This window comes from Phyllobates terribilis, unplaced genomic scaffold (genome assembly GCF_046119375.1).
Source record: "Phyllobates terribilis strain yellow unplaced genomic scaffold, ASM4611937v1 Scaffold_4__5_contigs__length_816908805, whole genome shotgun sequence".
In the NCBI taxonomy this organism is placed as follows: domain Eukaryota; kingdom Metazoa; phylum Chordata; class Amphibia; order Anura; family Dendrobatidae; genus Phyllobates; species Phyllobates terribilis.
In genome coordinates, this window is record NW_027362764.1 from 267792529 (window position 1) to 267936707 (window position 144179).

At 45.8% G+C, this 144179-nt stretch overlaps 1 protein-coding gene across 2 annotated transcripts; it reads left to right on the forward strand.

The window, feature by feature from the left end:
- The first annotated feature begins 13635 nt into the window (after positions 1 to 13635).
- LOC141264315 (probable G-protein coupled receptor 141) lies at positions 13636 to 74169 on the forward strand. Of its 2 annotated transcripts, XM_073676604.1 has the most exons (4): positions 13636 to 13744; positions 26104 to 26217; positions 26344 to 26441; positions 71436 to 74169. In XM_073676604.1, exons 3-4 carry the CDS (start codon positions 26414 to 26416, stop codon positions 72344 to 72346), a joined length of 939 nt encoding a protein of 312 aa, XP_073532705.1. In that variant the 5' UTR covers positions 13636 to 13744; positions 26104 to 26217; positions 26344 to 26413; the 3' UTR covers positions 72347 to 74169. The 2 variants fall into 2 exon arrangements, with proteins under 2 accessions (XP_073532705.1, XP_073532706.1); XM_073676605.1 differs by lacking the exon at positions 26344 to 26441.
- The last annotated feature ends 70010 nt before the right edge of the window (positions 74170 to 144179 follow it).

Here is a 144179-nt window from a genome sequence, read left to right on the forward strand (position 1 = left end):
TCTATCAGACATATCACCTATAAGACTGTTCCAAATTCAGCCATTTCTTCCATTTCCATTCTGTTGCAGTGTGTCAGCCAAACTATTCACACTAGGTGTCTGCAAAGAATAGTATTAGCAAATCACAGGTCTGCTATTTAAAATTGTTCCAAAATCAGACATTTCTTCCATTTTCATTCCGTTGCAGTGTGTCGGTCAAGCTATTCACACAAGGCGTCTGTGAAGAATAGTAATAGCAAATTGCAGGCCTGCTATTTATAACCGTGTTTCTCTGTCAGACATATCACCTATAAGACTGTTCCAAAATCAGCCATTTCTTCCATTTTCATTTTGTTGCAGTGTGTCGGTCAAGCTATTCACACTAGGTCTCTGTGTAGAATAGTATTACTATATTACAGGCCTGCTATTTAAAACCGTGTTTCTCTGTCAGATATATCACCTATAACACTGTTCCAAAATAAGACATTTATTCCATTTCCATTCTTTCGTAGAGTGTCAGTCAAGTTATTCGCACTAGGTGTCTGTGAAGAATAGTATTACTAAATTACCCGCCTGCTTTTTAAAACTGTGGTTCTCTGTCAGACATATAACTTATAAGACTGTTCCAAAATCAGACATTTCTTCCATTTTCATTCCGTTGATGTGTGTGGGTTAAACTATTCACACCAGGTGTCTGTGAAGAATAGTATTACCAAATTACAGGCCTGCTATTTAAAACCGTGGTTCTCTGTCAGATATATAACCTATAACACTGTTTCAAAATAAGACATTTCTTCCATTTCCATTTGTCGTAGAGTGTCGGTCAAGTTATTCACACTAGGTGTCTGTGAAGAATAGTATTAGCAAATTACAGGCCTGCTATTTAAAACCGTGGTTCTCTATCAGACATATAACCTATAAGACTGTTCCAAAATCAGCCATTTCTTCCATTTCCATTCTGTTGCAGTGTGTCAGTCAGACTATTCACACTAGGTGTCTGTAAAGAATAGTATTAGCAAATTACAGGCATGCTATTTAAAACCGTGGTTCTCTGTCAGACGTATCACATATAACTGCGCTCCAAAATAAGCCATTTCTCGTGAACGTGGAAAATATTGTCCTCCATTAAAAATGGGCAAGGACGTGGCAAGGGACGGGGAAGTGGATGTGATGGTGATGGTGCATGGAGAGGCCGACGCTGAGAGCGTAGCCGTGGCAAGCTGAAATTGTGCCACAAAAAACACCCACATCTTGTCGCTTGACCTTCCTGTCCCAATTACTAGGGGATCACACTACACCAATATTGAACCCAGAGCAGTGTCAAAAGGTTGTTGGTTGGATAGCAGATAATGCTTCCAGTCACTTTGCCACCACCACCACCACCCTGTCTTCCACACGGTCAAGTCTCAGTAGCCATGAGTCTGGACCGCATATTCCTCACACTGATCCTCCTTCCTCCCACCATGCCGAGTGCCCGGAGACAACTGATCCCACACTTGGACACTCAGAAGAGCTGTTCACTTTTCCATTTGTAGATTCAGGCCTCTTGCCCGGCCAGCTTCAAGCGAGTCAAGAGGAGAACGTATGTAGCGATGCCCAAATATTGGAGCAGCCACGGTCACACGAAGTCGACGGTGGGAAAGTGCAATTACTGTCGCAAGAGGTGGATGATGATGATGATGAGACACAATTGCCAGAAAGTCAGGAGGAGGACCAGGGTGCGGAAGTGGAAGACGAGGTGGTGGATGATATAGTAACTGACCCAACCTGGCTAGGGAACATACAGAGCGAGGACAGCAGCACACAGGGGGAGGGAGGCAGAGCACCCCAACAGGCAGCAAGAAGCAGTGTCATGGCAGCAGACACAAGGCAGGAAAATGTTCATCATAACGCTAACACGACGGAAGTTGCCAGTACAACTGTTAGGTCTTCCCGAGTCTGGTTATTTTTTAAAGACTCTGCAGATAACCCCAAAAAGGCCATTTGCACCACCTTCCAGGCCAACATCAGTAGGGGTAGCAAAACTAGCAGCCTGATCACCACCAGCATGATCAGGCACATGGCAGCAAAGCCCCCGATAAAGCGGGCCGAACTCCAGGGTCCAGCAACAGTGTCTGCGGATGACACCACTATTTGTTCCGCTGTTGTGCGTGCACGCCAATCCCCTGTCCATGGCGCATACCAAGATGCCTCCCGCCCAGCACTTGTCATTGAACACTCTCAACTAGCACCATCAGCAAGCACGTCCACGTCCTAGTCCCAGAGCAGCGTTCAGTTGACCCTACCCCAGTCCTTGGAATGCAAGCGCAAATACGCAGCCAACACCCAACAGGCAACACTACTAAATTCACACATTTCGCGAATGCTTGCGCTCGAAATGTTGCTTTTTTGGCTTGTGGAGACGGAAACTTAAAGCAACCTGATGGCGGCAGCCATCCCTCAGTACTCGGTCCCCAGTCGCCACTATTTCTCCCGGTGTGCCATCCCCGCATTACACGAGCACATGTCCAACAACATTAGACTTGCCCTCAACAACGCAGTTACTGGGAAAGTCCACCTAACCACGGACACATGGACAAGTGCTTGTGGGCAGGGATGGTACATCTCGCTGACGGCACACTGGATTAATATAGTTGAAGCCGGGACCCAGTCGGACCTTGGGATGGAACACGTTCTCGAGATGTAGAGGATTGCGGGCCCTGGGTCAATCAGGGTTGATCCCCCATTCTACAGTTCCTGAACCTCCTCCTCCTAATCCTCCTCTTTAGCCTCCATCTCTAAAATGACCACTTAAGTCGCAAGCTGGAAGCACTGCAGCACTGCCTCGGCCAAGCAGCAGCAGGCTATGCTGAAGATAATATGCTTAGGTGACAAATCGCACATTGCTGAATAGTTGTGGACAGCCCTGAAAGAGCAGGCAGATCTGTGGCTGACTCGGCTGACCCTACAGCCAGGCACGGTTGTGTGTGACAATGGCCGGAACCCGGCTCTGAGGCAAGCTCACACACGTACCATGCCTGGCCCATGTGCTTAACCACATGGTTCAGAGGTTTCTCAAAACCTACCCGGATCTGCCAGATCTGCTTGTCAAAGTACGCCGCCTGTGTGCCCATTTTACAAAGTCAGCTACAGCTTCCCCTGCCCTTTCCGTGCTTTAGGAGCGTTTGCAGCTTCCAGCTGAGTGACTGGTCTGCGATGTCCCCACACGTTGGAACTCTACAGTGCAGATGTTGGGAAGGATTTGTGAGCAGAAGAGGGCAGTTGTTGACTACCAACATCAACAAGGCCGTCGGTATTCGGGTCAGACTCCACACATAAAACCTCAGGATTGGACATGGATTTCAGACATATGTACCATCTTCCAAAACTTTGAGGACTCCACCAAGATGGTGAGTAGCGATAATGCCATAATTAGCATCACCATCCCACTTCTCTGTCTTCTGAAATGCTCTCTGCTCACAATTAAAGAGGATGCTTTGCAGGCGGAGCATGATGAGATGGAGAAAGGAACCATACTGGGTGATTCCACACAATCCAGCCTCATCTCATCCCAACGTGGATTGGGTGACAATGAGGAAAAGGAGGAGGAAGAACAGGAGATAGTTTCCTGTGCTCTAGATGGTTCTTCCTATACAATGTCTTACGGTCTGTTCAAAGTGGATGGCCTGAGGACAGGTCCAAATTTTGGGTGACAGTCATTATTGGTTGGTAACACTTCTAGACCCATGCTACAAGGAGAACTTTCTGTCTCTTATTCCCGCGCAGGACGGGCCTAATAAAATGGGGCAGTACGAGAAGGCCCTTGTTGCGGAAAAAATTCCCATCTGAAAACGCTGGCGGCAGAGGTCACAGTTCGTTGGACAACCAAGGAATACAGGCAAGAGAGACACAAATGCAATCCAGCAGAGGCAGAGGAACACTGCCAAAGTTCTGGGACAATTTACTTAGACCCTCCAATCGCACAAGCGCTGATGAGCGGGGAACTCTCCCAAGGAGGGAAAAGTTGCGGAAGATACTGAGGGAGTACCTTGCCGACCGTACCAACGTCCTCCATGATTCCTCTGTGCCTTCTGATTATTGGGTATCCAAGCTGGACAGGTGGCATGAACTGGCTCTCTACACCTTGGAGGTCCTGGCCTGCCCTGCCACTAGCGTTTTGTCACAGCGAGTTTTTAGTGCCGCCGGTGGAATTATAACCGATAGGCGCATAAGCCTGTCAACTGAAAATACTGACAGGCTGACTCTTCTAAAAATGAACAAGGACTGGATTGGGAAAAGACTTCTCAACACCACCGAATGATAGCAGCGTAACATAAACTCAAATACAGTGTCTTTTTTTTGGGAGGTCTAACTCTATTCCCATGCAGCTCTGTCTTCACACTCAGACATGGGTATATGCTTCCTTGATTTTCTTGTCCTTCTCCTTCTCCGCATCCTCATCCTCCACCACCATATCACCACCATATCAACATACAGTATATACGTCTCTTGCAAGGGACATTGGAGTTCCTCCAAATTTTTGGCAGCTGTTGCTTCACTGCATAGGCAAACAGTATGGGAGACCCCACTACTAATAATGGGAACATTGTTTTCAGGTTCCCATTAGAAAGGAGAGGGTCTGCTCTACAGTAATAGGGTATAGAGTGAGTCCAATGGCTGCCAAAATTTAGGAAAAACCCAACTAACAATTTAAAGACACATAGAGCTGGGAAACAGGAACTACATGTTCCCATTAGAAAGGAGAGGGTCTGCTATTCAGTTATAGGGTATGCAGTGAGTCCAACGGCTGCCAAAATTTAGGAAAAACCCTACTAATAATTTAAAGACACATAGAGCTGGGCCACAGTAACGACATGTTCCCATTAGAAAGGAGCTGGTCTGCTATACAGTTTTAGGGTATGCACTGAGTCCAACGGCTGCCAAAATTTAGGAAAAACCCCACTAACAATTTAAAGACACATAGAGCTGGGCCACAGTAACAACTACGACATGTTCCCATTAGAAAAGAGCGGGTCTGCTATACAATTTTAGGGCATGCAGTGAGTCCAACGGCTGCCAAAATTTAGGAAATACCGTACTAACAATTTAAATACACATAGAGCTGGGCCACAGTAACAACATGTTCCCATTAGAAATGAGAGGGTCTGCTATACAGTTATGGGTATGCATTGAGTCCTGCAGCTGCCAAAATTTAGGAAAAACCCAAATAACAATTTAAAGACACATAGAGGCGGGCCACAGTAACGACATGTTCCCATTAGAAAGGAGCGGGTCTGCTTACAGATATAGGGTACGCAGTGAGTCTAACGGCTGCCAAAATTTAGGAAAAACCCCAATAACAATTTAAAGACACATAGAGCTGGGCCACAGGAATGACATGTTCCCATTAGAAAGGAGTGGGTTTGCTATACAGTTATAGGACATGCAGTGAGTCCAGCGGCTGCCAAAATTTAGGAAAAACCCCATTAACAATTTAAAGACATATAGAGTTGGGTCACAGTAATGACATGTTCCCATTAGAAAGGAGTGGGTCTCCCATAATGTTCTTGCGTATGCAGTGAATGAAACAGCTGCCAAAAATTTGGAGGCACTCCAATGCCCCTTGCAAGAGACGTAGAGGTCGGAGGGCCTCCTGAAAACAATGTTTCCATTATTAGGAAAAGGGTCTTCCAAACTGTTTGCCTATGCAGTGAATGCATCGGCTGCCAAAAATTTGATGGCACTTCAATGCCCCTTGTAAGAGACGTAGAGGTCGGAGGGCCTCCTGATAACAATGTTCACATTATTTGGAAGCGGGTCTCCAATACTGGTTGCCTATGCAGTGAATGCAATGGTTGCCAAAAATTTGGAGGCACTCCAATGCCCCTTGCAATTGACGTAGAGGTCAGAGGGCCTCCTGAAAACAATGTTTCCATTATTAGTAAGTAGGTCTCCCATACTGTTTGACTATGCAGTGAATGCAACGGCTGCCAAAAATTTGGAGGCACTCCAATGCCCCTTGCAAGAAACTTAGAGGTTGGAGGGCCCCCTGAAAACAATGTTCCCATTATTAGGAAGTGGGACTCCCATACTGTTTGTCTATGCAGTGAATGCAACAGCTCCCAAAAATTTGGAGGAACTCCAATGCCCCTTGCAAGAGACGTAGAGGTCGGACGGCCTCCTAAAACCAGTGTTCCCATTATTAGGACATGGGTCTCCCCTACTGTTTGCCAATGCAGTGAATGCAACTGCTGCCAATAATTGGGACTCCAATGTCCCTTGCAAAAGACATAGATATGGTGATATGGTAGATATGGTGGTGATATGGAGGAGGATGTAGAGGATGAGAATGAGGAGAAGTAGGAGGACAAGAGCAAATAGACAAAATCAACGTATACCCATGTCTCCCAAAAAAAACCACTGTATTTGAGTTTATGTTATGCTGCTATCATTCGGTGGTGTTGAGAAGGTTGGCACAATCCAGCCCTTGTTAATTTTTATAAGAGTCAGCCTGTCAGCATTTTCAGTTGACAGGCGGATGCGCCTATCGGTTATAATTCCACTAGCGGCACTAAAAACCCGCTCTGACAAAACTCTAGCGGCAGGGCAGGCCAGGACCTCCAAGGCGTAGAGACCCAGTTCATGCCACGTGTCCAGCTTGGATACCCAATAATTATAAGTCACAGAGGAATCACGGAGGACGTTGTTATGGTCGGCAAGGTACTCCCTCCATCTTCCGAAACTTTTCCCTCCTGGTTACGAGTACCCCGCGTCTCAGGGCCTCTGTGATGGGAGGGTCTGAGAAAACTGTCCCAGAACTTTGACAGTGTTCCCCTGCCTCTGCTGGATTGCATTTATGTCTCTCTCGCCTGTACTCTTTGATTGTCCAACGAACTGTGACCTCTGCCGCCAGAGTTTTCAGATGGGAATTTTTTAAATAATTCCGCAACAAGGGCCTTCTCGTACTGCCCCATTTTATTAGGCCTGTCCTGCGCGGGAATAAGAGAAAGAAAGTTCTCCTTGTAGTGTGGGTCTAGAAGTGTCACCAACCAGTAATGACAGTCACCCTAAATTTGGACAATGTGAGGGTCACAGGAAAGGCAGTGTAACATAAACTCAGCCATGTGTGCCAGACTGCAAAGAGGCAAGTCTTCCGTGTCCTCACCAATAGGACGACTGACCATGCTCTCCACCTCCTCTTCCTCCTCCTCCCTGTCCTCAAGCCATCCACACTGACCAGACGGTATGACAGTTGTGCAGGTAGTACCATCTATAGCGCAGGAAATTAGCTCCTGTTCTTCCTCCTCCTCTTTCTCTTCCTTATTTTCACCAAATCCACATTGGGATGGGATGAGATAAGGCTGGGCTGTGTGAAACCACTCTGTATGGTTCCTTGCTCCGTCTCATCATGCACCGCCTGCAATGCATCCTCTTTAATTGTGAGCAGAGTGCGTTTCAGAAGACGGAGAAGCGGGATGGTGACGCTAATTATGGCATTATTGCCGCTCACCATCTTGGTGGAGTCCTCAAAGTTTTGGAGGATGGTACATATGTCTGACCTCCTTGTCCACTTCTGAGGTCTTATGTGTGGAGTCTGAACTGAATACAGACAGCCTTCTTGATGCTGGTAGACAACAACTGCCCTCTTCTGCTCACAAATCCTACCCAACATCTGCCATGTAGTGTTCCAACGTGTGGGTACATCGCAGATCAGTCAGTGAGCTGAAAGCTGCAAACGCTGCTGAAGCACGGCAAGGGCAGCGGAAGCTGTAACTGACTTTCTAAAATGGGCACACAGGCGGCGCATTTTGACAAGCAGATCGGTCAGTTTTGGGTAGGTTTTGAGAAACTGGTGAACCACGAGGTTAAGCACATGGGCCAGGCATGTCACCTGTGTGAGCTTGAATCGCCTCAGAGCCGTCACCATGTTCCGGCCATTGTCACACACGACCATGCCTGGCTATAGGGTCAGCGGTGTCAGCCACAGATCTGCCAGCTCTTTCAGAGCTGTCCACAACTCTTCAGCGTTAGGCTGTGCTGAAGCTAATATGCTTAGGTAACAAACCGCACGTTTCCGCTTGGCAGAGGCAGCGCTGCAGTGCTTCCAGCTTGCGACTGATGTGGTCATTTCGGAGATGGAGGCTGAAGAGGAGGAGGAGGTACAGGAGCTGTAGAATGTGGGGGCAACCTTGATTGACCCAGGGCCCGCAATCCTTGGAATTGGGAGTTCCGTCCCCAGGTCCGACTGGGTCCCTGCTTCCATTATATTAACCCAGTGTGCCATCAGAGAGATGTACCGTCCCTGCCCACAAGCACTTTTCCACGTGTCCCTGGTTAGGTGGACTTTTCCAGTAACTGCATTATTGAGGGCACGGCTAATGTTGTGGGACACGTACTCGTGTAATGCGGGGACGGCACACCTGGAGAAATAGTGGCGGCTGGGGACCGAATACCGAGGGACGGCCGCCGCCATCAGGTTGCGGAAAGCTTCAATCTCCATGAGCCTATAAGCAATATTTCGAGCGAAAGCTTTTGCAAAATGTGTGAATTTAGTAGTGTGGCCTGTGGGGCGTTCGCTGCGTATTTGTGCTTGCGTTCCAAGGACTGGGGTAGGGACAACTGAACATTTCGCTGGGACAAGGACGTGGACGTGCTTGCTGATGGCGCTAGTTGAGAGTGTGCAATGACACATGCGGGTCAGGGGGCATCTTGGCATGCACCATAGACAGGGGATTGGCGTGCATGCACAACAGCGAAGGAAGCAGTGGTGTCACCCACTGACACTGTTTCTGGACCCTGGGGTTCGGCTCACTTAGTCGGGTGCTTTGCTGCCATGTGCCTTATCATGCTGGTGGTGGTCAGGCTGGTAGCTTTTCTACCCCTGCTGAAGCTAGCCTGGCAGGTGGGGAAAATAGCCTTTTTGGGGTTATCTGCAGAGTCTATCAAAAACAACCAGACTCGGGAAGACCTAACAGTTGTACTGGCAACTTCCGTCATGTTGGCGTTACGAGGAACGCTTTCCCGCCTTGTGTCTGCGGCCACCACACTGCTTCTTCCTGCCTATTGTGGTGCTATGCCTCCCTCCCCCTGTGTGCTGCTGTCCTTGCTCTGTATGTCCCCCTGAAAGGTTGGGTCAGTTACTATATCATCCACCACCTCGTCTTCCACTTCAGCACCCTGGTCCTCCTCCTGACTTTCTGGCAATTGTGTCTCATCATCATCATCCACCTCTTGCAACCGTAATTGCACTTTCCCACCGTTGCCTTCATATGACCGTGGCTGCTCCAATATTTGGGCATTGCTACATGCATTCTCCTCTTGACTCGCTTGAAGCTGGCCAGGCGAGAGGCCTTTATCTACAAATGGAAAAGTGAATAGCTCTTCTGAGTGTCCAAGTGTGGGATCAGTTGTCTCCGGGCACTCGGCATGGTCGGAGGAGGCAGGATCAGGATGAGGAATATGCGGTCCAGACTCACGGCTACTGAGACTTGACCATGTGGAAGACAGTGTGGTGGCGGTGGTAAAGTCACTGAAAGCATTATCTGCTATCCAACCAACAACCTTTTGACACTGCTCTGGGTTCAATAGTGGTGTACTGCGGCCCCTAGTAATTGGGACAGGAAGGTCGAGCGACAAGATGTGGGTGTTTGTTGTGACGCAATTTCAGCTTGCCCACGGCCACTTCCTCAGCCTCGGCTTCTGCATGCACCATCACCATCACGTCCACTTCCCCGTCCCTTGCCACGCACCTTCGCACCTTGCCCAATTTAAATGGAGGACAATATTTTCCACGTTCATGAGAAATGGCTGATTTTGAAACACAGTTATATGTGATACGTCTGACAGAGAACCACGGTTTTAAATAGAAGGCCTGTAATTTACTAATATTATTCTACACAGAGACCTAGTGTGAATAGCTTGACCGGCACACTACAACAGAATGGAAAAGGAGGCCAATATTTTCCAGGTTCAGTTCAAATTTCTGGATTTTTATTGCTGAAATATGGAATAGATCTGGCTGTATTCTGCAGTGCTAACAAGCAAATGGAGCAGAAAAATGGTGTACTCTGGATTGCTTTTTAAGCAAATAACCAGGATTAAGGTAAAAAAAATCTTCCCGGGGCTATGTCTATATATATCTGTAATTATTACAGCAGCAGCAGACAGGACGTTCAATCGACCCTCTTGCGCTATATGCACTGCAGTCTGCCACATACACTGCCTGCCTAACAGTGATTATATGCAGCTGGATTAGTCCTCAGAAGGACTGTTAGTTCAGATGGACATATATATATGTTGTGGAATACCTATACTAACAGGACGTTCAATGGATACTCTTGCACTATGTGCACTGCAGTCTGCCACATACCCTGCCTCCCTGCCTAACTCCTGCTATCGCCACTGAATATATGCAGCTGGATTAGTCCTCATAACGACTGTTAGTTCAGATGGATATAGATATATGTTATTGATTACTTATACTAACTCTAAACAAGCAAATTTCTGCCTGACACAGCAGCATCTCTCCCTACTCTGCCTGATTCTGGCATAGACTGTGACGAGCATAGCTGCGCCAGGTCTTATATAGACCTGATGACTCTGTGCCGCCAGCCAATCACTGTAAAGCCACAACCAACATGACTACGGCATTACAGTGCATGGCAGGCAATCCCTACTTGTTCATTGGCTCTCTAAAGAGCGTGGGGAGGGGACCCGAGTTCTCGCCCGAGCAACCCGGAAATACTCGCCTAGCACCGACCTTGTCGAGCACCGTGAAGCTCGGGCGAGTACCAAGCTGTGGCGAGCACGTTCGCTCATCACTAGCTGCTAGTTTTGCTACCCCTGTTGATGCTGGCCTGGCAGGTGGTGCATTTGGCCTTTTTGGGGTTATCGGCAGAGTCTTTAAAAAAACAAGCAAACTCGGGAAGACCTAACAGTTGTACTGGCAAGTTCCGTAGTGTTGGCGTTAGGGGGAACGCTTTCCTGGCTTGTGTCTGTGGGCCACCACACTGCTTCTTCCTGCCTGTTGTGGTGCTACACCTCCCTCCCTCTGTGGGCTGCTGTCCTCGCTCTGCATGTCCCCCTGCCAGGTTGGGTCACTTACTTTATCATCCACCACCTCATCTTCCACTTCCGCACCATGGTCCTCCTCCTGACTTTCCGGCCATTGTGTTTCATAATCATCATCCACTATTGAGACTACTACTGAGACTTGACCATGAGGAAGACAGGGTGGTGGTGGTGGCAAATTGACTGGAAGCATTATCTGCTATCCAACCAACAACCTTTTGACACTGCTTTGCGTTCCATAGTGTTGTTCTGCGGTCCCCAAGTAATTGGGACAGGAAGGTCGAGCGACAAGATGTGGGTGTTTGTTGTGGCACAATTTCAGCTTGCCCATGGCCACGGCCTCAGCCTCTGCATGCACCATCACCATCACGTCCACTTCCCCGTCCCTTGCCACGCATCTTGCTCATTTTAAATGGAGGACAATATTTCCACGGTCACTAGAAATGGCTGATTTTGGAGCACAGTTATATGTGATATGTCTGACAGAGAACCACGGTTTTAAATAGCGGGCCTGTAGTTTACTAATACTATTTTAAATAGAGACCTCGTGTGAATAGCTTGGCCGACACACTGCAACAGAATGGAAATGGAAGAAATGTTTGATTTTGGAACTGTCTTATAGGTGATATGTCTGCAACAAAAAGGAAATGGAAGCCAGAAATGGCTGATTTTGGAACGCAGTTACAGTTAGGTCCATATATATTTGGACAGAGACAACATTTTTCTAATTTTGGTTCTAGACATTACCACAATGAATTTTAAACAAAACAATTCAGATGCAGTTGAAGTTCAGACTTTCAGCTTTCATTTGAGGGTATCCACATTAAAATTGGATGAAGGGTTTAGGAGTTTCAGCTCCTTAACATGTGCCACCCTGTTTTTAAAGGGACCAAAAGTAATTGGACAGATTAAATAATTGTAAATAAAATGTTCATTTCTAGTACTTGGTTGAAAACCCTTTGTTGGCAGTGACTGCCTGAAGTCTTGAACTGATGGACATCACCAGACTCTGTGTTTCCTCCTTTTTGATGCTCTGCCAGGCCTTCACTGTGGTGGTTTTCAGTTGCTGTTTGTTTCTGGGCCTTTCTGTCTAAAGTTTAGTCTTTAACAAGTGAAATGCATGCTCAATTGGGTTGAGATCAGGTGACTGACTTGGCCATTCAAGAATATTACACTTCTTTGCTTTAATAAACTCCTGGGTTGCTTTGGCTTTATGTTTTGGGTCATTGTCCATCTGTAGTATGAAACGACAACCAATCAGTTTGGCTGCATTTGGCTGGATCTGAGCACACAGTATGGCTCTGAATACATCAGAATTCATTCGGCTGCTTCTGTCCTGTGTCACATCATCAATAAACACTAGTGACCCAGTGCCACTGGCAGCCATGCATGCCCAAGCCATCTCACTGCCTCCTCCGTGTTTTACTGATGATGTGGTATGCTTTGGATCATGAGCTGTACCACGCCTTCGCCATACTTTTCTCTTTCCATCATTCTGCTAGAGGTTGATCTTGGTTTCATCTTTCCAAAGAATGTTCTTCCAGAACTTTGCTGGCTTTTTTAGATGTTTTTTAGCAAAGTCCAGTCTAGCCTTTTTCTTCTTGATGCTTATGAGTGGCTTGCACCATGCAGTGAACCCTCTGTATTTACTTTCATGCAGTCTTCTCTTTATGGTAGATTTGGATATTGATACGCCTACCTCCTGGAGAGTGTTGTTCACTTGGTTGGCTGTTGTGAAGGGGTTTCTCTTCACAATGGGGAGATTATTCAGCCATCATCCACCACTGTTGTCTTCCGTGGGCGCCCAGGTCTTTTTGCATTGATGAGTTCACCAGTGCTTTCTTTCTTTCTCAGGATATACCAAACTGTAGATTTTGCCACTCCTAATATTGTAGCAATTTCACGGATGGGTTTTTTCTGTTTTTGCAGCTTAAGGTTGGCTTGTTTCACCTGCATGGAGAGCTCCTTTGACCGCATGTTTACTTCACATCAAAACCTTCCAAATGCAAGCACCACACCTCAAATCAACTCCAGGCCTTTTATCTGCTTAATTGAGAATGACATAACGAAGGGATTGCCCACACCTGTCCATGAAATAGCCTTGGAGTCAATTGTCCAATTACTTTTGGTCCCTTTAAAAACAGGGTGGCACATGTTAAGGAGCTGAAACTCCTAAACCCTTCATACAATTTTAATGTGGATGCCCTCAAATGAAAGCTGAAAGTCTGAACTTCAACTGCATCTGAATAGTTTTGTTTAAAATTCATTGTGGTAATGTCTAGAACCAAAATTAGAAAAATGTTGTCTCTGTCCATATATATATAACTGTATATGTGATACGGCTGACAGAGAACGACAGTTTTAAATAGCAGGCCTGTAGTTTACTAATACTATTCTTCACAGAGACCTCACTAGTTGTGATTTATACACATACGTACAGTACAGACCAAAAGTTTGGACACACCTTCTCATTTAAAGATTTTTCTGCATTTTCATGACTATGAAAATTGTACATTCACACTGAAGGCATCAAAACTATGAATTAACACGTGGAATTATATACTTAACAAAAAAGTATGAGACAACTAAAAATATGTCTTATATTCTAGGTTCTTCAAAGTAGCCACCTTTTGCTTTGATGACTGCTTTGCACACTCTTCGCATTCTCTTGATGAGCTTCAAGAGGTAGTCACTGGAAATGGTTTTCACTTCACAGGTATGCCCTGTCAGGTTTAATAAGTGGGATTTCTTGTCTTATAAATGGGGTTGGGACCATCAGTTGTGTTGTGCAGAAGTCAGGTGGACACACAGCTGATAGTCCTACTGAATAGACTGTTAGAATTTGTATTATGGCAAAAAGAAGCAGCTAAGTAAAGAAAAACGAGTGGCCATCATTACCTTAAGAAATGAAGGTCAGTCAGTCCGAAAAATAGGGCAAACTTTGAAAGTGTCCCCAAGTGCAGTTGCAAAAACCATCAAGTGCTACAAAGAAACTGGCTCACATGAGGACCGCCCCAGGAAAGGAAGACTAAGAGTCACCTCTGCTTCTGAGGATAAGTTTATCCAAGTCACCAGCCTCAGAAATCGCAGGTTAACAGTAGTGTTGAGCCACCCCCGTAGTGTTCGAGTTCGGTTCGGTTCGTCGAACACCCGTGTGTTCGCCGAACTGTTCGTCGAACTGTTCGTCGAACACCTTCGAACACCGTTAAAACCAATGGCAGGCAAACAAAAACACATAGAAACACATAGAAAACACCTTCAAAGGTGTCCAAAAGCTGACAAACTGCTCAGAAGACACAACTAACACATGGAAAAGTGACAAGTACATATAGTCATGCGAAAAGAAAAGAGGTGGAGGAGTAAAAGGAGGGGGAGACACAGATATAGGCATGTCATGCCCTTCTAAAATCCAAAAAGTGAGAAGCCGAGACGGCCAGTCCGCTCCTGCCCGTGCCACCTCCGTGTCGCCGGGTTTGTGCCAGAGCCGCGGTGAACCCTGACGGCCAGCCCCCCTCTCCCAATACTGGTGCCTGTCCGCTGGTGGGTCGAGAGAGCCCCCCTGTGGTGGAGGCAGCTCTAAGCTTTTTAATTTAAATTGTCCCTCTAATTTGAATGAATACACTTTAAATCCATTTACAAGGATCTATTGGAGGGCAAGTCTCATGCCAGCAGCCGCGTAATTCCAGCTCCAGTAGCGTCCACTAAAGCTGCTGCAGTTAAAAAGCTTTTATAAGGATCGAGCTCGGCTGTCCACCGCAAGGCATCCTAGTGCCAGTCCCAGCCCCTATGCCTTGGGGTGCCTCCTGATGCTCTTCACTAAGTATCCCGTGGTCCCGAAGCATTTCCTTTGAAAAAATTAAGTGTCCAAACTACAGGTGGTGTAGCTTGCTTAACAGCCGGGATAATCCGCTGACTAGCAGACACTGCTACTAGGCACAAAGTATTTCCTGGGCTAGATGCAGTTAAAAATTTGTAAGTAGATACTCTCGTTGGATGCTGAGAAAGCATTCCATAGAGTCTCCTGGCACGCCATATATGATTCTCTTAAAAAGCTTGGGGTAGGGGTCTAGGGGACCCTTTTATAGCCAAAATCACGGCCCTGTATCACAATACGTCACCTAGGCTGAAGATAAATGGAACTGTAGCACCGAGGGCTCGGTTGCTACAGACGTATTGCACCTCACCCAGAGGTGTGATATCTCACTCTCAGATAAGGATGGAGTGTGGATCAGGACCCGACACCTGCATGCATTACACCACATTGCCGTGGGGCAGGGCGACCAATATGCCCCTGAGATGGGCACGACAGTCCCTGTCCCTGGCTGGAGTGGGGGGAGGGAACACTGAGGAAGGGGAACCCTGCAGTGCAGGAGCAGGGAGGAAGCAGTTCCTGGGTGCATTGAGAAGGGAGTATAAAAGGTGGGCACCATCTTAGTTCAGTGCAGAGAAGTCTGAGCAGAAGTGGCAGGGAGCAGGGGCTCTGCATGAGCTCTGCTCCGGAGGTGGGCCTAGTAACAGAGGCCCAGGCCTGCAAGAGGGAGAAGGAAGGAAGAGGAGCGGAGAAGGCTCCAGGAACGAGGAATGAAGGGATCCCAGGGGTGCGGACGGGCGAGTCGCCACCGCACGCCCGAATCCACCTGCGTGGAGGGGTCAGGCCAAAGGGGGAGACCGGTCCCCGAACTAGTGGAGGCAGGAAACGACCCTCAGCTAGAAACCGGAGGCTCTGACATTTTATGTGGCGCAGCCCCTTGCTCCACCCGCTAGGAAGGCACCACATAGGGTCAGGGAAACTGGCGCCAAGTTTACCAAGAGGAGGCCCGAGGCAGCCGGACAGAAGTGTTGGTAAGAAAGGCCAGACAAAGGACACACAAAGGGGGTCCTGTGAAGCGCTCCAAAGTTATCTGGGAGTTGTCTGAGCCCCTCACCTGGTGAGCACAGTACGACGTGGGCAGCCGTTACCTGCAGACGTGGTCTGGATAATAAGAACTGTGAGTAAAGGCCCTGAACTGCATCACTGACTCCGTGTCGTTACTGCTGCTGCCCTGCACCATCACCCCCATCCTCCGCATACACTTCCCTGAGGCTATACTCCTCCCGTGGGGAGTTATGCTACGCTCTGCTGCACCCACAACATCAGCCTTAGCGGTCTGCCCTGTAGCGGCGGTTCACTCTGACCGCAATCCACGGGTGGCGTAGTCGGACATTTAAACATCAAAACCACATAAATAGTTCCGCCACTGGTTTGACCGCCCTGAGCCACGGAACCGGATCGCCGCCACGAAGACTACAACCACCAGCATCCACCAAAAAGGGTCCGGCTCCGGGTGTCCCAAGGCCCAGGGGGTGCGTCAGAACATTTTCATCACCTTTCACAATCACCAATGGGACAAGGCAGGGATGTCCTCTGTCCCCTCTCTTATACATCCTAGTGACGGAGCACCTGCTCTCATCAATTCGCCATAACCCCAATATTAGGTGGATTGAGGTGGGAGGCACCGAGTACAAGTGCTCTCTATTTGCTGATGATGTCCTAGTATATATCACTCAATCACATATATCCATCCCTGCTGTTATGGCTGAAATAGATCACTTTGTTACATGGTAAAATTTTAAAATCAATGCAGCGAAGTCTGAGGCCCTCGATGTCTCCCTCCCTAAATCCATATAGGATTCCATCCAGTCCAACTTTCCCTTTGCCTGGCCCTCACAGGGTATCAAATACTTAGGAATTCCTATTCATAGAGACCTCTCCCATCTATGTTATCTTAATTTTGGGCCCTTTATTGAACAATTCCATACAGACCACGGTTGGCAAGTTAGAACTGTAAGATTCACTACGTGAACCACTGGTGTTTTGTGGAAAAGCACATGTACACCGCGTTCCAAATTATTATGCAAAAAGTGTTTAGGAGTGATAAGGGAAGAATTTGTTTGTTTGTCAGTTAAACTCATTGATGGTGATGTGTGTCAGGGCTCTTTATATCACTGTAAGCAATTGCAGACACCTGTGCTAATTAGTTTGGCAGGTGTGTCCAATGAAAGGCAAGACTACTTAAGAAGGCTCTCTCACATTATTAAGCAGCCTACATTTTCTGCCAAAATGGGAAAGAAAAAGGATGTGTCGGCTGCTGAGAAGCAACAAATTGTGGAGTGTTTAGGTCAAGGCATGACTACAATCAACATTGTGCGATGATCAGGATGAAGTGTCTTGGCAATCAAGAAGTATGTAGCTGATTCACAGTACACACGTGTGCGTGCTGATAAGGGCAAATTGAGGACTCTTTCCTACAGGCAATTACGTCAGGTTGAAAGAGCAGCGGCAAAAAAGCCTTGTCATAGCAGCAGACAAGTTTTTGAAGCTGCTTGTGCCTCCAACGTCCCCCGAACAACAAGATGCAGGGTCCTTCAGAGGTTTGCAGCTGTGCATACGCCATCCTGTCGACCTCCTCTATCCACTTCACACAAGCAGAAACGGCTCCAGTGGGCCAAACATTACATGAAGACTGATTTCAAAACTGTTTTGTTCACGGATGAGTGCCGTGCAGCGCTCGATGGTCCAGATGAATGGAGTGGAGGATGGCTGGTTGATGGACACCCCACGCAAACACGGCTACAGCGCCAACAAGGAGGAGGTGGAGTAATGTTTTGGGCTGGAATCATGGGGAGAGAGATTGTCGGCCCCTTTAGGATCCCTGAAGGCGCTAAAGATGAACTCCATAATGTATGTGGATTTTCTCAAACAGCACTTCCTGCCATGGTTCAAGAAGAAGAACCGTGTATTTCACAGCAAGATCATTTTTCTGCATGATAATGCACCATCTCATGCTGCACATAAAACATCTGCATCTCTGGCTGATATGGGCATAAAAGGGGACAAACTTATGGTGTGACCCCCATGCTCCCCTGACCTCTACCCCATTCAGAACCTTTGGAGCATCATTAAAAGGAGTGTCTATGATGGCGGGAGGCAGTTCACATCTAAGCAACAGCTCTGGGAGGGTATTCTGTCCTCATGCAAAACAATTGAAGCAGAAACCATCCAAAACCTGACAAATTCAATGGACGAGAGAGTTCAGAAGCTCCTTTCGAACAAGGGGTCCTATGTGAAAATGTAACATCACCTAGAATAAAGTTTTGAGTTGAAAACTGTTTGATTTCAGTTTCTAACAACCTGCTAATGCTTATAATTTCAAAAATGACCATTTTTTTGGTCTTTATTAAAATGAAAAGGTTGATCGAAAAGTTTGGGGGATCTAAGAGTGTGGCAACCCAGTAGTCATGATTACTTCGAATTCTGACAATATGAGGGTCATGCTGCAGGTAGTGCAGCAAGAAGGCACTTATGTGTCTTGCGCATCTCGGAGCCCCAAAATTATTTTCCGGGCTAGATGCAGCTAAAAATTATTTTTAATTTTAAATCTGGTGAAGCTTATTATAGATGGCCTAATAGGATCAGTGCTGCACACTGCTACAAAGCCCAAATTATTTTCCAGTCAAGATACAGATAAACATGATTAGTAATTTGAAAGCTTAAAACGGTTGGTTGGGTGATTTTAACCAATCATCAAGCTTTTACTCTCCCCAGGATGACACAGGGGTAGAAAAGTCGTTTCGGATCCATGATTTGTTCATCTTTATGAACGTGAGTCTGTCTACATTATCAGTGGAGAGCCGCGTGCGCTTATCTGTCAGCACACCACCAGCAGCGCTGAACACACGTTCAGACAGAACGCTGGCTGCGGGGCATGACAAGATCTCCAAGGCGTAAGTGGCTAGCTCCGGCCATTTATCCAGATTGGAAGCCCAAAAAGAGCAAGGGTCCAGTGACACAGTCGTGGCTTCAATGTTTACTTGGAGATACTCCTGTACCATCGTCTCTAGGCGTTGACTATGTGTCAGACTTCTTGTCTCCTGTGGCCTTGCAAAAAATGGGCTAAAAAAGTGGTGAAATGATTCCGCAAAATTGATGTTACCAGCAGATACTGTGGTTCTGTTACGGTTTGAGTGCTGAACACTTGACGGTCCCACGGTTGGCAAGTTGGAACTGTGAGATTCACTACGTGCACCACTGGTATTTTGTGGAAAAGCACATGTAAGATTCTGCAACAGTCTCTGCTGATACTCCTGCATGCGTGCATCCCTTTCTATGGCAGGAATAATTTCTGCAAATTTACTTTTGTACCGGGGATCTAACAGTGTGGCAACCCAGTAGTCAGGATTATTTCTAATTCTCACAATTCGAGGGTCATGTTGCAGGTAGTGCAGCAAGAAGGCACTCATGTGTGTTGCGCATCCAGGAGCACCAAGTCCCTGTTGTGTTGGTGGCGAGGTAACAATCATGCTTCCTTCCTCTGTCCTCTCCCCCCAACCTCGCACAACAGAAATGTGATCAAGGTCTCCCTCATCTGATGAGTCTTCCATCAGTTCGTCCTCCACTTCTTCCTGGGCTCCTGCACCTTCCTCACTAGTTTGGCTGCTACCATGCGCCCTGGTAAAATCATCTCCCCCACCCTCACATGCCTGCCGCCCTGGTGCTGCCGACCGTCTGGACCTTGCAGATGTTAGCCCTTCCGCATGCAACTCCTCCTCCTCTACTTCCTCCACCTCCTCTTGTGCCACCACCTGACTCCGAATTCTGTTTAACATGTGCTCCAGCATGTAAATCACCGGAATAGTCATGCTGATAATGGCATCGTCAGCACTAAACATCTTCGTCGCCATTTCAAAACTGTGCAGAAGGGTGCATAGGTCCCTGATCTGAGACCACTCCTCCAGCGTGATTTGCCCCACCTCTGAATCTCGTTGGCCCAGGCTATACGTCAGAACGTATTGCACCAGGGCTTGTCGGTGCTGCCACAGTCGCTGCAACATGTGCAGAGTTGAATTCCACCGGGTAGGCACATCGCATTTTAGCCGGTGAAGTGGCAGGCCCAACGACTTCTGTAGAGATGTAAGTCGCTGAGCTGCGGGATGCGAACGGCGGAAGTGAGCACACAGCGACCGTGCCCTCTGCAGAAGGCCATCTAGTCTGGGATAGTGGGCTAAAAATTGCTGGACAACCAGGTTCAACACGTGAGCCATACAAGGCACGTGTGTGACATTGCCCCGGCGAAGGGCCGCACCCAGGTTTGCAGCATTGTCGCACACGGCCTTCCCTGGTTTCAGGTCCAGTGGAGACAACCATTCATGAAATTGGTTCTCCAGAGCTGACCACAACTCCTCAGCTGTGTGACTCACATTTCCCAGACATTTCAATGTAAAAACCGCCTGATGACGTTGAGCCCTACTGCCAGCATAGTAAGGAGGTGTGCAGGATCCCTTCTGCGCAGTTAGAAAGCTTGTGGCATGACCAGACAGGCTTTGGGTGCAGGTGGAAGACCGAGAGGAGGTTGAGGAGGCAGAAGCAGTGGAGGAAAAATGACATAAAGAGGATTGACGCACAACTCGTGGGGACGGCAAGACTTGGACAGCAGCCCCTTGTCCTGCTGTCACCATAGTTACCCAGTGCCCAGTCAGCGACATGTAACGCCCCTGTCCATGCCTACTCGTCCAAGTGTCTGTGGTGAAATGCACCCTGTCACACACAGAGTTTCTCAAAGAAGCGGTGATGTTGTGTGCGACATGCTGGTGGAGCGCAGGCACACCTTTCTTTGAGAAGTAGTGCCGACTGGGCATCTGGTACTGGGGCACTGCGACGGACATAAGGTCTCGAAAATCCTCTGTGTCCACCAGGCGGAAAGGCAGCATTTCTGTAGCCAAGAGCTTGCAGATGGTGAAATTCAACCTCTTAGCTTTCTCATGGCTAGGAGGAAATGGTCTTTTACTTGTCCACATCTGAGGGACCGAGGGCTGGCTATTGTGCTTAGACGGGGTTGATAAGGGTGTCCCCGGCAAACTGCCGGTCTGTGAGGAAGATGCAGGCGGACATGTTAGGTTGCCTTGATCCAAAGGTGGTGCTATCGATGTCGGACAGCGCTCAAGACCAGCTGGTGTTACCACCTCCAAAGAAAATGATGACCTGCCAATCACGCTGGCTGTTGCGGGTAAAGAGGTGGCAGGTCTGCGCCCCAAAACAGGTGTGACTGCTGTCCCCCCAGTCACAGAGGATGAAGAGGCCGCGGATGCACAAGATATGGCAGACGGTGGTTGGCCCGGCCGGCTAGACCGCATTGTAGCACACTGAGCTTCCCACTGCAACTTATGCTTCATGTCCATGTGCCGGTTCATGCATGAAGTACTCAAACTATGTATTTTTTGGCCTCTACTTAGCTTTTGCTGACAAATGTTACAGATAACACGAGTTGGGTCATCTTTTTCGATCTGAAGAAATGCCCAGGCTATGCAAGGCTTAGCACCCATGCGACCTGAAGAGCCACCACGACTTGTGGTGAGAGGCAGAGTTGTGTTTGAGGATGCAGTTGTTGACGTGCTTCCAGTACTACGTCTCTGTCCAGGAAGGCGCAACCTGACCTCGTCGTCACTAGCATCTTCCTCCACCTCCTCTGCTGACCTCATCTCTTGGCTGACTGTGGGTTGACAGTAAGTGGGATCTCCGACCTCATCATCATCACCCTGTGCGTTATCACACCCGTCGTCCTCAGAGCCAACCTGTTCCTGCCCTGACAAAAAACTAAAGTTGTCGCTCCAATCAGGTATTTGAGTCTTATCATCGTCTTCCTCATTGTCTCCACCAACAGGAGTTACAGTTTGGGAATGAGGGTCTACATTATGGTCAGAACCTTCTGCGTCTGGTCCTGGATCCGACTCATAAAGATTCTGGGCATCAGTGCAGATCATTTCCTCGTCTGGATTCACAGAAGCGCTGGAGTCGACCTCTGATTCCCAGGCTATAGTATGAGTAAACAGCTCTGCAGACTCAACCATCTGTTCTACCTCATACTCAGACGGGCAGCTGGAGATTTGGGAGCTGTGAGGAAGCAAGTGTGATTTGGGTGACACCTTTGAGGACTGGAGTATTTGTGATGTTGAAGTTGATGTGGAGGAGAGCCCACTTAAAGGAGCACTTGATATCCGTTGAAGCACCTGCTGTTTTTGTGCCTCATCTGGAATTTGTAGCGATTGGCGTGGCCGTAAGAAAGGGATCTTATCACATTGTCCGCTAAAAGAAGTAGACATTTTAGTTTGGCTGGAAGATGGTCTTTCTTCTGCACCTACCCCACGGACACAACCTTTTTTCCCCTTCCCAACACGCCTATTCCCCTTTCCACCAGCAGCAGGCCTTTTTCCACTCATTTTGGTGGTTAACTAATTCACAACTCTGGAGTTGTTTGCACAAAAAAACAATGGATGGTAACCGAGCAGAGCTGAGTGGCCAAACTGTGGTATTAGGCCAAAACTATTGGCTGGGTTAGATGCAGAAAAAAATTATTTTTAATTTGCAACCTGATGGAGGTCAGTATAGATGGACTAATAGACCAAGTCCCACACACCGCTAGAAGCCCAAATATTTTTTCAGAGCTAGATGCAGAAAAAAATTATTTTTAATTTGCAACCTGATGGAGGTCAGTATAGAAGGACTAATAGAACAAGTCCCACACACTGCTAGAAGCCCAAATATTTTTTCAGAGCTAAATGAAGAAAAAATTATTTTTAATTTGCAACCTGATGGAGGTCAGTATAGATGGACTAATAGACCAAGTCCCACACACTGCTAGAAGCCCAAATATTTTTTCAGAGCTAGATGCAGAAAAAAATTATTTTTAATTTGCAACCTGATGGAGGTCAGTATAGATGGACTAATAGACCAAGTCCCACACACTGCTAGAAGCCCAAATATTTTTTCAGAGCTAGATGCAGAAAAAAATTATTTTTAATTTGCAACCTGATGGAGGTCAGTATAGATGGACTAATAGACCAAGTCCCACACACCGCTAGAAGCCCAAATATTTTTTCAGAGCTAGATGCAGAAAAAAATTATATTCAATTTGCAACCTGCTGGAGGTCAGTATAGAAGGACTAATAGAACAAGTCCCACACACTGCTAGAAGCCCAAATATTTTTTCAGAGCTAAATGAAGAAAAAAATTATTTTTAATTTGCAACCTGATGGAGGTCAGTATAGATGGACTAATAGACCAAGTCCCACACACTGCTAGAAGCCCAAATATTTTTTCAGAGCTAGATGCAGAAAAAAATTATATTCAGTTTGCAACCTGATGGAGGTCAGTATAGATGGACTAATAGAATGATGCTATGCCCAAAAGATTTTACTTCACTAGGTGCAGTAAAAAAATTGGTATTCTATACACAGGTGGTATATCTTGCAACACAGATAGGCTACTCCACTGACTAACACACTCTGCAATAGGCCAAAAAGGATTAGCTTTGCTAGATTCAGCCAAATGCTGTGAAAAAAACTTGCACAGCACTGGCACAGACCTGCCTGGCAAAAACTGATAGGAACTGATGTAACCTAGTCCTGAAAAGGACTCCAATTACAATTAGTCTTTACTCCCACAATCTATCTATTTAAGAGCACAGACCTGCCTGATAAAAGTCGTAGGAAATGCTGTAACCTAGTCCTTAAAAGGACTGCAATCACAACTATTCCCTACTCCCAAGCTATCTGTATATTTGTGCGAAAATTGGCTTGAAATTAACAAGGTATAGCGCACACAGCAACAGCGGTGCCGTCTAACACGCAGCTGCAGCAGTGAGAAAATGGTGGCGACGGGGAAAATGGCTTGGTCTTATAGGGCAAGGACATGTGACATACACTGCCAATCACACATGCCCTTGCTTGTGTGAAAAAAAGCACTTCGCTCCGTGTGTGCGCTGCTGATAGGCTGACAGATTGCACCTCCCCACTGCAAATGCGGGAAAGAGAAAAAAAAATGGAGATCTTCATTGTTCCTGCAGAGATCCATCCCCTGCCCCTCCCCCCGCCCCGCTGTACACTCAAACTGCGTATTAACATTAATTTTCATCATTACTGAGAAAAAATCCAGTTATGATTTTGGTGCACGAACAGTTATCGAACATAACCTCGAACAGCCGAATTTTTCTCAAATTGTTCGTGTTCGCCGACCGGCTCGAACACCGCCCAAAACAGCTCGAATTTGAGATTGGCGAACAGTTCGAGTAGAACAACGCTCATCTCTAGTTAACAGCAGCTCAGATTAGAGACCAGGTCAATGCCACACAGAGTTCTAGCAGCAGACACATCTCTTCAACAACTGTTAAGAGGTGACTTTGTGCAGCAGGCCTTCATGGTAAAATAGCTGATAGGAATCCACTGCTAAGGACAGGCAACAAGAAGAAGAGACTTGTTTTGGCTAAAGAACACAAGGAATGGACATTAGACCAGTGGAAATCTGTGCTTTGGTCTGATGAGTCCAAATTTGAGATCTTTGGTTCCAACCACCGTGTCTTTGTGCGACGCAGAAAAGGTGAACGGATGGACTCTACATGCCTGGTTCCCACCGTGATGCATGGAGGAGGAGGTGTCATGTTGTGGGGGTGCTTTGCTGGAGACACTGTTGGGGATTTATTCAAAATTGAAGGCATACTGAACCAGCATGGCTACAACAGCATCTTGCAGCGGCATGCAATTCCATCCAGTTTGCGTTTAGTTGGACCATCATTTATTTTTCAACAGGACAATGACTCCAAACACACCTCCAGGCTGTGTAAGGGCTATTTGACCAAGAAGGAGAGTGATGGGGTGCTACGCCAGATGACCTGGCCTCCACAGTCACCAGACCTGAACCCAATCGAGATGGTTTGGGGTGAGCTGGACCGCAGAGTGAAGGCAAAAGGGCCAACAAGTGCTAAGCATCTCTGGGAACTCCTTCAAGATTGTTGGAAGACCATTTCCGGTGACTACCTCTTGAAGCTCATCAAGAGAATGCCAAGAGTGTGCAAAGAATTCATCAAAGCAAAAGGTGGCTACTTTGAAGAACCTAGAATATAAGACATATTTTCAGTTGTTTCACACTTTTTTGTTAAGTATATAATTCCACATGTGTTAATTCATAGTTTTGATGCCTTCAGTGTGAATGTACAATTTTCATAGTCATGAAAATACAGAAAAATCTTTAAATGAGAAGGTGTGTCCAAACTTTTGGTCTGCACTGTACATTAAAAAACAAATTTACTATTTTGTCTTATTTAGACTTTTAGAGATTTAACATTAAAGGTTATATTTTTGTGGTACATTTTTTTTTGGTGAGCTAGTTTTTAGGACATGTACTCTGCATCTTTGTATTTGATATGTTACAATGTGGATGGTGTGGAGTGTATAAACTTTGCTTCCTTTCAAGGCTATAATAAATTGTGGCTTTTATTTGGCATTCTAAAAATGACAGGAAACACACATAAAAGCTGCAGCAGTCTGCTCCGTGTATGCTCCAAATATAGCACTACAAGAATAGAGCATGTACACCCAGATTGTCAGATGTCATGGCATCCACTCATGTCTGGCCAGAGCTTATCCTATTTAAGTACATCATTTTTGCTAATAAGATCTTTCCACTGTACATGCTTAATGCACCCATTGCAGTTAGGGACATCAAGATTTGTCACCTGTAAAGTAAAGATTGCAAAATGATTTAAGCATGAATTCCTTCGCCTTCATCCCACATACATCAGTACACTAATGTCATGTTTCCCAATATTTGCATCCCTTTTTGTAGGACTCTTTTACTCCCATCCACTATCCACCCACAAAAGATCTCTGGAGTGCCAATTGTCATGCAAATTTGCATAAACTGCATCTACCTTGTGACCATCTCAAATGGGTGATTAGGCAGTTATGACTAACAGTACAATCCTGTGCCATACCTGTTTATTTCATTTTTTTTTTCATTTCATTCAATCTACAACATGTAAACAGGAGAGAATGAATTGGCAAAAAGCCTTTTCAAAAAAGGTTTTGGTAATAATGTAATATTTCAGGCAATGTAATAAAACATGTACACACAAAATATAATAAAGTGGTCACAGAAAATGGATTTCCTCAGTAAATTGCCTCATTAACCTTGCAGTCATGCAATAGTTTTTGAAGAAGTAAAGCAGCATGTTCTCATTTGTGTTCCATCTTCATACGTACTTACAGGAGTGGTCATCATGTGGTAAATTGAAAGTTTTAAGGAAGTAGCAGAAACAGTTTATGAAAACTTTGCTGTTGTATGCCTGTTCTTGTGAATGGCTGGAACCATTGATCAAAGAAGTAAGTATTTTTCACTGCTTTTACTGGTCTTCTATAAATACACTTCATTGACATCTATTAGTACACCTTTACAAATATTCCATACAATTTCTGTAAGACAAAACTCAGTTTGTGTATAATTATTAGATCACATAATGACTACAACAGAGGATGTGTGGAATATGCCTAGGCAAAGCAACTGATTTCAGAAGAGGAAATGATGAATGTGGCACATATCCAGGAAGGTAAGACTGGGTTAACTACCATCATAGGGCCCACAATACAAAGAGAGGCATTTTGATTTTTCCATAAGTCCTTCAGAGTCCCATGAGTCAGATACTAGAAATGCATGTACACAATGTATATATACCTTGGTATGGTAAAATATAAGTGCTGTATTCTGAGAAATTGAGATTATTCTGGATTGACAGCAAGAGGGTTGAAAGATTTTCAGTTAGTAATGTGCATAAACTCTTTTTGTTTGCTGTTTGTTTGTTTTTTGTAGGTTTTGATTAGCTGCAGATCTTAATTTTGTTTTGGGTCCCAATTTTTCATGAAAATGGGAAACATAAAAAAGATAGATATTTGTGGGTGTATATTGGCCGTTTATTAGTATTTTACATTATTTTACACAATTGTTTTAATAACATACAGAGTCTAAATAATGTATTGAGTCTGAATAATGCATGAAGAGTATGGTCCTGGATGGCAGACATGTGTGACTAAGGTAGCTGGCCTTGGGGATGTTCGTCCCAGGAGAAAGTACCCTAGTAAAAATAGGTTACTGAGATGGTTTTTATTTTGACTTGATTTTGGGTCCAGGACTTAGGAGCAATCAAAAGTGCCTGGATGGGAAAGGTCGCTTCCATACTCCATTCTGGGTGTTACAGGCCTAATAACAGGCAGCTGGGTATAGCTCAGCAGATGGTGCTGTGCTGGAGCTGGTGTCACGGGTGTGTCAGAGATGACAGACAGTCGTCCTGAAGTGGTTTGCAGGAGATCTCCACGTTTGGCAATGCAGACAGCTGCCTAAATAGGAGGCTGTCTTTAGGACCTAGCGACTACCTCCCTCTGGCTTGGGTGTATATATTATATAAAATATATCTTCTCTCCAGGTGGGCATCGCCGGTTATACTCATTCCTTCCTGGATCTTGGCAGAACCAGTCCTCTCTGGAGTCTTGAGGCCATGTGCACTGTTGGAGTTCATCTAAAGCTAAGCTGTTATTCCCTTGTTTTGTCTTTCCCTAGTTGCTAGCGGAGATTGACTAGTGCTCATCTCCTTCCACCCCTAGTTATGGCCTTATAACAGGGATAGCAGGGCGAGGCACGTGATCGGCGACAGCTGCGGAGGCTGTATAGGGACATTTAGGGGAGACAGGATGACGCTAGTCCAGATTAGGAGGTCACCACTCCCCCCTTTCCCTAGTGTCTGGGCTCCCTTCCCCTTTCCCCTCTGTGTTGTACTCACACCTGGCATTACTCTCTGTGTTGCACTATCACCTGGCGTAACAGCTGGAAAAAGACTGTTCATGGTGGATAGTCTATGTTAGAGACTGAGAAGTGCATGTGACAGCAAGTAGGTGAGACCACTATTTGTTTTGCCTTATCCAAAAGAAAGTACTGTTTTGTTACTTATTCTGCTGAAAAAGGGCTGTTTTTCTTTTGGAGCAAAAAAGTTTCTGAAAGACAATAAAGGAAAAAAGTGGGGGTTTGGTATAGCTCACCATGCCGTTGTATCGTAGCATACGGCTGGAATCCTCCAAAGGGTGCTGATCCCACTGGTGAAACAGCTGAATGGAAGGTTGGAGGAAAGGGGGAGTTTGATCCAGCACATAGGACAGTAAACTTTACTTTGTTTTGATATTAAACCCTGTGCCTCTGCGTATCTAAGTGACTACCAGAGAGCTGAAACCCCTACAATATATCGGTGTGGACTGGCCCACAGGAGAATAGTTGAATTCCCCAGTGGGCCCCTTTGCAGGAGTAGGCCCACCCCATAATATGAACAGTAGTTGGAACATTATACTTGATTCACTATGTACAAAGGCAGCATATCATCATTCACTAAAAAACTGCCAGGTTTATTATTCTATAAAAACATAGGTAAATTTGCAAATTAGTGTAATGTAATATTTACAAGTACAGATGTGGCCAAATTTAAAGGGAACTTGTCATGTCCCCAAACACTTTTGACCTGCAGATACAGGGTTAATCTGCATATTATTAGCATTCTAAAACTGTTTAAAAGACACATTGAAAGCCCAGCTGCTGTGGGGAAATGAACTTTACTCCTTCCATCAGCTTCTGGCTTTCAATCATAGAGACGCGGCTGGCACGGCCACAGTCACTGCTCAGTATAGAGTGAGCTGCAGCTCTAAATGCACCTTGGCCCACTGAGTGAAAGTTGTCTCTGCAGTGTTTCAGTGCAGAGCCAGCAAACAATGTGCATGCTTACAGCCACTGCTCACTGTTAGAACCCTCCTGTTTGTTTGTTTTTCTATCTTGTGTTTTGCGGTCACGTGACCATCTGCCTTTATATTCCAGCTCCGCCCTCCTGGCTATGCTGGACTTCAGTGTTGTTTTGACTGTTTCTCTAGCCAGGTGCTTCGGTGCCTTTCTCTGTCAGTTCGCTTGGTCCTTCTGGGGCCTCTAGTACCTTTTTGTCAGTTTGTCTTTTTGTGTTCTGCAACAACTTCTCTGTTTAGGAGGTGTCCCATTTTTGTTCCAGTCCTTAGTTCTTTTAGGGACCCTCCCCTTATGCTATAGGTTTTCGTTCAGACTAGCCGAGGACTAAGGCGGGTCTGTTCGCTAGGAACAGGCAGCCCGCTACATCATAGGGATTCAGCTTAGTCTTACTGTAGGGACAGTTTCCCTTTCTTTCCTTAGTACTTGTTGCAGATCATAACAGTAAATCCAGCCAAAAAAAACTAAAAGGAAAGAAATTCGGGGATCAGTATGGTTTCCATCCAGGATTTGGCTCAACACTTCCAGGGATTGTCTCTGGAGGTGGCCGAGCTCCAGCAACACGTGAGTAGCTGTTCTGGAGCGCATTTTGTGGAACCCAAGGTAGGACTGCCGGATGTTTTTTATGGTAAACAGCAAGATATTTTTTCCTTTAAAAATGCTTGTTTGTTATATTTTCGTTTGAGACCAAGGTCCTCTAGGAATGAATCACAACGCATTGGTTTTATTATGTCACTTTTGCGCAATGAACCACAGGGGTGGGCCTTTTCTCTCCAACCTAATGATTCATGCTTAAGGTCGGTAGAAGAATTTTTTTCTGTTATGGGGCTGTTATATGACGATCCTGATCGAATCTCATCTGCTGAGGCAAGACTCAGGCGTTTGAATCAGGGGTCAGGTGATGTTGAAAATTATTGCACACACTTCAGAAGATGGGCTTCAGAAATCAAATGGAATGATCCTGCTCTGAAATGTTTATTTCTTGCTGGTTTGAGTGAAAAGGTTAAGGATTTGCTAATTGCATTCCCTGCACCTGAGACTCTGCAGGATGCCATGCAATTAGCTGTTCGTGTGGACAGGAGGCTGAGGTCCAGGGTGAATGAGGTAAAGACTCCTGTAATGTCAGGTCCTAGTCCCCAGAAAATCTGCTCAGACGGCGGAGAACCGATGGAGGTTGGGGTGATGTCACTCCACTCTCAGGAAAGAGACCGGAGGTTCACTGAGGGATTGCGTCTTTATTGTGGTAAAGCTGACCATTTGATTAAGTATTGTGAACTTCGTTTAAGTAAAGAAAAAAAAAAGAGGTCAGGTACGCCCGTATTGCTTGTTTACGCTCTGCAGGAGTATTTCTTTCTGGGAGTTCTACTTTGAAGGAAGATTTGATTGAATTTCAGGTATTTGTGGATTGTGGTTCAACACTTAATGTGATTAATAAAGGGTTTTTGGAAAAACTTAAATTGAAATCCAAACCTTTGTCATCCCCTATTTCTGTGATTGCAATTGTTAACACTCCCTTGAAATGTATTACTCACAAGGTTGCTGCATTTCCCCTCACTATCAATGGAGTTCACCAAGAAATTTTGGACTTGGTTGTATTGGATAATTTACCCTCTCCGGTCGTTCTAGGTTTGCCTTGGTTAAAACTGCTCAATCCTTTACTGGACTGGTCTACTAATGTAATTAAGTCTTGGAGTCCGAAGTGCTATGATAAATGTTGTAATGGTCGCATTGCGGCTGTGGAAAAAGGGGAATTAACGGTAGCTATTCAAGATTTTTGGAGGGTTTTTTCGGAGGAGTCGCAAGTTTTACCTCCTCATAGGGATTATGATTGCGCCATTGAGTTTGTTCCGGGAGCTACTCTTCCCAAGAGTCGCTTGTTTAATCTGACTATCCCTGAAAGAAAGGCTTTGGAAGAATACATACAGACTAGCCTGGCTGCTGGTCACATTATACCTTCTAAGTCGCCTGTGGCAGTTGGATTTTTCTTTGTTAAAAAAAAGGACGGGGGTTTACGTCCATGTCTGGATTTTTGTGAAATTAATAAGATTACCGTACGCAATTCCTACCCATTGCCGTTAATTCCTGACTTGTTTAACCAGTTAGTGGGGGCCAAGTGGTTCTCTAAAATTGATCTCTGGGGGGCATACAATTTGTTACGAGTGAAGGAGGGTGATGAATGGAAAACTGCTTTTAACACTCCGGTAAGTCATTTTGAGAATCTGGTGATGCCTTTTGGTCTTAACAATGCACCTGCATTTTTTCAGAACCTTATTAATGACATCCTGAGACCTTTGATTGATAAGAATGTGGTTGTGTATTTGGATGACATTTTGATTTATTCACCAGATCTAGAGTCCCATTGGCAGAGTGTACGTGAAGTTTTGCAGCTATTGAGTGATAATTCACTCTTTGCTAGGCTGGAGAAATATGAGTTCGCTGTGCAGAAAATTAGTTTTTTGAGCTACATTGTCTCCAGCGAGGGCTTTGAGATGGACCCTGTGAAGGTTCAGGCTGTGCAGGAATGGCCTAGACCTATTGGTTTGAAATCTATACAGAGATTTTTGGGTTTTGCCAATTATTACAGGAAATTCATTAAGTATTTTTCTGTAATTGTTAAGCCTCTAACCGATCTCACCAGGAAAGGTGCGAATACGAAACTTACTAGGTCGCCTTCCTGCATTCTTTTAATTTTCTTCTCAAAATGTCCACTTAATGTGTCTAACACCCTTCATTTTCACTCTTCATTTTCACACTGCATTTTTTGCTGCGCTTTTTTACGCAGTGTGTGAATGGAGATGCTTTTTTACCTGCTTAAAAAAACGCAGGTAAAAAAAGCAGGAAAATACGCAGCGTAAAAAAAAAACGCAGGGAAATACGCAATGTGTGAACGCAGCCTTAGGCTTTTTTACCTGTGTTTTTTTAAGCAGGTAAAAAAAGCACCTCCATTCACACACTGCGTAAAAAAGCGCAGCAAAAAACGCAGTGTGAAAATGAAGGGTGACATGTGTAATGTCACACTTCATTTCAGTGTGACATGTGTACTGTCTGTGTCTGTGTGTCGTGTGTGTACTGTCTGTGTCTATGTGTCCTGTGTGTCTATGTGTCGTGTGTGTGTCCCGAGCAGTGTATGTACAGACTATGGATACTCACCTCCCCGATGGATGAGAGACGCGTCTGCTCCGTCCCGCGCTTGCAGCATCTGCCGTGAAGCGATCAGCAGACTGTCAGCTGACCGGCTTGTAATCAGCTGACCGGCCGGTTACAAGCCGGTTAGCTAACAGCTGATCGGCTCACCGGCAGATGCTGGAAGCGCGGGATTGGAGCGGACCGGACGCCTCTCCCCTGACATCGGGTAGGTGAGTATCCATCCTGCGCCTCCGTAAAAAAGCGATGGAATTACGCAGTGTGTGAACACCGCTGCGAAATTCCATCGCTTATAATGGGCACAATAGAGAGAAAGCGCAGGACGCAGCTGCGTAAAGAATTGACATGCCAATTGTTTACGCAGCTGCGCTTTCCAACTGCGTAAAATTACACAGTGTCTGAACGGCAAAGTGAATTTCCCATTCACTTTGCTGGCAGACACAAAGCACATTGCGTATCTTCAAAAAGCACGCGAAAATACGCAATGTGTGAACGCAGCCTTATTCAGTTTTTTTTTAACAGTTAAAGGGGTTCTCAACTATTTGGACAACCCTTTGTTAATCATTATGTTTCCCACAAGTAAATTAAAAACACCTATATTCACCTGCGGTGCTGGTAGCATTCCAGCAAAATCGGAACTGGCTCTCCCTATGCTAGCATGACTTTATGTTACATGATCCCTGAGGCCAATCAGCGGCCACTTCACTGTCCTCTCCATTGTCCAAATGAGACATCTGGATGAAGTTTCAGCTGTTGCTGTTCTCTCATGCCCACTGGTCTGTCTATTTCACAGCTGTGGGTTCGAGCTAGGCATAATTTTATTGTAGCCCAGGGCTGTGCTCTCAGCTAAAATTTCCGCCTATCACTGCTTGCCACTGAATAGTGTGCAAGGTCCAGGCTGTGAGCGTTGAGAAGAGTGCTAGGGCATTAGCGGTGAGCACAAGTCAGCAGCCTGACATTATACTACTAATACAAGTCAACCAAGCTGTTCTCACCTGCGGAAGAAATCACCACTGTAGCAATGCCCTGTATGGTGAGAGCAGGGCTGTGGTGGTGACTTCTTCTAGGAGTGAGGACAGTTTGGTAGCCTGGTAATAGTAGTACAATGTGGTCAACACTGCTGTGACCAGTGTCGGACTGGACTACCTTGGGCCCACCAGAGAAAAATCATTTTTGGGGCCCACTACGCAGTTATGTGAAAATACCACACAGCATAGATCCTATATACTACACCACACAGGAGAGCTGACAGATCCTCTATATACTACACCACAAAGGAGAGCTGACAGATCCTGTATATACTACTCCATACAAGAAAGCTGACATCCTCTATATACTACACCACACAGGAGAGCTGACAGATCCTGTATATGTCGCTCCCAGGGGATGGGGATGACTCGGCGCCCGGGCCTTGTTGCAGCCTTATTCTGGGGGATGTCGCGGTGGTCGGCTCCCGGGCCCGTTCCCTGGGTGTCTCTTTAAAAAGGGTGGATAATTATGTTACTAAGTTCGTGACGCCACCTGTGGTGTCTGGTGAGGATCACCAGCGCTGCGGCAGCCCACTGAGGCCGGTGTTAAGGCAGCTTGCATAGTATAGCTCCCCACAGGTGGAGCTAGGCCTCAGGGCAGCAGGGATTTAAGGATGCAGGACAGATGGGACCCAGCCGGGTCAGAGCAAGATCAGGGACAGACACGATAGTCACTTCAGTACCTTTTACTGATGGAAATTCAGGCACGTCCCGGAGCACTGTAGGGTGAAGGGTGCATATCAGGATCCTCCCCAATGAACGGGTGTAGGGCCTCCTGTTTCTTGCCTTCATGTGGTAAGTTTCTGACCTGCCTGGAGCTAGGCCTAACCTGGTTTCTGTACTGCACCGTCTAACTTTGTGGTATGGCCTTCTCTTGGAGCACGCGCTCCCAGCTTGCGGGGCCTCCGTGACTCCTGGCTCTGTTACTTATCAGCTCTTAGGTGATCCTGGGACTTGAAGTCTTCCAGGGATTCCGGTTATGTCCTACTGGGTCATAGAGATCCCGGTAAGCTCGGACCCGTTGTCCGGTATATGCTTTCTGGGGTGAGCTTGTACAGCTCCTCTGCCCCCAATGCTACTCACTTTCCACTCGCCTTCGGCCACGCTCGGGCCCTCACTAGGCTATACATACTAGCGGCAGCTTGCCGCGCTTCACCGATCTTACGGCATCGGCACACCTTGAGCTCTAACTGAGCTACAACTGCGTCTGGACTGGGCTCCACTGCAGGCTGACTTCTCTCAGACTTGACTCTCTGTTGACTCCAGACTAGACTGAGCTCGACTCTGTATTCAGGTCTGTACTTGCTGAACTCTCCAGAGGAACTGCTGAATCCACTGTCTGCCTGGCTCCACCATCCCTCCTTATATCCCTAATGGGCTCCCTCTGGTGGTCTTAGGTGGAAGGTGGAAGTGTGTGTGTGCTGTGGGGGCCTCTTGTGGAGGAATCCGTTAATGCACCCTTCTAGGATCTGTGGTACCAAGCGCAGCTAGGCGCCACATTCCCCCCTAGCCAAGCTCAGCACTCCCGGGCTGAAGTACATTTTAGAAAACGATAAATATTAACAATAACAATCTTCCCTTTATGGGAGGCACATTCTTAAACGTTGCATAACATTCTAAATAACAAATTTATACGTACAGTGGTGGCCAAAAGTATTGGCACCCCTGCAATTCTGTCAGATAATACTCAGTTTCTTCCTGAAAATGATTGCAATCACAAATTCTTTGGTATTATTATCTTCATTTAATTTGTCTTCAATGAAAAAACACAAAAAGAATTGTCCTAAAGCAAAATTGGATATAATTCCACACCAAACCTAAAAAAAGGGGGTGGACAAAAGTATTGGCACTGTTTGAAAAATCATGTGATACTTCTCTAATTTGTGTAATTAACAGTACCTGTAACTTACCTGTGGCACCTAACAGGTGTTGGCAATAACTAATTCACACTTGCAGCCAGTTAACATGGATTAAAGTTGACTCAACCTCTGTCCTGTGTCCTTGTGTGTACCACATTGAGCATGGAGAAAAGAAAGAAGACCAAAGAACTGTCTGAGGACTTGAGAAACCAAATTGTGAGGAAGCATGAGCAATCTCAAGGCTACAAGTCCATCTCTAAAGACCTGAATGTTCCTGTGTCTTCCGTGCGCAGTGTCATCAAGAAGTTTAAAGCCCATGGCACTGTGGCTAACCTCCCTAGATGTGGACGGAAAAGAAAAATTGACGAGAGATTTCAACGCAAGATTGTGCGGATGGTGGATAAAGAACCTCGACTAACATCCAAACAAGTTCAAGCTGCCCTGCAGTCCGAGGGTACAACAGTGTCAACCCATACGATCCATCGGCATCTGAATGAAAAGGGACTGTATGGTAGGATACCCAGGAAGACCCCACTTCTTACCCCGAGACATAAAAAAGCCAGGCTGGAGTTTGCCAAAACTTACCTGAGAAAGCCTAAAACATTTTGGAAGAATGTTCTCTGGTCAGATGAGACAAAAGTAGAGCCTTTTGGGAAAAAGCATCAACATAGAATGTACAGGGAAAAAAAAGAGGCATTCAAAGAAAAGAACACGGTCGCTACAGTCAAACATGGCAGAGGTTCCCTGATGTTTTGGGGTTTCTTTGCTGCCTCTGGCACTGGACTGCTTGACCGTGTGCATGGTATTATGAAGTCTGAAGACTACCAACAAATTTTGCAGCATAACGTAGGGCCCAGTGTGAGAAAGCTGGGTCTCCCTCAGAGGTCATGGGTCTTCCAGCAGGACAATGACCCAAAACACACTTCCAAAAGCACTATAAAATGGTTTGAGAGAAAGCACTGGAGACTTCTAAGGTGGCCAGCAATGAGTCCAGACCTGAAACCCATAGAACACCTGTGGAGAGATCTCAAAATGGCAGTTTGGAGAAGGCACCCTTCAAATATCAGGGACCTGGAGCAGTTTGCCAAAGAAGAATGGTCTACAATTCCAGCAGAGCATTGTAAGAAACTCATTGATGGTTACCGGAAGCGGTTGTTCGCAGTTATTTTGCTAAAGGTTGTGCAACCAAGTATTAGGCTGAGGGTGCCAATACTTTTGTCTGGCCCATTTTTGGAGTTTTGTGTGAAATAATCAATGATTTGATTTTTGCTTCATTCTCTTTTGTGTTTTTTCCTTGCAAGCAAATTAAATGAAGATAATAATACCAAAGAATTTGTGATTGCAATCATTTTCAGGAAGAAACTGAGTATTATCTGACAGAATTGCAGGGGTGCCAATACTTTTGGCCATCACTGTAGGTCATACAATGGTGTGCCTGGCTACTGTTGTCAGCAAGAGGGGGCCCAGAGCCATCAGAAACATTAACACTTAACAGGAGTGGCTGCTGCACAGTACACAAGATTATGATGAAAGGGGCCTCTGTCCTCACCTGTTAAGGGTTAATGCTGCTGTCCTGTCTTATCTATGTGCAGATGATGTGGGGAGGAGGGAGTCAGCTGTGATTCCCTCTGCTGTGCTGATCTGTTGGTATGAGAACAGGGGGGAGGTGCTGGGAGGGAGAGGAGATTGCAGAAGCAGGACATTAACCATGTCCTGATCACTATAAGAGGGGTCTCCAGAGCACCACTTCATACACCATTATAAAGTTATAGGCACTGCACACAGTGACATTTGTGCCTCATTGCCTGTCAGCCAATCACAGACTTAAAAGCACATCTGTGATTGACTGACAGGGAATGCTATCCCTGTGTCCTCTCTGCCCTGCAGTCACAGCTTGGAGTAGCCAGGAAACTTCAGCAGAAGATGACTGTGTGTGGCCCAGATTGGCAGGATGGTAAGACATGCAGCCTCTCCTGTGGAAGTTCTGGAATAGTATTGTTTTAAAGAAATCAAAAATTCCTATATGAACATGTTGGCAGTATAGCAGAGGCGAGAGAGCCTTTAAGAGAACTCTTATATGATGCTTCAAAGCTGGAGAGAGACTGCCATCTGCTGGCCAGACACAGTCAAGCGGAACCAAGATATACAAGAGAAGTTGAAGAGAGAGCAGATTTAGATGCTGGACCCGATCAGGTGACTTCCAGGAAGGAGTTCCTGGAGATAAGAGGCCAGCGCGCCAAGCCTGAGGAGTTTTTGGCGCCAAGCAGCAGAGAGGAGGAGACGCGTTCTCTGCGTGCTGAGAAGCCCCGTGTGGCAGGCCTAAAGCAGAGGTCTGTGAGGTGCCACAGCCGGGCGCCGGTGGAAGAGCTCCAGATCCCTCACAGATGTGACCCGAGTGCTGTGCCTGCTGAGGAGACTCGGAGCCTGCTTGCGGTGCTGAGTGACTTCACGGAACTCGACGTCGCTGGCCGACAGACGATGTCTGGACCCCCCTACCCAAGGCTTGAGAGATTGCCTCCAACAGCAAAGAAGAGAGGAGTTGAGAGACTGCTGAGCCAAGAAAGTCACGCCAGTGAAAGCAGAGGAGCTGCATACGTGAACAGGGCCGTCACTTCTACTGTTCACTCACGGTACCGGGGCCAATTGGGTTTAGGTACTCAGGTTGGGAGGGGAACGGTTGGGGTTATAGGAGCTCAACGTGATCTAATTGAATTTGTCCAGAAAAGACTTTCGGCCTAGCGGGAATAACCGGTGACCCCCGCTAGGGCCATATGCAGAGTTAAAGAACTCACGTGGTGTCTCCCATGACTGAGGGCACCACATTACTTTGAGAGACTTCGTATCTTGCTAATATTTCAAATTACTGTTCATTACCCTTGTTGCCAATCCCTTGTTCAGAATACCTGTTATATATATATATAAACTGTTTATATTAATCTCTGACTGTTTTCGCCTTGTGTCTCTGTGCGTTGCATTCCGGCACCTGCATTACATTTGGAGTAGTCGGCAGGATGCAACATTCAGACGCAGAGATGGCGGAGCAACCTGTGACTGGGTCCGGCCGGAGCCATATACCCCTGGGGGCTATGCTCAGCCATCTTCCCAAGTTCACGGGGGATGGCATGTCACTGTGGGACTGGGTAGAAAGACTGAGAAGTATGCTATATATGTATCCCCTCGATCCCCTAGCCCAGGCGGAACTGGCCCTCCTAACCCTTGATGGAGAGGCCCGGCAGACTGTGATGTACCGCCCACCTGGGGACCGCGACACCGTGGACAAAGTGATAAAAATTCTAGAGGACATGCACGGTGACACCACAGATCTGGGACACTTGCGCCTACGGTTGTTTCAGCGGGTCCAAGGGGAAAATGAGACCATAAATCAGTATGTTAATGCATTGCAGGAAGTGATGGCCTATATCACTAAGAAGGCTCGAGACGGGAACCGAGGACTGGGACCATTAGATGAAGTGTTGCGTGACCAACTGATTGCTGGCTTGAAAGACCCTTCCCAGAGGCAGATCTTGAAGGAGCAGCTGCGTTTGAGCCCTGATCTCGGCTTCCTGGAGGTAGGGGCTGAAGCTAGAGTCCTGGAGAAAGAAGTTCCTGTTCTCAAAGCCACAGTTAGAAGTCATGAGGCATTTGCCCCTGGATTCACTAACAAAGAGCCTGATTGGGTATGGGAAATAAGTCAGGAAATTCGAGATATTCAGGGTGAGTTGAACGCTATCAGAAAGACCCCTGCTGCCCCCTTGCCGATGGACCGTACTGCCCAACGTGGACGGAGACCAGAGCGAGAAAGATGTTCCTACCGGGCCCCAGCACGGCATGTACCCGACCTATCGGTAGAACGAGGACCAGAGTGTTGGACCTGCGGCGGTAGGGGGCATATCTCCAAAGACTGTCCAAACCGAGAAAGGAGGAGGAGGGGACAGCCATTAAACTAAAATGCCCCACGGTTGTGGAGCATACCGTGTGGTCTCGAGCTTCAGAGAGTGGAAGAGGGAGCTCTGAAGACATTGTCTCCGAGAGGCCCATTATCTGGGCTGAATTTAATGGGCAGCGGATCTCAAGTGACCACTATGCCTGAGACGTATTTCCAAAGTCACTTTCCTGAAGTTGCTCGTTCCTGGCGGGAACCCACTGTCAAACTGGTGGCGGCTAATCAACTACCTATCCCAGTAGCGAGAGTAGTATGGATGTCTGTCCGGGCATGTGGAAAGGACCTCGGTCTGAAAGGGATCGTACTGACCACAGGGCCCGGAGGCGATGGACCCATTGTAACCCTGGGCATGAATGTGCTGAAGGAGGTCGGACAGTTCCTGGCTGAGGGCTGTGACAAAAACAACTGGACCCGCCCCACTCGAGAGACAGCTAACAAGAGAGTATTCCAGCATCTCGTGCGGGTCAGTCAAATTCAAAAATTGCCCGCTACTTCTCAGTACCTTGGTAAGGTATCGATACCACCCGAAGCCACAATGACACTGCCAGTTGGACAGACTGTACTCACGTTACCGGTGCTGGCACATGTGTCCTTAGAAGGCGTGGACATTCAAATTGAACCAATGGAGGGAGAGGAAGCGCCCTCTGGACTCCTGGTTGCTCGGACCCTGGCCACCGTGCGGCAGGGTCAAGTGACGGTGCGTTGCATCAATCTAAGTGGCATGAGTTTACAGTTGTTGCCCCGGCAAGAGGTGGCGCAAGTGTGTATAATGCCAGAGGCCCCTACCAGAGCTGACGCTATAGGGCTGGCACCTGTGGAAGGATAGCCATGGACCCTGGAGGTGTCCCTCAACAGCAAGGAGAATGGAAGAGAACCCTTGGCTGGGTGCCACCTCTTGGAGAAAATGGAGGCTAATCTTACTGAGTATTCTGCTGGACAAGTAAGGCGGATCGTACAACTTCTACAGCGATATCAGGGAGTGTTTGCACAACATGAAGACGATTTCGGGTGCACTCGGGACATTCAGCACGAAATACACACCGGAAATACTGCTCCCATCCGAGAGAGATATCGGCAGATCCCGCCTCAAATGTACCAGGAGGTGAAAGAGCTGTTGGCCCACATGTTGCGGAACGGCGTGATCTGCGAAAGTCAGAGTCCTTGGGCGGCTCCTATCGTGTTGGTCCAGAAGAAGGATGGTACCCTGAGATTCTGTGTAGACTATCGGAAGCTGAATGCCTGTACAGTACGGGACTCCTATCCACTCCCCCGAATTGAAAAGTCTCTATCTGCGCTAGGAAGCACCAAGTTCTTCTCTTCCCTCGACCTGGCCATTGGCTATGGGCAGGTCCCAGTAGCTGAGAAGGATCGTCCAAAGACAGCTTTTGTTCTCCCTATGGGCCTGTTTGAGTTCAATCGGATGCTGTTCGGGCTAACAAATGCGCCGGGAACCTTCCAAAGACTGATGGAGAGATGCTTGGGGGACCTCAACTTTGAAGCCACTTTAATATATCTGGACGATATAATTATCTATTCCGCTACGTTTGAAGATCATCTCCGCCGACTGGAACAAGTGTTAGAACAGCTTCAAAGGCACGGCCTGAAAATTAAGCCTCGTAAGTGTCGTCTCTTCAAGCGACAAATTGAATATCTGGGGCACACTGTGTCCAGTGCAGGAGTGCACCCCACTGTGGAGAAAGTAGCTGCCGTGCAGAAGTGGCCCACACCCGCCAATCTAAAAAAACTGAGGGCATTTCTGGGGCTCGCTGGATACTACCACAGATTCATTAAAGACTTTGCTAAGATTGCGATCCCGCTCAATGAATTGCTGAGAGGAACGGCTGGGGGAGCCAAGCGGCAGCCCATTCAGTGGGGACCACGACAAGAAGAGGCATTCCGAGCATTGAAAATGGTGCTAACGGATACCCCAATTCTGGCTTACGCTGACTTTTCGCAGCCTTTTATGTTGAATACTGATGGAAGCTTGCATGGATTGGGAGCAGTGCTGGCTCAAGTGCAAGGAGGAAAAGAGCGGGTGATCGCTTATGCCAACAGGTCGCTCCGAGATACGGAGAAGAATCCGGACAACTACAGTTCGTTTAAGCAGGAGCTACTGGCACTGGTGTGGGCCATGACCGAAAAATTTGCTGAGTACTTGTCAGGGTCAGAAGTGCAAGTGCGGACAGATAACAACCCTTTGGCCCACTTGGAGAACGCCAAACTGGGCGCGTTAGAGCAGCGGTGGGTCGCAAGGATGTCCAAATACCAGTATAAAATCGCCTATCGGTCTAAGGCCCTGAACACTCATGCAGATGCCCTGTCCCGGGTCACTCAGACGGGGCCGAAGAGGGACAGAGATAAGGAGCTCGAAGGCGACGAGATTCCGGATTTCAGCCAGTTCGCCGCTGCCGTGGTCGACGCCCAGAAGACCAGAGAGGAGCCGAGGCCCACTCAAATTCTGGGTCGCTCAAGAGACGAGTGGATACATCTGCAACAATCCGACCCAGAGCTGGCAAAGCTGAGAGAATGGGTCGCCCTTGGTCAAAGACCCAACCAGGAAGCCAGAGCCGCTTCACTTCCAACTACCCTACAAATCATAGGCCAGTGGGAGAGGTTCTTCCTGAAGGATGGCTTGCTATGCCGAAGAATCCAGCTACCTCGAGAGTTTGATGTTACCTGGCAGGTAGTAGTTCCAGGAGCGCTGGTAACGCAGCTAGCCCAGGAAGCTCATAGAAGAGGTGCTCACTTCGGCGTAGAGAAGACCTTTCGGTGGTTGCAACGGCTGGTGTATTGGCCTCAACTGCGGCAAGAAGTCGAGGGGGTCTGCCGAACATGTCGCCAGTGCGAGTTGAACAAGCCCCCGGAACAAAGAGCTCCCATTCAGACCATCCGAACTTCTGCCCCCTTGGAAGTCCTGATGATTGACTACCTGATGATAGGAACTTCATACAATGGTTATGGACACTGTTTAGTCATCACTTCACCAAGTTCGCAGTAGTGACGCCTACCAAAGACCAGACAGCAGAAGCCGCAGCTAAGCCCATCTGTCAGGATATCATCTGGATTTATGGGTGCCCAAAGCAGATACATTCTGACCAGGGGGCCTGCTTCCAAGGACGAGTGATGGATGAACTATACCGCATCTATGGGATCGACCGATCCCGAACAACGCCCTATCACCCTCAATGGAATGGCGCATGCGAGCGCTTCAACCGAACCCTGTTGCAAATGTTGCGAACGCTGGAAGTGGACAAAAAGATGAAGTGGTGCGAATTTGTGTCCGAGCTGGTGTGGGTGTATAATAATCGAGTTCATGCGACTACTGGCTACACCCCTTACATGTTGCTGTTTGGAAGAAGTGGGCGAGAAATTACTGAACTGGAGCTAGACTCAGAAGACTCCGGCCCGGGCAGTAGCCCAAGTACCTGGATTCGAGAAGACCAGCGCCGGCTCCATACAGTGAGAAGATTGGTTGCTCAGAAGTTTCAGGAAGTCGAGTATGCAGATCGGCCCCTGACCTCAGGTGGATCACTCCAGCCAGGAGACCGTGTACTGGTAAGGGTCAAACGATTTGGGAGTAAACTGGACCATCGTTGGGAGGCGATACCATATCGGGTGGTGAAGAAGGTTCACCCAGACAACCCAGTCTACGAGGTTAGGCCCGAAGGGGATGACGCCGCGACACCCAGGGTGTTGCACCGCATTATGCTGCGACCTTGCTCCTCTGAAGCAGAAGCCTGTAACGAGGTTGGGCCCTAAAACGAATTGGCTGGAGTGCCACATACAGGAACCTTGGGGGATGAAGAAGGATGGGCCACAATGCAGTTGGGCCCGTCAGAACCGTCGATGCCAACCCCAAGTGGAACCCAGAATGAGTCGAGAAGTGACTTGCAATCCCCAGTGGTTGATTCACCGGATATCCCGGAGTCACCTCCGCAGGAGGAGCCCCGCAGAACGGGCTAATGCCGGAATTCCTCCTAACCGGTATGCTCAAGAAGAGTTTATCTGGTCTCAGATCCAACAGAAAACGCAGGAGTGTGCTCAACTCCTGTCTGAACTTGCACTGCCTGGAAAGAGACATCAATTCTGCAAGAAATCCACTCGCCCGAGGACTGGCGAACAAAAAGGAGGGAGGAATGTAGCAGAGGCGAGAGAGCCTTTAAGAGAACTCTTATATGATGCTTCAAAGCTGGAGAGAGACTGCCATCTGCTGGCCAGACACAGTCAAGCGGAACCAAGATATACAAGAGAAGTTGAAGAGAGAGCAGATTTAGATGCTGGACCCGATCAGATGACTTCCAGGAAGGAGTTCCTGGAGATAAGAGGCCAGCGCGCCAAGCCTGAGGAGGTTTTGGCGCCAAGCAGCAGAGAGGAGGAGATGCATTCTCTGCGTGCTGAGAAGCCCCGTGTGGCAGGCCTAAAGCAGAGGTCTGTGAGGTGCCACAGCCAGGCGCCGGTGGAAGAGCTCCAGATCCCTCACAGATGTGACCCGAGTCCTGTGCCTGCTGAGGAGACTCGGAGCCTGCTTGCAGTGCTGAGTGAGTTCGCGGAACCCGATGTCGCCGGCCAACAGACGAGGTCTGGACCCCCCTACCCAAGGCTTGAGAGATTGCCTCCAACAGCAAAGAAGAGAGGAGTTGAGAGACTGCTGAGCCGGGGCCAATTGGGTTTAGGTACTCAGGTTGGGAGGGGAATGGTTGGGGTTAAAGGAGCTCAACGTGATCTAATTGAATTTGTCCGGAAAAGACTTTCGGCCTAGCGGGAATAACCGGTGACCCCGGCTAGAGCCATATGCAGAGTTAAAGAACTCACGTGGTGTCTCCCATGACTGAGGGCACCACATTACTTTGAGAGACTTCGTATCTTGCTAATATTTCAAATTACTGTTCATTACCCTTGTTGCCAATCCCTTGTTCGGAATACCTGTTATATATACAGTTATATGAAAAAGTTTGGGCACCCCTATTAATCTTAAGCTTAATGTTTTATAAAAATTGGTGTTTTTGCAACAGCTATTTCAGTTTGATATATGTAATAACTGTTGGACACAGTAATGTTTCTGCCTTGAAATGAGGTTTATTGTACTAACAGAAAATGTGCAATCTGCATTCAAACAAAATTTGACAGGTGCATAAGTATGGGCACCCTTATCATTTTCTTGTTTCAAATACTCCTACCTACTTTTTACTGACTTACTAAAGCACTTTTTTTGGTTTTGTAACCTCATTGAGCTTTGAACTTCATAGCCGGGTGTATGCAATCATGAGAAAAGCTACTTAAAGTGGCCACTTGCAAGTTGTTCTCCTGTTTGAATCTCCTCTGAAGAGTGGCATCATGGGCTCCTCAAAACAACTGTCAAATGATCTGAAAACAAAGATTATTCAACATAGTTGTTCAGGGGAAGGATACAAAAAGCTGTCTCAGAGATTTAACCTGTCAGTTTCCACTGTGAGGAACATAGTAATGAAATGGAAGAACATAGGGACAGTTCTTGTTAAGGCCAGAAGTGGTAGGCTAAGAAAAACATCAGAAAGGCAGAGAAGAAGAATGGTGAGATCAGTCAAGGACAATCCTCAGACCACCTCCAGAGAGCTGCAGCATCAACTTGCTGCAGATGGTGTCATTGTGCATTGGTCAACTATACAACGCACTTTGCACAAGGAGAAGCTATATGGGAGAGTGATGCGAAAGAAGCCGTTTCTGCAAGCACGCCACAAACAGAGTCGGCTGAGGTATGCAAAAGCACATTTGGAGAAGCCAATTTTAATTTGGAAGAAGGTCCTGTGGACTGATGAAACCAAGATTGAGTTGTTTGGTCATACAAAAAGGTGTTATGTATGGCGGCAAAAAACACAGCATTCCAAGAAAAACACTTGCTACCCACAGTAAAATTTGGTGGAGGTTCCATCATGCTTTGGGGCTGTGTGGCCAATGCCGGCACCGGGAATCTTGTTAAAGTTGAGGGACGCATGGATTCCACTCAGTATCAGCAGATTCTTGACAATAATGTTCAAGAATCAGTGATAAAGTTGAAGTTACGCAGGGGATGGATCTTTCAGCAAGACAATGATCCAAAACACCGCTCCAAATCTACTCAGGCATTCATGCAGAGGAACAATTACAATGTTCTGGAATGGCCATCCCAGTCCCCAGACCTGAATATCATTGAACATCTGTGGGATCATTTGAAGAGGGCTGTCCATGCTCGGCGACCATCAAACTTAACTGAAGTAGAATTGTTTTGTAAAGAGGAATGGTCAAAAATGCCTTCATCCAGGATCCAGGAACTCATTAAAAGCTACAGGAAGCGACTAAAGGCTGTTATTTTTGCAAAAGGAGGATCTACTAAATATTAATGTCACTTTTCTGGTGAGGTGCCCATACTTATGCACCTGTCAAATTTTGTTTGAATGCAGATTGCACATTTTCTGTTAGTACAATAAACCTCATTTCAAGGCAGAAACATTACTGTGTCCAACAGTTATTACATATATCAAACTGAAATAGCTGTTGCAAAAACACCAATTTTTATAAAACATTAAGCTTAAGATTAATAGGGGTGCCCAAACTTTTTCATATAACTGTATATATATGTATAAACTGTTTATATTCATCTCTGACTGTTCTCACCTTGTGTCTCTGTGCGTTGCATTCCGGCACCTGCATTACAGCAGCAGTGGTCACCTGCGGAAAGTGCCGGTCACATATCCACAAGTTGTGTGCACAGCGCTGCCAGTGACATGCACTAGTGCGGTCTGTACCCGGCAGGTGCAAGCTGCAATCTCACATAGACCAAAAGTCTGTATGAAGAATCGCTGAAGTCCCCTGGTACATTGGTCATTATGGGGTCAGTTTCCTGTCTGTTGGGCATCATATTGGCCCAATATACAGTACAATTGATCAAATGAGCATGTTACAACCCTTAAAACAAAATTGCAGTCCTGATTCCCAGTGCAAGTGGGCGGTGGGGTGATCGCTTGTATGTGATTTGTGCTGCTGTTGTAATCAGCATGTACACAGTGTGTGGACCCATAGGATTTCTATTCACCCCATGCACTGCTCTATGCATGTGCTGCTTACAAGAGCGGTGTTTTGAGCAATTGGTGGGGGTCTCCGGGCCCAGATCCCCACTAATCACAAGCTATTTGCAGTGCCTATTGTATATTTAAAGGGGTATTCCCATCTCCAAGATCCTATCTCAATATCTAGTAGGTGTAATAATCGCAGGACCTTAGGTATCCATGGTTACGTCCACTGATAAAGTCACAGTTAGTTAGCTAGCTGCAAGTGGTAATAACCATGGATACCTAAGGTCCTGCGATGCCTGCACATGAGGAAAGAGAGATAGTGAATCAAAAATACTATGCTACATTTCTAATTGGAGGTATTTGCTAATATTATTATTATTACACCTACTACATATTGGGATAGGATGTTGGAGATGGGAATACCCCTTTAAGAAAGAAATTGTTATAATACTAAATAAAATGACTGTGAATGTGAAGCAGTAGAATCTCAAGCTGAAGCCGGCTGTGACCCCTCTATGCCAGCACTGGGTAGGACAGGCAGGAAGTTACCAACAATCGGCCTGTTAGCTCATAGGCCCATAGTAAAAAAAAAAGAAACCGTTATGGATAATCCCTTAGAGTTTTGAAAAAAAATCCATTTCTCCTAACTACAGTATTATTTCCTCCAATATGTAAAGTAGTGAGAGTCTGGACCACTTGATAAGTGATAGGCCACAATAAGCACATCCAAATACGACATATCAGTGGCATGACTGCTCTGTGTGATATTCACTTCTTAAATATCGAGCTTACATTTATTGTTCAGATTTTATAATTGTGTTCTAAACTAGTAATAAATATAACAATCTATATGTTTATATAATATTGTTGCATTATGAAGGTGGGGGCCCAGAAATATTTCTTGCACAGGGGACATCTGCAGTCCATGTCTGCCCCTGCACTGCACAGTACCACTCCTCCTGTCCTGTATATGACGCGCCCCCTGGGCCATATTCTTTAGGGGGAATATCCGGAGCCGGATCAGATGGGAGTTGTAGTCTTCCGAGTGGCTGTGACCCGGTCCGTGCCCAGGGTGTCAAACTCAGTTGTATGTGGCAGTCCTACAGATGTTATTAAGTTCTTTATTGTCGACTACGCCACCCGTTGTATTGCGGTCACTATGGCCGCCGCTGCAGCAGGGTCCGCTGAGGCTGATGGTGTAGGTGCAGCTTTTGATGGTATAACCCCCAACGGGTGGGGTATAGCCTCAGGGGGTCAGGTGCAGAGGATGGGGGTTGTGGTGGTGCAGCATAGATGTTAAAGGAAGACAGAGTCGGGTTATGCAGTTAAGGGTATTTACTCACTGCTGATGTTCCGGTCACTCCAGCTTCAAGTGACCTCCCGAGCCGTGCTGCATCCACCAGGTCCTGGATCCAGCCAACCCCCAAGCGAGTCCGGAGCGTGACCCTGAGCTCTCCTTCTGTCCTTTCTCTGGCCGTCCCCACTAGTGATCCACCCAGGTCCAGCTCCCTCGGGCCTTCTGTTGGGAGACCCTTGGCCTTGGGTTCCCTGACCCTCCACGTGGTATGCCTTCGGGGTGGATGTGGTGGGTGGCCGTGGCAGACGCTGCCCACGGCCTCCGGTCTCTGGCTGGGGTGTGTTTTTGCCCCCACCAGCTTGGGTTCCGGTACCCTGATGCCGACTCTTCACCCGTGGATTGGATTTGGGGTCTCAGAGTCCTCTCTTCTGTTTCCCCCTCTGGGTCTCTCTTGCTTTCTCCTCTCTCTCTCTCTGGGGCTGCTCTGCTCCTCTGCTTCTTACTCTGACAGACTGACTTGCCTGCAAAGACTGACCCTGTTCTTAGTTGGTGCCCACCTTATATACACCCTCTATGTGTGAGCTCAGGTGACCAGCACCCAATGAGCTCCTATCTTTACCCAGGCTGCTCCCCCTATCTGCCCCTACACTACTTGGGATGTACCACCCCCCTCCCACTCCAGCCAGGAACAGACTCGGTCGTACCTGCACATTTCTAAGTGGGAGTACCGTCGGCCTGTTCCTCGGAAATGGGATGTATGTAGTGCATGCAGCCTACCGAGCTCAGTTCCACACTCCATCCTTACCCGGGAGTGGAATATCACACCTCTGGGTTGAGGTGCAATACCCCTGTAGCAGCCGAATCCTCAGGGTGCTACATTCCCCCCTGGTAAATCACAGCACGTCCTCGGGCTGTAAGACATAACACCAAAACATACAAATTTTTGCATAAACATATAAAACATATAAAACATTATATATATATATATCAATATAAAACATTCTCGTCGCCTCTGGCTCCTCCTCCGGTCACTGTGCAACGTGTGACCGGGTAAAGTGCGACAGTCTCTCTGGAAAATTGGTTTTCCTATAAAACCGGTAGGGGGCGCTTTAGGACGCGCAACTATATACAAGGATATGGCCGCTCTCAGTCCTCGGCCAGGTATTAGAGAGGAATGACCGCTCTCAGTCCTCGGTCAGTGGGATTAAGGGAAATACGGGTAACAGTTCACACATGCTGGTCCCAACGGGGACTATATTAGCAACAGCAACAGTTTCAGTTTCAGTTTCAGTTTCAGTTCCAGTTCACGGTTTCAGTTCACGGTGCCCCGACGGGCAACTATATACAGCTTTTGCTTCGCTGTCCTTAGCGACGGCGTCCTCCTGCTCTTGCTTTATGGTTACCTTTGGCTTCAGACCCGTCCGGGTCCTCTCCCAGATGCGGCACTCTTGGTCTTATGGGCGCGGTGGTGGTGGCGCCCGGGTTGCCCGGGCCTTGCGGCCAGGCCTGGGGTATCTGGAAGGTAAAGGGCACCGTAAGGACGGCGGCGCCCTGGGCTACTTGGCCCTGCGACCAGGCCGGGGGCTCCGCGGAGGTAGGGGGCGCTGTTGGTATTGCGGCGCCCGGGGGTACTAGGCCTTGCGACCAGGCTGGTGGTACTTCCTGCTTGGTCACGCTCGGGGTCGAGGCGTGTGACGTCACAGGGGTCGCGGCTCCCGTTTGAGGCCTAGTCTGCGGCGGTGACGTTGCAGCGACGGGCACGGCAGGATAGACTTCGGGCTCTGCGACGGGGAGCTGGGGCAGGTACGCGGTTTCCCGGTCTGGGGTATAGACGTCCCCTTTACCTGCCTCCACTCGTTCGGCTCCCTTCTCGGCGCCGTCTCCGGCCTTCAGTCCTCCCGCGCCATCCTCAGAGGCGGTCTGTCTCCTCGTCTCGGGTGGCGTGCTCCGCTGACAGGTCTCGGTCTGCTGGGCCATCTCACGGCTCCACTCCGCCAACGTCTCTCGCTGCACCCGGGCCATCCTCCTTGCGAGGCCCTCCAGAGCGGTCTGTGCACACTCCCGGTCTCGGGGGAGCTGTGCTAGGACCTCCACTAGGCCTAGTGGGGTCGTTGTTTCCAGCAGGCTCCTGACCAACGGGTCGGTGCTGCTCTGCTCTCCTACAGTCGTCTCCAGCAGGCTCCTGGCCAGCGGGCCGGTGCTGCTCTGCTTTCTCGCCATCTCCGGGTAAGCTCCTCCGATACTCTTCTCCAGGCTTCTTGCCTCCGGGTGCGCTCGCTCTAGACTGCTCCAGGCGGCACCCATCTTTTCTCTCTCCTTTCGTCTCCTCCCCCCTCGAGGGCGGTCCCGGGGCCACTTGGTGACTGTCAGCTCCAGGGGCAGTTCTTTCACGCCGACAGACACCTCTAGCATCACAGTCTCTGTTGGTGGGGGCGGTTTCCACTTTTGGCGCCATTTTCGGTCCTGGCCCACGATGGGAGGTGGCCTCTCGCCACCCTCTGGCACGCCCATAATGGCGTCCGCTCTTCCAAGGCGGGAAACCTTTGGAAATGGCGGGAATCGCTTCCCAGTGGCGGGAAACTCTGCAGATGGCGGGAAAACGCGGTTAATGGCGGACAACCGGCTGGAATCGACTGGTGATGGGGTCCGATGGCGGGGACCCTCCGGAACCGGCAGGAGACTTCTTTTTGAGGTAAACTCGTTCTTTTCTTCAGGCACGCAGTACCCGGTTGTTGCGGGCACGTAATCCTGCCGACTACGCCAAAGTTGACGCGCCCCCTGGGCCATATTCTTTAGGGGGAATATCCGGAGCCGGATCAGATGGGAGTTGTAGTCTTCCGAGTGGCTGTGACCCGGTCCGTGCCCAGGGTGTCAAACTCAGTTGTATGTGGCAGTCCTACAGATGTTATTAAGTTCTTTATTGTCGACTACGCCACCCGTTGTATTGCGGTCACTATGGCCGCCGCTGCAGCAGGGTCCGCTGAGGCTGATGGTGTAGGTGCAGCTTTTGATGGTATAACCCCCAACGGGTGGGGTATAGCCTCAGGGGGTCAGGTGCAGAGGATGGGGGTTGTGGTGGTGCAGCATAGATGTTAAAGGAAGACAGAGTCGGGTTATGCAGTTAAGGGTATTTACTCACTGCTGATGTTCCGGTCACTCCAGCTTCAAGTGACCTCCCGAGCCGTGCTGCATCCACCAGGTTCTGGATCCAGCCAACCCCCAAGCGAGTCCGGAGCGTGACCCTGAGCTCTCCTTCTGTCCTTTCTCTGGCCGTCCCCACTAGTGATCCACCCAGGTCCAGCTCCCTCGGGCCTTCTGTTGGGAGACCCTTGGCCTTGGGTTCCCTGACCCTCCACGTGGTATGCCTTCGGGGTGGATGTGGTGGGTGGCCGTGGCAGACGCTGCCCACGGCCTCCGGTCTCTGGCTGGGGTGTGTTTTTGCCCCCACCAGCTTGGGTTCCGGTACCCTGATGCCGACTCTTCACCCGTGGATTGGATTTGGGGTCTCAGAGTCCTCTCTTCTGTTTCCCCCTCTGGGTCTCTCTTGCTTTCTCCTCTCTCTCTCTCTGGGGCTGCTCTGCTCCTCTGCTTCTTACTCTGACAGACTGACTTGCCTGCAAAGACTGACCCTGTTCTTAGTTGGTGCCCACCTTATATACACCCTCTATGTGTGAGCTCAGGTGACCAGCACCCAATGAGCTCCTATCTTTACCCAGGCTGCTCCCCCTATCTGCCCCTACACTACTTGGGATGTACCACCCCCCTCCCACTCCAGCCAGGAACAGACTCGGTCGTACCTGCACATTTCTAAGTGGGAGTACCGTCGGCCTGTTCCTCGGAAATGGGATGTATGTAGTGCATGCAGCCTACCGAGCTCAGTTCCACACTCCATCCTTACCCGGGAGTGGAATATCACACCTCTGGGTTGAGGTGCAATACCCCTGTAGCAGCCGAATCCTCAGGGTGCTACATATATAAACACTGCACAGTACCACTCCTCCTGTCCTGTATATATATACTGCACAGTACCACTTCTTCTGTCCTGTATATTTACACCACACAGTACTACTCCTCCTGTCCTGTATATATATACTGCACAGTACCGCTCCTCCTGTCCTGTATATATGACTCGCCCAGGGGGATATGAGGGAGACTCGGTACCCGAGCCTTTACCTCCTTGGGATGTCCCGGCAGTCGGCTCCCGGGCCCGTACTCTGGGGTCACTCTTTAAAAGGGGGTTTGTTAACAGTTTGTCTCGTGACGCCACCTGTGGTTCCCGGTAATGGGTACCAGCGCTGCAGCAGACCTCTAGAGCAGATGTTAGGGCAGCTGGGTTGGTGCGGCTCTCCACAGGCAGAGCACGGTGTAACGGGTCTGGGAGGTGGAACCACAGAGCAACTATACAAAGGGGCAGTCCTTGTAAGGAAGCGGGTGACACCCAGGGAAGGCGGGCAGGCAGTCACGGCTAGTGACGGGGACAGTCTCTGGGTAAGAGGGCAGGAGATCACGGCAAGTGACGGGGACAGTCTCTGGGTAAGAGGGCACGAGATCACGGCCAGTGACGGGGACAGTCTCTGGGTAAGAGGGCAGGAGGTCACGGCAAGTGACGGGGGCAGTCTCTTGACAGGCGGGTGGTCACGGCAAGTGATGGCTAAGCCTCCAGGTAGGCTAGCATGCAGGTAGCGGGTGGTTGCTCCCAGGTGAGCGGGCGAGAGTCTCTGGACAAGCGGGTGGTCACAGCAAGTGACGGCTGAGCCTCCAGGTAGGCAAGCAGGCAGGTAGCGGGTGGACGCTCCCAGGTGAGCGGGCGAGAGTCTCTGGACAAGCGGGTGGTCACAGCAAGTGACGGCTGATCCTCCAGGTAGGCAAGCAGGCAGGTAGCGGGTGGACGCTCCCAGGTGAGCGGGCGAGAGTCTCTGGACAAGCGGGTGGTCACAGCAAGTGACGGCAGAGCCTCCAGGTAGGCAAACAGGCAGGTAACAGGTGGACGCTCCCAGGTGAGTGGGCAAGAGTCTCTGGACGGGCGGGTGGTAACAGCACGTGACGGCAGAGCCTCCAGGTAGGCAAACAGGCAGGTAGCAGGTGAGCGCTCCCAGGTGAGCGGGTAAGTTTCTCTGGACAGGCAGGTGGTCACAGCACGTGACGGCAGAGCCTCCAGGTAGGCTAGCAGGCAGGTAGCAGGTGAGCGCTCCCAGGTGAGCGGGCAGACGGATCCATAGACAGACTGGCAGGGCTGGTAGGCAGACTGTCGGACCGCAGGAATAACAGCAGATAGACACGAGTCAGGCAGGTATCAGACAGGAAACTGGCAGGTAACTGGTAACGGGACCTGAGGGCTGAAGCAGAGTGATGAACTATGCTACAACATTGCTCGGGCACCTCCATTTTGGAGGAGGTGCCTTATATATGGAGAGATCCTCGGGCCATTGGCCGGGAACTCCTTAAGACGGCACGCGCTGCCCCTTTAAGAGAGGGGGAGCGCGCGCGCGCCCTAAGCACAGTGGCCGGTAAGGAGCACGCGCTGCCAGCAGAGCGGGAGGAAGACGCCGGGCACGGAGCGGAGAGGTGAGGGGAACAGCGTCCCTGCCTAGCAGGAGGCAGGGACGCCGACGCTACAGTACCCCCCCCTTTAGGCCCCCCCTTTTTTAGGCCAGACAGAAATTTATCAAGGATGAGAGGGGCATGGATGGCTCCCACGTTCTCTCCTCAGGACCAAACCCCTTCCAATCTACTAGAAAAAAGGTCTTTCCTCTTACCCTTTTGGTGGCCAGAATGTTCTCTACCTCAAACTCGTTTTCAGCGGAAACCGGAGCAGGAGGCGTACCTGTAGACTTGGAAAAAGAGTTAAGTACCACGGGTTTGAGGAGAGATACATGGAAGGAGTTAGGGATCCGCAAGTTGGCCGGGAGTTTCAATTTATAGGCCACCGGGTTGATCTGTTTGATAACCTCCAGTGGGCCGATGAACCGAGACCCTAACTTGTAGGAAGGAACCTTGAGCCGGACATACTTGGATGAGAGCCAAACTTTATCTCCAGGACGGAATTGTGGAGGATCCAGGCGTCTTTTGTCAGCGTGTTTTTTCATCCGCTCGGACGACTGAAGGAGTGCGGATCGGGTACTCTCCCAAATGGAGGAAAATTCGCTAACGAGGGATTCCGCAGCCGGATTGTCCACCGAGGTGGAGACGGGAAATGGGATCCGAGGATGCTGACCGAAGACTACAAAAAATGGGTATTTGGAGGACGATTCGCTCTCGTGGTTATTGTAAGAGAATTCGGCCCATGGTAGGAGATCCACCCAGTCTGAATGGTGGGCATTAACGAAGTGCCGGAGGTAACTGGTCAGGATCTGATTGATCCGCTCCACTTGACCATTGGACTGTGGTGGTAAGCGGAGGAGAAGTCCAGGGTGACGTCTAGCAGCTTACATGTGGCTCTCCAGAAGCGTGAGGTGAACTGAACCCCACGATCCGACACGATGTGGAGGGGCAGGCCATGGAGATGGAAGATGTGGCGGATAAAGTCTTTAGCCAGCTCGGGTGCAGACGGGAGGCCCAGCAGGGGAATGAAGTGAGCCATCTTGGAAAAGCGGTCAGCGACCACCCAAATGACCGTACAACCAGCAGAGACAGGGAGATCTGTAATAAAGTCCATAGCTATATGCTGCCAGGGGGCAGCAGGTACTGGAAGAGGAAGAAGGCGACCGGCTGGCAGGTGTCTTGGAACCTTGTTGCGGGCGCAGGACACACAGGCAGAAACAAAGTCTATTACGTCCTTGTGCAGGGTAGGCCACCAGTAGTGCCGGGTAATAAGCTGGAGGGTCTTTTTCTGACCGGCGTGGCCAGCTAGCTTAGACGAGTGACCCCAGTGTAGGATCTTTTCCCGATCAGGTACAGTTACGAACGTCTTACCGGGAGGGAGACGATTTAGATTCACAGGAGCCACCTGCATTACTCTGGCGGGATCGATGATGTGTTTAGGTTCCTCCTCGAGATCAGACACCAGGAAGGATCGGGACAAGGCGTCAGCTTTGATGTTTTTGTCAGCCGGGCGAAAATGAAGAACGAAATCAAAGCGAGCAAAAAACAAGGACCACCGGGCTTGGCGCGGGTTAAGTCTCTGGGCACTCTGGAGGTAAGCCAAGTTCTTGTGGTCCGTGTAAATTATTACCGGGTGAAGAGCCCCCTCGAGCAGGTAGCGCCACTCCTCCAATGCCAGCTTAATGGCCAATAACTCTCGGTCTCCTATAGAATAGTTGCGCTCAGAAGAGGAGAAGAGTTTGGAGAAGAAGCCGCAAGTTACCATTCTTCCGGAAGACGATTTTTGGGTAAGTACCGCTCCGGCTCCAGAGGAGGAGGCGTCAACTTCCAGGAAGAATTGCTTGTTGCCGTCCGGGCGATGCAGCACCGGGGTGGAAGAGAAAGCCTGTTTTAAGGAAAGAAAGGCTTCCTCTGCTTCGGGCGGCCATTCTCTGGGATTAGTGCCCTTACGGGTGAGCGCAGAGATTGGGGCAGTCCGGGAAGAGAAGTGCGGTATGAAGAGGCGGTAGTAGTTGACGAAGCCCAGGAACCGCTGAATAGACTTCAACCCCTCTGGTCGAGGCCACTTCTCGATGGCAGACAGTTTCTCAGGATCCATTCGTAGGCCGGTCTGAGAAATTATGTAGCCCAAAAACGGAAGCGAGGTCTGCTCAAAGAGGCACTTCTCATATTTAGCGTAGAGGTGGTTCTGCCTGAGCCTGAGCAGGACCTGACGAACATCCCTCCGGTGAGTGAGAAGATCCGGAGAGAAGACCAAGATGTCGTCCAGGTACACTACTACGCAGGAGTAGAGAAGGTCCCAGAAGATGTCATTGACCAACTCTTGAAAGACGGCGGGAGCGTTACAGAGACCAAAGGGCATTACCAGGTATTCATAGTGGCCGTCTCGGGTGTTGAATGCCGTCTTCCATTCCTCCCCCTGACGGATAAGGACCAGGTTATAGGCCCCACGGAGGTCCAGCTTGGTGAAGATCCTAGCCCCCCTCAGACGGTCAAATAATTCCGGAATGAGCGGAAGGGGGTATTTATTCTTCACCGTGATCTGGTTAAGGCCTCTATAGTCTATACAGGGACGGAGTGAGCCGTCCTTCTTTTTAACGAAGAAGAAGCCTGCTCCCACCGGGGAGGTAGATTTCCGGATAAATCCCCAGGCCAGATTCTCCTCAATATATTCAGACATGGACCGGGTCTCAGCAGCGGACAAAGGGTAAATACGCCCACGGGGAGGAGTAGCGCCGGGTAACAGGTCGATTGGGCAGTCGTATGGTCTATGAGGGGGTAATGTCTCTGCCTCCTTTTTATTAAAGACGTCCGCATAAGACCAATAGGGAATCGGAAGTCCAGGTAGATTAGCAGGGGCAGGAGAAGGACGGACAGGATGGACGGGAACTAAACAAGTCTTATGGCAGTCCTGTCCCCAGCGAAGGACTTCTCCGGTCTGCCAATCAAGCACGGGTGCATGTCTCTGAAGCCAAGGTAGGCCTAGCAAGAGGGCGTGAGAGAGTCCAGGCAGAACATGAAAGAAGATGCTCTCAGAGTGCAGCATTCCCACCTGCAGAGTAATAGATTCGGTGATGAGTTGGATGGGACGTGGTAAGAGGCCCCCATCCACGGCAGCGACAGATAAGGGTACAGCCAGAGGTTTGGTGGGAATGCGGTATTTTTCTACCAGGGACTGAGAAATGAGATTTCCGGCAGCTCCAGAGTCAAGTTGGGCTAGTTCAAAATAACGGTTCTCCCCGCAGATGATAGAGACCGACAGCAACAGAGAAGGAGAGGGTTTATTCTTGTCTAGGACGACCTCTCTGAGCGATCCTAGACACAGGCGTTTCCCGACCTCTCCGGGCAGGTACGGATCCTGTGCTCCTTACTGCCACAGTAGAAGCAGCTCCCCTCAGCTCGGCGTAACTCTTGACGGGTTTTGAGCATCTTGGTCTGGTCGACCTGCATAGGTTCGGATGAGTGCGCCTGGGGAGTAGCGGGAGAAGAGACGGGTTTCTGAAAGGTAGGGGCTAGATGTGGAAACCTCCTCTCACGGGTGACCTCTTTGGCGCGCTCCTGGAACCGGATGTCAATCCGGGTGGCAAGAGTTATTAAGTCGTCGAGAGTGGTAGGAATGTCCCGACCGGCGAGTTCATTTTTAATATTGCCGGACAGACCCTCCCAAAAGACAGACACCAGGGCGTCGTTATCCCAGGCCAGCTCCGAAGCAAGGGTACGGAACCGTATGGCATATTGGCCCACGGTGAGATTTCCTTGATGGAGGTGTAGCAGAGATGATGCGGATGAGGTCTTCCGTCCGGGTTCGTCGAAGACTTTCCGGAAAGACGTGAGAAAGGCTGGCAGGTTGGACACCAGGGGGTCTCCTCTCTCCCATAGAGGATTTAGCCAAGCCAGTGCCTCCCCCGTGAGATGGGACATGATGAAGGCTACTTTGGCCCGGTCGGAGATAAACTGGTGGGACAAGAGTTCAAAGTGCAGGGTGCACTGGTTTATGAAGCCCCGAGCTTGAGCGGGGTTGCCTCCGAAGCGAGGGGGTGCAGAAAGCCGGGGTCCGGGGCAGGATACCATGGTATTGGTGGGCAGCGGCACTGCCGGGTTGCGAGTCATGACACTAGCGGTGGTTGCTGGTGGAGCAGTCAGAGTGTCCAGGCGAGAGTTGACATTCCGCAGGTGATTCAGGATGGACTCCTGTTGGGACCTCTGACGAGACAGTTCATGACATAGGTCCGAGAGCGAGGGAGCTTGGGTGCCACCGGGTTCCATGGCCCGAGCAAACTGTAACGGGTCTGGGAGGTGGAACCACAGAGCAACTATACAAAGGGGCAGTCCTTGTAAGGAAGCGGGTGACACCCAGGGAAGGCGGGCAGGCAGTCACGGCTAGTGACGGGGACAGTCTCTGGGTAAGAGGGCAGGAGATCACGGCAAGTGATGGGGACAGTCTCTGGGTAAGAGGGCAGGAGATCACGGCCTGTGACGGGGACAGTCTCTGGGTAAGAGGGCAGGAGGTCACGGCAAGTGACGGGGGCAGTCTCTTGACAGGCGGGTGGTCACGGCAAGTGATGGCTAAGCCTCCAGGTAGGCTAGCAGGCAGGTAGCGGGTGGACGCTCCCAGGTGAGCAGGCGAGAGTCTCTGGACAAGCGGGTGGTCACAGCAAGTGACGGCTGAGCCTCCAGGAAGGCAAGCAGGCAGGTAGCGGGTGGACGCTCCCAGGTGAGCGAGCGAGAGTCTCTGGACAAGCGGGTGGTCACAGCAAGTGACAGCTGAGCCTCCAGGTAGTCAAGCAGGCAGGTAGCGGGTGGAGTCTCCCAGGTGAGCGGGCAAGAGTCTCTGGACGGGCAGGTGGTCACAGCACGTGACGGCAGAGCCTCCAGGTAGGCTAGCGGGCAGGTAGCAGGTGAGCGGGTAAGATTTTCTGGACAGGCAGGTGGTCACAGCACGTGACGGCAGAGCCTCCAGGTAGGCTAGCAGGCAGGTAGCAGGTGAGCGCTCCCAGGTGAGCGGGCAGACGGATCCATAGACAGACTGGCAGGGCTGGTAGGCAGACTGTCGGACCGCAGGAATAACAGCAGATAGACACGAGTCAGGCAGGTATCAGACAGGAAACTGGCAGGTAACTGGTAACGGGACCTGAGGGCTGAAGCAGAGTGATGAACTATGCTACAACATTGCTCGGGCACCTCCATTTTGGAGGAGGTGCCTTATATATGGAGAGATCCTCCGGCCATTGGCCGGGGACTCCTTAGGACGGCGCGCGCGGCCCCTTTAAGAGAGGGGGAGCGCGCGCGCCCTAAGCACAGTGGCCGGGAAGGAGCACGCGCTGCCAGCAGAGCGGGAGGAAGACGCCGGGCACGGAGCTGAGAGGTGAGGGGAACAGCATCCCTGCCTAGCAGGAGGCAAGGACGCCGACGCTACACACGGCTCCAGGGCAGTGTAGGTGCAGATGGTGATGCTGGGCGCTGTAGTGCAGGAGCGGTAGCACGGTAGAAATAACTGACAGAAACAGTGGAGTGCAGTCATCCGAGTTTACTCACAGTTCTTTAGGTTCCTCAGGTACACTGTCCAGGTGTCAGCCTCCCGCGTCGCACTGCGTTTGCCAGACAGGGGTTCAGCACTCCCTGAAGTATATCAGAAGCACTTAACGAGACCCCCTTTCTTTATGTTCCTTCCTTGACTGACTTCCCGCGCTGGGTCTTCTCTCTCCTGCCCTGCGCCCCGCCACACAAAGTCCCGATCGGGTACTCTGAGATCCCTCTGGGCAACCTGGAGTTCCTGGACCTACTTGGTGCCCTTCATGGCGGCTTAGGTGCGGTTGTGGCAACTGCACCATGGAAATGCAGAATCCTCCGGTTTTCCAGCCAAGACCTGGAGTAACTCGGCTAGTCCAGGGACCGGTTCCCTTCTTGTGGCCTGATCCCCCTGACGCCTGGCAGATTCGGGCATACGAGTGCCGTCTTCCACTTGCCGTACCCCCTGGGATCCCTTCAGTTCCTGGAGCATTCCTCCCTTGCTCCCCTCTCACTCCTGGGCCTCTCTTACTAGGCCCCACTCTGGAGCAAAGCTCCTGAAGAGACTCTGCTCCCCTCCTCTTCTCCTCTCTCTTCTTACTACTCACTGCACTATCACCCTAAGATGGCTTCCCTTTATATACACCTACTATTCAAGTGCTCCCCTGTTCTGCGTCCTCCACCCACACCCACTACTGGTTCCCCCTCACTTTTGGTTCCCCCCCACTCCAGCCAGGGACAGGGCAGCAAAAGAAGTGCATAATGCCCTTACAGCCGGCCTGGAGTAGTGTAGTGTTGAGTGCAGGTGGTGGGGTCCCGGGCAGTACTCCATCCTTACCTGAGAGAAGGAGATGCCACACCTCTGGGTGAGGTGCAGTACCTCTGTGGTGAATGAAATCTCAGGGGCACCACATATACACACTGCACAGTACCATTCCTCCTGTATATATACACTACACAGTACCACTCCTCCTGTCCCGTATATATACACTGCACAGTACCACTCCTCCTGTCCTGTATATATACACTGCACAGTACCACTCCTCCTGTCCTTTATATACACACTGCACAGTACCAATTCTCCTGTCCTGTGTATATACACTGCACAGTACCACTTCTCCTGTCCTGTATATATACACTGCACAGTACCACTTCCAGTCATGTTGTCGGAGAGGCATCAATATTGGTTTAGTATTTTCAATATTACTATGGCCAAATAAAAATAAATATTGGAAAACCTGTTTAAATGGATTATCCCAAGTAATCCAGAGGAGAGGGGTTAACTGTCCAATTGCTGGAGATACGAGTGTTGGGACCCCCATGATCCCGAGAATCGGAGCTCTGTAGAGCACCATGTAAATTCACTGATCAGGGGTAATGAGTGTTGGGATACGTGCACACGAAAAGTAATTGCTGCGGATTGCACGCAATGCAGCGCCTTGGACACAGCATAAAGTATGTTGCGCTCAAAGCGCTGCCAATACCGACCATGTGCGCATACCCTTATAGTATGTGGGCTGGTGGGGTTTGTTTGGCAGGACTGCTTTTTTGACCCAGTCCGGCCCTGGTGACAACCCTGGCACACGCTGCAAGCACGTTTTCTCCAGCGGTGCTGTGGAAAAAATTTGATCCATTATATATTTATGCTTAAAACATACAACTTTGCCCTTCACCTTTCAAAACAAACTTATCACCTCCGTATCCAATAATCCTAAATGACTCTTTGACACTTTTCACTCTCTCCTTAATCAAACAGTACAGGCCCCGACCACTGACCTCAGTGCTGATGATCTGGCCAATTATTTCAAAGAAAAAATTGACCAAATACGACAGGAAATTTTCTCCCAATCCCCTGTTATGCATTATCCTCCCTCCTACATTGCATCTGGCTCACTTTTTGACTTTGAACCAGTCATGCAAGAAAAAGTGACCAGGCTCCTTGCATCTTCTCGCCCTACTACCTGCACCAGTGACCCTATTCCTTCCCATCTCCTTCAGTCCCTGTCCCCTGCTGTCACCACTCACCTAACTGAAATATTTAATCTCTCCCTCTCATCTGGTATTTTTCCCTCCTCTTTTAAACATGCCATCATACATCCATTGCTTAAAAAAACATCCCTTGACCAGAACTGTGCTGCTAACTACAGATCTGTCTCCAATCTTCCCTTTATCGCTAAACTTTTTGAATGGATGGTCCACTCCTATATAATCTGCTATCTCTCAGATAACTCTCTTCTTGACCCTTTACAATCTGTTTTTCACACTTTACATTCTACTGAAACTGCAATCACTAAAGTCTCTACACCGCGTGCAGAATTATTAGGCAAATGAGTATTTTGATCACATGATACTTTTTATACATGTTGTCCTACTCCAAGCTGCACAGGCATGAGAGCCAACTACCAATTAAGTAAATCTGGTGATGTGCATCTCTGTAATGAGGAGGGGTGTTGACTAATGACATCAACACCCTATATAAGGTGTGCTTAATTAATTGGCAACTTCCTTTCCTTTGGCAAAATGGGTCAGAAGAGATATTTGACGGGCTCTGAAAAGTCCAAAATTGTGAGATGTCTTGCAGAGGGATGCAGCAGTCTTGAAATTTTCAAACTTTTGAAGCGTGATCACCGAACAATCAAGTGCTTCATGGCAAATAGCCAACAGGGTCGCAAGAATCGTGTTGGCCAAAAAAGACGCAAAATAACTGCCCCTGAATTGAGGAAAATCAAGCGTGAAGCTGCCAAGATGCCATTCGCCACCAGTTTTGCCATATTTCAGAGCTGCAACGTTACTGGAGTATCAAAAAGCACAAGGTGTGCGATACTCAAGGACATGGCCAAGGTAAGGAAGACTGTTAAACGACCACCTTTGAACAAGAAACATAAGATAAAACGTCAAGAATGGTTCAAGAAATATCTTAAGACTGATTTTTCAAAGGTTTTATGGACTGATGAAATGAGAGTGACTCTTGATGGGCCAGATGGATGGGCCAGAGGCTGGATCTGTAAAGACTTCGACTCAGATGCCAGCAAGGTGGAGGTGGGGTACTGTTTTGGGCTGGTATCATCAAATATGAACTTGTGGGACCTTTTTGGGTTGAGGATGGAGTGAAGCTCAACTCCCAGACCTACTGCCAGTTTCTGGAAGACAACTTCTTCAAGCAGTGGTACAGGAAAAAGTCGGTATCGTTCAAGAAAAACATGATTTTCATGCAGGACAATGCTCCATCACATGCATCCAACTACTCCACAGCGTTGCTGGCCAGTAAAGGTCTAAAAGAAGAAAAAATAATGACATGGCCCCCTTGTTCACCTGATCTGAACCCCATAGAGAACCTGTGGTTCATCATAAAGTGTGAGATCTGCAGGGAGAGAAAACAGTACACCTCTCAGAACAGTGTCTGGGAGGCTGTGGTGGCTGCTGCAAGCAATGTTGATCGAAAACAGATCAAGCAACTGACAAAATCTATGGATGGAAGACTGTTGAGTGTCATCATAAAGAAAGGTGGCTATATTGATCACTATTTTTTTTTGTTTTTGCATGTCAGAAATGTTTATTTCTAAATTTTGTGCACTGATATTGGTTTACCTGGTGAAAATAAACAAGTGAGATGGGATTATATTTGGTTTTTATTAAGTTGCCTAATAATTCTGCACAGTAATAGTTACCTGCACAAACAGATATCCTTCTAAGATAGCCAAATCTAAAAAAAAACCACTCCAACTTCCAAAAATATTAAGCTTGGATATTTATGAGTCTTTTGGGTTGATTGAGAACATAGTTGTTGATCAATAATAAAAATAATCCTCTAAAATACAACTTGCCTAATAATTCTGCACACAGTGTAATGATCTACTAACAGTTTAATGCAATGGTCACTACTTTCTGCTGATTCTCCTGGATTTCTCTGCAGCATTCGACACTCTATCGGTCTCCAGGACACTGTTCTCTCCTGATTCTCCTCCTATCTCTCTGACCACTCCTTCACTGTATCTTTTGCTGGCTTCCCTTCCTCTCCCGTTCTCCTTACTGTCGGGGTTCCTCAAGGATCAGTCCTAGGCCCCCTCCTTTTCTACCTGTACACCACCCCTATTGGACAAACAATCAGTAGATTCTGTTTTCAGTACCATTTCTATGCTGATGACACCCAATTATACACCTCTTCTCCTGACATTACCCATGCATTATTACAAAATACCAGTGATTGTCTTTCCGCTGTCTCTATCTTTATGTCCTCCCTCACTTTATCTAAAACTGAATTTGTCAAAAATTGAACTCCTTGTGTTTCCTCCCTTCACTAATCTACCTATGCCCGATATTGCCATTTCGGTGTGTGGCGCCACCATTACTCCACAGCAACATGCACGCTGTCTTGGGGTCATCTTTGATTCAGATCACATCTGATCATTTGCTCACTCATGTCACCTACACCTCAAAAACATCTCTAGAATTAGACCTTTTCTTATCTTTGACTCTGCAAAAACCCTTACTGTAGCTCTTATTCATTCTTGTCTGGACTATTGCAACTCTTTACTAATGGGTCTCACTCTTACTAAATCCATCCTGAATGCAGCAGCCAGGATCATATACCTCACCAACTGCTACACTGAGCCTCTTCCCTGTGCCAGTCATTGCACTGGTTGCCCATCCAATACAAAGTTCAATATAAACTTATCCCTCTCACCCACAAAGTGCTCCACAGTTCAGCACCACCCTACATCTCCTCCCTTTTCTCAGTCTACCACCCTACCCATGCCCTCCGTTCTGCTAATGACTTTAAACTAAAATCCTCCATAATCCAAACCTCCCATTCCCGTCTCCAAGACTTCTCGCATGCAGCGCCAATTCTTTGGAATGCACTACCCAGGACAATTCGATTAATCCTCAATACCCACAGTTTCAAGCGTGTCCTAAAAATGCATTATTTTTAGACTGGCCTATCGCCTGAACATACTTATCTAAATGTCCTACTTTGGCCATACAACATTCATGTTCATGCAGTGTTATGTGCATACTCTATTTAGTATATTATGGCTGTATTGTATAATAAAATCACATTTCCTCATCGATTGTAAGCTTTCAAGCAGGGCCCTCACTCCTTTTGTTGTCTGAGTTATACTTATTCTGTAACGTCTTTATTGTCTGTACTAGTCCCCTCCTAAAATTGTAAAGTGCTGCAGAATATGTTAGCGCTATAAAAATAAAAATGATTATTATACTATTATTAAGATAAAGCAAACAGATACGGGCTGATGTTATCTGGCTGGGGAGGGCCCTTTCCAGCCTAAAAACACCAGCTCGCAGCCACCCCAGAATTGGCACATCCACTAGATGCGCCAATGTTGGCTCTTTGCCAAGTTCTTTCTGATTGCCCTGCTGCGGTGACATTTGGGGGAATGGTAGTTGGGGTTGATGACAGCTGACTTCAAACTCTGGACTTAGTAATGGAGAGGTGTCTATCAGACACCCCCATTACTAATACAGTAATCAAAAAAAAAAACACACACACAAAAAAAACTCCTTTATTTAAATAAAGACTCCCCCACACCATCCCTGGTTCACGAATTTATTGGAAAAAAAAAATAACCCACCCAGGACCGCCATTGTCCTGGGAATTCAATGTAGTCCAGAAATGGATACCTGAAAAACATTAAATGAGAGAAATAAACACAAGAGACTGTCCCTCGTAGACCAATTTATTAGCATAAATGTTCCCACACAGCTCTGATGCAGTCCACGTTCCCTCAATCTGGCTCCGGCGACTGTGAATAGCAGCAAAGTACCTGATATTCACAGGCGCCAGGTAATGATGACAACGCTCATCAGAGCTGCCTGGTCTTGCTGAGCACAGCGTGAGCCAGTGACGTTGATGAGGGGGGACACCATGTTGATATTTTTATTTATCAGGTTAAACAAGGATAAAAACACCCTTTAGTAACATAGTAACATAGTTTTTAAGGTTGAAGGAAGACTAAGTCCATCTAGTTCAACCCATAGCCTAACTTGTTGATCCAGAGGAAGGCAAAAAAAACCCATGTGGCAAACACTAAGCTCCACATTGGGGAAAAAAATTCCTTCCCGACTCCATATGACAATCAGACTAGTTCCCTGGATCAACGCCCTATCAAGGGATCTAGTATTTATAACCTGTAATATTATACTTTTCAAGAAAGGCATCCATGCCCTTCTTAAATTTTAACAGTGAATCACTCATTACAACATCATGCGGCAGAGAGTTCCATAGTCTCACTGCTCTTACAGTAAAGAATCCCCGTCTGTGATTATGTTTAAACCTATGAAAGGCACTAAAGGGTGCAAGTTTATAATATGTCGGGAAGTTATGACTTCAGGTAACTGCATCTCTATCTATTCTATCTATTTACTTTACTGAACTTTTTGCTTTGGGCAACTTCCTGTTTGTTCTGCTGCCTATGTTTCAACCAACTTTATTAAGACATAAATGTCTTAATGTCTTAATGTTTATTAAGACATAAATTAACTTTATTAAGACATAAATGCATGTGGCAAAAAACGTATACAAAAACGCATAAAAATACGCAATTGAGCTGAGGTTCTGAAATCATGCGGAACAAATGCTGATAGTGGGAATGTACCCAAAAAGTTTCATTTTTTTGATCATTGTTTATATACTATGTGAAAATAAAATGTATTGGTACATACAGCGTGTGAAATAAGCATTGAACATGTCACCAATCTTCTAAGTACCGTAAATATATTTCTAAAGGTGCTATTGACATGAAATTCTCACCAGATGTCAGTAACATCCCATCCAATCCACACAGTCAAAGAAATCAAACCATAGATGTCCATAAATTATGTGTAATAATGAGAAATGACACAGGGAAAAAGTATTGAACACGCTTACTGAAATTTAATTAATACTTCGTAAAAAAACCTTTGTTGGTGATGACAGCTTCAAAACGCATCTGTATATGGAGAAACTAGTAGCATGCATTGCTCAGGTGTGAGTTTGGTCCATTATTCTACACAAACACTCTTCAAATCCTGAATGTTGCGTAGGCTATTTCTATGAACTCTGAGCTTTAGTTCCTTCCATAAATTTTTTATTGGATTCAAGTCAGGTGATTGGCTGGGCTATTCTAGAAGCTTTATTTTCTGTCTCTAAAAACATTTGTGAGTTTCCTCGCCTGTGTGTTTGGCATCATTGTCTTGCTGAAATGTCCACCCTCGTTTCATCTTCATCATCCTCGTAGATGGAACCAGATTCTTTTCAAGAATGTCTCGGTACATTTTTCCATTCATCCTTTCTTAAATTATGTGAAGTTTGCCAGTGCCATATGCTCAAAACAGCCCCACACCATGATGTTCTCACCTCCAAACTTCACTGTTGGTATGGTGTTTTTGGGCTGATATGCAGTGCCTTTTGGCCTTCAAACATGGTTTGTAGCATGGCATCCAAAGAGTTCAATTTTGGTCCCATCTGACCAAACTATATTCTCGCAATATTTTACAGACTTGTCTAAGTGTTGTTGAGCAAACTTTAAAGAGAACCTGTCATCAGGATAAGACATGTTAAACTAAATGTATGGGCATAAAGGCGTCCTTCTGGTTTAATAGGTACATTCACTATAGAAATCCGCAGCCTGGTTGTTATTTAATTATCTTTAGAAGTTTGTGTGCAATAAGCTGTTTGTGCATCAGGGCGGGACAGTGGGTAGGGTCTTTGGGCCTGCTCCGGCCCCTCAGCTGTTTCTCATATTTGCAGGTTTGGACTGACCCACACTAGAACAAGAGAAACCTCTGGTGGACCACTGTGCAGAAGTGGGCCGCCACCCACTTACATGAGAATTATTTGGCACAGTACACTTGATTCACTATGTACAGACGAAGGTTGCTTCTTATTTATTCAACCCAGTTTATTGCTACAGAAATTTGTGAATGAAGATAAAATCATATTAACATGTAGCTGAAAAGTGGGGCCCTGGAGTTGATGTTACTGGTGGGCCCTTGGCGTCCCAGTCCGACACTGGGCATTCATATCTTGTTATTGTCTTAAATTTCACGCTGGTGCCGCGGGAGGTGCTTGCACACATTGACCTCACAGTGGACTTCGGGAAAATGGCGCCATGTCGGCACTATCTCAATCTACGCTTGCGCCGGCTCCAGCATTATTTTACTGTAGACCGCCAGGAGATCAATGTGCCCATGCGCCGACACTGGCACTATTTTACTGAAGCCTGCTGACAGGTGATTGTGCGCAAGGTTAGGACCGCGCTGGCGCGAAATTTAAAACAGTAACAAGAACAACCAGGTTACAGATTTCTACAGTGAAGGTATCTGTTAAACCAGTAGGACAACTCCTTTATGCCCATACATTTAGTTTAACATGCCTGATCCTGATGACAGGTTTCTCTTTAAGTGTGCTTGAACATGCTTTTTGTTCAGCAATGGAGTCTTCCTTTGTGAGCGTGCACACAGGCCATGGAGGTTGAGTGCATTAACTATAGTTTTCTTTGAAACAATTGTACCTGCTGATTCCAGGTCTTTCTGTAGTTCTCTACAGGTGGTCCTTGGCTCTTGGACAACTCTTTATTCTTTATTAATTCTTTTCACTCCTATGTCTGAAATATTGCAGGGAGCAACGTGGTCATAGCCGGTTTAAGGAGCACAATGTTCTTTCCTCTTCTGGATTATGGCCTTAACAGTGCTCACTGGAAATTCAGTAGTTTAGAAATTCTTCTGCAACCAATGCCATCAGTATGTTTTGCAACAATAAGGTTGTGTGTGAAGGTCTTGAGACAGCTCACTGGTTTTTCCCATCATGAGATGTTTCTTGTGTGGCACCTTGGTAATGAGACATCTTTTTTATAGGCCGACATCTGGCCGTTTTTACTGACATCTGGTGAGTATTTAATGACAATAGTGTAATGCTGGTGGGTGTGGACTCATTGCACCATGGGCCAGGCTTACCCTGGAGGGGCGTGACTAAGTGACTACCTGGTGTTCACTAGAGCCTCTGGAGGTGAGGTTAGGCTTGGCCGCAGGTAGTCACTAGGTGCCACCCCAGGGCAGTCCCGGGACTGCAGCAGCTAACTGAAGGGTCAGAGGCATGGATGCACAGTATGGAGAGGGGCGAGACAGAGGTGAAGTCAGACGCTCCAAAGTCGGGCAGGCCGCACAGGATCAGAAAACGTAACCGAGGTCAGGAGCGAAGAGGTCAGGCAGGACGGGTAAACAGGCCAGGTCATTAACGAGAAAGGCAATTAAAGAGTGATCAAAAAGTGATATGTATCAATAATACCAATCAAAACTATAGCTTGTACAAAATAATAAACCATAAATAAAGCTATATAAATTTGGTATCACTGTAATCACCATAATTTGAACAGCACAGTGAATAATATGAAGTTTAACATGTAAAAACACAATAGCAGTATTTTTTTTTTTAATTTATCCCCAAAAGGAGTTAATATGTTAGTTAATTATGTTTATATGTACCCCAAAATAGTGGCAATAACAAATGCAACTTATCCTGTGAAAAACAAGCCCTCATACAGCTATTTCAAAGGAAAAATGTAAAAATGATGACTCTTGGGATGCAACCATCAAAAAATATTTGACCTCGTGGTTCAAAATAGGCCAGTTCTGAGGGTGTTAAAGATATAGTCCTCATACCTACTAGGAGTGTCTGACAATAGACAACTGCAATGGTATGACACTCAGAAATAAACATTTCTTGATCTGGGTTGTATCTTTCATATAATGAGTAGCTCTGATGTTAAGGCTCCCATATAAATTAGACTAATGTTGGCTGAACCCTCCAATAACAATGGGATATATATATGTGTATGTGTGTGTGTATATATATATATATATATATATATATATATATATATATATATATACAGTACAGACCAAAAGTTTGGACACACCTTCTCATTTAAAGATTTTTCTGTATTTTCATGACTATGAAAATTGTACATTCACACGGAAGGCATCAAAACTATGAATTAACACGTGTGGAATTATATACTTAGCAAAAAAGTGTGAAACAACTGAAAATATGTCTTATATTCTAGGTTCTTCAAAGTAGCCACCTGTAGTACTGTATATATACACTGCTCAAAAAATAAAGGGAACACTTAAACAACAGAATATAACTCCAAGTAAATCAAACTTCTGTGAAATCAAACTGTCCACCTAGGAAGTGTAACGGGTCCGGGAGGCGGACTGAAACGGGTCCGGGAGGCGGAACCTCTGAGCTACTATACAAGGGGGCGGCCCTTGTAAGGGAGCGGGTGGCAGTCTCTGGGTGAACGGACAGGGAGTTACGGCAAGTGATCAGGGCAGTCTCTGGGTAAGGGGTAGGTACGACCTGTGATGGCAGAGCCTCCGGGTAGGCTAGCAGGCAGGTGGTAGATGTGTGCTCCCAGGTGAGCAAGCGAGAGTCTCTGGAATAGCAGGTGGTCACGGCACGTGACGGCGGAACCTCCGGGCTGGCAGGCAGGTAGGTAACGGAGAAGCGCTCCCAGGTGAGCGGGCAAGAGTCTCTGGAATAGCTGATGGTCACCGCACGTGACAACGGGACCTCCGGGCTGGCAAGCAGGCAGGTAACGGAGATGCGCTCCCAGGTGAGCGGGCAAGCTGGTCCATAGACAGACTGACCGGAGTAGTAAGGCAGACCGTCGGACCTCAGGCAAGCAGGCAGGTAGCTGATATGCGCTCCCAGGTGAGCGGGCAGGCTGGTCCTTTAGACAGACTGACAGGAGTAGTAAGGCAGACCGTCGGACCTCAGACTGGCAGACAGGTAACAAGTATTCAGGCAGGAATCAGGCAGGTAACTGGCAGGTACTGGCAGGTAACTAGCAGGAAACTGGCAGGAAACTGGCAGGAAACTGGCAGGAAACTGGCAGGAAACTGGCAACGGGACCTGAGGGCTGAAGCACAGGTGAGACACAGGTGCAAACAACATTGCTCGGGCACCTCCATTTTGGAGGAGGTGCCTTATATATGATGAAGTCCTCCGGCCATTGGCCGGGGACTCTTTAGGGCGGCGCGCGCGGCCCCTTTAAGAGGAGGGGAGCGCGCGCGCGCGCGCCCTAAGCACAGGGGCCGGGAAGGAGCGCGCGCTGAGAGCAGAGCAGGAGGAGGACGCCGGGACGGAGCGCGCGCTGACAGCAGAGCGGGGGGAGGAGGCCAGGCACGGAGCAGAGCGGTGAGAGGAGCAGCGTCCCTGCCTAGCAGAGGGCAGGGACGCCGGCACTACAGGAAGCAACACTGATTAACAATCAATTTCACATGCTGTTGTGCAAATGGAATAGACAATAGATGGAAATTATTGCAGTTCTGCAGGTGGGGACCACGGACCACAGACCACATCTCAATACCAATGCTTTTTGGCTGATGTTTTGGTCACTTTTGAATGTTGGTTGTGCTTTCACACTCATGGTAGCATGAGACGGACTCTACAACCTACAGAAGTTGCTCAGGTAGTGCAGCTCATCCAGGATGGCACATCAATGTGAGCTGTGGCAAGAAGGTTTGCTGTGTCTGTCAGTGTAGTGTCCAGAGGCTGGAGGCGCTACCAGGAGACAGGCCAGCACACCAGGAGACGTGGAGGGGGCCGTAGGAGGTCAACAACCCAGCAGCAGGACCGCTACTTCCGCCTTTGTGCAAGGAGGAACAGGAGGAGCACTGCCAGAGCCCTGCAAAATGACCTCCAGCAGGCCACAAATGTGCATGTGTCTGCACAAACAGTTAGAAACCGACTCCATGAGGGTGGTATGAGGGCCCGACGTCCACAGATGGGGGTTGTGCTCACAGCCCAACACCATACAGGACGCTTGGCATTTGCCACAGAACACCAGGCGCCCTGTGCTCTTCACAGATGAAAGCAGGGTCACACTGAGCACATGTGACAGACGTGACAGAGTCTGGAGATGCTGTGGAGAGCGATCTGCTGCCTGCAACATCCTTCAGCATGACCAGTTTGGCAGTGGGTCAGTAATGGTTTGGGGTGGCATTTCTTTGGAGGGCCGCACAGCCCTCCATGTGCTCGCCAGAGGTAGCCTGACTGCCATTAGGTACCGAGATGAGATCCTCAGACCCCTTGTGAGACCATATGCTGGTGCGGTTGGCCCTGGGTTCCTCCTAATGCAGGACAATGCCAGACCTCATGTGGCTGGAGTGTGTCAGCAGTTCCTGCAAGACAAAGGCACTGAAGATATGGACTGGCCCGTCTGTTCCCCAGACCTGAATACGATTGAGCACATCTGGGACATCATGTCTCGCTCCATCCACCAACGTCACGTTGCACCACAGACTGTCCAGGAGTTGGCGGATGCTTTAGTCCAGGTCTGGGAGGAGATCCCACAGGAGACCATCAGCAACCTCATCAGGAACATGCCCAGGCATTGTAGGGAGGTCATACAGGCACGTGGAGGCCACACACAATACTGAGCCTCATTTTGACTTGTTTTAAGGAAATTACATCAAAGTTGGATCAGCCTGTAGTGTGTTTTTCCACTTTAATTTTGGGGGTGACTCCAAATCCAGGCCTCCATTGGTTAATAAATTTGATTTCCATTGATGATTTTTGTGTGATTTTGTTGTCAGCACATTCAACTTTGTACAGAACAAAGTATTCAAAGAGAATATTTCATTTATTCAGATCTAGGATGTGTTATTTGATTGTTCCCTTTATTTTTTTGAGCAGTGTATATACATACATATACACATAAAATATATGGGAGCCCCAGACTATTTATTGTTTGGGGAGATAAGGATCCATCTCATATCTGATTTCGGCATCTCATCTTTTTGTTTTCCCAGAGATAAGTCTGGCAGCAGCTCTCTCGTGGTGAGCATGGGAACGCTTGGCCGAATGAGCTTTTGTGTGTATGGGAGAGACAGCCAGGATGGCTTTTGGCTAAACGATTGGCTGTACCATCGGCCAGCAGCCATTTAATATATATGGGGGGTTTAGAACTCATTCTCATCTGTCTTAAATACTTGTGGCACATCTTTAATGAAACTGTTTGCATCATATGCATAGTACAATAGCATAAAGAAACGTTCATATGGCGATGCTGAACATACCTAACTAAAAGGCATAAAACTACCTAGCAATGACACTAGATACATACCAAACATAGCAAAACGTAATATCGCATCACATGACATAAAAGGGCACTTATTTGGGGTAGAATAGCATTTCTATAGCAGTAGCGTACAATAGGTTACAAAGAGATAGCTCAATAGTATAATAGATATACAACTCCTGAACATAACAGTGGTGGTTTGTTATGTCTGAGTCTCATTTTTGTAAGAAGATGGCACTGTTTCTCCTTTTTTACCCTTCTTTTTTACTGTAGACTATAACATGACTACACTCTTTTTGTTTGGGCATATTAACAAGTATTGATAATATTTTCCTTTTTTTATAGACATGATGATGAAAACGGTAAATGCAACCAACGAGACACTCTGTTTCATACCACGTGATGTTGCGAATGGTATCCTGATCGCTCTCTACATTACAGTAATTATTGGCGGGACAATTGGAATCTTTATAATGATATCGCTCGTATGTAGAACCAACACTCGTTCTGTGACCATCACTGCAATCATCAACCTGCTGGTAATCCATGGCATCTTTATTCTGACTGTTCCCTTTCGGATTACCTATTACATCCAGGATCGATGGATATTTCCGTTTGAGTTTTGCAGGTTGATAAGTTCTATGATACATATCCACATGTATCTCTCATTTATATTTTATGTTGCTCTGCTCTTAGTGAGATATATAAGTTACTTCAAACACAGAGACAAGATTGAGTTCTACAGAAAGATGCACTCTGTGGTGGCCAGTGCCGCTGTATGGATCTTTTTATTGTTAGTTTTTTTGCCTGCATTTTTCCTCCAATACGGTACCGATAAAAACAAATATAACCCTGATCAGTGTTTCACTTTCCAAAAGGAAATTGACAGAACTTTTGTGTTGGTCTTGAACTATATTGTAGTTGCGGTCATTTTCCTTGTTGTATGTGTTCTTCTAATAGTACAAATCTTCATCATTGTGAAGATCATCAAGAAACTGAAACGTTCAGCTTTAGATCATCAAGAATTCTGGGTTCAGCTCAAGAGTTTATTTTTCATTTTGGTCATGATCATTTGCTTCTTTCCTTATCACATGTTTCGGATTTATTACTTAAAACACGCCACTGAATGTTTCTATTACAATGAGATTTTTCTAGGTATAACAGCACTTAGCTGTTTGGATCTACTGTCATTTGCGGCTCAAACCTATTTCCATAAAGTGTGTAAGCATATGACATGCTCAATAAAATGTCCGTGACAGTTTCTTTGATGATGTTACATCCTTGCAATCAGTTGATAACATCACTTTGGCCAATTTCCTGTTTTCTTGAAATGGAGTTTCTTGTAAACGTAGGACCTTTTAGATTTTTAACTAGTAAAAAATGAAGACAATAAGTAAAATGTAGAAAGTTATACACCTTTAATAGAACAACAAGTACCGCTGAATCCAAGCTTTAATATTAGATAAAAAATTCAATTTTTTTTCATGCAAACACAGGAGTAGATACAAAAAAGGAAGAGCATCAATCTTTTCTTTATATGTTTCACCTTTTGGATCTTTTTCTGATTATGGTTGAAAAATCTGCATGAAAACTGTTATAAAAACTAGATATGTGTTTCCAAATTAGTGGCTCCTTCACAAGCACTAATTTTCTAATTGTAAAAACTACAATGAATTTAAAATTCACATTTTTTCATAGTGTTTTTCACAAGCATTTTTATGGCGTTTTTTTTTTAAGACCCGAAACATTGCTTTTTGGGTATTTTTATACTCTTTGGAAATGGGTAGTTCATGAAACCAACCGAAAAAAAACTGCATACCCAGAGCAATCTGCATTTTAAAAAAACACCACTGACTCTACAAAAATGCCACAAACCAAAACACTTTGTATGTAGACCTTTCAATAATTTGCCTTAGACTTTTAAGTAACATATAAAAAAAATAGTGCACGCATGCACTCCCTTAGTATTAAACAAATGTACAGGTGCACAAATATGCTGTGTGGCCAATATTTCTTTTCTTTTTTTGTAGTACATATCAGGGAGGGGGTGGCCTCCTCCAAGGCTCAGCACCCTCATCCACCCATCTTTCCCACACACGGTTTTAATTGCGAGCTACGCCTGGGTTCATCTCACTTATCCAGTTTAAATGAGGCCTGGCTTGGCACAGGGAGAGACTGAACATTAGTAATATTGACCATCCATATTTAGGTACACCTTGATGTGGTGGGATGGCATTTGCGCTTTTTGATCAAAAAATGTTAACTAAGTACCTTCTATTTTTAATGTTTCCAGCAATAGCAGAGTTCATGCATTCATTACTTGCAGTGTGCTGACGTATCATGTATGTATATTTTTAAAGTAACATATGTCCTAGCTTTCTGACCTAATATAACTGTTAAAAAACAGTGAAAAGACCATAGAAAATATTGTAGAACTGTTTAACTTCAGCCAAATAGTTCTTTAATCGATATGATAAGAGAGAAATAGGAAGGTTGTGATGAAATGATTGGATGATGGCATTGGCTATCAGAAACAGTCCCTAATTTCTACATGTATAGGAATAGACTCTTTAAATAGCCCCTATGTTTTTAAGGTGTGCAGGGAATGGCTGTTTTGCATAAAGGGAGGCTATCATCAGAATATGACCTATTGTTTAACCTCCTCTCGACATCTGCTGTACATGTACGATGCAAATCGAGAGCAGGTGTATGGGGCGGGCTCACAGACTGAGCCCACCCCATAACCATGAGATAATGGCTGTGTGTCACAGCCAGGACCTGCCTCTAAACTCTGCATGTGTAGTGGAGCTCTGCCCATGACTGTTAATCTATTAAGTGTCGCTGTTAATCTATAATAAGATCGAGAGGGGGCGCCAATAGCGCTGTTACCCAGACAAGTAGTGGTATAAAGGAAAAAGGATGCTCACCTTGGTGAGTTGTGAAATGCACAACTCATATGATGGTATAGTAGAGTGCTGCAGGACACACCAAACCTCAAGGGTCCGAGTACCATAAGTTGTGAATGCAAGAAAGTGCCAATGATTCCGCGCTCCTCCGGGTCAAGGAAGTGATGCATTACCCAGTGCTTGGTTAAGAGTCCATTTATTTAAAAGCCAAAATCAGACGCGCTTCGTGGATGTCCTGTCCACTTCATCAGTGCATAGCTTGTACCAGGTATAACAAGGTTTGGACATGAATATACAAAACATGTGAAAAAAAAAACAATAATTGTTTTTTTTTTTGGGAACAATTGATTGTATGTGAGTACACATTTAATGCATCTGGGCTATATAATACAGACAAGGGTGACTGTTACATCTCTTAATACGTATCGTCCATAAGACACATTCTCTTATTAGACACTGTCTTTTGGATCTTGACATACATTTTTTATTTTGTTTCATATGTACACATAAGTTAGATATATCTTTTAATATTCATTTATTACTTCCTATCAGAACAAGATCAGTCTCAATGTACATGAGCACCCATGGCTTAGAGGGTTGCACCACGATTAGGATTTAAACTTGATCCATTTGATCGCAATACAACAGGTTCAATTCCTGCTTCAAGAATTATATATATATTTTTTTTTTTTTCATTGAATTATATTGGTTCTTAATTATTATTATTTTTTAATCATGCTAACAATATTTTATTTCTGACGCATATATACATTGATGGATACTCAAATTTATGCCTTTTTATTGATTGTACTTTTGTGCCTTAACGGCCACCCTGGTTTGGCACCAGTTTTTTCCCTTTTTTTTTTCACATGTTTTGTATATATATGTCCACACCTTGTTATACCTGGTACAAGCTATGCACTGATGAAGTGGACAGGACGTCCACGAAACGTGTCTGATTTTAGCTTTTAAAAAATGGACTCTTAACCAAGCACTGGGTACTGCATCCCTTCCTTGACCCGGAGGAGAGCTGTTAATCTATGACAGCAGCATTAATAGCATGACAGCATGACGGTGTGTCATTCAATGAACCCATCGGCCAACCTGCAACGTGATCACAGGGTGCTGATTGGTTGTTATGACAGCCAGGGGTCAGTTGAAGACTTCCATGCATGCCTGCCCTCATGGAGTTCTATGGCTGGGCTACAAAGAAGACAGTGAGTTTTACTATATGCAACTATACTATGGTATTGCAGTATATAGTACAAGCAACTAACCAATCGCAGGTTCAAGCCCCCTAAGATAACTAACAAATATACTAAACAGTAAAAAAAAGTTTTAAAAAATCTGAAAAAAACTAAATACACATAAAAATTTGAATCATAGTCTTTTTCCCCCTTTAAAAATAAAGATATTAAAAAAGTTAAATAAATACATACCTAAAAAAGTCCGATCTATCAAAATATAAAATTAACTAACTCAATTGGTAAACACGGTAAATGGGCAAAAATTCTAAATGCCAAGATTTTGGGGTTTTGGTCACAGAAACGCAGCATAATATGTTGTATGAAGCGATCAAAATGTCTGATCAATCCCAAGATGGGATAAAAATATCCTTTTGTACCAAAAAAATAAGCCCTCACACAGCTCCATCGACCGCAAAATGTAATCATAATGATTTTCGTAAAATGGCGATACAATCAAAAAATTTTTTCAATTTCAAATATTTTTAACTCTTTTGGTAACTCTGTACTCATACTGACCTGGACAATCATGGTGTCAGATCATTTTTACCAGTAAATGAACTCTGTAAAAACAATTCCCATAAAACAATGTCAGAATTGTGGGGGGGGTTGCAATTTCATAGCATTTAGAAATGTATTCCTGTTTTCCAGTACATTACATAGTAAAATAAATGGTGATATTCAAAAATACAACTTGTTTCCACAAAAAAACAATCCCTCATACGTCTATGTAGATGGAAAAGTAAAAAAAAAAAGTTATAATCCTTGGAAGAAGGGGAGGAAAAAATAAAAATGAAAAAAAGGAAATTGGCTATGTAGGAGTAAAATCAGGTTTTTGTCTTAAAAGTATTTTTTAAGAATGTTTGGCAATGATTTTTTATCAAATCACAATCGGTATTTTCCATATCACACTCTGTATTAAAAATGTAAAAATAGAAATCTTGCAAATTTCACACTGATCACTGGGGCTTTTTTTTAAACTTTAACTTCCTGTTGTTTCAAGAAATATACATATACAATGAAGAGACCATGACCCTAAGTTTTGTATTGAACTTTCTTATGAGCATGTGTAAAGTTCATTGTGAAGGGGATGGGGGAGGGGAGCAGGATCAGCTGTTATATTGCTTAATGTGATTGGTGCATCCTGTGTTATCCACTGTATAAATAGTCATTGTAATCCTGCCTATGATTATAAGAAACCTTCCTGAAACTCATCCTAAAATGACAAGATGTAGGAGTTTAAAAAAGCCCCAGGGGCCAGTGTGAAAATTGCAAGATTTTTTTTTTTTTTTTTAATAAAGATTGTGATATGAAAACAAATAACTGTGCAAAATGTAATTTAAAATATGTAATACAAAAACCTGGTTGAAACAATAGATCAAATTCTGACGACACATTCCATATAAGTATTACCTATTTTATTATTATCAACATTCCCATTATGCTCAAATTGTTCCAAAATTCCACATATGGATTCATATGGCAGTTAAGTATTAAGATTGTGTGCATGAATACATGAAGTTAGACTCTGACTTCACACATTTGGTCTGACTAGCATTTCTATGGCTTTATACTGCTAAAAAAAGTGGATCCATGAGGTCATCATGGAATAAAAAGGGTCAGATGAGCTCAGCCATAAATGACTTTATATTGTTTGATGCTTTAAAAGAGGATCTGTCACCAGAATTCACAATGCAAACTGCATACAAGGTCTTTTGCACATGAAAGGATTGGTGGTATAAGCTTTCAAAAGCTTCTAATTAAAAAAAGCTTCATAATTCTGAAATGAAAGAGTATTTTATGAGCCAAGTTTGATTTTTTTGAGACTTGGACCTGGTCCGCTGCGAAAAACACCTGACAAATCACTAAAAAAATGCTTAAAATACTCTTCCTATTCATTTCTAATGTAAATCAACTTGCTGTTCACATGATCAATCTTTTGAGAATAATCCTAATGCTTCAGTTTTGAAAAATAGCTGGTAGGAGTAAACAAAATTGCAAGTCACTTCTTTGAAGCATCTCCTGTCGAAAAATGCTCTAAAAATCAAAAAGCTGCAAAAAATGCTTCAGGAAAAAAACAGCTTCAGGAATGAAGCTAAAAACTCACCAAAGAAGAAGAGTTTCCTGAAGCGTTTTCCACTAGAAAACTCATTGTTTTTTACCTAAATTCATGCACATATCCTTAAAGGGGTATTCCCATCTCCAAGATCCTATCCCAATATGTAATGGGTCTAATAATAGTAATATTAGCAAATACCTCTAATCAAAAATGTAGTATAGTTTTTCTGATTCACTATGTCTCTTTCCTCATATGTTGGCATTGCAGGACCTTAGGTATCCATGGTTACGACCTCTAGCAACTAGCTAACTAACTGTCACTATATTAGTGGTCGTAACAATGGATACCTAAGGTCCTGCAACACCTGCACATGAGGAAAGAGACATATCGAATCAGAAAAACTATACATTTCTAATTGGAGGCATTTGCTAATGTTATTATTATTACACCTACTACATATTGGGATAGGATCTTGGAAATGGGAATACTCCGTAAGTTAAGTTTGGCGTCAGATCAGGGTCCCAGAGGCTGGCGGCGGCTGCGGCAGTAGCGGGGCGATGCTGCGGGCCCCGGTGATGGTGGGGCGATGCTGCGGCCCCGTCCTCAGAAACTGGCGGTGAGCGGAGGAAAGGTTCCCTATCTCGGGAGACGTCTCTCGAAATCTCGATCTGCGCATGCTCCGGCGGCCATTTTGCCAAAGCACAGCGCTATGTACGGGATATGGAACCTTTCCTCCGCTCACCACCAGCTTCTGAGGACGGGGCCGCAGCATCGCCCTGCCACCACCGGGGCCCGCAGCATCGCACCACCAACCTCCGCTCACCGCTGACTTCTGAGGACGGGGCCCACAGCATCACCCGGCTCCTGCCTCCGCCGCCAATCTCCGGTATGTGTGACCCCCGCTCCACCACCGCTGCAAAAGATTATAAGGCGCACCATTTTCTTTAAAAAAAAACAAAACATTATTTCCTATTTTTCACCCCAAAATTTGGGGTGCGTCTTATAATCCAGTGCGTTTTATAATCTGCAAAATACGGTAATTCTTTTACTTTTGAGTATGTGCAGTTTTACCTGTCTTGTTTACTTTGTCATTTATATTCATGACATCATTATATTACTTGCATAAACTAGATGGTTTTTCATTTTTCTCAGTATGAGTCTTGTTGAAATCTTGGATTCTACTGTCAGTTAATGCATTTTATTTTCTCCATATTGTATATACTGTATTGTATGTATTTTTGGCACGGCATACTGTAATCTCATTTGATTCTTTTAAAGAATGTATCTTTTTATATTTCAATTCAACCTATTTGGAATTAGTACATTTTTCTTTTTCTTTTCATTTAATGTATTATATTATTTAATTGCCTTTATGGTTATTGTATGCCTTTAAAACAAAGAATGCTTTATTTTCTCAAAACATTAATAGTACGTGGCAAACCATTCATTTATATTTTTTGCAAAAAGATTTTTGAATTTGTAAAAAATACTTCTTTGACGGTTATTTCAGATGTTTAGACTAGAGTCACACGCAGTGTTTTTTTTTAGCTAAACAATGGAGTGCATACAAAGGAGCAGAGATGTATTATTATTATTTATTTTTAAAGGGTATATCCGAGACTTTATAAAAAACAAAAAATGTACCTAAACACTAACAGGCAGATAATTGCAATTTACCTGCCTGTTGTGCACCGCACCATTCTTCCCCGGCACAGAGCAGTCACAGACCACTCCTGACGGGGATTCAGAAGCCTCTGCTGACGTCGCAACTACAGAATGGAGGCTACTTTTCCGCTCCCCTTTGTTGATGGGGCGGGACTTCGGACGTTATTCTGATTGACAGCCGGCTCTCAAACACAATGACGTCGGAAGTCACGTTGCATCAGCAGAGGCAGCTGAATCCCCGACAGGAGCGGTCTGTGACCGCTCCGTGCCGGGGAAGAATGGCGCTGTGCAGAACAGGCAGGTATGTTGCGATTATCTGCCTGTTACTGCTTAGGCAAATTTTTTATTTTTCCATAAAGTCCTGGATATCCCCTTTAAGGGGACTCGTCAGATGGGTCATCCTTGAAATTGATCATACAAGACTAGTCAATAAATCGAAGATCATCCAGAATTTACTTTTATATTGTAGATATAAAATGTGGGCCTTAAGAATATGGTTGTATTATGACTGAATGTACAGACCCGTAATAGGTCATTCATAACGATGTTTAGGGCTTCTTTGGTACTTCTGTCTGTGTATGATTTCATACAGAATTTTTTTGGTTGAATGTCATAAAAAAAATATCCTATCATTTGTCGTTGCAAGCCGTATTACAAAGTTGTTCTTTCCCAGAAACATTCGCTGCCGCATTTTGTATCTCTCCAAACTTTATTAATAATATGTTGAACTTCTTGTACAGACTCAAATGTGTTGACTTATGGTTGTAAATTTGTTGACTTGTGGTTGTAAAGCAATATGTTAATTATAAATGTATATATATTTTTTTTATTAAAAAGCTGTATGGATTTTTTCTAATATTTTACTTATTAGTCTGAGTTTACGACCTCACTTTTTTTGTTCATTAAAAATTGCATCAAAATAAAGGGTCAGATTTATCATTTTTATTTTAAGTCACTTTTTTCTTTTTTTCTCTTGTGTTTTTCGTTGATGTTTTTGTGCCAAATTCTTCAAAATGGCAGATGTCATTCATGAATTTTGCACAAAATGAAAAAATTATGATGTGAGTCATGCTAGTGTAGAGAAACATATGAACTAACATCACTGTCTGCACGCAACCTATTTCAGTGTTACTAGGACCTAATCTGATTTCTTAGGAAATGTTGTGTAAGGCCTTCCGCACATGAGCATTCAAGCATGTAAAAGTTCAGAAACAGAAAATGCAGAGGTAGAACACTAACAAGCCCTGGTGCCTAAAGGGGCCTAAAATCCCATTCTACATGAGAAGGTACTAGTTTTATAAATGTTAGGTAAGGGGTCCTGTTACTTATTTTGGAGCTCTATGAGCTTACAAGTTTGAATTTACACCTTTTCGAGCATACACTTTAGGTTATAGTACTGTATGCAATATGATTCAACACTATACTAAATTATAGGCCCAGTTTACCCCTAATAGCATTAAACATAGTTCTTCTAGGGGTATGCAACAGAGCATGCTGCAGTCTTTACAGACTCCATATTAAAAACAAATCATTGTACACCACCATATGTTTATACAGCAGAATGCAGGGCCAAATTGAAATGCATTGCCACTGTATTTGGGATTAGTCATCATTATAGGGAATAGGGTTGTCAACCATTTGTTAATACACAAATTGGGGTCGATTCATCAAGACTGGAGTAGTTCAAAATCACTCTACACCAGTCTTGCAGGAGTACAAGGCGCCGAATATATATTAAGAGGCACACACGATTCAGTGAAATCAGTGCCTCTATTAAGTGGTGTGAGCCTCCATGTGCTGCGCTAGAAATGCTACTCCAGTCAATGACTGGAGTAGCATTTCTGGCATACAAAAGCTGCCACTTTTGATGAATTTGATGGGTAGGCGTTGCTACACCTCCATCCCACCCTGGCTCCACCCTAACTCCTGTCATTTTTTCACAGCTGATTCAAACAGGCGTGAAAATGCCAATTCTCCACATTGCGCAAATATTGTGCAACTTTCCAAAGGTTTTACGTCAATTTTGTATGGTAAAAGCTTTGATGAAACAACCCCATAGTCTGTAAATGGACATTAATTTACGGCCATGGTTTCCATCATAGAAAATATATATATTTTTAATTCTTTTTTGGAAATGGGGGGAGGGGTGATTAATTGTATGATGCAGTGCATTTATATTAGTGCAGAGCTACACACACAAAAAGTTTCACTCTCCCAGAAACCAGTCAGTGCCCACAAAATAGACAGGATTTGCTGACCCTGTCCCGCCAAAGACTGTTTTTTCACATTCCTGACCATGCCACATTTTCAAATCTGACATGTGTTACTTTATATGGTAATAACTTTGTAATGTTTAACATATCTCAATGATTCTGAAATGTTTTTTGTGACACAGTGAACTTCATGTTAATGGTAAACTTATGCAAATATTATTTGTGATTTTTTTATGCCCTTAAAACAGATAATCATACTGCATAAAGTAGTTAATGAATAACATTTACCACATGTCCACCTTACACCAACATCACTTTTTTTTATAGGTTTTAGAAGGGATAAAACGTTTAGCAGCAATTTTTCCATTTTTTCAATGAAATTTATAAGAGCTGTATTTTTAGGGACCCCAGTACTTTTTAAGTGACTTTGAGGGGTCAATATATCATAAAATCTTCAAAAAATACCCCTATTTAAACATGGCACCCCTCAAAGTATTCATAAACACATTCAGAAAGTGTGTTAATCCTTCAGGACCTGTTCAGGAATTAATGAAAACTGGTAGAAAAAAATGAAAATGTGTTTTAATTTTACTAAAATGTTTTTACATTTTTCACAAGTGTAAAATGAGAAAATAAACCCCACAATTTGTTGCACAATTTTACTTGAGAACATTGATAACCCATATGTGGTCAGAAACTACATGGCACGATTCAGAAAGTGAGGATCTCTGTTTGATTTTTGGAGCATAAATTCGTCTTGAATAGATTGTGGATGCCATGCCACATTTGCAAAGCCACTGAGGTGCGAAACAGGAGAAATATCCCCACAAGTGACTCCATTTCGGAAACTGAACCAATCAAGATAGTTATCTATAGGTGTCATGACCACCCTGAACTCATGGGTGCTTCACAGAAACTTATAATATTGGGCTGTGAAAATTAAATGCATAGGTTTTTTTCCTATGAAAATGTTGCTTTAGCTCCAAATTCTCATTTTCACAAGGGTAATATGAGACATTGCACAATAGATTGTGGGGTCCATTTTCTCCTGAGTATGCCCCATATTGTTGGAAACTGCTGTTTGGGCACACAGCAGGGCTCAGAAGGGAAGGAGCACTATTTGATTTTGGAGCACAATTTTTGCTGGAACTGGTTGCAGATGCCTTTTCCAGGGCCCTTAAGGTCGAAGAACAGAAAAATGCCTCCATAAGAGCCCCCTGTTGGAAACTGCACCCATCAAGGAATTTATCCGGGGGTGTAGTGAGCATTTTGGATCAATAGGTGCTTCATAGTATTTTAGAACATTGAGCTGTGAAAATGAAAATTTCATTTTTTCCACAAAAATTTTGCTTTAGTCAAACATGTTTCATTTTCACAAGGGTAACAAAAGAAAATGGATCCCTCAATTTGTTGTACTCCTTAAGGTGTGTTAATACCGCATATGTGGTCAAAAACTACTGTTTGGACTCACGGCAGAACTCAGAAGGGAAGGAACTATGTTTGACTTTACCTTTAGTTCAGTGGGTGTTTTTAAAGTTTTCACTGGAGGTGTATCCGTGTATATGTTGTTATCTGATAACACCCACTTGGGCTTTGAAAAAATTGACTCAGTAGGTAACAAAGACTTTGCTAATTTCTTGCTAACAGGCGACATTTAAAAAAAAAAATAAAACATTTTATTCCGCTATGCAGAAACTATTACATTGTGTTTCTAGTTCAACCTGAAAAATGTTGGTGAAAGGTCCTTTTTAATGGAGGAAAAAATCAATCATACCATTTTTATTCTATTTATCGATCACTGTAAATAATCCGTTTACTGAATTGTTCAGGATGTTATTATTACAGGCTTGCAAAATATGTCTGTTTTATTTGCTGATTTGTGATGTTTAATATATTATCCACATTAAAAATGACATTTTTGTAAATGTTTTTCATTATTTTTTACAAATTTTATAGGAAGAACATTGTTTACTTTTATTTTATCTCTAGAATACAGAGAAATATACACTGGTATACAAAGATGTATCTCTATATTATCAGTTAAATTTACCTGTAATTCCAGCATCTAGCTTTTGCTGTTGCCTACAGTAATGCAGGTTGAGAGTTTGTATGCTGATTGCTGATGAGATCAGATCTCAAGAAAAAAGGAAGAAATGCTTATTTACTTGAATGTAAATATAATCAAAAGAACTCACTAGAGAAAAAGCCCTTAAAAGTATACACATATGTAGAGTCAGGTGACTAATAATAAGAGCATGTGATAAAGGACTAAATACAGGGCAGAAGATAAACAATAAAACAGAAAAAGAAGAATGGCAATAAGCCCACACATGTAACAAAAGAACTTTATTAAGTCTTGATCCAGGAAATGAACACAACAGTATAAAATATGTCACCCACAGCAGAAGACACTATAATGAGACACACATCATCTAATGGAAGAATGTAAAATGCCATGCATAAATAACAAGGCATGTACATATAAATAGCAACAACAATGTTTGGGAGTATAGCCATACACCTATCCATTAATCTCCTTTCCGGCTGGAATGATGCCAGACCAGATGTGCTTTTCAGTTCTATGCCTTCACCTTGGAGTCCACTCAAGTGTGAACTGGCAGATATGTCTTTCAGTCTAATAAATGGCCCCTGATTACTAATTATCTTTACTAACCGGTCAAATCACATGTGTCAGCTATGGATCCGTTTCACAGTTTGGTTGCAAAGGATCTTAAAAGTTTGTCTGATCAGTTACAACAATCCAATTCTGACAACCGTAATAAACAAACAAAATCTTAATATCAATTCCAAGCTATAATGGTTCTGAAACAAAATTCTTACCTGGTAATATGAAAATCAGACAAGTCAAGATGTGTGATTTTACTAGATGCAGGATTTTTTCAGAAATTTACATTTTATATTTTAGACTGTAGTGACACATATCAAAGGTTGTTGGCTGATCATACTGAGCCTTTTTAAACTGTTTTGTCTAATCTACTGGATGATCGAGAGCCTTTTGGAATGTGTAATTCATGCATCCCCCAACCTGTTTTCATCTCGCTGACAAGACCAAGCTTTATAATTCTAACCTGTATAAATTTATATGGTAATAACTCTGGAATGCTTCAACTTATCTCAGCGGTTCTGAGACTGTTTTATCGTGACATATTGTGTTTTATGTTAGTGGGAAATTTAGGTTAATATTTTTTGCGTTTATTTGTGAAAATATTGGTACTTTGGCAAAAATCTCGAAAATTTTGCAATTTTCAAACTATTAATTTTTGTGCACTTACACCAGATGGTTATATCACGCAAAGTAGTTAATAAATATCATTTACCACATGTCTACTTTACATCAGCATCATTTTTAAAACATATATTTATTTTTGTTAGGAAGTTAGAAGGGTTAAAAGTTGATCAGCAATTTTTTGTTTTTTTCCTACAAAATTTACAAAACCAATTTTTTTAGGGACCACATCTAATTTGAAATGGCTTTGAGAGCCTATGTGACAGAAAATACCCCAAAATTATACAATTTTAAAACTGTACCCCTCAAAGTGCTCAAAACAACATGCAATAAGTTTATTAATAGTGATGAGCGAACATGCTCGCCACTGCTCGGTACTCGCCAGAGCATCACAGTGCTCAACAAGCTCGGTGAGTATTTCCGGGTTTGCTCGGGCGGGAACTCGGGTCCCCACCCTGCATGTTTGGCGCTCTTTAGAGAGCCAATGAACATGCAGGGATTGCCTGCCACGCACTGTAATGCCATAGCCATGTTGGTTGTGGTCATTACAGTGATTTACTGGCCACACAGCGTCATCAGGTCTATATAAGACATGGCGCAGCTATGCTCGTCGGTCTACTCCGCAATCAGGCAGAGTAGGGAGAGCTGCTGCTGAGTCAGGGAGAGATTTTCTTGCTTAGAGTTAGTATAGGTATTCCACAACATATATCTATATATCCATCTGAACTAACAGTCTTTCTAAGGACTAATCCAGGTGCATATTTTCAGTGGTGAAGGTGACAGCAGGAATTAGGCAGGCAGGCTGTGTATGTGGCAGACTGTAGTGCATATAGTGCAAGAGGGTCCACAGCACGTTCCTGCTGCTGCTGTTCTTACAGATAATTGTAGACATAGCCCCATATATCAGGGGTCAGGGCCAATTTTTTTTTTTATCTTAATCCTGATTATTTGCTTAAAAAGCAATCCAGAGTACACATTTTTTCTGCTCCATTTGCTTGTTAGCACTGCAAAATATAGCCAGATCTTTTCCATATTACAGCGAAAAAAATCCAGAAATTTGAACTGAACATGGAAAATATTGGCTTACATTTTCATTTTGCTGCAGTGTGTCTGTCAAGCTATTCACACTAACTCTCTGAGAAGAATAGTATTACTAAACTACCGGCCTGCAATTTAAAACCGTGGTTCTCTGTCAGATGTATCTCACATATAACCTTGTTCCAAAATCAGCCATTTCTGCCTTCCATTTCGTTGCAGTGTGTCGCTCAAGCTATTCACACTAGGTCTCTGTGAAAAATAATATTTGTAAATTACAGGCCTGCTATTTAAAACCGTGGTTCTCTTTCAGACGTATCTCACATATAACAGCATTCCAAAATCAGCCATTTCTGCCTTCCATTTCATTGTATTGTGTCAGTCAAGCTATTAACACTAGGTCTCTGTGAAGAATAGTATTATTAAATTACCGGCCTGTTATTTAAAACCGTGGTTCTCTGTCAGACGAATCACATATAACAGCGTTCCAAAATCAGTCATTTCTGCCTTCCATTTCGTTGCAGACTGGTAATCTGCCAAGGTGGGCAGATTTCTGGTGGGCCAGCGGCTCTGAACTACAAAGTGGGCCGCCGGCTCTTTAAAACTTCTCAATGAAGGCCCTTGTCAGTGTGCACGCAGGGCTGTGGCCGCTGGCCCTTGTCAGTGTGCGCGTACGGCTGCGGCTGCTGGCCGTTGTGAGTGTGCGCGTACGGCCCTTGTGAGAGCCTGTACGCCACAGCTGCAGCGCTTTCAGAGCCCAGAAACCTGAGAGCGCGCACACCGGGTCTTCATTGAGAAGTTTGAAAGGGCCGCCGTGGCGCATACGGGGTTCTACTCACCAATGGGATCCGCTTCTCTGCACACCAGGCTGGAGCTCTTCATCCTCCTCCATCTCCGGCATCTGGGTGAGTCGTCCCAAGATGGAAACTTTTTTTAATGTAAATAAAGCAGTCGTAGTATCATCTGTATAAAGTATATTGACTGCTGTATACACTATATATAGGTGACACTGCCACTGCTGTATATATATTACATAGGTAATACTGTGATTATATACAGCATTCGCAGTATCACCTACATATTGTATATACACAGCAGTCTATATACTTTATATAGGTGATACTGTGACTTCTGTATATACATTATATAGGTGATACTGATGTATATATGTTACATAGGTGATACTGCAATTGCTGTGTACATTATGTATGTGATACTGCAATTCTACACAATCACAGTATCACATACATAATGTATACACAGCAATCTCAGTATCACCTATGCAACATATATACATCATTATCACCTTTATAATGTATATACAGCAGTCACATTATCACCTATATATTATATAAGTGATGCTGAGACTGCAGTATATACAATGTATACACAGCAGTCACAGTATCACATACATAATGTATATACAGCAGTCTTTATACATTATATAGGTGATACTTCAACTGCTATATATACAATATATGTGTTACTTCGACTGATGAGAATAGCTGCAGTATCATCTATATAATGTATATACAGCAGTCTCTATGTGATATATATTCAGCAGTCACGATGTCTCCTATGTGATGTATGTGTGTCTACTGTGATGTGTAATGTGGTCTTAATTATAATGTAGAGTTGTGTATATATAGTGTAGAGATGTTTATATAGTATGGTGCTGTGTATATACTGTAGTATATAGTGTGGAATCCACACTATATACACGGGAACATCTCTACATTATATAGTATATACACAGCTCCACACTGTATTCTCTTGCACAGTATATAGTGTGGAGCTGTGTATAAAATTGACTGTAGCATATATTGTAGAGCTGTGTATACTTCTCCTGTCCTATATACTGTACATGGTTTAATTCTCAGTATTTGCTCTTGTTTGTGTGTGTGTGTGTGTATGTATGTATGTAAGTGTATATGGTGTGTAATAAAAAAAAAATATATATATATAATATACAAACACACTATATTCACATACAGGTGCTTCTCACAAAATTAGAATATCATCAAAAAATTTAATTTATTTCAGCTCTTCAATACAAAAAGTGAAACTCATATATTACTTAGAGTCATTACAAACAGAGTGATCTATTTCAAGTGTTTATTTCTGTCAATGTTGATGATTATGGATTACAGCCAATGCAAACACAAAAATCATTAACTCAGTAAATTAGTGTGACATGCAGAAGTAGTGCTGTTGCTTTAAAAGCATTCAGCAACTATTAGAAGTAACACAAGCACATGAGACAGGAAGTGTTCTGCTCTAGCATCCAGCAACTAGAGGAGTTAACATAGTCACAGGAGAAGGGGAGTGTTTTAGCAGAGTCCCAGGGGGATTGTGGGGAAGTTGTTTACTGTCTGGCTGGAGCTGAAGAGAAAGGTGGTGTGTGTGTTCTGTATCTCACAGAAGCGCCCCTGCAAGTGAAAAGGATTCAAGTCAGGAGTGAAGCTAAACACAGGTCAGGTAGAGTTCCTGAACTAAAATGCAGAGTATTGTCAGGCAGAAAGATAAGGACTGGAAGAAATGGTGTCATAGGGATCATCTCCCTCATCACACCCTTGTCCCCCTCCATCTCCATGCAGGATAAAGAATGCTGCGTACTATTGAGTCCTAGTGAAAGAAAAGACTGCGGTTGTGTATGCATTAAAAATGTGCTGTACTGTGCTACCAGATAATATACTATGTACTGCTGTGCTGCAAAGGAGACTGTACTGTTATTACTGGAGCCTGTTGCTCAAAGAGACATTTGCATTGCACTGGCTGTGCCTCATTAAATGTTACTGTTTTACCGTTTATGAAGACTCTTTTCAGATGTGTCAGGACAGCAATTGAATCTATCGTGTGCCTGAGAGAAGCTGCAGCCTATGGTCACCCTGAGAAACGGTTCCCCCAGGATTCCAAGGAATTCATGTAACCAGTCTCGCCCATATCTGAACTTAGGCGGCGTGCGTGTAACATTAAAATACTTTATGACACCAGCTTGAAAAATGTTTTTAAAATCCGAAATGTTGGCCTACTGAAATGTATGTTCAGTAAATGCACTCAGTACTTGGTCGCGGCTCCTTTTGCATCAATTACTGCATCAATGCAGCGTGGCATGGAGGCAAACAGCCTGTGGCACTGCTGAGGTGTTATGGAAGCCCAGGTTGCTTTGATAGCAGCCTTCAGCTCGTCTGCATTGTTGGGTCTGGTGTCTCTCATCTTCCTCTTGACAATACCCCATAGATTCTCTATGGTGTTAAGGTCAGGCGAGTTTGCTGGCCAATCAAGCACAGTGATGCTGTTGTTTTTAAACCAGGTATTGGTACTTTTGGCAGTGTGGACAGGTGAAAAGTCCTGAGGGAGAATGAAATTTCCATCTCCAAAAAGCTTGTTGGAAGAGGGAAGTAAGAAGTGCTCTAAAATTTCCTAGAAGACGGCTGCACTGACTTTGGTCTTGATAAAACACAGTGGACCTACACCAGCAGATGACATGGTTCCCCAAACCATCACTGATTGTGGAAACTTCACACTAGACCTCAAGTAGCTTGGATTGTGTGCATCTCCACTAGTGTTGAGCCACCCCCGTAGTGTTCGAGTTCGGTTCGGTTCGTCGAACACCCGTATGTTCGTCGAACTGTTCGTCGAACTGTTCGTCGAACACCTTCGAACACCTTTAAAACCAATGGCAGGCAAACAAAAACACATAGAAACACATAGAAAACACCTTCAAAGGTGTCCAAAAGCTGACAAACTGCTCAGAAGACACAACTAACACATGGAAAAGTGACAAGTACATATAGTTATGCGAAAAGAAAAGAGGTGGAGGAGTAAAAGGAGGGGGAGACACAGATATAGGCATGTCAAGCCCTTCTAAAACCAAAAAAGTGCAAAGCTGACACGGCCAGTCCGTTCCTGCCCGTGCCACCTCCGTTTCGCCAGCCCCCCTCTCCCAATACTGGTGCCTGTCCGCTGGTGGGTCGAGCCCCCCGCGGTGGGGGGGGGAGTAACATCTGCAGAAGAAAGACCATCTTCCAGCCAAACTAAGATGTCTACTTCTTTTCGTGGAAAATGTGATACGATCCCTTTCTTACGGACACGCCCATCACTACAAATTCCAGATGAGGCACAAAAACAGCAGGTGCTTCAACGGATATCAAGTGCTCCATCAAGTGGGCTCTCCTCCTGTCACACTGACACTGCGTACAGGAGGTCAGGGGCCTAAGCTGACCCTAAGCTGGGGCCCTGACTAATCCCTCTACCTGGAGGTACTGTTAAAGGTACAGAGGTCCAGGCCGCCAGCGTAACCCATACCTCCTGAGGATCCCTGCACCTCAGTAATCTAGTCCTGAGAAGGACCCCGATCACAACAATAGGGGACAGGAAATAATATGCCAACACACAGTACTTAGACGAACGGGACAGTACAAGGGTCAAACCAAAAACCACCTTGCATACAAAAACTACACCACAACTACAGAGGGAACACCAACGGGAAAGGAGATAAATGATAAAGCGAGGAAGGGAAAAACCACACCAAATACACTTAGCTCAGAACTCCAAAATACCACGATCCGCTCTGTTTGTCTGTATGAAATGCTTTCACCGACACTTCCCTAACAGACCGGCAGGCATTTGAAGGAGTCCCACTACTGCAGCATTGATTGCAGCTGGGCGAGGCTGGACCTCGTCTAGCACAGAGAGAGAGAGTTAACTCCCTCACTGCCGAAAAACACAAAACACCAAAAACTCAGCTGCGAGAAGTCAGGCTGTGTAATCGTGACGATCTTCGTGGCGACACACCCGTGACACCTCCACCTCAACTTCAACATCACAAATACTCCAGTCCTCAGAGGTGTCACCCCAATCGCACTTGCTTCCTCACAGCTCCCAAGTCTACAGCTGCCCGTCTGAGTATGGGGTAACACAGATGGTTGAGTCTGCACAGCTGTTTACTCATACTATAGCCTGGGAAACGGAGGTCTGCTCCAGAGCTTCTGTTAATCCAGACGAGGAAATGATCTGCACTGATGCCCAGAATCTTTATAAGTCGGATCCAGGACCAGATGAAGAAGGTTCTGAGCATAATGTAGACCCTTGTTCCCAAACTGTAACTCCTGTTGGTGGAGACAATGATGAAGACGATGATGAGACTCAAATACCTGATTGGAGCGACAACTTGACTTTTCGGTCAGGGCAGGAAGAGGTTGGCTCTGAGGACGACGGGTGTGAGAACACACAGGGTGATGATGATGAGGTTGGAGATCCCACTTACTGTCAACCCACAGTCAGCCAGTCGATGAGGTCAGCAGAGGAGGTGGAGGAGGATGTGACTAGCCCAGGGGATGGGGATGACTCGGTACCCGGGCCTTTGCCTGGCCTTGGGGATGTCACGGTGGTCAGCTCCCGGGCCCGTACCCTGGGGTCACTCTTTAAAAGGGTGGTTAATTGTTAATTTTATAAGAGTTCGTGACGCCACCTGTGGTATCTGGTGAGAAGCACCAGTGCTGCAGCAGTCCACTGAGGCCGGTGATAAGGCAGCTCGATGGTATAGCTCCCCACATGTGGAGCTAGGCCTCAGAAAAGCGTATGCAGGGGGAATGCAGGACAGGCGAGACCCAGCTAGGTCAGAGCAAGAATGGGAACGGACACGGTAGTCACTTCAGTACCTTTTACTGGTGGAAATTCAGACACATCCCGGAGCACTGTAGGGTGAAGGGTGCATATCAGGATCCTCCCCAATGAGTGGGTGTAGGGCCTCCTGTTTCTTGTCTCTGCGTAGTACGTTTCTGACCTGCCTGGAGCTAGGCCTAACTTTGTCTCTGTCCTGCGCTGGCTGACCTTATGGTAGGGCCTTGTCTTGGAGTTCATGCTCCCAGTATGTGGGGCCTAAGCGTCTCATGGCTCTGTTACGTATTAGCACCTTAGCGATCCTGGGACTTGTAGTTCTCCAGGGATTCCGGTTATGCCTTACTGGGTCATAGAGATCCCGGTAAGCTCGGATCCGGTGTCCGGTAAATGCTTCGGGGTGAGCTGGTTAAGCTCCTCTGCCCCTTATGTACTAACTCGCCACTCGCCTTTGGCCTACTCGGGCCCTCACTAGGCTATACACACTAACGGCAGCTTGCCGCGCTTCACCGATCTTATGGCGCCGGCACACCTTAAGCTCTAACTGGGCTCCCTGAATCTAGCTAGCTCCACTGCTGAACTATTAACTGAGTTCTCTAGACTAGACTGAGCTCCACTGCAGACTGACCTCTTTAGGCTTCTCTACTGCAGGAACTCTTCAGAGGAACTGAACTGCCTAGCTCCACCTTCCCTATTTATATCCCTAACGGGCTCCCTCTGGTCTGAGGTGGAAGGTGGAGATGTGTGAATGTTTATGGGTGCCTCTTGTGGAGGATTCCATCAATGCACTCTTCTAGGATCTGTGATACCAAGCGCAGCGGGGCATCACAGATGTTATTGACGACGAGGTTAGGTTGCGCCTTCCTGGACAGAGACGGAGTACTGGAACCACGTCAACAACTGCATCCTCAACCACAACTCTGCCTCTGACCACAAGTTGTAGTGGCTCTTCAGGTCACATGGGCTCTAAGCCTTGCATAGCCTGGGCATTTTTTTAGATCCAAAAGGATGACCCAACTCGTGTTATCTGTAATATTTGTCACCAAAAGCTAAGTAGAGGCCAAAAAATCCATAGTTTGAGTACCTCATGCATGAACCGTCACATGGATATGAAGCGTAAGTTGCAGTGGGAAGCTCACTGTGCTACAATGCGGCCTAGTGGGCTGGGCCAACCACCGTCTGCCCCATCTTGTGCATCCACGGCCTCTTCATCCTCTGTGACTGGGGGGACAGCAGTCACACATGTTTTTGACGCAGACTTGCCACCTCTTTACCCGCGACAGCCAGTTTGATTGGCAGGTCGTCAGTTCATTTGGAAGTGGAAAGCACCACCTTTGGATCAAGGCAACCTAACATGTCTGCCTGCATCTTCCTCACAGACCGGCAGTTTGCTGGGGACACCCTACTCAACCCCGTCTAAGCACAACAGCCAGCCCTCGGTCCCTTAGATGTGGACAAGTAAAAGACCATTTCCTCCTAGCCATGACAAAGCTAAGAGGTTGAATTTCACTATCTGCAAGCTGTTGGCTACAGAAATGCTGCCTTTCCGCCTGGTGGACACAGAGGATTTTCGAGACCTTATTTCCGTCGCAGTGCCCCAGTACCAGATGCCCAGTCGGCACTACTTCTCAAAGAAAGGTGTGCCTGCGCTCCACCAGCATGTCGCACACAACATCACCGCTTCTTTGAGAAACTCTGTGTGTGACAGGGTGCATTTCACCACAGACACTTGGGCGAGTAGGCATGGACAGGGGCGTTACATTTTGCTGACTGGGCACTGGGTAACTATGGTGATAGCAGGACAAGGGGCTGCTGTCCAAGTCTTGCCGTCCCCACGAGTTGTACATCAATCCTCTTTATCTAGAAGTTCCTCCACTGCTTCTGCCTCCTCAACCTCCTCTCGGTCCTCCACCTGCACCCAAAGCCTGTCTGGTAATGCCACCTGCTTTCTAACTGCGCAGAAGGAATCCTGCACACCTCCTTACTATGCTGGCAGCAGGGCTCAATGACATCAGGCGGTGTTTACTTTGAAATGTCTGGGAAATGTGAGTCACACAGCTGAGAAGTTGTGGTCAGCTCTGGAGACCCAGTTTCATGAATGATTGTCTCCACTGGAACTGCAACCAGGGAAGGCCGTGTGCGACAATGCTGCAAACCTGCAGGGGCAATGTCACACACGTGCCTTGTATGGCTCACGTGTTGAACCTGGTTGTCCAGCAATTTTTAGCCCACTATCCCGGACTAGATGGCCTTCTGCAGAGGGCACGGTCGCTGTGTGCTCACTTCCGCCATTCGCATCCTGCAGCTCAATGACTTACATCTCTACAGAAGTCGTTGGGCCTGCCAGTTCACTGGCTGAAATGCGATGTGCAGACACGGTGGAATTCAACTCTGCACATGTTGCAGCGACTGTGGCAGCACCGACAAGCCCTGGTGCAATACGTTCTGACGTATAGCCTGGGCCAATGAGATCCAGAGGTGGGGCAAATCACGCTGCAGGAGTGGTCTCAGATCAGGGACCTATGAAGTTGACGCGCCCCCTGGGCTGTAGGGTACCCGGAGCTGGGCTGGTAGACGCTGGGGGTTGTAGTCACTGTGGCGGTGACCCAGTCCGTGACCCAGGGCGGTCAATCCAAGGGTAATTTGTATATATGGGTTTTATAATGCCCGACTATGCCACCTGTGGAGTGCGGCCAAAGGGGCCGCCGCTGCGGAACAGTCCTCTGAAGCTGGTGGTTTTGCAGCAATGGTATTATTACTCCCCACAGGAAGAGTGTAGCTTCAGGGCAGTGTGGGTGGATGATGGTGGTTGTAGTGCAGTGAGTCAGTAATGAACACAGAGTCCGTGTGATGCAGTCCCAAGATCTTTACTCACAGTTGTTGCAGTCCAGATTACAAGTACCAGTGCAGTACCCGTCGTGCTGTGCCTACTCAGTGAGGGGCTCAGTCCACCCCCAGATAGCTCCGGAGTACTTAGCAGGCCTCCTTCTGTGTGTCCTTTCTCTGGCCTTCTCCCTGCACCTCACACCCAGTGACACTTCTATCCGGTATCCTCGGGCCTTGGCTGGCGACGTGTGTTCCGTCCCCTGGGTCCTATGTGGCTACCTTCTTAGTGAGACTGGTGTGGACTTTGGCCTGCAGTACATGAAATGCTGCAGCCTCCGGTTTCTAGTTGAGCCTTGCTGTTTCTCTGCTAGTTGAGGGACCGGTTCCCCTTATCTAGCCTGACCCCTCTACCTCCTGGTAGCAGCGGGCGTACAGGTGGCCTTCTGCATGGCCCGTACCCCTAGGGTCCCTTCGGTTCCTGGAGCCTTCCTGCTCCCACTCCTCTCTTCTATCCTTCAGTCCGGGGCCTCCCAGGCTAGGCCCGCCTCCGGAGCAGAGCTCATGCAGAGCCTCTGCTCCTGTCACTTCTCCTCCTCTGACTGGCTTGCTCTTTCTAAGATGGCTTCCTATTTATACTCTCCCTGTCATGTGCTCCCCTAAGCTGCTCCCCTAAGCATCCACTACATAGGACCCTCCCGCCAGCTAGGGACCTGGGACTGTGCTCTCCCTTAGGAGCAATCTCGCACTACCCCCACTGCGGGTATGTGTTGGATGCAGGTGTTAGGGTCCCGAGCCATACTCCTTCCTTACCTGAGGGTGAGATACCACTCCTCTGGGTTAGATGCAGTAACTCTGTGGCGACTGAACCCTCAGGGGCGCCACACACCCTTCTGCACAGTTTTGAAATGGCGACGAAGATGTTTAGTGCTGACGACGATGCCATTATCAGCATGACTATTCCGGTGATTTACATGCTGGAGCACACATTAAACAGAATTCAGAGTCAGGTGGTGGGACAAGAGCAGGTAGAGGAAGTAGAGGAGGAGTCGTATGCGGAAGGGATAACATCTCCAAGGTCCAGACAGTCGGCAGCACCAAGGCGGCAGGCATGGGAGGGTGGGGGAGAGGGATTAACCAGGGCGCATGGTAGCAGCCAAACTGTTGAGGAAGGTGCAGGAGCCGAGGAAGAAGTGGAGGACGAACTGGCGATAGGCATGTAAGACTCATCAGATGAGGGAGACCTTGATCACATTTCTGTTGTGCGAGGTTGGGGGAAGAGGGCAGAGGAAGGAAGCATGATTCTTACCTCGCTACCAACACAACAAGGACTTGGTCCTCCTGGATGCGCAAGACACATGAGTGCCTTCTTGCTGCACTACCTGCAACATGACCCTCGGATTGTCAGAATTCGAAGTAATCCCGACTACTGGGTTGCCACACTCTTAGATCCCCGGTACAAAAGTAAATTTGCAGAAATTATTCCTGCCATAGAAAGGGATTCACGCATGCAGGAGTATCTGCAGACGCTGTTGCAGAATCTTACATGTGCTTTTCCACAAAACACCAGTGGTGCACGTAGTGAATCTCACAGTTCTAACTTGCCAACCGTGGGACTGTCGAGTCTTCATCACTCAAACCGTAACAGTAACACAGTATCTGCTGGTAACAGCAATTTTGTGGAATCGTTTCACCACTTTTTTAGACAATCCTTTGCAAGGCCACAGGAGACAAGACGTCTGACACATAGTTAACGCCTAGAGAGGATGGTACAGGAGTATCTCCAAGTGAACATCGAAGCCATGACTGTGTCACTGGACCCTTGCTCATTTTGGGATTCCAATCTGGAAAAATGTCCGGAGCTCGCCACTCACGCCTTGGAGATCTTGTCATGCCCTGCAGCCAGAGTTCTCTCTGAACGTGTGTTCAGCGCTGCTGGTGGTGTGCTGACAGATAAGCGCACGCGGCTGTCCACTGAGAATATAGACAGACTCACGTTCATAAAGATGAACAAATCATGGATTCGCAAGGACTTTTCTACCCCTGTGTCATCCTGGGGAGACTAAAAGCTTGAGGATTTGGTAAAATCACATCACCAACCGTTTTAAGCAACTGTAGGGCAATTGATGCCACTTAACCCTAGAACATATGACCATAAAAATCTACACTTTCACATAGCTGGGGCCTTTTAGGCCCGTGTGCAAATAACATGGAATAACTCAAACTCAAATGACAAACAACTATATACATGAAGAATACCTAGAGTTTCAAAATTCTAACTAAAGTAATCTTGCACAAAATAGAAAACAATTAACAGGGCGGGCCTGCGAGGCCCCAGGTATGCGTTCTAAGGTTAAGTGGTGTCTGTGCCACAATTTTGGGAAAAAATGGAGACTCTTTTTGGAGTCCCCTTGCTGTGTCTTACGTGACGTTGGCTTCGTCAATTTCAGGTGGGTTGGGTCGCTCCCCCCCCTTTTAACTGTAAGAAACTACATACACTATGGCTTGGGGTAACACAGATGGTTGAGTCTGAAGAGCTGTTTACTCAGAGGTCTGCTCCAAAGCTTCAGTGTCTGCTAGTCAGCGTAGAATTTTTAACTGCATCTAGCCTAGGCAATACTTAGTATTAGTAGCCCAGCTGCGAAGCAAGCTGCACAGCCTGTGTATCTAATAAGAATTTTTAAATGCATTTAGCCTAGGCAGACTGTGGGGACCCCCAACCAAACCCAGACGCTCAGCCCCACTACCGCCCCCCTTTCCTTGACAATACAATAATGTAACTCTTACAACTGGATGGGTGAGGATCGGTCACAGCTTTATTAACTCTTTATACTCATTCCATTAGAAAGGCATTTTATTTCTAAAATAATTCAGCTTGTTGCAGCATGCCCTGGGTCTCCACTCCGGCAAGTTGGCCAACAAGTGTAACTCTCCAACATGTCCTTTCTATTTCCAGGCCACGGAGGATCCTGCATACTCGTATGCAGGACTCTGACCCCCACCCATCACTCTTAACGCTTGTTCCACTCCGTCCTGGAGTCCTGACAGGAATATGTCCAGTCCAATATCCATTAAGTGAACACCGTCGGGCCGTATGAGGCCTGCTTTATCTTCTTCCAGTTGTCGGTGTCGTATCACTACACCGCCTCTGTCTCTTCTAAATTTTGCCATCCGAATATTTATTAACCGCCTTGTCCGTTCGATGGCCGTGATGTCTCGCGTACCTTGCCATACCACTATCGGCACAATCTCTGACCATACTATAGGTAGTTTTGTGAAAAATTCTCTGAAGCGCTCAGTGTCTAGTTTCATTATTGCCATTAGTTATGCGCTCTTGTGATGACCTAGGTTGTTTCCCCCGGCCTGTATAACTAAGATGACCAGACCTCTTGCCTCTCTCCCTACCTTGATTACCTCCATTAGTACCTGTGGCCATAGCAGGCCTCTAATACCTCTCCAGTTGAAATATGTGTTATGAAACTCTAATTTCCTCCCGCCTGGGCGGACTTTCGCCCTTTTTTCTGCCCAATATATATACGAGTGGCCTATCACCCACACTGTTGGCTTAGCGTCACCTGTAAAAGAAACAACCACGTTAAGATAACAAGTCCGGTCTTATGTATCTTGCCAAACACGTGGATCGCCATCTCCCTATCCTCTGAACTTCCGTTTCTGACAGTCCTGCTCTTGCTGCTTCCGTGGCAATGCCTATGCGGAATGAGTGTGTCTCGTAATCCTTGGGGTGGTTCCCTGCCGATGTTATGCATTTATTAAATATGGCTTGGAACTGGTATCTTGATAATGGCGTTCCATCAATGTGTGATAGGAAGAAATTACTTTGTGATCTGATAGTTATATATGTTTTTACTATTGTTACCCGACTTAGTGTACCGTTTGTGGGTTGTAGAAGTACCCAAGTGCCCCTGCCCGCTGGAACCGTTTTCGATTGGCATATGAGTAGACGTATTGCATTATTGGCTATGACTACGTCCTGGTGTAATAAGCCTCCACTGGTGGTAATTTTGGATTGAGGGACTAATTCGCTTATGCATAGCGCCCCGAAGAAGGCAATCGCTAATGCAGTAGACAGTAGTGTTGCTTCAAATTGTGAGTGTCATGTTAATGGTGTTATGGATATGATGTGAGAAATCAGTTTTAGTGACACGGGACGGGACGTCTACACTCCTGACTTGGCTGACCCCTTTTCCACCCTTTTATGGATTGTCTGATGATGAATCTTTGTCACATCTCCCCAATTCAGTAGTTGGAAGTGAAATGCTACTCTGGTCAGACAACGCTGCGCTGACGCCCCCTCATCATTAGCTGGTGGAGAAATTCTATGGTGACTTGTGATCTGGCTTGTTCACGTTGGTCAACCCGTCTGCCTGCTACTAGTCGAGTCCACTCTTCCCTTACCGTATGCTTGCCACGTCGACGGGGCAACTGACGCTCTGATTAATGGCATCAACTATTCGCCACTAGATCCCATAGGGAGGGTGGGCAACTGTTGCCCGATGGGTGGGCGTTGGGGAAGAGCTCTGTGAAAATCTGCCAATTGAATTGTGATAAAGTGTTAGCAGCAGCTTTAGACCCCTCAGCATCGTGGCTAGTGCGGACCCATACATTGTGTTTTAGGCACAGGAATGCTAGCCGGCGTAGTAGGCCTAGCACTGTGAGAGACGATGATGCCATCTTATTAATGCAGTGCGCTAGGCTGGTGTTTTTTGTTATGAAGCGTATATTTTTGTTAGCCAGGCGCGTGCCCCATATTTCTATTGCTACCAATATTGGGAAGAAAAATTATTTTCAGGGCTAGATGCAGCTAAAAATTATTATTAATTTCAAAGCTGGTGGAGCTTGGTATAGATGGCCTAATATAATGAGTACCACACACTGCTACAAGCCCAAATATTTTTTCAGAGCTAGATGCAGATAAAAATTATATTGAATTTGCAACCTGGTGGAGGTTAGTATAGATGGACTAATAGAACAAGTCTTACACACTGCTACAAGCCAAAATATTTTTTCAGAGCTAGATGCAGAAAAAAATTATATTGAATTTGCAACCTGGTGGAGGTTAGTATAGATGGACTAATAGAACAAGTCCCACACACTGCTACAAGCCAAAGCCCCAATATTTTTCAGAGCTAGATGCAGATAAAAATTATATTGAATTTGCAACCTGGTGGAGGTTAGTATAGATGGACTAATTGAACAAGTCTCATACACTGCTACAATCCGAAATATTTTTTCAGAGCTAGATGCAGAAAAAAATTATATTGAATTCGCAACCTGGTGGAGGTTAGTATAGATGGACTAATAGAACAAGTCCCACACACTGCTACAAGCCAAAGCCCAAATATTTTTTCAGAGCTAGATGCAGATAAAAATTATATTGAATTTGCAACCTGGTGGAGGTTAGTATAGATGGACTAATAGAACAAGTCTCACACACTGCTACAAGCTGAAATATTTTTTCAGAGCTAGATGCAGAAAAAAATTATATTGAATTTGCAACCTGGTGGAGGTTAGTATAGATGGACTAATAGAACAAGTCCCACACACTGCTACAAGCCAAAGCCCAAATATTTTTTCAGAGCTAGATGCAGATAAAAATTATATTGAATTTTCAACCTGGTGGAGGTTAGTATAGATGGACTAATAGAACAAGTCTCACACACTGCTACAAGCCAAAATATTTTTTCAGAGCTAGATGCAGAAAAAAATTATATTGAATTTGCAACCTGGTGGAGGTTAGTATAGATGGACTAATAGAACAAGTCCCACACACCTCTACAAGCCAAAGCCCAAATATTTTTCAGAGATAGATGCAGATAAAAATTATATTGAATTTGCAACCTGGTGGAGGTTAGTATAGATGGACTAATAGAACAAGTCTCATACACTGCTACAATCCGAAATATTTTTTCAGAGCTAGATGCAGAAAAAAATTATATTGAATTTGCAACCTGGTGGAGGTTAGTATAGATGGACTAATAGAACAAGTCACACACACTGCTACAAGCCAAAGCCCAAATATTTTTTCAGAGCTAGATGCAGATAAAAATTATATTGAATTTGCAACCTGGTGGAGGTTAGTATAGATGGACTAATAGAACAAGTCTCACACCGCTACAAGCCGAAATATTTTTTCAGAGCTAGATGCAGAAAAAAATTATATTGAATTTGCAACCTGGTGGAGGTTAGTATAGATGGACTAATAGAACAAGTCCCACACACTGCTACAAGCCAAAGCCCAAATATTTTTTCAGAGCTAGATGCAGATAAAAATTATATTGAATTTGCAACCTGGTGGAGGTTAGTATAGATGGACTAATAGAACAAGTCTCACACACTGTTACAAGCCAAAATATTTTTTCAGAGCTAGATGCAGAAAAATATTATATTGAATTTGTAACCTGGTGGAGGTTAGTATAGATGGACTAATAGAACAAGTCCCACACACTGCTACAAGCCAAAATATTTTTTCAGAGCTAGATGCAGAAAAAATTATATTGAATTTGCAACCTGGTGGAGGTTAGTATAGATGGACTAATAGAATGATGCTATGCCCTAAAGGTTTTACTTCACTAGGTGCAGTTAAAAAAATTGGTATTCTATACACAGGTGGTGTAGCTTGCAACACAGATAGGCTTCTTCACTGACTAACACACACTGCAAGAGGACAAAAGGGATTTGCTTTGCTAGATTTAGCCAAATGCTGTGAAAAAAACTTGCACAGCACTGGCACAGACCTGCCTGGCAAAAAGTGATAGGAACTGATGTAACCTAGCCCTGAAAAGGACTGAAATTACAATTAGTCTTTACTCACAACCTATCTGTAGATTTGTGCGAAAATTGGCTTGAAATTAACAAAGTATAGCGCACACAGCAACAGCGGTGCCGTCTAACACGCAGCTGCAGCAGTGAGAAAATGGTGGTGACGGGGAAAATGGCTGGGCCTTATAGGGCAAGGACATGTGACATACACTGCCAATGACACATGCCCTTGCTTGTGTGAAAAAAAGCACTTCGCTCCGTGTGTGCGCTGCTGATAGGCTGACAGATTGCACCTCCCCACTGTAAATGCGGGAAAGAGAAAAAAAAATGGAGATCTTCATTATTTCTGCAGAGATCCATCCCCTGCCCCTCCCCCCACCCCGCTGTACACTCAAACTGCGTATTAACATTAATTTTCAGCATTACTGAGAAAAAATCCAGTTATGGTTTAGGTGCATGAACAGTTATCGAACATAATCTCGAACAGCCGACTTTTTTTCAAATTGTTCGTGTTTGCCGATCGGCTAGAACACCGCCCAAAACAGCTCGAATTTGAGATTGGCGAACAGTTCGAGTCGAACACCGCTCATCTCTAGTCTCCACTCTTCCTCCAGACTCTCGGACCTTGATTTCTAAATGAAATGCAAAATTTACTTTCATCTGAAAACAACACATTGGACCACTGAACAAGTCCAGGTTTTTTTCTCCTTGGCCCAGGTAAGACGCTTCTGGTGTTGCCTATTGGTCATGAGTGGCTTGACACAAGGAATGCGACACTTGTAGCCCATGTCCTGGATATGTCTCTGTGTGTTGGCTCTTGAAGCAATGACTCCAGCAGCAGTCCACTCCTTGTGAATCTCCCCCAAATTTTTGAATGGCCTTTTCTTAACAATCCTTTCAAAGCTGCGGTTATCTCGGTTGCTTGTGCACCTTTTTCTACCACACGTTTTCCTTCTGCTCAACTTTCCATTAATATGCTTGGATACAGCACTCTGTGAATAGCCAGCTTTTTTAGCAATGACCTTTTGTGGCTTGAGCAGTCTTCCCCATGATTGTGGAGCCTACTGAAACAGACTAAGGGACCTTTTTAAATGCTTCGGAAGCCTTTGCAGGTGTCTTTTGTTAATTATTCTAATTTACTGAGATAATGACTTTTGTGTTTTCATTGGCTGTAAGCCATAATCATCAACATTAACAGAAATAAACACTTGAAATAGATCACTCTGTTTGTAATGACTATATATAATATATGAGTTTCACTTTTTGTATTAAAGAACTGAAATAAATTAACTTTTTGAAGATATTCTAAATTTGTGAGAAGCACCTGTACATAATTTAATAATATATACATCTCAATACTGCGATTAATTGTCAAAAAAGTCTAGGAGTCTTTATTAGCCCATGTGGTAATGTTTCAGATCCATAACAGAAAATTTGTCTGTTATGGAACCGAAATGTAACCCCTTGGCTGGTTAATAGACTCCACTGCTTAAGATTTGGTTCTCCTCAGTTATGATGTGTGTGTGTGTGTGTGTGTGTGTGTGTGTATGTGTGTATGTATATATATATACATGTGTATATATACACTGCTCAAAAAAATAAACGGAACACTTAAACAACAGAATATAACTCCAAGTAAATCAAACTTCTGTGAAATGAAACTGTCCACTTAGGAAGCAACACTGATTGACAATCAATTTCACATGCTGTTGTGCAAATGGAATAAACAATAGATGGAAATTGTTGGCAATTATCAAGACACCCTCAATAAAGGAGTGGTTCTGCAGGTGGGGACCACAGGCCACATCTCAGTACCAATGTTTTCTGGCTGATGTTTTGGTCTCTTTTGAATGTTTGTTGTGCTTTCACACTCGTGGTAGCATGAGACGGACTCTACAACCCACAGAAGTTGCTCAGGTAGTGCAGCTCATCCAGGATGGCACATCAATGCGAGCTGTGGCAAGAAGGTTTGCTGTGTCTGTCAGCGTAGTGTCCAGAGGCTGGAGGCGCTACCAGGAGACAGGCCAGTACACCAAGAGACATGGAGGGGGCCATAGGAGGGCAACAACCCAGCAGCAGGACCGCTACCTCCGCCTTTGTGCAAGGAGGAACAGGAGAAGCACTGCCAGAGCTTCACCGTGCATTAACAGTGATAAGACCGATTTGTTCTTCGGGTCAGTATCATTACAGCGGTAACAGATTTATATTGTTTATTTTATGCTTTGATACTTTTCCAGACTAAAAACAATATTTTCCAAAAATGAATTTGTTTTTGCATCACCATTTTCTGAAAGCTGTAACTTTTTTACTTTGCTGCCGAATAAGCCATATTAGGACTTTTTGATCGCTTTTTATTACATTTTTTGTGTGTTAGTAAAAAAAAAAAGCGATATTTTTGGCATGCTTTTGACCATTTTTTTACGGTGTTCACCGTACGGAATAAATAATGTGACAGTTTTATAGATTGTGTCGTTCTGGATGCAGTGATACTAATTATGTGTATGTTCTTTTGTTTATTATTAGTTTTATCAAAAAGGCTGTGTCTTTAGTGTTTTCTGTGCATTTTTTTGTGTTTTTCTTTTTATTCTTTTACATATGTTATTTCATTTTTCTTTACTTTCTCACCAAGTTCCTCTATAAATGTTATTTTTTACTTTGATCGCTGGTCTCATGCATTGCAGTACTCGTTTATTGCCTTGTCTGAGACTTGTCAGCGTCTCACTAACTCAGCCTGTTAGGCCTCTCTCACATCTGGGGAGTGCAATGAGAGAAAAATTGCATTGCACTTGCACCAATGTTATTCAATGAGGCAGTGTTCATCTGCGAGTTTTTCCTCAGCTGGAATTGGGCTGAGGAAAAAATTGGAGCACGATGCATACGGCCATGTAGAACAGCCGAGACTCACCAAAGCAAGTCAATAGGTGTGAGAAAAAAATCGCACAGCACATGGACCATGCGTGTGCTGTCCGTATTTTAAGCACAGAGCTCAAAAGAAACCTAACATTTCATCAACCGAGTACAGTAAATTGACAGCGCGAACCATCAAAAGAGAATAGATAGATAGAAATATGTCAGTGAGATATTGTCACGAGTGTGTCAAGTGTGACAGACAGTTGCTCTGGATTCGGCTGTAGAAGTTCATTGTGCTTGGCATTGAAGACGCCTTCTTGATCCTCCACATTCATCCAAATTCATCCAAAATTATTTGGTAATTGTGACACCCCTCACTGACATGACAAGGAAGGGGTCTGATTTTCCTAAATGAGGCCCAGCAGGCTTTATCCTCTATAAAGAGTTGTTTTGCTACAGCACCTATGTTGTGAAACCCGATGTTTCTCAATCTTTTATTGTTGAAGTTGATGCGTCGGAAATGGGGGTTGGGCTGTGTTGTCTCAGGGTCCGTCCCCTGGTAAATGGCGTCCATGAGCTCTCTTTTCCAAGAAATTATCTTCAGCTGAGAGAAATTATGACGTGGATAATAGGGAGCTTTTGGCGATTAAATTGGCGTTCGAAGAATGGCGACATTGGTTGGAGGGGCTGTCCATCCTATTACTGTTATCACAGACCATAAGAACCTGTCATTGATTCAATCTGCTAAACATCTCAACCCTAGGCAGGCTAGATGGTCCCTGTTTTTACTAGGTTCAATTTTGCTGTCACTTTCCGTCCAGGGGTCAAAAACATCAAGGCTGATGTTTTGTCCCGGAGCCTCACTGGTGGTGGTGAAGCGGTGTCCAAAGAACACCGCAAGGCAAAATTTAAGTACGACACAGCAGACATGGAGACTGAAACAAAACTCCGGTTTTATTATATACAAAGGAATTAAATGTCGGTAGATGAAAATAATAATATTTACAATAACGATATTGTTATGTTCTGCTACCAGAGCTAAGGAAAGAGAGGAGATCTGTCCCTACAATAGAACTCAGCTGAATCCCTACGATGTAACAGGGAACCTGATCCTGCGATCAGACCTGCTAAAGTCCTAAGCTAGTCTGTACGGAGACCTATAGATGTGGGGAAGGAATCCCTACAAGTACTAAGGACTGGGAGGAAAATGGGACACCTCCTAACAGAAATAGTAGCAGACAGACGAACAAACAAAATATATAGAACATAGAGGTCCGTAGACCAAGCAAACTAACAGAGTTAGATACAGAGCACAGGCTAGCTAGAAAGTAGTTATACAATGAAGTCCAGCAAAGCCAGAAGGGCGGAGCAGGATTAAATAGGCCAACAAGGTCATGTGACCAGCAAAGGAAAAAACCTAAGAGCAAGGTTCTAACAGTACCCCCCCTTCTAAGAGGATCCTCCGGATCCCCTAGGACCAGGCTTATCAGGAAATCTCGTGTGAAACGCTCTGATAAGTCTGGACGCGGAAACATCATCTGACCTCACCCAAGAGTTATCCTCGGGTCCGAAACCTTTCCAGGCCACAAGATACTGCAAACTACCTCTATACCGTCTAGAGTTAAGGATGCGAGAAATTTCATATTCCCCGTCCTCCACCACCGGAGGAACAGAGGCAGAGGCGTCACCATCTGACACAACAGCTTTTTTTAACAGAGAGACATGAAATACCGGATTAATTCTCCAGGAGGTAGGAACCTCCAACCTAACAGCAGATTGGTTGACAACCTGAAGCACCTTAAAGGGCCCTACAAACTTGGGACCCAATTTCTTAGAAGGAATCCTCAACCGCAGATTCCTAGAGGACAACCAAACCATGTCACCAACAGCTAACAAAACCTCCTGTCGTTTCCTATCAAAGTAGTCTTTAGATTTTCTGTTGGCCTCCTGAAGATTACCACGCACATCCGTCCAAACTCTCTCCAAATCACCAGAAAAATTCTCCTCCTCAGGCACGGCAGATCCCAACTTGGAGAACGACCCAAACGACGGATGTCTCCCAGAACAACAAAAAAAAGGCGAACAACCAGCAGAAGAAGATGTATGATTGTTCAGAGCAAATTCAGCAAGTGGCAGAAACTCAGACCACCCCTCTTGATTGTCTGCCACAAAACAACGCAAGAACTGCTCAACATCCTGGTTTTTCCTTTCTGTCTGGCCATTAGATTCAGGATGATATCCGGACGAGAACGACAAATGAACTCCCAACCTGTCACAAAAGGCACGCCAAAAACGAGCCACGAACTGAGGACCCCTATCAGAAACAATGTCAGTAGGAACGCCATGAAGTCTGACAATTTCCTTGACAAAGGCCTTAGCGAGAGTTTTAGCGCAGGGCAGTTTGACGAAGGGAACCAAGTGACACATCTTGCTAAAACGGTCCACGACCACCCAGATGACAGTAAAACCCTCAGAGGGGGGAAGGTCAGTTATAAAGTCCATAGCCAAATGTGTCCAAGGAGCACTGGGAACCTCCAAAGGACAAAGCAACCCTGCAGCAGGAGTATGTGAGGACTTAGATCTAGCACATATAGTACATTGACGCACCCACTTAATGACTTCCTTCTGCCATCCAGGCCACCAAAAACTGCGACCCACCAGTCTCTTGGTCTCAGAGATTCCGGGATGACCTGCCAACTGAGATTCGTGACACTCAACAAACAAATCTCTCCTAAAGGTCCCAGGCACAAACAACCTCCCATGAGGAGTGTTAGATGGGGCATTCTCCTGTGCTTTAAGAATCTCATCTTCCAAAACGGAGTCCAAAGCAGCTATCACAACACCTTCTTGTAAAATGTTCTCCTCTTTCTCAGCACCGACTATGGGAGAAAAACTGCGAGACAAGGCATCCGCCTTAACATTCTTAGTACCAGGGATGTAAGTAACGGAGAAATTAAACCGCGAGAAAAACAGTGCCCACCTAGCCTGACGGGCATTCAGGCGCTTGGCAGCATCAAGATATATCAGATTTTTATGATCCGTAAGAACCTGAACGGGAAATTCCGCACCTTCCAAGAAGTGGCGCCAGTGTTCAAATGCGAGTTTAATAGCCAATAATTCCCGATTACCAATATCGTAATTCAGTTCAGTCTCCGAAAATTTTTTTGAAAAAAAGGCACAGGGATGTAATCCATCCCCGTTATCCTGAGACAATACTGCGCCAACCCCCACAGAGGAAGCATCAACCTCAACCAAAAACGGCTAAGTCACATCAGGCTGCATAAGGATGGGAGCAGAGGTGAACCTCTCCTTGAGATACACAAAAGCTTCAATGGCCTCAGAAGACCACTGAACCGCATCAGCACCTTTCCTGGTGAGATTGGTCAGAGGTTTGACAATACTAGAAAAATTTTTTATGAATTTTCTGTAATAATTGGCGAAACCTTAAAACCTCTGTATCGATTTCAAACCAATAGGCCTAGGCCATTCCTGTACAGCTTGAACTTTAACCGGGTCCATCTCAAAACCTTCACTGGAGATAATGTAACCCAAAAAACTAATTCTCTGTACAGCGAACTCACATTTCTCCAGCTTAGCAAAAAGCGAATTGTCCATTAATAACTGTAATACCTCACGTACGCTCCGCCAATGAGACTCCAGATCCGGCGAATAAATCAAAATGTCATCCAAATACACAACCACATTTTTGCCGATCAAAGGTCTAAGGATGTCATTAATAAGATTCTGGAAAAATGCAGGAGCATTAGTAAGACCAAAAGGCATAACCAGATTCTCAAAATGACCCACAGGAGTGTTAAAAGCAGTCTTCCATTCGTCACCCTCCTTCATGCGCAACAGATTGTATGCCCCCTTAAGGTCAATTTTAGAGAACCACTTGGCCCCCATTAACTGGTTAAACAGATCAGGAATCAATGGCAGTGGGTAAGGATTGCGTACAGTAATTTTGTTAATCTCACGAAAATCCAGACAAGGACGTAAACCGCCGTCCTTTTTTTTACAAAAAAAAATCCAACTGCCACAGGAGACTTAGAGGGCCTAATGTGACCGGCGGCCAAACTTGTCTGTATGTATTCCTCCAAAGCCTTCCTCTCAGGAATAGTAAGGTTAAATAAACGACTTTTAGGAAGAGTCGCTCCAGGGACAAATTCAATAGAACAATCATAGTCTCTATGGGGAGGCAAAACCTGCGATTCCTTCTCAGAAAAAACTCTCCAAAAATCCTGAATAGGAACAGGCAATTCTCCCCTATCCAAAGCTGCAATACACCTGTTACAACACTTGTCATAACATTTATGGCTCCAGGATTTAATTTCACTGGTAGACCAATCCAGTACAGGATTGTGAAATTTTAACCAGGGCAATCCCAATATTACTGGAGAAGGCAAGTTATTCAAAACTACCAAATCCAATTTCTCATGGTGAACACCATTAATAGTGAGAGGAAATTCACAGACCTTGAGAGTAATATTCTTCAAAGGGGAACCATCCACAGAAACCACAGCAATGGGGGATGATAAAGGTTCGGGTTTTAAATTGAGTCTTTCCAAGAATCCCCCATCAATTACATTCAGAGTAGACCCACAATCAACAAACACCCGAAATTCCATTAATTTTTCCTGAGCAATCGTGGAAGCAGCTAAAAATACACCCTTGGAATTTAAACAGGCAATACGGGCATGACTGACCATTTTTTTTTCTTTCTTCATACGAAGCTCACAGCCTTTAATCAAATGACCAGATTTTCCGCAATAGAAACACAAGCCTTCAGAAAATCTACGGTCTTTTTCTTGAGAGCGAGGTGCCACCGATCCAATCTCCATCGGTTCACCACTGTTAGTACACACATTCTCATAACCAGAAACTGACATAGCAGAGGATTTGCTCTCATTAACCCTTGCACGCAGTCTTCTATCCACCCGTATAGCTAATTGCATAGCCTGTTGCAAATCTTCAGGTGTAGGATAAGCAATTAGCAGGTCTTTAACCCTTTCATTGAGCCCAGCAAGAAATAGACTTTTCAGAGCAGAATCGTTCCACCCTGTTTGAGTAGACCAACGACGGAAATGAGTACAATATTTTTCCACATTACCTGATCCCTGTTTCAAACGTCTCAACTCAGTCTCAGCTGATGCGACACGGTCAGGATCATCATATAATAGTCCCAAAGCAGAAAAAAAACTATCCACTGATCTGAAGCATGTATCACTAGGTTGCAAAGAAAAGGCCCACTCCTGAGGCTCTTTGCGCAAAAGTGACATAATGAACCCTATGCGCTGGGATTCATCCCCAGAGGACTTGGGTCTCAAACGAAAATACAATAAGCAAGCATTTTTAAATGAAAAAAATTCTCGGTGTTCACCAAAAAATAAATCCGGCAAACATACCTTAGGCTCCAAGAAATGTGCTCCAGGACAGTTACTCACGTGCTGACGGAGCTCGGCCACCTCCAGAGAGAGTCCCTGCAGACGATGAGCCAAATCCTGAACCGACACCATGGTGGAACAGAAAAATCTTTCCTTAGAGAATTTGCAGGCTGGACTTACTGTTATGTTCTGCTACCAGAGCTAAGGAAAGAGAGGAGATCTGTCCCTACGATAGAACTCAGCTGAATCCCTACGATGTAACAGGGAACCTGATCCTGCGATCAGACCTGCTAAAGTCCTAAGCTAGTCTGTACGGAGACCTATAGATGTGGGGAAGGAATCCCTACAAGTACTAAGGACTGGGAGGAAAATGGGACACCTCCTAACAGAAATAGTAGCAGACAGATGAACAAACAAAATATATAGAACATAGAGGTCCGTAGACCAAGCAAACTAACAGAGTTAGATACAGAGCACAGGCTAGCTAGAAAGTAGTTATACAATGAAGTCCAGCAAAGCCAGAAGGGCGGAGCAGGATTAAATAGGCCAACAAGGTCATGTGACCAGCAAAGGAAAAAACCTAAGAGCAAGGCTCTAACAGATATTACCAACAGGAACATAAGTAGATATAGTTGGAGCAAGTCACAAACTATGCTCCAGCTATGGCAATGAAAGCTCAGAACAAACAGTACACAACAAGTTTCACAAACTACTCTGAGCTAATCCCCTATCTGGCGCAGATGGTGGCTGCCGCTTGTTCCTGGTGGGAAAGAGCTGGATGAATTCATTTGAGTTCCTTCCTTGTATACGGGATCTTTTTCTTCCAGCTGGCAGACAAACCTTGCTTCACTCTCACAGAAATGGCTGACAAGCTGTGTTGTGTGTTATCTCAGGTCCTCAGTCTCCAGGGAAAACGTTCTTCAAGAAAAGGATACATTTCTCTACTCCTTTACAGTCTGAAACAACAAATCTTGCTATAGTCCGTGATCTTCTCTTTCCATAGATTAACAGTGTCTTCTTTATAGTCTCTGCTGATCAGAGAAGCTGACAGAGTCTCCCTGTTACCTCAGACACACACACATCCACACGAGGTGTCTACTTCTAGTTCTCCTTTCAGTCCAACAGCAAGGCTCAGAGGGGAGCATGATGCTTTAAAGTCACAGTGTATTCAATGACCGGTAAGGACTGATCCCCTTCAGTGGCGACCATGTGAACCCTGCCCCAATTTTGCAGAAGGGGGTTGTCATTTCAGCATTGTACCCTGACCTGGAGGGTGAGGTGTTGGAGGCTCAAGGGGACGCCCATGCCTCCTGCCCTTCGGGGAGGTTATTTGTACCATCTAATTTGCGCCGTAAAGTAATTAGGGAACATCATAACTGGGTGCTTGCTGGTCATCCAGGTGGTAAGGCAACCGCGGACCTCCTTTTCATCATTTTTGGTGGCTGGGGTTGCATCAGGATGTGGTTGAACATGTGTCTACTTGCAGTATTTGCGCACGTTCTAAAGTATCGCATACCCGTTCGTCTGGTCCTCTTTTTCCGCTACCTATTCCTAGCAGGCCATGAACACACTTATCAATGGATTTTTTTACTGATCTACTGGTATCTGCAGGCATGACTGTGGTTCTGGTGGTTGTAGATAGGTTCAGTAAAATGGTTCACTTCGTTGCATTACCAGCACTTCCGAATGCCAAGACTCTTGCCAAGGTATTTATAAATGAGATTGTGAAGCTTCACGGCGTTCCCTCCGATGTGGTGTCAGGTCGGGGAACCCAGTTTGTTTCTAAGTTCTGGAAAGCTTTCTGTACTCGACTGGGGGTGCAGATGTCCTTTTCCTCTGCCTTCCATCCTCAGTCAAATGGACAGACCGAGTGCATTAATCAGAATTTAGAGACTTACCTCAGGTGTTTTGTCTCCGAGAACCAGGAGGATTGAGCATCTTACTTACCGTTGGCCGAGTTTGCAATTAATAATGATCGCCAAGAATCTACCGTCAGGTCACCGTTCCTTGGTGCATACGGTTTCCATCCACAGTTTGGTACTTTTAGTGGGGGAGGGGCTTCGGGAGTTCCTGTGGAGGAACGTTTTGCGTCGTCATTCTCCTCTGTGTGGTGGGGGATCAGAGTAGTTTGAAGATCATGGGAGACAGGTACAAACGTATGGCTGACAGGAAACTCTCATCATGTCCGGACCTATCTATGAATGACTTTGTGTGGTTGTCTACCAGAAATATCAAGTTGAAGGTTCCTTCCTGGAAGCTGCGACTTAGATTTATTGGTCCCTATAAAATAACCGCCATCATTAACTCAGCAGCGTTTCATCTTGAGCTACCTCAGGTCCTAAAGATCCACAATGTGTTTCACAGGTCTTTGCTCAAGAAATATGTAGAACCTCTTGAGTCCTCTCCCCTGATGCCGCCCCCAATCATGGTTGATAGTAATTTTGGATTCTCGTCTACAACATCGTTCCCTATAGTACTTGGTGCACTGGAGGGGGTATGGTCAGGAGGAAAGGATGTGGGTTTCAGCATCAGAGGTGAATGCCCCTAGGCTGGTTCGTTCATTCCACACCTCTCATCCCGAGAACCCTGGTCCTCGTAGAAGGGGGGGTACTGTCACGGGTGTATCACGTGGGACATACAGTCGCTCTGGATACGGCTGTAGAAGATCACTGCGCTTGGCATTGCAAACGCCTTCTTGATTCTCTCATCTCTGTAGTGTAGTGATATCCTTCTTCTTTTAGGACCTAGCAGCGACCTCCACCTTCTGCTGCTAATTGACACACCCTTGCTTGGTAGTTAAAAACTCTCAGTGTCTCCAGAGAGTCGCCGGTCATAGTTCTATGTTCCTCTGTCCATGCCTGGAGTACTAGTAATCGGCAAGATTCTTCTTGGACTTCCCTTGGAGGACAGTTCGCGTTATCTCTCTGGTGTCTTCTCAAGGTAAGTGTATCCCCTTTGTTTGTTTACCTTGTTGTCTTTAGTTACAGTGGGGCCTGACTAGTGTTCACCCCTTCCCCTCCCTACCAAGGAGTAATGTTTCTCCTTCAGTGAGTGACATGTCAAGCCTGGCATGCCAAGGTGAGGAGACTTTTAAGCTTTGCAATGCTCCTCTGGGAAATTAAATATGCAAATTGTGAGATGGAGGAGCATCTGAGTTACTCTGAGTCAGTGGGATCTAACAGCCACTGTACTCTGGGGTCATCGAATCACCTCAGGGTACCATCGCAATGATTTTCACCTGCGATTACAAAGCCTTTTCACAACCGCAGTTTTAATGCGTATCGATGGTTGTTAAGGGGTTAAACACTGATGCCATCCGTGTCCTGTATGTGTTTTCCATGGACCCATAGACTTGTATTGGGCCTTGTCATCCATGCTGCCGGAAAAAAACGGACATGTCTCCATGTGGTTTGCATGGACACATGGTCTATGTAAAAATACAGACATGGTGAATATCACTATAGGCTATAATGGGTACGTGTGCTATCCGTGAAAAAGATGGATACCACATGTACTGGAAACATGGATGGGTGAAGAAGGCCTAATACATATGGAGCCTCGTGCTGATGCTCTATAGGCTTACATAGTAAAAGAGACTTCCAGCTTACATATAGAGTGTAGAGTGATCTGCAGTGTCTGAATAGAACATGGTGATCAGTGACACACTGACACTACAATACATATGCACAGGTTTAGGGGAAAAAAAGTAAATCGGAGGCTTCTTTAAGTGTATTGTTTTGTCTATTTTACAATGGAAGTTAGTATATACTGTATGAATGAATTCTAATAAAAAATGAATAACAATATAATAAATCTACCTCACTCATCCCTTTAATAAATCTTTTAAATAAACCGGCTTGCTTAGTCACCTTTAGAAAAACAACCTCTGCAGAACAAATTTATTAACATGAGGAAAATATGCAACTTCCACATACTTTTTTTACAATATGTTCCAAGCATCTTTGCAGTATTGCTGCTTCAGTTACAGTATCTATAGGTAGTAAACAGTGCTAAGAAACTTGGTTCTTGGTTCAGTTATTGTATCTTTGTAGAAAGCATGGATCTGTTACTGGTCTGTTGATCAAAGGGGCAGTCCAGGCTCTAGAAAAATTTCTGTAGTCACTTCATGATACTGCAGATTGCTAGTCTGTTATGCACACCCTGTCACAGTTCCTCTTGATTCCCAGTGTAGTGACCGCAGGTATGCAATTTGCATAGTTGAGGGCACATGCTGACTAGAGTCTCAGCTGCCTCTCTCATTAACATTACTTTCTTTCTTTCTTTACTCCTCCTTTCTTTCCAACTTTCTTTCTCCAGCTACAATGATTTCTGTTGAAGACTGCAGAGTTCGCTGCTGATACATCTTTTGCTTTTCGCTTTCGAAGATTCATATTTGTACCCTTCTCACTCCAAAACTTTTTCTCTGCGGTGGCCTTTGCTATTTACTGGGTCTGAACGTCAGCAGCATTAAGACATTGTATGAGCTGCCGCAAAATATTTCCTGACACTGGATGGCATCAGGACTCAATGCAGCAGCTCTTAAGAAGCCAATTATTGAGGAGATAAAGGTTACAAACTCATATTTTGTGATTACAACTCTTTATTAAGGGCAGAAAGGGACAAATACTCAGTAAATCCTGTGATGGGCCCATGTGCAGGTGTAGGCCCCAAACCCTTATATGTGATCAGAAGTGGGTAAAATACACTTGATTCATTATGTACAACCAGCATTTTTTGACACAATCGCTGATCACATGGTTTGGAGTTTACTTACTGTACATGATCTATCAATCTAAAAAGCCAATGTAGTATGCTTGTTGTCCACAAGAGGTCAGCATAGCTCTACAATAGAATACTACAATATCGTGTTTAAAATTAATACCATTTTTTAGCCACAAGATGTCACCATTACATTGATCCAGACAAAGAGAAAATCTCATCATTCATTTAAAAAACTTCCAAGATTATAAATATTATTATTATTATACAGAAATATAGGTACATTTGTGAATGAGGGTAATGTAATATTTGCATGTATGAGAGTCAGAGCTACATAAATCAAGCGAGCCAAGTCTGGCACAGGCAGGTCTGGCTTTTAAAGGGTTGCTTTTTAACGGGCTAAAAATGAAATATGCCAGAAATGGGCCAAAGGTGACCAGAAGGTACGGATAACAATCTACCATTTGTACTTAGATTCTCTTTCACATTCACACTTAAAATTCATTATGTTTACATATGCCCTTACTGTTTTTGCCCCACTAGTCCTCACTCTCCTTCGCTATCCCCAAAACCCAGCACCCTCTAACCAAATCATCATCTCTCCTTCCCTCTTACCTCCCCACCTGACCTCATCAAAAGACCTGCTCCTCTACCTCAGATCGATCCTACCAAAACATAAAACAAGCCGAACACTCTCCTTCTCCCACCTGCTCTCCCTCTCTCTGCTTCTCCTCTCTGCTGGCGACATATCTCCCAATCCTGGACCCCCACAGCGTGCACCTTCCACCAATTCCTCCACCTATCGCATCAAACCAACTGCAAACTACCACAACCTCTCTTACAAAACCGGTCCCCTTGACGCCCACCCCCCTTCTTCCTCTCTCTGGAGCACTCTGGAATGCCCGCTCTGTGTGCAACAAGCTTCATTTTGTCCACGACCTCTTTACCTCTCGTCATCTCTCCTTCCTGGGCATCACAGAGACATGATTGACACCCTCTGACACTGCCTCTCCTGCTGCGCTGTGTCACCCACACCCCTGGTAACAGACATGGTGGAGGAGTGGGTCTTCTCCTCTCTAACAACTGCACCTTTAGCCCTACTCCTCATCTTCCCTCCCTTATTCTCCCTTCTTTTGAAGTCCACTCTCTCCGCATTTACTCTCCCTCCAACCTCCAAGTGGCTGTCATATACAGAACTCCTGGCTCGGTCACTGCCTTATTGACCAATTCTCCACCTGGCTTCTTTACTTTCTCTCTGCTGACATTCCCACAATCATCATGGGAGATTTCAACATCCTTACTGACACTCGCTAGTTAGCAGCATCTAAACTCCTGTCGCTTACTTCATCCTTTGGATGTACTCAGTGGTCCTCATCAGCCACCCACACAGACGGACACACAATAGACCTCATGTTCACTCAACTCTGCTCTCTATCTAAATTCACAACCTCCTCCCTACCCCTATCTGACCACCATCTACTCACTTTATCATCCCTGTCCTCCTCGTCTGTCACCCATGTCCAGCAACTGGCACACCCCCGCAGAAACGTTGCACATCTAGACACCCACACACTCTCTGACTCTGTTCTACCACTGACATCCATATCTTCACTTCATGATACAGACAGCGCCACTGCTTTCTACGATGCCACTCTCGAATCAGCTATTTGGTCGCCCCTCTTATGCATGACAGAGCGCGACGAGTCAACAGGCAACCCTGGCACAACAACCTCACTAACGTTCAGGATTGCGGAGCGGCGTTGGAAAAAAACACATACTCAAGATGACTTCACTGCATTCAAACAAGCAACACTCGCATTCAAATCAGCACTCACCTCTGCTAAACAAGCCTACTTCACAACTCTCATATCTTCCCTATCCTACAACCCCAAACAGTTATTAAACACTTTTAACTCTCTCCTCCGCTCTCCACTGCCCCCTCCGATCTCCGTTATCTCTGCTGAGGAGTTTGCCACACACTTCAAAAACAAGATTGACCAAACACGGCAAGTCTTTACTGTCCGACCACCACAACCCCTTTGTTTTCCACACCATTGCCCTACCCTCATAACTTCCCTTCCCAACCTCACGGAAAGAGACCTTACTCGTCTCCTCTCCAGATCACACCTCAACACATGTGCACTCGACCCCATCCCATCCCACCTCCTCCCCAACCTCACCCCCACACTCATCCCATCCCTAACCCATCTTTTCAACCTATCACTATCTTCTGGTACTTTCCCCGCTGCCTTCAAACATGCCACAATCACGCCCATCCTCAAAAAGCCATCCCTCCACCCAATCGCCTTGTCCAGGTATCGCCCCATATCGCTGCTCCCGTTCGCCTCCAAACTCCTTGAGCATCACGTTCACACTGAACTTTCCTCCCACTTTTCATCTAACTCTCTCTTCGATAATCGACAATCTGGCTTCCACCCACACCATTCCACCGAAACTGCCCTTACCAAAATCACCAGTAATTTACTTACAGCCAAAGCTAACAGACAATTCTCTGTACTCTTTCTTCTTGACCTGTCCTCTGCTTTCGATACAGTTGACCACAGCCTCCTTCTACAGATCCTCTCTTCCTTTGGCGTCAAAGACCTTTCCCTATCTTGGATCTCTTCATACCTTTCTAACCACACATTTAGCATCTCCCACTCCCACACTACCTCCTCACCCCTCCCCCTCTCTGTTGGAGTCCCTCAAGGCTCTGTCCTAGGACCCCTACTCTTCTCAATCTATACCCTTGGCCTGGGACAGCTTATAAAATCCCATGGCTTCCAGTACCATCTGTACGCTGACGACACCCAGATCTATGTCTCTGGCCCAGATGTCACCTCTCTGCTGTCCAGAATCCCAGCATGTCTAGCAGCCATATCCTCCATCTTTCCCCCATGTTGCGTATCTTCCCCACCTGATCTTTCTGTCACAATAAATGACACCACACTTTCCCCAGTACCGGCAATCCGCTGCCTCGGAGTAATCCTTGACTCTGCCCTGTCCTTCAAACCCCATATCCAAGCTCTCGCCACCTCCTGTCACTTCCAACTCAAAAATATTTCCATAATCCATCCTTTCCTCAACCCTCAATCTACTAAACTGCTTGTGCATGCCCTCATCATCTCCCGCCTCGACTACTGCAACATCCTCCTCTGTGGCCTACCTGCTAGCACTCTCGCACCCCTCCAGTCAATCCTTAACTCTGCTGCATGACTGGTTCATCTCTTGCCTCGTTACTCCTCTGCTAGCCCCCTTTGCAAATCCCTTCACTGGCTCCCATTTCCCCAGCGTATCCAGTTCAAATTACTAACACTAACCTACAAAGCCATCCATAACCTCTCTCCTCTGTACATCTCCAAACTAATCTCCCGATATATTCCCTCACGTAATCTCCGGTCCTCCCAAGACCTCCTTCTCTCCTCCACACTTATTCGTTCCTCACGCAATCGCCTCCAAGATTTCTCCCGAATATCCCCCGTCCTATGGAATTCTGTACCTCAACACGTCCGATAATCCACCACACTTGGATCCTTCAGACAGAACCTGAAAACCCATATCTTCAAACAAGCTTACAGCCTGCCATGACCTTGCTTGCTGCCACCCCAACAACACTGGAGCTACTGCAACCCCTCAACCTACTGTCTCCTTCCCCATTCCTGTAGAATGCAAGCCCACAAGGGCAGGGTCCTCTTCCCTTCGTACCATTCTATCATTGTTAGTTTGTTTGCTGTAAGTGATATCTGTATTTGGCATGTAACCCCTTCTTATGTACAGTGCCATGGAATCAATAGGGATCTCAGTCAGACACTGACTACACCTGTTAGTCACCCAATAGTTAAAGAAGCACTTATTTTTTATTTCCTAAACCTGGGTGAATGTACAGGTATATGTGGTGTAGGTTTATTAGGGTATGTGCCCATTGTCAGGAGCCGCCCGTGGCCCTGACGCTGCGGAATAGCCGCGTGGCTTCCGTCCTCGTTATGCAAATGAGCGTCACGATTCTTTTTTTTTTCACATGCGGACTTCCATCATAGATGTTTAATCTATGGTGAAAGTCCACATGTGGACCCGCAAGTTAAATTGACATGCTGCATGTCTAAAAGAAGCGCCACATGTCAGTGTCCGCGGGTGATCCGCAGGTGTACAGTGACGCATAGTGAACATGGGATTCCTAGAAATCCCATCCACTATGCTGTAACATCTGGACGCTGCGGGTTTGACGCTGCATAGACACGCAGCTTCAAACCCGCAGTGGCTCCTGATCGTGGGCACGTAACCTTACGCTCTGGTCCTCTTCTCTTCAGAGTCGCTCAGGGCTCTTCTGACTTTCTGGCTCACACTGGAGTCTATGCAGGTACAAACTGGGATTGAAAATTCAGCTCTGTAATTTGAAAGCACACAGGCCCATACTGTACCCACCACCTAGTTAGTTTTACCCTGCCTGGAGATTTACTACAAAACCAATATTTCTAACAATGCTGTTATTTAAGATTTAGTAATAATAATAAAACTGCAATAATAATATTGCAATATAACAAACAAATACCAGAAACATTAATCAAATATTCTCATTATATGTAGCATGTAGTAATGATAATACCATCATACTGATCATTCACCAAAACCATGAATGGCAATATCAGTTCTACATCAGTGCTCTCCATATATGTGTATACTGTACAGGTTCTTACTGTACTGTTGCCATTAATTTTCCCTTTTCTTTTCCATTTGACCCTGACCGCAATCACCACTTCTTCCATACATAACTCATCCCTGTAAAATGTAACAAAGAGACATTTTCAGCTTACAACTTTTGAATACCCTCCTCACATTTCCACACTTCTATACAAAGCATATATAGTGCTATTCACAGTGATCCAGACATTAATAATTTCCCATTCACAGTATAATGATGGTTCATCCCCCAGCCATCCAACCCATTGTGATGGTCCCCCAATAGTCCACTATACAGTATGATGGTCCCCCCACAGCATGATGGCTCACCACCACCACCCCACACAGTATAATGGCCCCCCTACAGCCACCCCACACAGTATAATGGTCCACCTACAGCCACCCCACACAGATGGTCCACCACAGCCATGTTTCACAGCATGATGGTCCCCCCCACAGCCACCCTATTCAGTATAATGGTCCCCCACAACCTTCCATACAATTTGATGGTCACCCATGGCCTCCCAAAGCCATGTGGTCTTCCATGGCCACCACAGCCTTCCAATCAGTTTGATGGTCACCCACAGCTTCCTATGAACTATAATGGTCTCCCCGCACATTATGATGGTTCCCCATGTAAAGGGTCTGGGAGGTGGAACCTCTGAGCTACAATACAAAGGGGCAGTCCTTGTAAGGAAGTGGTGGCTCCCAGGGTAGGCGGGCAGGTAGTCACGGCAAGTGACGGGGACAGTCTCTGGGTAGAAGGGCAGGAGGTCACGGCAAGTGACGGGGACAGTCTCTGGGTAGAAGGGCAGGAGGTCACGGCAAGTGACAGGGACAGTCTCTGGGTAGGGGAGCAGGAGGTCACGGCAAGTGACGGGAACAGTCTCTTGACAGGCGGGTGGTCACGGTAAGTGACGGCGAAGCCTCCAGATAGGCTAGCAGGCGGGTAGCAGGTGGACGCTCCCAGGAGAGCGGGCAAGAGTCTCTGGACAGTCAGGTGGTCACAGCAAGTGACGGCAGAGCCTCCAGGTAGGCCAGCAGGCAGGTAGCAGGTGGACGCTCCCAGGTGAGCGGGCAAGAGTCTCTGGACAGGCAGGTGGTCACAGCAGGTGACGGCAGAGCCTCCAGGTAGGCTAGCAGGCAGGTAGCAGGCGGACGCTCCCAGGTGAGTGGGTAAGAGTCTCTGGACAGGCAGGTGGTCATAGCACGTGACGGCAGAGCCTCCAGGTAGGCTAGCAGGCAGGTAGCAGGCGGACGCTCCCAGGTGAGCGGGTAAGAGTCTCTTGGCAGGCAGGTGGTCACAGCACGTGACGGCAGAGCCTCCAGGTAGGCTAGCAGGCAGGTAGCAGGCGGACGCTCCCAGGTGAGTGGGTAAGAGTCTCTGGACAGGCAGGTGGTCAGAGCACATGACGGCAGAGCCTCCAGGTAGGCTAGCAGGCAGGTAGCAGGCGGACGCTCCCAGGTGAGCGGGTAAGAGTCTCTGGGCAGGCAGGTGGTCACAGCACGTGACGGCAGAGCCTCCAGGTAGGCTAGCAGGCAGGTAGCAGGCGGACGCTCCCAGGTGAGCGGGCAATCAGATCCATAGACAGACTGGCAGGGCTGGTAGGCAGACTGTCGGACCGCAGGAATGCAAGTAAATAGACAAGTATCAGGCAGGTATCAAGCAGGAATCTGGCAGGTAACTGGCAGGTAACTGGTAACGGGACCTGAGGGCTGAAGCAGAGTGATAGACTATGCAACAACATTGCTTGGGCACCTCCATTTTGGAGGAGGTGCCTTAAATATGGTGAGGTCCTCCGGCCATTGGCCAGGGACTCCTTAGGACGGCGCGCGCGGCCCCTTTAGGAGAGGGAGAGCGCGCGCGCCCTAAGCACAGTGGCCAGGAAGCAGCGCGTGCTGCCAGCAGAGCGGGAGGAGGACGCCGGGCACGGAGCGGAGAGGTGAGGGGAACAGCGTCCCTGCCTAGCAGGAGGCAGGGATGCCGACGCTACACCCCACAGGCCCAATATCGCTACAACCACCCATATAGCATGATGGTCCCCAACATCTCTCCATGTAGTATAATGGTCCCCTACAGCCCCTCCCACGCTGCAAAAAAATCTCTTATTTTCACCTTATTCAGGCTCTCTGTCTTACGCAGCTTGTTCTCCTCTTCTACTCTGTCTCGCATTGGACCCGGGTAGAACAATGCAGTGATGTCATCACGTGGTGCTGGCCTCTAGAAGGCTGTAGGCCAAAAAGAATCCCACAGCCTGCCAGAGTAAGTAATGGAGCATAAAGTTGGTAGCTCTGTGCTCCTTCACAACTGTTAAAAATTGGTTTAGATTTTTCTTTTGTTCATTTACTTTTCATTTTGCAAATGGATAAAAATAAACCATTTACACCTCCATTTTTAAAGAATTCTTCATTTTGCAGTATATTTCCATACCTGCCTAAATCTTTTGTACAGCATTGCATACATAACATCATTTTTGATTGGGTTTGTGACATGAATATATCTTTGTAAGAAAAAGTGCAGCCACCCACAGACAAAGTAGTGAATGTGAAACAAAAGTTGGGTGAGGTAGGTCTTCAGGTTCCTTTTGAAGGTTTCCACGGTAGGCGAGAGTCTGATATGTTGGGGTACAGGGTTCCAGACTAGGGGTTATGTCCAGGAGAAATCTTGTAGACGATTGTGGGAAAGAAGAGAAAAGAGGAGAGTAGAGAAGGAGATCTTGTGAGGATCGGAGGTTGCGTGCAGGTAAGTACTGGGAGAATAGGTCACAGATTTATGGAGGAGACAGGTTGTGGATGGCTTTGTTTGCTAAGGTTAGGGTTTTGAACTGGAGTCTCTGGGCTATGGGGGGCCGGTGAAGAGATTGACAGAGAGGAGAGGCTGGGAAATAGCGGGGTGACAGGTGGATTAATCGGGCAGCAGAGTTTAGGATAGACTGGAGGGGTTCGAGAGTGTTAGAAGGGAGGCCACAGACCAGGAGATTGCAGTAGTCTAGGCAGGAGATGATGAGGGTGTTTTTGCAGATTCATGGTTGAAGAATGTGCAGATCCGGGAGATATTTTTGAGTTGGAGTAGGCAGATGAGAGAGTCTGTAGTAAGAGGGAATGGTGTAATGTGTCGAAGGCAATTGACAGGTCCAGGAGGAGGAGGACAGAGTAGTGCCGCTTTGATTTGGTGGTTAGTAGGTCGTTGTTAGAACCCTCCTGTTAGTTTTTTCTATCTTGTGTGTTGCGGTCATGTGACCATCTGCCTATATATTCCAGCTCCGCCCTTTTGGCTTTGCTGGACTTCAGTGTTGTTTGACTGTCTTGCTAGCCTGGTGCTTCGGTGCCTATCTCTGTCAGTTTGCTCGGTCCTCTGGGACCTCTAGTACTTTTTGTCAGTTTGTCTTTTGTGTTCTACAACAACTTCTGTTTAGGAGGTGTCCCATTTTTGTCCCAGTCCTTAGTTCTTTTAGGGACCCCTCCCTTAATTCTATAGGTCTTCGTTCAGACTAGCTGAGGACGAAGGCGGGTCTGTTCACTAGGAACAGGCAGCCCGCTACATTGTAGGGATTCAGCTTAGTCTTACTGTAGGGACAGCTTTCCCCTATCTTTCCTTAGTTCTTGTTGCAGATCATAACAGTAAGTCCAGCCCAAAAAAAAAAACTTTGGGGATCAGTATGGTTTTCGTCCAGGAGTTGGCTCAACGCTTGCAGGGATTGTCTCTGGAGGTGGCCGAGCTCCAGCAACACGTGAGTAGCTCTTCTGGAGCGCATTTTGTCGAACTCAAGGTAGGACTGCCTGATGTTTTTTGTGGTAAACAGCAAGATTTTTTTTCCTTTAAAAATGATTGTTTGTTATATTTTCGTTTGAGACTAAGATCCTCTGGGAATGAATCACAGCGCATTGGTTTTATTATGTCACTTTTGCGCAAGGAACCACAGGGGTGGGCCTTTTCTCTCCAACCTAAAGATCCATGTTTGGGGTCTGTTGAGGAATTTTTTTCTGCTATGGGGCTATTATATGACAATCCTGATCGAATCTCATCTGCTGAATCAGAACTTAGACGTTTGAATCAGGGGTCAGATGATGTTGAAAATTATTGCACACACTTCAGGAGATGGGCCTCAGAAGTTAAATGGAATGATTCTGCGCTGAGATGTTTATTTCTTGCTGGTCTGAGTGAAAGGGTTAAGGATTTGCTAATTGCATTCCCTGCACCTGAGACACTGCAAAAGGCTATGCAGTTAGCTGTTCGTATAGACAGGAGACTGAGGTCCAGGGTGAATGATGTAAAAACTCCTGTAACGTCAGGTCCTAGTTCCCAGAAAATCTGCTCTGACAGCGGAGAACCAATGGAGGTGGGGGCAACGTCACTCAGCTCTCAGGAAAGAGACAGGAGATTCGCCGAAGGTTTGTGTCTTTATTGTGGTAAAGCTGACCATTTGATTAAGTATTGTGAGCGTCGTTTTAGTAAAGAAAAAAAAATGGTCAGTTACGCCCGTATAGCTTGTTTACGCTCTGCAGGAGTATTTCTTTCTGGGAGTACTACTCTGCAGGGAGATTTGATTGAATTTCAGGTATTTGTGGATTGTGGTTCAACACTTAATGTGATTGATAAAGGGTATTTGGAAAACCTTAAATTGAAATCCAAACCTTTGTCATCACCTATTTCTGTGGTTGCAATTGATAACACTCCTTTGAAATGTATTACTCACGACTGCTGCATTTTCCCTCACTATCAATGTAGTTCACCAAGAAATTTTGGACTTGGTTGTTTTGGATAATTTGCCCTCTCCAATTGTTCTAGGATTGCCTTGGTTAAAACTGCACAATCCTTTATTGGCCTGGTCTACTAATGTGATTAAGTCTTGGAGTCCGAAGTGCTATGATAAATGTTGTAATGGTTGCATTGCGGCTGTGGTAAAAGGGGAATTACCTGTACCTATTCAAGATTTTTGGAGGGTTTTTTCGGAGGAGGAGTCGCAAGCTTTACCTCCTCATAGGGATTATGATTGCGCTTTTGAGTTTGTTACGAGTGCTACTCTTCCCAAAAGTCGCTTGTTTAATTTGACTATCCCTGAAAGAAAGGCTTTGGAGGAGTACATAGAGACTAGCCTGGCTGCTGGTCACATTAGACCTACTAAGTCGCCGGTGGCAGTTGGATTCTTCTTTGTTAAAAAAAAGGACGGCGGTTTACGTCCATGTCTGGTTTTTCGTCAAATTAATACAATTACCGTACGTAATTCCTACCCATTGCCGTTAATTCCTGACTTGTTTAACCAGTTAGTGGGAGCCAAGTGGTTCTCCAAAATTGATCTCCGGGGGTCATACAATTTGCTATGAGTGAAGGAGGGTGATGAATGGAAAACTGCTTTTAACACTCCGGTAGGTCATTTTGAGAATCTGGTGATGCCTTTTGGTCTTACCAATGCACCTGCATTTTTTCATAACCTTATTAACGACGTCCTGAGACCTTTGATTGGTAAGAATGTGGTTGTGTATTTGGATGACATTTTGATTTATTCGCCAGATCTAGAGTCCCATTGGCAGAGTGTAAATGAAGTTTTGCAGTTATTGAGTGATAATTCACTCTTTGCTAAGCTGGAGAAATGTGAGTTCGCTGTGCAGAAAATTAGTTTTTTGGGCTACATTGTCTCGAGCGAGGGTTTTGAGATGGACCCTGTGAAGGTTCAGGCTGTGCAGGAATTGCCTAGGCCTATTGGTTTGAAATCTATATGGAGATTTTTGGGTTTTGCCAATTATTACTGGAAATTCATTAAGAATTTCTCTGTAATTGTTAAACCTCTAACCGATCTCACCAAGAAAGGTGCGAATACCGCCCAGTGGACTACTGAGGCCATTGAAGCATTTGAGTATCTCAAGGAGAGGTTCAGTTCTGCCCCTATCCTTATGCAGCCTGATGAGACCAAGCCTTTTTTGGTCGAGGTCGATGCTTCCTCGGTGGGGGTCGGAGCAGTTTTGTCTCAGGAGAACAAGGGTCCAGTACATCCTTGTGCCTTCTTTTCGAGGAAATTTTCAGAAACCGAACTGAATTATGATGTTGGAAATCGGGAGTTGCTGGCAATTAAACTTGCGTTTGAACATTGGCGTCATTTTTTGGAAGGCGCTAGATTTCCTATTCAGGTTTTCACAGATCATAAGAATTTGATCTATCTGGATGCTGCCAAGCGCTTGAATGCCCGTCAAGCTAGGTGGGCACTTTTTTTTTCTCGGTTTCATTTTTCTGTTACCTATATCCCTGGTACTAAGAATGTTAAAGCCGATGCTTTATCTCGCAGTTTCTCTCCTACGGTCGGTGCCGAGGAGGAGGAGAGCATTTTACAGAAAGGAGTTGTGGTGGCGGCTTTGGACTCCATTTTGGAGAATGGGATTCTGAAAGCTCAAGATGATGCTCCATCTAACACTCCCCATGGGAGGTTGTTTGTGCCTAGAGCCTTTAGGAGAGATTTGTTTGTGGAGTGTCATGAGTCTCGGTTGGTTGGTCATCCAGGAATTTCGGAAACTAAGAGACTTATCAGTCGCAGTTTTTGGTGGCCTGGATGGCAGAAGGAAGTCATCAAGTGGGTGCATCAGTGTACTGTGTGTGCTAGGTCAAAGGCTTCACATACTCCTGCTGCGGGGTTGCTTTGCCCTCTGGAAGTTCCTAGTGCGCCTTGGACGCATCTCACAATGGATTTTATTACTGATCTTCCTGTGTCCGAAGGTTTTACTGTCATCTGGGTGGTCGTGGACCGTTTTAGTAAGATGTGTCACTTGGTTCCATTCATTAAGTTGCCCTGCGCCAAGACACTCGCTAAGGCATTTGTTAAGGAGATTGTCAAACTCCATGGCGTTCCCACAGATATTGTTTCTGATAAAGGACTTCAGTTTGTGGCTCGCTTTTGGCGTGCTTTTTGTGACAGGTTGGGAGTCCATTTGTCATTTTCGTCTGGTTATCATCCTGAGTCTAATGGACAGACTGAAAGAAAGAACCAGGATGTTGAACAGTTTTTGCGTTGTTTTGTGGCAGACAATCAAGAGGTGTGGTCTGAGTTTCTGCCTCTCGCAGAATTTGCTCTTAACAATCATACATCCTCCTCTGCTGGGTGTACTCCTTTTTTTGTTGTACTGGGAGACATCCGTCTTTTAATTCGTTCTCCAAATTAGGGTCGGCGGTGCCGGAGGAGGAGAATTATTCCTGTGATTTGGAGAGAGTTTGGACTAATGTACGTTGCAACCTTCAAGAGGCTAACAAGAAATCCAAGAAGTATTTTGACAGGAAACTTAAAGAGGTTTTGTTTACTGTGGGTGACATGGTTTTGTTGTCCTCGAAGAATCTGCAGTTGAGAATTCCCTCTAAAAAACTGGGTCCTAAGTTTGTGGGTCCATTTAAAGTGCTTCAGGTTGTTAACCCGTCATGTTTCCTTGTTGAAAAAGGCTGACGTTTCTGATAGGGACGCCACTGTCACAGTTCCTCCTGTGGTGGAAAACGGTGAATTTGAGATTTTGCGTATCTTGAATTCTATATGGCATAGAGGTAGATTACCGTATCTTGTCTCCTGGAAGGGTTTCGGTCCCAAAGACAACTCCTGGGTAAGGACGGATGATGTCTCTGCTTCTAGGCTTGTTAAAGCTTTCCACAGGAGGTTTCCAGATAGGCCTGGAGGATCCGGAGGATCCTCATAAAAGAGGGGGTACTGTTAGAACCCTCCTGTTAGTTTTTTCTATCTTGTGTTTTGCGGTCACGTGACCATCTGCCTATATATTCCAGCTCTGCCCTACTGGCTTTGCTGGACTTCAGTGTTGTTTGACTGTCTTGCTAGCCTGGTGCTTCGGTGCCTATCTCTGTCAGTTCGCTTGGTCCTCTGGGACCTCTAGTACTTTTTGTCAGTTTGTCTTTTGTGTTCTACAACAACTTCTGTTTAGGAGGTGTCCCATTTTTGTCCCAGTCCTTAGTTCTTTTAGGGACCCCTCCCTTAATTCTATAGGTCTTCATTCAGACTAGCCGAGGACGAAAGCGGGTCTGTTCACTAGGAACAGGCAGCCCGCTACATCATAGGGATTCAGCTTAGTCTTACTGTAGGGACAGCTTTCCCCTATCTTTCCTTAGTTCTTGTTGCAGATCATAACATTCGTTGGTGACTTTAGTCAGGGCAGTTTCAGTATAATGGAGTGGTCGGAATCCAGATTGTAAGCGATCCAAGAGGGAGCAAGAGGAGAGGTGGGAGGACAGTTTAAAATGGACATGTTGTTCCAGTAGTTTTGAGGCATAGGGGAGAAGTGATATGGGGCGAAAGCTAGACACAAAGGATGGGTTAAAGGAAGGCTTTTTGAGGATGGGTGTGATCGAGGCAGGTTTTAAGCATGAGGGGAAGACACCAGTTGTTAGTGACAGTTTCAAAAGGTGGGTTAGGGTTGGGATGAAGACTGTGGTAAGGTTGGGGATGAGGTGGGACAAGATTGGGTCAAGTTCACAGGTGGTGAGGGGTGACTTGGAGAGTAAAGAGGAAAGTTAATCTTCTGTAATGGTGGAGAAGCTGGTTTTGGAGGAGGAAGATTGAGTAGATATGAGGAGGGGCTGTGAGGTCTTTAGGCAAAAGCTTTGTCTGATGTTGTCAGTCAATCTTCTGTTTGAATAATGAGGCAAAGTCTTCGACTGAGATGATAGGAGAGGGAGGAGGCACTGGGGGATGAAGGAGAGAATTGAAAGTGTTGAATAGCTGTTTAGGGTTGTGAGACAGGGAGGATATGAGAGATGAGAAGTATGTTTGTTTTGCTGCAGTGAGTGTAGACTTCAAGGTAGTGAGTGACTGTTTGAATGCGATGAAGTGCTCTTTGGAGTGGGACCTTTTCCATCTTCGCTCAGCAACCCTGGAAGCCCGCCTCAGTTCTTTAGTCAGGCTGGTGTGCTAGGGTTGCTTGTTGATTGTGCGAGCTTTGGTATGTGTGAGGGGGCGATCGATTTGAGAGCTGCAGCTGTTGTGGTGTTATATAAATCGGCAGCAACATCTGTATCATGTAAGGAACTAATGTCTGTAAGAGGGAGAAGGGATTCAGAGAGTAAGTGTAGGTCAAGATGTTTAAGATTTCTGTGAGGGTGTGCAATTTTGTTAAGTGGGGATTGTGGACCTGGAGAGGAGAGGGAAGAGAATGTAAGAAGGTTGTGGTCAGAAAGAGGGAGAGGTGAGTTAGAGAGGTTAGATAGTGAGCAGAGGTGGGTGAAGATAAGGTCCAGAGTGTGGCCATCTTTGTGAGTGGCTGTGGAAGACCATTAAGGAAGGCCAAAGGAGAAAGTGAGGGATAAAAGCTTAAAGACAGCTGAGAGGGAAGTGTCAATGGGGATGTTGAAGTCGCCCATGATGATAGTGGGGATGTCAGCGGAAAAGAAGTGAAGTAGCCAGGTGGTGAAGTAGTCGAAGAAGGTGGTGACTGGTCCTGGGTCACGATAAATTACAGCCAGTTGGAGGGGGAGTAGATGCGCACACAGTGCACCTCAAAAGAGGGAAGTGTAATGGAGGGTGGCAGTAGGATTTTGGTGAAGGAGCAGTTATCTGACAGCAGAAAACCTACTTCTCCACCATGCTTGCCACGGGGGGCGGGAGTGTGGGAAAGGTGGAATCCACTGTACAAAAGTGCAGCTGGGGAGGCTGTGTCAGAGGGGGTGAGCCAGGTTTCAGTGATGCCGAGGAAGGAAAGTTTGTTAGTAATGAAAAGATCATTGATGTATGAAAGTTTGTTGCAGACAGAGCGAGCGTTCCATACAGCTCCTGCTAGTGGGACTGGGGAAGCAGGGGCTGGGAGGATGGGTATAAGGTTAAAAGGGTAGTGAGAGTTTGTGATAGATCATGGATAGGAGGTGGAAGTGACTCTGGGGAAGATGTGAGGAGGGCCGGGATTTGGAGAAATATCACCGGCAGTGAGGAGGAGCAAGGAAAGTGTTAGTAGGTGGGAGCTGGAGAGGGCATGAGGTGGCTGTCTGTTTTTGGAGACACAGGACTGAATGTTGAAGAATAGTTCTGAGGAGGAGGTGAGATGGATTGGGAGGATTGAGGGAGACATAAAGAGTTCCTTACTAGGTGTAGGGATTAGGAGTGGTTGTAAAAAGTGAAGGATTATAGTGTTGAGAGTGAAAACAAACACAAACATTGTTTACCATGTCCAAGTATCCAGTTACCTTCACTTTCCTTCTTGCTAATTCTGGCATAATTCTTATTTTTCACACTTATGCAATGAGACCCTTAAAGCGATGGATGCAGATTAAAGTCTATGCAGGCAAGTAATTCACAATATATTTGCTATAGAATGCATTCAGGTGTGGAACAGAGGGGAGTAGTCTGTACTCATCTTGATCATCTGATTAAAGCTTAGCCAAATGCTTTATATTCAGGGCAGAATAAACAAGGAGATCATAAATAAAAGTGGGAAAGTGTGGGTGGAGCAGTGGGTACTTGAAGAATATACCAAGTAAATGCGAGAGTCAGAGGTAGGGGAGATCACAGCATAGGGAAAGCTGGGTGACATACCAAGAGAGTACAGCCAGTAGAGAAAGGGGAAATCACAGCATAGGGAAAGCTGGGTGACATACCAAGAGAGTACAGTCAGCAGAGGTAGGTGAGATCACAGCATAGGGAAAGCTGGGTGATATACCAATAGAGTACAGCCAGCAGAGGTAGGGGAGATCACAGCATAGGGAAAGCTTGGTGACATACTTGTAGGAGGAATGGATAAACAGAGATGCTGATTAGAGTGTGATGGTGGCAGATGACTGGGTACAGTCTGTATGCATCATATTAAATTCTGGTATAATTCTTATTTTTCACACTTAAGCAAGGAGTCACTTAAGGCAATGGACGCAGACTGAAATCATAATGATATGATAATGGTGAGTTTCTTTTCTACTTTTGTAGATATTTTAACATTATATTATCATGTCCTTTTAAATAAAATAAATTAGCGGCCAGCAATTTTTGACGCAATCTCTGATCACATGGTTTGAAAAATCTATCAATCTAGAAAGTCAATGAAGTATGCTTGTTATCCACAAGAGGTCAGCATAGATCCACAACAGAATACTACAATATCTTGTTTAAAATCAGTACCACTTTTTAGCCATAAGATATCATCATTACAATGAACCAAATATATAAACAGAGTAGAAATGATTTCTCCAAGATTAAACGAGTTGTGGACTATTTGGATAACTTCTTAAATTCTGTAGTTCCCCAAGAACAGTAAAAAAAAGTTTATTCCAGCAATGTTGGCGCCAGGTTTCCCAATGCTCGTGTGATATTTTGTCATTTGAGAGTTGCACCTAATTATCAGCCGCTAATTGGCTGCAGTGCAAATGTGAGTGAAGCAGCCTATTAGTGGCCACTGATTGCACGTGACAATGCAAAGTCACGCAAGCAACAGGAGACCAGACACTGACATCACTGGAGCATGGGATGTCACTAAAAGATTTTCTTGTTTACTGCAAGTAACTTAGACACTTAAAAAGGGCTGTGCAAGTAGTAGACAACCCCTTTAACCTCTTGGCATCACAGCCAATTTTTGCGCTTGTGAGACCGATTTTTTTTTCACTTTTATATTGTCACGTTTCAGGAGCTATAACTTTTTATTTTTTCAGCGACAGTGATATGATACCTTTTTTTTCAGGATGAGTTGTGTTTGCTAGTGGCATCATTGTGGGGTACATATAACTTATTAATAAACTTTTATTAACTCTTTAAAGGAGGGAATAATAAACAAAACAACAATTCTGCCACTGTTTTTTTTTGCATTTTAAATTTTACGCTTTTTACCATTCTGCACAAATGAAGTATTAACTTTATTCTGTGGGTCAGTACAAATATAGCGATACTAAAGTTACAGTCATGGCTGATGGTGTTGACATCCTTGAAATTCTTCTAGAAAATTAAGTATTTATCCCAGAAAATTATTGCAATTACACATGTTTTGTTATCCATGTGTGTATTTCCTTTGTTTGTATTTCGTACCACACAAGCAAAAAAGGAAAATTGGACATAATTTAACACAAATCCCCAAAAATGGACCAGTCAAAATTGTTGGCACCTTTTCAAAATTGGGGTAAACAACTTTGTTTCAATCATGTGATACTCGTTCAAACTCACCTGTGACAAGTAACAAGTGTGGTAAATAAGAAAATCACCCCTGAACCCAGATAAAAAGGGGAGAAATTGACTTAATCTTTTCATTATGTGCCTGTGTGCCACACTTAACATGTACAACAGAAAGAGTAGGAGAGAACTGTCTGTGGACTTGAGAACCCTAATTTGTTGAAAAATATCAACAATGTCAAGGTTACAAGACTATCTCCAGAGATCTTGCTGTTCCTTTGTCCACGATGTACAGCATAATTAAGAAATTTACAACCCATATCACTGTAGCTAATCTCCCTGGACTTGGATGGTAGAGAAATATTGATGAAAGGTTGCACCGCCAGATAGTCCGGATGGTGGTTAAGCAGCCCCAATCAAGTTCCAAAGATATTCAAGCTGTCCTGCAGGCTCAGGGTGCATCAGTGTCTGCATGAACAATCCATCTAAATTTCAATTAAATTAAATGCTATGGCAGGAGACCCAGGAGGAATCCACTGCTGACACAGACATAAAAAAGCTAGACAGCAGTTTGTCAAAATGTACGTGAGTAAGCCAAAATAGGTCTGGCAAAGCATTGGTTAGCATCTTAGGTCATGGGTCTTCCAGCAGGACAATGACCCCAAACATACTTCAAGAAGCACCCAGAAATGGATTGAAGCAAAGGACTGGAGAGTTCTGAAATGGCCAGCAATGGCTCCAGATCTAAATCCCAATTAACACATGTGGAGAGATCTTAAAATTACTGTTGGGAGAAGGTACCTTCAAATATGAGAGATCTGGAGCAGTTTGCAAAAGAAGAGTGGTCCAAAATTCCAGCTGAGAGGTGTAAGAAGCTTGTTGATGGTTATAGGAAGCGATTGATTGCAGCTATTTATTCCAAAAGGTGTGCAACCAAATATTAAGTTGAGGGTGCCAACAGTTTTGTCCGGTCCATTTTTGGGCTTTCGTGTGAAATTATGTCCAATTTGCCTTTTTTTCTGTTTTTTTTTTATGTGCAATTGCAATAATTTTCTGGGGGAAATACTTTATTTTCTGGAACAATTACAAGGGTGCCAAAACTTTCATCCATGACCGTATATACTATGAGGTTCTTTTTTTTTTGCTAAGCTGTAGTTTTCATTTGTGCCATTGTGTGGTACGTGTAGTCTGGGTGCACGTGTGCAATATCTTTCTAAGTGCAATACTGTTGAAGTTTATACAGTTATACATGGCAGTTGGTCAGGGCAGGAGACAGGTAAGCTATGCAAGATATCCAAATATACAGTGCCTACAAGTAGTATTCAACCCCCTGCAGATTTAGCTGGTTTGATAAGATGCAAATAAGTTAGAGCCTTCAAACTGCAAACGAGAGTAGGTTTTATGAACAGAAGCATAAATCTTACAAACCAAAAAGTTATGTTGCTCAGTTGAATTTTATTAAATTTTAAACATAAAAGTGTGGGTCAATTATTATACAACCCCTATGTTTAATATTTTGTGGAATAACCCTTGTTTGCAATTACAGCTAATAATCGTCTTTTATAAGACCTGATCAGGCCGGCACAGGTCTGTGGAGTTATCTTGGCCCACTCCTCCATGCAGATCTTCTCCAAGTTATCTAGGTTCTTTGGGTGTCTCATGTGGACTTTATTCTTGAGCTCCTTCCACAAGTTTTCAATTGGGTTAAGGTCAGGAGACTGACTAGGCCACTCCAACACCTTGACTTTTTCCCTATTGAACCAGGCCTTGGTTTTCTTGGCTGTGTGCTTTGGGTCGTTGTCTTGTTGGAAGATGAAATTACGACCCATCTTAAGATCCTTGATGGAGGAGCGGAGGTTCTTGGCCAAAATCTCCAGGTAGGCCGTGCTATCCATCTTCCCATGGATGCGGACCAGATGGCCAGGCCCCTTGGCAGAGAAACAGCCCCACAGCATGATGCTGCCACCACCATGCTTGACTGTAGGGATGGTATTCTTGGGGTCGTATGCAGTGCCATCCAGTCTCCAAACGTCACGTGTGTGGTTGGCACCAAAGATCTCGATCTTGGTCTCATCAGACCATAGAACCTTGAACCAGTCTGTCTCAGAGTCCTCCAAGTGATCATGAGCAAACTGTAGACGAGCCTTGACATGACGCTTTGAAAGTAAAGGTACCTTACGGGCTCGTCTGGAACGGAGACCATTGCGGTGGAGTACGTTACTTATGGTATTGACTGAAACCAATGTCCCCACTGCCATGAGATCTTCCCGGAGCTCCTTCCTTGTTGTCCTTGGGTTAGCCTTGACTCTTCCGCATGTGTCAACCAGCTAAATCTGCAGGGGGTTGAATACTACTTGTAGGCACTGTACATGTTTCTTGCTGAATTGTGCTGCATAATGTATTTTGCTTATCACTTTGCTTCATCTATGTTTTAGCTGCTGCTTTCTTTCACCTCTACTGCCCTTTTACATACTCTGTACACTCTCCCCACATAACTACTTCTTTCCTTCACTCTACCATGTACAGATCTCATGTTCTAGTCACATTTCTGAAACACTACAAACCATCCACTACCACAATACAGTGCAAGAAATGCTTGCACAAATCACTGAACCATCTCTTTATGCTCCTTCTCTTATGCTCCTTCTAGTCGCTGATGGCATTGCCCCTAACCTTGGTCCTCCTTCCATTATACATAACACTCTTCCTACTGCACATAGAAAACCAACTAATCGTATTAATATTCAGTGCATGTGACTCACCCCCTGGGCCATGGCGCACTCGGATCCGGGCAACAGGGCAATAATGGGGGTAGTAGTGGCAACCCGGTCCATGGCTCAGGGTGGTCAGACCAGTGGCAGTCTTCTATATGTTTTGCAATGTCCGACTACGCCACCCGTGGATTGCGGTCAGGGCTAACCGCCGCTGCAGTGCAGACTGCTGGGGCAGATGTAAAGGTGCAGCACTGAATAGTACAACTCCTCACGGGAGGAGTATGGCCCCAGGGCAGTATATAATGGATGATGGAGGGGATGATTCCGACCGCAATAGCCAGGAAACGGAGGCCTCTTAAACAGTTCAGGGTCTTTATTAGGACAGGTGAGACGACCCAAAAGCAGTCCCGGCTAGGAGGGGTCCTGGATGTCTGAGAGCAAGTGGGAAGCTGGCCCTGATCAGGGTGAGGGTGTAGGCCTACCGTGCTCTCTGCGCTCTCTCTGGCTATTTCCCTCCTCGTGGTGTAATAGCCCACGTTCCTGAGCTTGCCATGTCTTCTCGCCCGTATGGCTTGCAACTTGGGTCCCTTTCTACTCCCAGCCTGGTACGGCTTTGCTGGTCCCTTCTGCTGTGGCGGAACCTCCGGGCTTTTTAGGCCAGGGAACATACAATCCCCTGCGGACTGGTTATTTGCTGTAGGACTTGGAATCCTCACAGCCTCAGACACCAAGGTCTGGTAGATTAGTTTCTTTATCTGCCAGGACAGGCTCGCTTCGCCTCTTGTCCCTGGCTCGTGGCTCTCCTACTGCCACACGGCCTCTTAGGCTGCAACACAACTTTCTGTCCCTGCTCTGGGACACCTCTCAATCCAGAGACAGGTTGTCCAGTTCTCTCTAACCCTGCCCCCAGTTCCAGCTTTTATAGGAGCAGCCTGCTCCCCCTACTGGCCTGGGACAGGAGGTATTGCATGCTAATGGTCCTTGACCAGAGAACCTCCCCCTTGCTCTCAGACACAGCTTTATTATACATTTGTGGCATCCAGGCCAGGGTGACACACATGCCTTCCCCTGTCTCATTTAATTGTGCCCTCTGGAACTCACAGTCAGTGTGTAACAAACTCCCCTACATCCATGACATCTTCCTTTCTAATTCTCTTAACCTTCTGGCTCTCAGTCAAACTTGGATCCAGCAGTCAGATACCCCTACTGCTCTCTTGTATGGTAAGAGAAAAACTGGCCAAATACATACTATAAAACGAAACATGGTGCTAAGACATATTGTCCGGCACCAGGTTCGTATTGCCTACTCATATATGATATAGAAAGGAAACCGGAGAACACAAGAGTAGTTTAGCAAAAAGACAGAATCTTTAATTATAATCCATCATCACAGTGATAAAAGTTATATGAAAATCACAAAACAAGGGGATCAGGAAAAAAGGTGCCAGAAACAAGGCGATTCCTGGAAATCAAAATGCTGGGCAGTCCAAAACTAAAGGGTACATGTAGGTATAAAGGCAGAGGAGCAGTACATAGGTATATAGCCAAAATGAAGGCAATACATTAACAAGGGAATTTACCCATTATGGGACAAAAGCCGGCTCAATAGATATGGTAAGAAATATCATGTGCAAAATCGCAAAGTATTAAATAGTAGCCAAGATAAAATGCAAATCAGAGAATTGAATGTACATATATCCTATACCATAAAGTTATAGATTGCAAAATCCAAAGAGTACCCAGGACGTAGTTGGAATAACTCACCGAGCCTAAGTAAACACGGGTGAGAGGGAGCCCGCAGGATGCCAGGAAAGCCACAGAAAGTGCTACCAGTGAGGAGCGTGCCCCGACGCGCGTTTCGCTTTTCTTTATCAAAAGGCGCCTTTTTATCTTGGCTACTATTTAATACTTTGCGATTTTGCACATGATATTTCTTACCATATCTATTGAGCCGACTTTTGTCCCATAATGGGTAAATTCCCTTGTTAATGTATTGCCTTCATTTTGGCTATATACCTATGTACTGCTCCTCTGCCTTTATACCTACATGTACCCTTTAGTTTTGGACTGCCCAGCATTTTGATTTCCAGGAATCGCCTTGTTTCTGGCACCTTTTTTCCTGATCCCCTTGTTTTGTGATTTTCATATAACTTTTATCACTGTGATGATGGATTATAAATAAATATTCTGTCTTTTTGCTAAACTACTCTTGTGTTCTCCGGTTTCCTCTCTTGTATGGTAGCCTACATTTTTCACATACCCCTGACCTGAGAGCAGACAAGGTGGAGGTATTGGTCTTCTAATTTCATCACAATGTATTTTACAGGCTACCCCACCTATTATCTTGCTTATGTTTCCTTCCTTTGAGGTCCTGTTATACTCTTCAATCCCTTCTCCCTGCAAGTGGCAGTTGTGTATCGAACCAACCAGTTCCAACTTCCTGCATCACTTTGCCACCTGTCATCCACACTTTCTATCCTGTGACATTTACACTCTTGTCATGAGGGACTTTAACATCCTCATTGATAACCCACTCTCTGCATCTACCACTCATCTTCTTTCTCTAACGTCCTCTCTTGGTCATTATCAGCTTACTAACTCATCTACGGTTGAAGACATTGGACCTGGTCTTTTTCCAGTTCTGCTCAGAGTATGATTTTACTAACTCCATTCTCCCACTCTGACCACAACCTTCTTTCTTTCTCTGTCAATAACTGTAGCCCTGCTCAAGACACCCCCACTTACAACACATACAGAAATCTACGTGTCATCAATACCCAGCAGCTTATGAACAATCTTAAAGCTCTAATCTCCTCCCTCTCCTGTCCAGACTTAGCATTGTCACATTATAATAAGACATGGGAAAGTGCCCTGGATGAAGCAACACCTGTTACATGCAGAAATACCCAACACAGATGACAGCAACCCTGGCAAAAACTGTAAACATATTTTCTCTAGCAATGCTCAAAGGACACTGAGCGTTAGTGGGAAAAAAATCACTTTCTGCAGAAGACTTAATTAATTTCATGCTCAAAACTTCTAACTCTGCTCTGCATCTGGCCAAACAAGCCTACTTCAGTGCCCTCATCACATCACTATCCGACAATCCAAAATGACTCTTTCAAATTTTCCACTCTGTTCTAAGCCCTAAAGTACAGGCCCCGATCACCAACCTCAGCACTGATGATCTAACCACTTATTTCCAAGAAAAACTCACCATATGCATCAAGATGTTTTTTGCCCAATCCCCTCACAGCTTGGATTTCCTCCCATCCCGTACTACAAGCTTATTATTCACCTTTGAACCTGTTACAGAAGAAGATGTTACCCAACTCCTCGCCCTACAACCTGCAACAATGACTAGGGATGAGCAAACCTGAACTATAAAGTTCGTGGTCAGTACTTGAACATGTTCTTTTAACAGGATGTCCAGTTTGCTGTTCAGGTTCAGATGCCTAATAAAGTTTGTTGAAAGGTTGCAGCGCAGCCAATCATCAAGCTTTTAGGTTGTTGGCACTTCTGGAGCCATCAATACTTGGCATGGCTATAACTGACCCAGCAGGTATAAAGGCCGAATCACAAGTGCCGCTGCCATTCTGCTCTGATTAGTGTAGGGACAGGATGCAGCTGGAGTGAGGGACAAAATTAGGCTGCGCACTCTGCAGAAAAGCCGCTATGTGTACTCTGCATGTGTCTCAGTGGGAGTACTGTGCCAAAAAGCCGCTGTGTGTACTCTGAAACTGTTCACAGCAGGGAGCCGACTCTTTGTCTCTGTTCGTTTGACCCATCACTACATTATACTCTCGTTAGTGTAAGGATGGGATTCAGCTGGAGTGAGGGACAGATTCTGACTGCACACTCTGCAAACACAATGCTGTGTGTACACTGCAAACCCTATATGTGCTATTTGTGTGGTAAAGGCAGCTGTGTGTGCTCTGCAAACCCATCTGCGAGAGTACTTTGCTAAAAGCCGTATGTGTACTCTGCCCCCTTTTGCCTGTGGGAGTACTGTTCCTTTAAGCTGCTGTGTGTACTCTGCCCCATCCACTTGTGGGAGTACTGTGCCAAAAATCCGCTGTGTGACTCTGCACCCATATCTGTGAGAGTACTGTGCTAAAAAGCTGCTGTGTGTACTCTGCACCCATATCTGTGGGAATACTGTGCCAAAAACCTCTGTGTGTACTCTGCATCCCCACCTGTGGGAGTATTGTGCCAAAAAGCCTCTGTGTGTACTCTGCAACCCCACCTGTGGGAGTACTGTGCCTTTAATACTGTGTGTACTCTGAAACCCCACTTGTGGGAGGACAGTGCCTTTAAGCCTCTGTGTGTACTCTGCAACCCTGCCTGTGGGAGTACTGTGCCTTTAAGCCTCTGTGTGTACTCTGAAACCCCGCCTGTGGTGATACGGTGCCTTTAAGCCTCTGTGTGTACTCTGCAACCCCGCCTGTGGGAGTACTTTTCCAATAAGCCTTTGTGTGTACTCTGCTACCCTGCATGAGGGAGTAATGTTCCAAAAAGCCTCTGTGTACTCTGCAGCCATGTCTGTATGCCAAAAAAAATCTACTCTGCAGCCGTCTTTTTATGAGTAGTTTGTCTAAAAAATTCTAGTATGCAACCGTCTCTTTCCCATTTGTGGGCTGAAAAAAATATTTTTTTCTACCACTGTGTCTATATGAGTAGTGTTTCTAAAACTAATTTCTACTACGCAGCCTTCTCTTTCCCATTTGTGGTTGAAAAAATTATTTTATTCTACCGCTGGGTCTATACGATTAGTGTGTTTAAAAAAATTTCTACTCTGCAGTAGAGATGAGCGGTGTTCGACTAGAACTGTTTGCCAATCTCAAATTCGAGCTGTTTTGGGCGGTGTTCGAGTTGTTCGACGAACCCGAACGATTTAAAAAAAATTCGGCTGTTCGAGGTTATGTTCGATAACTGTTCGTGCACCAAAAGCATGTCCTGCATGTCTGGCGCTATTTAGAGCACCAATCATGCAGGGATTGTCTGCCACTCACTGTAATGCCACAGCCATGGTGGTTGTGGCATTAGAGTGATTGCCCAAATCGATGGGAACTGTGCTCACAGTGAAACATGAAAAGCCGGCAATTCAGCAGCGGCGTACACCGGTACCCGACAATTTAGAACCGAAAGAATAGAGCTTCACACATAGATTAGATAGATAGAAAAATGTCAGTCACATATATAAGAAGTACAGTGACAGTGTTGATTACTGTACTTGTCATTTAGTGTAAAGGATTTATTACAAAAAATATTAGTGTTTTCATGCACCGTCTCTTTAAAAAAGCCGGCCGGCAATTCAGCAGCGGTACCCGACAATTTAGAATGGAAGGAATAGAGCATCACACATAGATTAGATAGATAGAAACATGTCAGTCACATATATATGAAGTACAGTGACAGTGTTGATTACTGTACTTGTCATTTAGTGTTAAAGTAAAAGATTTATTTAAAAAAAAATTGGCGTGGGGTTCCCCATAATTTTAGGCTCTAGCGGAGGTTAAGCAGACAGCTGGGGCAGATGTTTGAAGCCTGGGAAGGGGTAATACCCACGGAGCTCCCCAGGCTACTAATATCAGCCCCCAGCTGAATGCCTAGCCTTTACTAGCTATTAAAATGGGGCCCCCCCAAAAAATTGACGTGGGGTCCCCCCTATTTTAATAGCTAGCAAAGGCTAGGCAGACAGCTGGGGGCTGATATTAATAGCCCAGGAAGGGTGCCATGAATATTGGCCCCCTCCCAGGCTAGAAACACCAGCCGTCAGCCGCCCCAGAAATGGCGCATCCATAGGATGCGCCAATTCTGGCACTTAGCCTCGCTCTTCCCACTGCCCTGTAGCGGTGGCAGTGGGGTAATAGGGCTGGGGTTGATGTCAGCTTATAATGCCAGCTGACATCAAGCCCAGGTTAGTAATGGAGAGGCGTCTATAAGACACCCCCATTACTAACCCCATAGTCAAAGTTAAAAAAAAACACAAACACCCAGAATAAAGTCCTTTAATTGAAATAAAGACACAATTCTTTATTGTTCTAAATTAAACCATACTTACAATCACGCCCATTCCAGCTGAAGCCAACGATCCCCTGCAATAAAAATAAAATAATAAACCAACATCATCCTTACCTTTCCATGGTTCCCACAACAGCTTCAGCTCTGCTACATCGAGATGACAGGCTGGACCGCAGCAGAAAGCTGCCATCCAGCCTGTAATCCCGCAGACAGTGAGAAGCGCAGGCTTGCTTGCGCTCCTCAGCGTCTCTCTGTGACGGCATCCAGATGAGCCGAGTTCATGTCCAATGAACTCGGCTCACCTCATGCACGTCACTGACAGCGTGGGAAAATTCTCACGCTGAAGCGCTGAGTGCAGGAGAATTCTCCCACGCTGTCAGTGACGTGCATGAGGTGAGCTCATGTCCAATGAACTCAGCTCACCTCATGCACGTCACTGACAGCGTGGGAAAATTCTCCTGCACTCAGCGCTTCAGCGTGAGAATTCTCCCATGCTGAAGCGCTGAGTGCAGGAGAATTTTCCCACGCTGTCAGTGACGTGCATTAGGTGAGCCGAGTTCATTGAACATGAACTCGGCTCATCTGGATGCCCTCACAGAGAGACACTGTGGAGCGCAAGCAAGCCTGCGCTTCTCACTGTCTGCGGGTTGACAGGCTGGATGGCTGCTTTCTGCTGCGGTCCAGCCTGTCATCTCGATGTAGCAGAGCTGAAGCTGTCGTGGGAACCATGGAAAGGTAAGGATGATGTTGCTTTATTATTTTTCTTTTATTTCAGGAGATCGCTGGCTTCAGCTGGAATGGGCGTGATGGTAAGTATGGTTTAATTTAGAACAATAAAGAATTGTGTGTTTATTTCAATTAAAGGACTTTTTTCTGGGTGTTGTGTTTTTTTTAAATACTTTACTAGAAATTCATGGTGGTCATGTCTAATATTGGCGTGACCCCATGAATTTCGGGCTTAGGGCCAGCTGATAATGCCAAGCTGGCCCTAACCCCTTTATTACCCAGTGAGCCACCGCATCAGGGCCCTGGATGAGTTGGGTACAGCGCCAGAAGATGGCGCTTCTATGAACGCGCCATTTTCCGGGGTGGCTGCGGACTGCAATTTGCAGCGGGGGTGGCCCAGAAAGGTTAGGCCTCCCTGCGCTGCGGATTCCAGCCCCCAGCTGCCTAGTTGTACCTGGCTGGACACAAAAACAGGGCGAAGCCCCACGTCAATTTTCTTTAAATTATTTCATGAAATAATTAAGAAAAAAAGGGCTTCCCTATATTGTTGTGTCCGGCCAGGTACAAATAGGCAGCTGTTGGTTGGGGGCAGCCCGTTCCTGCCTGCTGTACCTGGCTGGACACAAATATAGTGCGAAGCCCCACGTCAATTATTTTTTAATTATTTCATGAAATAATTTAAAAAAAAAAGGGCTTCCCTATATTGTTGTGTCCTGCCAGGTACAAATAGGCAGCTGGTGGTTGGGGGCAGCCCGTTCCTGCCTGCTGTACCTGGCTGGACACAAATATAGTGCGAAGCCCAACGTCAATTTTTTTTAAATTATTTCATGAAATAATTTTAAAAAAAAAAGGGCTTCCCTATATTGTTGTGTCCTGCCAGGTACAAATAGGCAGCTGGTGGTTGGGGGCAGCCCGTTCCTGCCTGCTGTACCTGGCTGGACACAAATATAGTGCGAAGCCCCACGTCAATACATTTTTAATTATTTCATGAATTTCCTGAAATAATTTAAAAAAATTGAAGTGGGGCTTCGCACTATATTTGTGTCCAGCCAGGTACAGCAGGCAGGAACGGGCTGCCCCCAACCACCAGCTGCCTATTTGTACCTGGCCAGACACAACAATATAGGGATGGCCTTTTTTTCTTAATTATTTCATGAATTTCCTGAAATAATTAAAAAAAATTGAAGTGGGGCTTCGCACTGTATTTGTGTCCAGCCAGGTACAGCAGGCAGGAACGGGCTGCCCCCAACCACCAGCTGCCTATTTGTACCTGGCCGGACACAACAATATAGGGAAGGCCTTTTTTCTTAATTATTTCATGAATTTCATGAAATAATTTAAAAAAAAATACGTGGGGCTTCGCCCTATTTTTGTGTCCAGGCAGGTACAACTAGGCAGCTGGGGCCTGGAATCTGCAGCGCAGGGAGGCCCAAGCTTTCTGCCCCCCCCCCCCCCCCCCGCTGCAAATTGCAGTCCACAGCCACCCCGGAAAATGGCGCGTTCATAGAAGCGCCATCTTCTGGCGCTGTACCCAACTCATCCAGGGCCCTGGTGCGGTGGCTCACTGGGTAATAAAGGGGTTAGGGCCAGCTTGGTATTATCAGCTGGCCCTAAGCCCAAAATTCATGGGGTCACGCCAGTATTAGACATGACCGCCATGAATTTCTAGTAAAGTATTTAAAAAAAACACAACACCCAGAATAAAGTCCTTTAATTGAAATAAAGACACAATTCTTTATTGTTCTAAATTAAACCATATTTACCATCACACCCATTCCATCTGAAGCCAACGATCTCCTGCAATAAAAGAAAAATAATAAACCAACATCATCCTTACCTTTCCATGGTTCCCATGACAGCTTCAGCTCTGCTACATCGAGATGACTGGCTGGACCGCAGCAGAACGCTGCCATCCAGCCTGTCATCCCGCAGACACTGAGAAGAGCAGGCATGCTTGCGCTCCTCAGTGTCTCGCTGTGACGGCATCCAGATGAGCCGAGGTCATGTCCAATGAACTCGGCTCACCTCATGCACGTCACTGACAGCGTGGGAAAATTCTCACGCTGAAGCGCTGAGTGCAGGAGAATTCTCCCACGCTGTCAGTGACGTGCATGAGGTGAGCTCATGTCCAATGAACTCAGCTCACCTCATGCACGTCACTGACAGCGTGGGAGAATTCTCCTGCACTCAGCGCTTCAGCGTGAGAATTCTCCCACGCTGTAAGTGACGTGCATGAGGTGAGCTGAGATCATTGGACATGAACTCACCTCATGCACGTCACTGACAGCGTGGGAAAATTCTCACGCTGAAGCGCTGAGTGCAGGAGAATTTTCCCACGCTGTCAGTGACGTGCATGAGGTCAGCTGAGTTCATTGGACATGAGCTCACCTCATGCACGTCACTGACAGGATGGGAGAATTCTCCTGCACTCAGCGCTTCAGCGTGAGAATTTTCCCACGCTGTCAGTGACGTGCATGAGGTGAGTTCATGTCCAATGATCTCAGCTCACCTCATGCACGTCACTGACAGCATGGGAAAATTCTCCTGCACTCAGCGCTTCAGCGTGAGAATTTTCCCACGCTGTCAGTGACGTGCATGAGGTGAGCCGAGTTCATTGTACATGACCTCGGCTCATCTGGATGCCGTCACAGCGAGACACTGAGGAGCGCAAGCAAGCCTGCTCTTCTCAGTGTCTGCGGGTTGACAGGCTGGATGGCAGCGTTCTGCTGCGGTCCAGCCTGTCATCTCGATGTAGCAGAGCTGGAGCTGTCCTGGGAACCATCGAAAGGTAAGGATGATGTTGGTTTATTATTTTATTTTTATTGCAGGAGATCGTTGGCTTCAGCTGGAATGGGCGTGACGGTAAATATGGTTTAATTTAGAACAATAAAGAATTGTGTGTTTATTTCAATTAAAGGACTTTATTCTGGGTGTTTGTGTTTTTTGTAACTTTGACTATAGGGTTAGTAATGGGGGTGTCTTATAGACGCCTCTCCATTACTAACCTGGGCTTGATGTCAGCTGGCATTATAAGCTGACATCAACCCCAGCCCTATTACCCCACTGCCACCGCTACAGGGCAGTGGGAAGAGCGAGGCTAAGTGCCAGAATTGGCGCATCCTATGGATGCGCCATTTCTGGGGCGGCTGACGGCTGGTGTTTCTAGCCTGGGAGGGGGCCAATATTCATGGCACCCTTCCTGAGCTATTAATATCAGCCCCCAGCTGTCTGCCTAGCCTTCGCTAGCTATTAAAATAGGGGGACCCCACGTCATTTTTTTGGGGGGGTCCCCCATTTTAATAGCTAGTAAAGGCTAGGTATTCAGCTGGGGGCTGATATTAGTAGCCTGGGAAGCTCCATGGGTATTACCCCCTTCCCAGGCTTCAAACATCTGCCCCAGCCGTCTGCTTAACCTCCGCTAGAGACTAAAATTACGGGGAACCCCACGCCAATTTTTTTTTAAATAAATCCTTTATTTTAACACTAAATGACAAGTACAGTAACCAACACTATCACTGTACTTATTATATATCTGACTGACATGTTTCTATCTATCTAATCTATGTGTGATGCTCTATCTTTCTATTCTAAATTGTCGGGTACAGATGCTGAATTGCCGGCCGGCTTTTTTAAAGAGACGGTGCATGAAAACACTAATATTTTTTTTAATAAATCCTTTACACTAAATGACAAGTGCAGTAACCAACACTGTCACTGTGCTTCTTATATGTGTGACTGACATGTTTCTATCTATCTAATCTATGTGTGATGCTCTATTCCTTCTTGTCTAAATTGTCGGGTACCGGTGTATTCCGCTGCTGAATTTGACGGCCGGCTTTTTTAAAGAGAGTGTCTTCTGAGCAGTTTGTCAGCTTTTGGACACCTTTGAAGGTGTTTTCTATGTGTTTCTATGTGTTTTTGTTTGCCTGCCATTGGTTTTAACGGTGTTCGACGGTGTTCTAAGGTGTTCGACGAACAGTTCGACGAACAGTTCCTCGAACATCCCGGTGTTCGACGAACCGAACCGAACCCGAACACTACGGGGGTGGCTCAACACTACTCTGCAGCCGAGTTTTTGTGAGTATTGTGTCTAAAAAAATTCTACTATGCAACTAACTGTCTCTTTCCCATTTGTGGGCCAAAAAAAATATTTTATTCTACCTCTGTGTCTATACAAGTAGTGCTTCTAAAAAAAATTCTACCTTGCAGACATCTTTTTCCCATTTCTGGGATAAAATTTTTTATTAATTCTGCCACTATGTCTATACGATTAGGGTGTCTAAAAAATGTCTACTCTGTTTCTATTTTACCAAAAAGCCTCTGTTTGTACTGTGCCAAAAAG

What these genes read in the sequence shown, in the direction of transcription:
- LOC141264315 (XM_073676604.1), top strand. Translation starts at nt 26,414, where the DNA reads ATGATGAATGTGGCACATATCCAGGAAG. An exon ending in TGTGGCACATATCCAGGAAG is followed by an intron (nt 26,442 to 71,435) that starts GTAAGACTGGGT and finishes CTTTTTTTATAG; the next exon opens with ACATGATGATGAAAACGGTA.